This window comes from Acomys minous, assembly GCF_964271855.1.
Source record: "Acomys minous genome assembly, chromosome: 18".
NCBI classification, from domain to species: domain Eukaryota; kingdom Metazoa; phylum Chordata; class Mammalia; order Rodentia; family Muridae; genus Acomys; species Acomys minous.
In genome coordinates this window covers 50,559,542-50,700,535 of record NC_140501.1, presented here as the reverse complement: position 1 = coordinate 50,700,535, position 140,994 = coordinate 50,559,542, and the positions used below count along the sequence as shown (strand labels likewise).

Here is a 140,994-nt window from a genome sequence, read left to right as displayed (position 1 = left end):
ACACCTTGAAGACCATAACTTGAATAAAAGTCCTTTCTGCATTTTTACCACATGTTTTCTTTTACTTTAGAGATTATAATAGTATCATTTCCCCTTCCAATCCTTCACTCCAAACCCTGCCCTATACCCCTACTTGCTCTCTTTCAAATTCATGGCCTTTTATTCATCAATTGTTGTAACACGTATTGGATAATCAACTGTTGTTTTCTTCACTGGGCAAAATTATTTCTTCTGTCCTCAGTTTTTCTTAATAGCCTGTAGTTCTTTGAGTAGGGTTCAGACCTTGTGGGGTTTCCCAGCCCACCTTGGCATGTCTATGGTTGTTGTCCTAGGCCATCTCATGTGTAGGTATTTATGTTAGTGAGACTTTACTGGTGTAGGTTCTGATATCACTAAGAGACACAATCTCACAGAAAACCCCTGGATCCTCTGGCTCTTACCATCTTTCTGCCCTCTCCTTGGCTACATTTCCTAAGCCTGAGGTACAGAAATTGTTTTGTATCTTTCAGGACGGAGTTCCACAACTCTGCATTATGATTGGTTGTAGGTTTCGGCAATTGTCTCCATCTGTTATAAAGATCAGTTTCTTTGACAAGGGGTCCACAGTTTCTTTATCAGTCCATGTGTTGATGAACACCTAGACTGATTACATATCTTGGATATTATGAATACACAGTAGTAAACATAGATGTGCAAATACCACTGTAGTTTGTAGACTTAGAGTCCTTCAGGTGTGTATCCTGGAGTAGGATAGCTGAACTGTATGGAAGTTCAACTTTTAGACTTTCTGAGGAACCTACATACTAATTCCATAGTGGTTGGACTAATTCATGTTCCCACTAGAAGTGTATAACGGTTTCCTTTACCCCAATTCCCCACTAGCATGTTCTGTTACATGTTGACTTTATGATAGCCATTCAAAGTATAGTGAGCTGGAATATCAATGTGGTTTTTGTTTCATATAGATATGTTAAAGGCTCTGGTGTATGTGTGTGTGTGTGTGTGTGTGTGTGTGAGAGAGAGAGAGAGAGAGAGAGAGAGAGAGAGACAGAGAGAGAGAGAGAAGAACAAGAAGAACAAGAAGAAGAGGACTAGTGGAAGAGGACACATCTTAGGAGGCTGGAAGGAGATAGAAGAAGAAAGGGAGGTTAAAGAAGAGAAAGTTGAACATGGTCAAAGTATGTGATTTACTCACAGTAATTGTCACAGTAATCACTATTGCTTTGAGCCAATGAAAAGGATTAGCTGTCACAAATAGAAAAAATAATAAAAATAACAGAATCCTGAATGAATTTTATTTGTGATAAGAAAGTGAGAAAATTGAGATTAACTGGAAAAGTAACTAATTTTATCCAAAATTTGCATAAGTCAAAATTATGCAAATTAAAAGACTGAGATAAATATAAACCTGTTTTACTTCATATACAAAGAAAAAGAGATGTTAGAAATAAAAATAAATGCAGTTGTATGAATATACTCCATCTGTGCATCTGGGTGTGGTCATCTGTCACAGACATTATTTCCTTTTCTTTCATGTTGTTTGTTTGCTTTGTGAAAGGTTCTTGTGATGTAGCCCAGGTTGGTTTCAAACTCAACATCCTCCTGCCTCTGTTTCCCAAGTGCTGAGACAGGCACATGACATCTCCCTTAGTAAAATTAAACACTTGCAAGTGTACACACACACACACACACACACACACACACACACACACACACACACATACACACACACACACTTTTCTGTTTTCAGTGATAAGTACTAAATCTAGAGCCTGTGCACACTAGGCATGCACTCACCATGAACTCTATCTCATGCCCGTTTAATGATCTATGAATAAGTAGAAAAAGAGATACTGGTTTGGTACTGTGGAAGAAAATAAAACTCAACATACAATTTTGGTTTCGTTTCTTGCATTTGGGGAGTGGTGTTGTTTGGTTGTTTGGTTTGGTCTGGTTTGGTTTTGAGACAGTCTCACTGTGTAGCATTGGCTGTCTTGGAACTCACTTTGTAGACCAAGCTGGCCTCAAACTCACAGAGATCCTCCTGTCTTTGCTTTCCAAGTGGGGCTAAAAAGGGTGCACCACCATGCCCAACACAAATTTTTTACTTATATTTATTAATTTGTATGTGTGTGTGAGGATACACGTATATATGCATACACATGTGCATGTACACTCACTTATGGGTGCTCATAAATATAGAATCCAGAGGACAACTTTTGAGCAGAATCCATCAGTCCTTCCAACACATGGAACTTGGGGATCAAACTTAGATCTTCAGGCTTGGCAGCAAATAACTCAACCTGCTGAGCATCTCACTGGCCCAGAACCCAATTTTCAGCATCTCAAACTTAGCTACAATAATCATAGACAGACAGAGCATAGAAATGAGAGTGTCTGAAAATGCTGGTGACATGTGTCAATGGAAGTGGCCTGCAATGCGAAGCAAAGTCCTGGAAAGAATATTCCATTATTTTCAGTGTTAATTGGGGCCAGAAGATAGTAGAAATAGAAAGAAGAGCTTAGTTCCCCTTACTAAACAATGGAGAGTCTTGAGCAAAGGGGCTTCCCTAGGGAATAAGAAATCTACCCATCGGATTCCCATCTCTCTCCCAGCCCTACCGCCTCCCACCCCCACTTTCCCATACCTGGTCCTCAACCTTGTTCCCCTCACTCACTCTCCCACTCAGTTACCTCTCTTCATCTACTTCTAATGTCTATTTTATTTCCCCTGCTCAGTGAGATTCAAGCTTCCTCCTTTGGGCTGTCTTTGTTACTTAGCTTCTTTGGGTCTGTGGATTGTGGTATGATTATTCTGAGAAAGTGCCAGATTGACTTCCAAAGTGATTATACAAGTTAGCACTCCCACCAGCAATGAAGGAGTGTCTACCTGTAGAAAGATGCAAGTAGATCCATACATATCACCATGCACAAAACTCAAGTTCAAGTGGATTAAAGACCTCAACATAAAATCAGACACACTAACTCTGTTGGAAGAAAAAAAGGGGAAGAACCTGGAACTCATTGGCACAGGAGACAACTTCCTGAACAGAACACCAACAGCCCAGGCCCTAAGGACAACAATTAATAAATGGGACCTCATGAGGCCGAGAAGCTTCTGTAAGTCAAGAGACACTGTCAACAGAACAAAGCAGCAGTCCACAGACTGGGAAAAGATCTTCCCCAACCCTACATCTCACAAAAGTCTAATGTCTAAAATATATAAAAAGCTCAAGATATTAAACTTCACCAAACCAAATAACCCCATTAAGAAATGGGGCTCAGAACTAAACAGAGTATTCTCAGCAGAGGAATATCGAATGGCTGAGAAACACTTAAAGAAATGCTCAACATCATTAGTCATCAGAGAATGCAAATGAAAATGACTCTGAGATTCCATCTTACACCCATCAGAATAGCTAAGATCAAAAACTCAAGTGACAGCATATGCTGGTGAGGATGTGGAGAAAGGGAAACACTCCTTCATTGCTGGTGGGAATGCAAACTTGTACAGCCTCTTTGGAAAGCAATCTGGCGCTTTCTCAGAAAACTGGGAATAGAGATACCTCAAGACCCAGCTATTCCACTCCTTGTGGAACATCCAAAAGATGTTCCACCGTACAACAAGGACATATGCTCAACAATGTTCATAACAGCCTTATTCATAATAGCCAGATCATGGAAACTACCTAGATGTCCCTCAGTTGAAGAATGGATAAAGAAACTGTGATACATTTACACTATGAAATACTACTTAGCTATTAAAAACAAGGAAATCCTGAAATTTGCAGGCAAATGGATCAAACTAGAAGTGATCATCCTGAGTGAATTAACCCAGGTCCAGGAAGATACACATGGCATATACTCTCTTATAATTGGACACTAGCCCAACAGAGATGTCCCCTGAAAGTCTTGACTTAGCCTGAGGTTAAGATAGATACTGGGACTTCCTATTGAGACCCTAGGTGAGAGAGGTAAGGAAAAATGAGGAAATAGAGGGATCCAGAGGGTCCTAGAAACCTACAAAAAGACCATTAAGGCTGGCAGATCTGGACCCAGGTGGGGCAGCTCAAACTACTATACCAACCAAGGACAATGTGTGCAGTAAACCTAGAACCCCTATCCAGATGTAGCCAATGGTCACCACATTCTCCACAATTGTGTAGAGAGCAGGGACTGACTCAGACATGAACTCTGGTGCCTCCTATTTGACCACTTCCCCTTGGTTGGGAGACCTGGTGACACTCAGAGAAAGTGTAAACAGGCTACCAGGAAGAGACCTGATATGCTGTGTTCTTATAGTGGGGGAATGAGGTCCCCTTCTGTCACAGGCCTAGGGAAGGGGAATAGGATGAAAAGGGGAGGGAGGGGGAATGGGAAGATATAAGTGATGGGACAACAAGTGAGATGTAATCTGAGTGAATTACTTAAACATTTTTAAAAGAAAAAAAATATTCTGGATTCCTATTTGATCATGTATACTTAATTTTTTTTTTTGAAGCTGTAGTTGAGAGAGTGTCTCACCATGTAGCCCTGGCCTCTGCCTTCTTAGGGTTGGGATTAAAAACCTATGCCACCATGGCTGATCTTGGATTTATATATTTTTCATATCAAACCCTGAAGAGAATCCTGACTTGCCTATGGGAAAATTCATATTTCTTAACAATCACTCATAATTAATAACCTGTGTATGTTGTTAATAACTGATGCACATTTCAGGCATGTGTTGAACCAAATTTTAAATTAGCTTATATTTTTTAGCTTCTCAAATTATCAACTCTGCAAATTTATATTTACATATATGTGTGTTTTTAACAAATATAATGTATATTTAATACACAGTGAGGTCCTGGAGGATACTAAAGGAAAATACTAAATTTACCTAAATGAGATGGGACTGTGAGGAAACTGTATCTCAATGTCAGAAAATACTGCCATTATTCTTTTTAGTTCTTTTTGTTGTTGTTGTCCTGTTTTGTTTTCTTTCTCAAAACAGGGTTTTTCTATGTGCCTTAGGCTGTCCTGAGCTTGTTTTGTAGACCAAGCTGGCCTCAAACTCACAGAGATCTGCCTGCCTCTGCCTCCCTGAGGCTGGGATTAAAGGTGTGCTCTACCATGCCTGACAATAATTTAATTTTATAGTATACTGTAGACTTTTTAGAATGCCAAGTATGATAACCAGAAAAAAAAAATAAAGGGTTTAACACTTTTAGGAAAGTTATGGCGTAAACACCATAGGATTGAAGAGATGGCTCAGGGATTAAGAGCACCTGCTGCTCTACCAAGGGGTTAGGTTTGATTCCCAGCACCCACACTGCAGTTCACAATCATCTGCAACTTCAGTTCAGGAGATTTGATGTTCTCTTCTGGCCGCTACAAGCACCACACACGCATGAAAAATACAGATTTGTATTTGAGGATAACACATATGTGCATAAAATAAAATAACTTTTAAAAGGGTTTTAAAAGAAAAGGCTGTAAGACAAGCCGTGCATGGACTGTGGGCAGTAGCCCTTTTGAGTGCTCAACTCCTGTTGTGTATATTTCAGCCAACCTCTGAGGATCATACTACGAATACCTCACAGCTTTAAAGCCTCCAGCAGCCAATAGCGTTAGCAGGGAAACCACTTACTCAGTTCCAAGAGCACAGATGCCAACAATTAGAAGCTTTACAGGCTGGAAACCCTTGGATGGTGGCATAGGTTTTTATGGGGGAAACATATGTATATATGTTATTGTGTCAAATTTAAAAGATTAATCTCTTCCTTTGTTTTGGCTTTGGAATAATCCAAGGGAAATATAATAAGGGGTGTGGAAACTGAAACTCTAAGAGTGCACTCTACTCAGAGCCAGCAGCGGGAGCAATGAAGAGCTGGCCCCAGGCTGCAGAGCAGAGGGAAATGGATGTAAATTGCCCTGAACCTTGCAGAACTCAATGGCCAACAATGTGTCTCAAGTCTCTTGGGCTCTGTAAGTCTATCCTCGGGGGTTGGCAGGACCCATCAGCACATTGCATATAAGTCAGATATTCACCAACTCCCCTCCTTCAGGTCCCAGCCTCTCAAACATGAATGAGTAACAGAACCTCTGGACACTTGGAAAAGATGTCTTCTTGCTCTCTATATGGTCTCTACTAAAGCCCTGTATAAACCTCCCCACGAGATCTGGTGCCAGGTAGAAGGACCTAGCTTACTCCACATACGTTCGTTATTTGGACTCACGTGTTTCCCATCACCTCTCTGATAACACCTGCTGGACTTGCATCAAACACCTTTTTCCTGCTAAACTCCATCCTCAGCTCTACTCCTCAGATCTCAGACTGTTGATTGCTTTTCTTACATAGCATCCTACTAAGACTGTGCAAGGCTCTTCCTTTGTTTTTTTCCTATCTATGTACCAAGGAGGAAAATGAGTAACTGGGTGAATAACGTGAAGTAGCTTCCACAAGATTAAAGTGGAAAGCTACATAAAGAGCAAATGAGGGACTGGGAAGGTCACTCCGCCAGGAATGTGCTTGACACTCAAGCATGAGGACCTGAGGTCAAGTCTCAGCGTAACACACGAGAAGCCAGGTGTGGTGGTGCTCGCCTTGTAATCTCAAGAGTGTGTGACTTTTCCTCGTTAGATATGAACACATACCTACTCATTGAAAATAGAGCAAAGTCCACCAAAGTCGGTCCTTTCTGAGTAATCAGTTTCTCAGGTTACATTCAGGGTGTGGGTGAAGTTTTACTTACAAGAGCACAGACAGCTCAAAGGCTGTCCTAAGAAAGGGCCACGATGTTTTCTGTCTCATAGTCTACAGCTATGAATGTATTCTCTGTTGGAGATGCCTATGCCTATGTTTTGTGTGCTATTTAGCTGCACCTCTTGCCTTCAACCTCCAAATGTCAGCACTTACCATTTTTCTTCACTTGTGAGTATCAACATAGACTCTATACATTGCGCATACGGGAGCATGCTTTCACTTGGGAAGAGTTGCTGTTAGTGTTAGGGCCTTATCTTACTTTGAGCAGTGGTTTTGGCTGTTAGCTTTCATATCTTAGGTTTCAGAAATCGCCTCTTTCAGACTGGAAAACACCAAGTGATAAGAACCAATGGTGAGCCGTAAGGCTCTTAGTAGATGCTCTTTTAGTACCAAGGCTACTATGAATTTTCTCTTCCTAAGGGCTTAGGTGATGTCCTGGACATTGTGATTGGTCTGGAGAGAAAACAAGGAGTGACTCTATTCCTAGTTATTGGATGTCTACATAGGATATCTACATAGGCTGTCTATGTGTGGCTAAGGCAGAACTCTCACGGGGCCATTTCAAGTGGAGAAAGTCATTGAGGACAGCAGGCTGAAGTGGAATGCAGTGCTTTCAGGGAAGAAATGTGGGCCCCAGATCCATTAAAACTCACAGCATAGTTTCTACTGGAACAGCACTGACCAGTCCATCCTGTTCAGTTCCCTGAACAGATTGGGAATTAATAACCTACAAGGTCTTTTACTCTGTTGACCTGGTTCTTCACAATTCAAGTAACTTAAGATCCATTATTTGTGTGGTGAAAACTCTTCTATTCAGCAATCACGTGCTTAGTGAACGTGCTTAGTTCCTGGTTAGTAAGATCCAGGAAGCACATTAGATACGATTCTTTATGATAAAGGTTCTGATACTAAGGCATATTTTTTTGGATTCTGCTGAAAATGTAAAGGGGAAAGGTTGACTGTGAGTGAGCAAACATGAAAAAGAAATAACTGGCAGGAAGTAGGCCGAGTAACTCTGAAACTGAAGGCACAGTGGAGAGGAGGCCTGTTAACCGACTGACCTCAGCATCCCGCTCTCCATTTCCTCTCCTTTTGCATAAAGTATCCAGAGACTCCCCGGGGCCATTATTCTAGCTTGTGGCATGGAAGGGATCAGTAGCTCAAAGTCAGTCAGCAAACCCCACATCCTGCTTCTGGATGCTTTCAGGAACAGTTGTAATATTTAGTTTAAAATAAAGAAGGGAACAAAAACAAATCCCAAAATTTCTTATACCCCCTCCCTGGAAGGGAACTCTGTCTAAGCCCCGAATGGTGCGGTGGCTACTGGGAGCATCCGGAGACACGCAGGCCACGGATGTGATGAAATACGAGATTATAACTGTGTTAAAGCAAAGACGTTACGGCAGGAAGAACTTTATCTGGAACAGAGGAAGATGTCTACACTGAAGGTGATAGCAGAGACCATCCAGACTGGGCCTCTTCTAAAGACAAATCTTGTTTGAAATTTTGTTTAGGAGCCACCACAGCTTCATTAACATGAAAGGCAGAAGTGGCCTGGATTTTCAGTGCAACATTTTGTGAGCAAGAGTATGACAAGGGTATGGCATGAATGTCAGGTGAAGAAACATTCATCTGTGGAAACTCTACAAGTTTCTTTTAGTAAAGGATGACAGAACAATTGGAGCCATTTTACTCACAACAGAAAAAGACACTGCAATCCAACACATGGGAGGTGGAGTTGGAAAGACTGTGCGTTGAATTTATGGAGTTCACAGAAGACACTGTCTCACACACACACACACACAAATTCAAAGCATATAAGACACATCATCACCAACAGCTCATGATATAGCTATGAAAATAAATCAACAAAGGACAAGTGTGCTATGTTAGATATAAGTCTCCCATGTGGTAAAATGTGCCACTAAAACCACCTGAAATTCCCAGTGGCACGCTGACAGAACTGATGAGGTGTTAGAGCAACTCTGAGGGAAGTGATTCCTCACTGACAGGAAGTACTGGGGACAATAGCAGGAACAGGAGGGTGACAACCTGACAGGGGAGAAGCAGCACCAGTCAGATCCTCTATACATTGCTGCCACCTAGTGTGCAAAGATCTAAGCACTGGTAAATTATCTTATACTTTTATGCTTCTATGAACACACCAAGTGGTGAAGAGGTATAATATGTTGAATAACTGTTTAAATTAAATACATCTGGGTTCTTTGGAACATGCATAGATGAGACCCAAATAAAGCTTGCAATTTATTGATGCAAAAAAAGTAAAAGTATTTAAAGGCCACAACATTGTTCTTCTGGAACTCTCTGAAGACAACACAGGACTGACACACACAGGATACAGACTCAAGTAGCTGTGTTCAAATCTGTAATATTTTGAACAATACTAATGTCTAAGTTAGGGTTATTATTGCTGTGATGAAACACGGTGACCAAAGCAACTTGGACAGTATTATTTGGCTTACACTTCCACATCACTGTTTGTTATTGAAGGAATTCAAGACAGGCAGTCAAAAAGGCCAGGAACCTGGAGGCAGGAGCTGATGAAGAATCCATGGAGGGGTCTACTTACTTGGCTTGCTCCCTGTGACTTTATCAGTCTGCTTTCTTATAGGACCCAGGACCACCACCCCAGGGATAGCACCACCCACAATGGTCTGAGCCTTCCCCCATGAATCACTAATTAAGAAAATACCCTACCACTGGGTCTTATGGAGGCATTTTCTCAATTGATGTTGCCTCCTTTACCTTAACTCTAGCTTGTGTCAAGTTTATGTAAAACTGTCACAACTATAGTGACAACTGTTTTAATAATCACAGGTACTTTAATCTAAAACCACTATATCTTCAACTTTAAGTAAGCTCATACTCCTCTCTTCACAGAACTGCAAATTTTCATGCCTTCCCTTTATACTTCATCTATATCTCATCTTAAATCCAGGAAAGCACAGTGAGAATGTCGTGGTCTGAATGTTATGCTGTCTTGAAATTTCCTTCACCAAAGACCTTAGCCCATTGCTTTCTAGTTTATCCTTTCTTCCATTCTCAGAATAGAGACAAAGAACAGGCTGAAGAAGACACGAACGGGCTCTAGCCCAGTCCTTCAACCCTTCTGTGCACAGTTGGATTAACATTCTGGCTTTCAACATGGGGCCCATCAGAAAGACCCATTCACCTCTGTGACTTTGACTTTAGTTGAATTTTTAGGGTTCGTTGGTCTCTCCATTATAAGTTAACCAACAGAATAATAAGACGTAAGGGTCCAAGCTCCAAAAACTTGACAAAAATCATGAATGCAACAATCCAAAAATCTCAGTCATTTCTCAAGAGCAAACTTTGAAATATCATAAAGTTTCAACCCAAGACAAAGGCTGAACTTGAATGAAAAGTTATTTTTAAGTCACCATGTGCAAGGACTTATTCATGAAATTACCGTTCTTGTCTTTTTTTTTTTTTCATCTAAACCTAGGAGGCTAGGAGATGAGGTTAGCATATCCAAAGTATTGAAAGAAAAACTAAAAACACCAACCTCAACAACAAAGCAAATAGACTACAAATCAAGAATTCTGCACCTGAGAAACCCATCCAAAATGTACGAGAAACCAAAACATTCACAAATAAGCAAAACCAGAATGTTTGCAGGTGCTGAAGCGATCTATAAGAAACAAGAAAGAGGAACCCTGGGAAGACGGCTCAAGTGATAAGGGAAGAACATATTGCCAAGACTGAGGACCTGAGTTTAATACCTGAGACCTGTGGTGAAAGGAGAGAACTGGGTCCTGCAAGTTGTTCTCTGGCTCACACACATACTCTGGCTTATACACTCACACACACACATACACACACACACACACACACGCTTACACACACACACACACACACACACACACACACACACACACGCACACGCATGCGCGCACACACACTATAAATGAAAGACAATCCTAAAGTTGAAGAGAACCAAGTAATCGTTTACAAATAAGTAAAGGACATCAATAAAATGATATATAAAAGCAAATAGAGAAATAGAACAGATGAGTGTGGTCCACCATGTTTGTTCCCTCATGGCAGATATTCCCTGGACCAACATGGAGTTGAAAAAGATAATAATAAAAAAAAAAAACAGATTCTAATTGCCAGGACTACTTACATTATCATATCCCTTAACTGTCCTTTTTATGACATAAACTCCTTAGTGTTTTGCTTAAAATATTGTTTTCTTGAATATTCAGTGTTATAAGTCAGATCTGCGGATGGAAAGCTATGCAACCCAGGGAGCTGGTCCAGAGCAAGAGTGAAGTGAAACTGAGACATCTCTGAACCCTGAAACCAACAGGAGTAGGTTTGTCTGCCTCCTCCCCGCTCTGGGCCTGCATGTCCCAGCAAACATAGCCTTGCTGCTCCCACCTCTGCTAGCCTTGAGGTGGTCACATAGCCCAGTGGCCAGGTTACAGGTTAAACTTCCTCTCTCCTTATAAGGCCGTGTCCAGCATGCACCTGGAAGTCTTATTCATGGAAATAAGGCATTCCTAGCACTTTGGCCTCAGCCAATGATGTACACTCACCCTGAGAACCTCTACCCACTCCCCAAAGGTTAAAATGGGTTTTGTTCCCCCCAAATAGAGATTTTTTTTCATTGAAAACTGTCTCCTGTCCATTGGCTAGATCTGGGTAGGGGTTTGGCACTCAGAAGAAGGATAGCAGGCTACCAAGAAGAGATTTGATACCCTATGAGCATATACAGGAAGAGGAAGTCCCCCTCAGTCACAGTCATAGGGGAGGGGAGTAAGGGGAAAATGGGAGGGAGGGAGGAATGGGAGGATACAAGGGAGGGGATAACCATTGATATGTAATATGAATAAATTAATAAAATTAAATTTAAAAAAAAAAGAAAATTGTCTCCTGAGAAGGCTATTTCTCCTTCACTCATGTCTACTGAGATCCTGCTTGCACCCACCTGGCCAGGTTAAGCTTCATTCCCCCCAGTCCAACCCAGTGCAATGAGCCTGGATACCCCCAAGGAAAAAAGCAAACCCTGGGGTGGCAATTCAAGATTACAACTAACACATCGATTACCACTAGAAATGACCACAACCGACAAACTTTCCCACCAAGGAAGTTGGCAAAGTTTAAGATTTATTGCATGGCAATCTCATTACTACTGATTTTTTTTCTTTAAATGAATGCATTCATATAGTTAAGGCCTGGATGCTATGCATGGTTTGCTAAGGTCCCCAGTGACAGAGGACCACTGAATATTAAGGTTAGAGGGGAGCACTTGAGGATTTGAGAAATTAAAAGCTAGAAATTCTTATTGTTTTCTGTTAGTGGGCAATATAAACAGAGGGTAATGATGGAAAAGCTTCAAATTCAGCTCAAAGCACAAACAGAAAAGTGGGGAATTTTGATACTATTAAAATATTTTATCACTTGCACCTCCAAAGGCGAGGAAACAAGTTTTCCAGGTTCCATAAAGACTTGGCCCCATGAGGGAAGTTTCCTAGCAATTTGTCTTTCAAAACTATTTTTCCTAAGATAGATTCCAATTATTAAATAGCTTCCCAAAATAGATTTCACAGGATATGCTCTTCATTTGCATTATGAGCTGTTATTGCTTTCATAAAGAATATTTACCAGCCAGGTGTGGTGGAACACACCTTTAATTCCAGCACTCAGGAGGCAGAGGCAGGTGATTTCTGTGAGTGCAAAGCCAGCATGGTCTACAGAGAAACTCCAGGACAGCCAAGCCTCCACAGAGAAAGAAACCCTGTCTTGAAAAACCAAAATAAAAATTTAAAAAAAAAGAAAAGATGGAGTAGAGCCCCACAAAAAAGAATATTTATCATTTTTCATGTACAAGTATTATAATCAAATAAGTCATAAATTTTCTTTTTTTGTTGTTGCTATTGTTTGTGTTTTTAGTTAATTCTTCTGTTTCTTGCTTGTGACAACCATACTCTGTAACCCAGGCTAGCCTAGGTTTTGAATTTTGTAGCCCAGGCTGGCCTTGAGCTACTGGCAATCCTCCTGTGTCAGCTGCCACCTGAGTATTGAGATTGCAGGCATGAGCTACCGTATTAGACTCCAGCAGTTTCTTGGATTTTTTCCTGCTAGGCATTTAATCTGTATGGAATACTAACTTACTCTTCTCCTTTTAAATATTTATATATCCTTTTCTCCTAGAAAAAAAAGTTTATTTGAATATATTTTAATCTCAAGTGTACTAAAGTACTTTTCATCTGTGGACACTGAAAATTTTTTCAAATGTCTTTCTAGCTTCTTTGGGATTCCTCTATTTATATTTCCTTTGGCCTAGCTACAGTGATATATGTGAGCTAACGACCTTCTAGGGTTTGTTGCTTGTTTGTTTTCCCATTTTGGGGAGCACAGTATTTTGCCAAGGAAGTCAGGGAGCTGACTTCCCTGGGGTAGGCAAAGATCAGGAGCTGATGTGAACTGACACCTTCATGGCCTCAGTGCTTCCTAGTGCTGAGCTGGGAGGAAACAGGGTGGGCAGAGAAGTGTTTCCTGTCCACTCCCATCCAGAGGCCTGAGAGCAGGGCATGAAATGAAAAATGTAACCATGGCAACTTAAGCTGAGCAAGCCATTTAAACTAACCATGTTATCTGGGTGAGGAGCAGAATTTTTAATATTCCCTCACTACATAAAATAGATCTATGGTTCTGTCACGTCCATCTTGCCTCCTACATGCCTAGGTGAGCTTTGTCCCTGAAGGTGGCACATGAACAGGAATAAGGGGTAGACTTTAAAAAACAAACAAACAAACAAACAAACAAACAAACTGCTTTTACATCTTATACTTGAAAAGTTTGGGTTTCACTTCTTGGGTAGTTAGTACCTGGTAACAGGTGCTGTCTCTCCAGAGTGGTGCAAACCTAGAATTCACAGCGGCTTAGGCGTGTGTACTTGACAGGGAGAAAATGTTCATGAAATAAACTTGCTAACATTTGAATATATTGTACCCACTCTTCACTTACATAGCTACAGATAAAACGAAGCTATCTTCCACAAGTGTATGAGCATAGTAAAGACTGAAACTTGAGTGATGCCAAGTGGCCAAGTGTAACCTTCCATCTTTCATCCGCTAAAAACGGTGAATGGATCTGTTTTTTGTTATTGTTGTTGTTGTTGTTGTTTTTTAAAGTCATCATTTATGGGAAGAGACGAATGAGTTTGGGCACCAGATGGTCTGTGCACACTCTTTCTTTGATTCATCAGTAGAGTATATACTTCCAAAGCTGCTGTCCCTCCTCTGTCCACACAGGCCCACACCACCAGGCCCAGGCCCTCTCTAGGCTTATTAAATGGCCTTATCAGCCTCTGGCCCTTGCTGTCCACTCAATACCTTCAAGGCTCAGGTCATGCCATTTTGTCCTTCCTCTGTCTTGTGTGCAGCCTGCCATTCTCTGCCCTCTAAACAGCTGTAAGATCCCAACTGGCTGCATCTCAGGTCTCAGGTACCCTCCAGCATCATCTCGGGAGCCGTGTGTTACTGCGATGTACCGTGCGGCCATGCTTCAACCACCTGGTTTGTCGCGCCTGCGTACAGCATCAAGTTAACTATCAGCGCAAGTGTCTGTGCGGTCACGAAGGATCAGAAGGATGAATAAAGGGCGGATTTTGAGGGTTTCTTTTTCTGCTTCATTGTATGTTCCTCCACTGATGAGTGAAGTAAAACCAGTGTACTAAAGAATAATAGGGAAAAATACAATTTAAGTGCTGGCAGGTAAATTTATATGAAGCATTTTAATTGGGAATTAAGGGGGGGGATAACTAGGGTAGCGATCTTTAAGCTTTCCAGTGCACTCTAGTGTTCTCCAAAGGATCTTTGGGGGACAGCAATGTAAACAAACAGGGCAAAGTTCAACCTTCTGAGGCCCAAGCCACAATGGCTGTACTGTCCTTTATGGGGGGGGGGAGGGGGGAGAAGAGCCTCCCCTGGTGAAATCAATGGATAGATTTAAAGACCATTCATTCCGGTGCTTGCCTTTTAAGAGTTAATGATCTCTGGGTCAGGGGAGCAGATAGCTTTTCTTGTTAAGAGCTCTGCTCTCACCCAGCTGGATCATGGTGGATTAGAGAAAAGATGAAACTACAGAGCGCATCATCATCATCCCTCTGACAAGCACCCCGCATCTTCTAAAACTATGTGTAACGTGGATTCTCAGTTAAGGATAGAAACATTAGCATTGACAAAGAACTGTCTGCCTTCACTACCCAGAAGGCAGGCGTTCTGTTTAAATGATTGTGAAAATTGCACAGCGTTTTCACAGAAGAATAATTTTTAAAAACGTTAATCTAATGGATTGAAGAGATAGCTCAGAGGTTAAAAGTGCATGGAGCTTTTGCAGGGCCCGGAGTTTTGAGAACTGAAGTCAAGGGGCTCACAGCTGACTCCAGCTCTGCGAGTGGACTTCTTCTGACCTAATCGGGCACCTATACTCACGTGCGCATACCTTAAACATCGACTCAGAGAAATACATACAAGTAAAGTTAGAAACTGAACCTTAAAAAATAGAAATATCGTTCTAGGACTAAGGATTTAACTCAGTAGGTGACGCACTGGCTGTCACGTGTGATGCACTGGCTTCAATCTTCAGGGTCACATTAAGCTGGTGTGGCAGCATGCTCCTGTATGTCTCTGGTACCCTGGATATGGAAGGAGGAGAAGGCAGGAACTGGAGGCCTAGAAACGATTTAGACAGCTTTTGTGTATCACTCTTCTCTCAAAACTAGCGTGTTTTAGAATAATCTGTCAGGCTCCAGCACTCCGGTGATTACAGAAAGGAAACCACTAGGGGGCAGCAGAGGTAATGCTCTCAATCAGCACCCTCACGGAAGAGGCCGCGGTTGCCGGGTCATTTTAGAGGAAGTGGGTGGGAAGCCCAAGGTCTGGGAAAATGACCATAATAACAGTACCTCGTGTTTACATAGCACCTTTCTTCAATTAGCTCAGCGTGTTTGGAGATGATTATTCAGCTGGGAGCTTCCAGTTGTGGGAAATGAGGCACAAGGCAAACACGTGGCCTAGGTGGGACAGAGTGGAAGGCTAACTCTTACCGGTTCCAAGGGCCCAATTCATTATTCGTACTCAGAAACGCTGATGTGTGGTCCTTCCTGGCTTCCTTAGAGACAATAAGCGGAGAGGTCAAGAGAGGTCAAGAGACCCAGACTGAAATGAGTTAAAATAAGAGATTCACAAATTCTATCAATTGGAGTAGGGAATGGCACGGCTCAGAGCCAAGAGAAAACTGAAATAGAACTGTGTAAATTTTGTGTCTGGCTATACGGTGTCAAGCTGAACATACCACTTTCCAACAAACATCGTTCTTTAAAAATGTAGATAACCCTTGTATTTTTTTAAGTAAGTTTGGTTTATGTAAAGCCATTCTAAGTTTAACGTAGATTATTCATTCCTCGTTCATGTACACTGCCAAAGCTGGCTCCTCCCCCCCCCCCCAAAAATTAACAAAAACCTAACTTGTATTTTAGAAGTTAGATTGGGCCTCAACCCAATCTAGAAACTCACTTGCTGTTCTACTCCAAGTCTTCTCTCCCTGGACTCTCTAGGTGCTGCCAGGTGCTAGCATTAGCCATCACCCCTGCTAACAGAAAGTCTACAGTCCTTTTGTTGGTGTCGTCCTCCAGTTCACTATGTTTCTTCTGCCTCGCGACTGGGATGTCCGAAGACGGCTGCCTTTTTATACACTTAACCCTAGTAAATTCGCCCTCTGATGTCGCCAAATACCTCCTTTTTTTAAAGCTTCAGAAGGTAACTTTAATACAGTTTCTAAGTAGTTTGTAGGCTCCCATATAGGTCTGTCCTAGAGGAATTGTCCAAAAGTGGTAGACAGCCTAGGCGTCCTAGGCGAAACGTGCTGTTCCGTGAAGAAAACACGCTTCAGAGACTCCGTGTGTGTGGTTCTTTATGAGTTACCTTTTCTCTTCCTTCACGTTCACTGAATTTCAGAAATACCAACATTTTATTGGGTCTTATATTATTTATCTGGGTATTTGTCTTGGATATCTAGTCTCATTTCCTAGAAAAAGTAAGGACTGACTCTAACTTAAATTGACTGCAATAATTGCTCCTTCCCTTCTTCTCTCTCCCTCTCCCATCCTCCCTCCCTTGCTTCCTTCTTCCTTTTGTGTCCTTCCTTCTTTTCTGCACACAGGTGTATATGAAGGATTTGACTTGAAAGAATAGAACTGTTACGAATGTGAGACCCTGACGACTGAAGAGCAGAGTGCTGCTATATAGGCATCTCATTACCACGCAAACATGACTTAACATCACCAATTCACAAAACTTAATGCTAGAAAACCAAGCTGCAGCAGGATAAAGTTGTCCATACACAGCCAGTAACACATACAAATCTCTCATTTATTTCTCTTTTCCTTTTAAAGAATTTCAAATTATGTGTATGACTGTGTGAGTGCATTAATATATGTGCATGTGAGTGCAGTTACCCATGGTGGCCAGAAGAGGGCACTAAAGGTCCTGGAACTGGAGTTACCAGGTTGTTGGGAATCCCCTCCCACTGGACTTTTGTTTCTGGACACCAAACTAGAGTCTTCTCCAAGAGCAGTAATAGCTCTCACATGTCTACTGGGGTGCCTTCCTGGCCTGCAAGCCTCTTTAGATAACCTTCATTCTTCTTATTTATATTCTATGTATACTTCATTTAAAAACTTTTTTTTTTTTTGAGATAGGGTCTCAGTCACTATTTAGCCTTGGCTGGCCTAGAACTTGCTATGTAGACCAGAGTGGCCTCAAACTCATAACAATCCTCCCTACTCTTCCTATGTTCTGGCATCACTGGCCATGTACCACCATGCGTGGCTTCCATATAGACTTTTCTTAATTTGTAGCAGATATATAACAAAGTATATGTCAGATGTTTTAATAAGAACTATGAAATGGACTGATACACATGAACATGTGAAACATTTCAATCAGGTTCAGCACAGCTACCTTCTCAAAAAAAAATAATTATCGTCAAAATGAATTGAGTTTTTCCTTTTACTTTTCATGTATTTTTCTCTCATCCTGTGTATCCCAACCATATAAACCCTCCCCTCCCTCCACTTCTTCCTGTTCCCCTACACACACCTCCCCTTACCCGCAGACCCACTGCTCCAAACTGAGAGAACTCAGAACAAATTGTTACAGTTTTAATCAAATCAGAGAAAAAAATCAAGAAAAACTAAACCTTGACATCTGTCATTTCAGATTTTCAGATCTGAATTTTTTTCTCATCTGGGAAATATCCATGTCCTACTTAAGCCAAAATTAAAAATGTCCATCCCCTCGGTCTTTCTTCTTTATGATGGTTCCCCCCTTCCCCCACCCCCACCCCGCCCCCCAGAGATCTGAGGCACAAACATCTGTAGAACAAATTTCACCAGAAAGTGACCACACAAAAGAGATCATCCAACTTTTGGGAGCTAACATTATTTCATTTTATATTTTCAGTAGAGTATTATAAAAAAAAATAATAAGTTTGAATTGGCCAGATTAGAAAGCCTTTGCTTATTTTACACATTAGGTTTTGTGGGGGGGGGGGGGAGGGGAAGGCAGGGTCTCACTCCATAGCTCAGCTTGGCCGTGGATCCCCACTGATGTTCTCACCCCAGCTTCCTGAGCATTATAGGACTGTCTACCATCTACCACACAAGTTAGAACATGCACCTCATTTCCAAGAAATGTCTGGCCTTTGTCTTTCCAGCTAATCTGGGACTTCCCTGAAGGTAGGAATGTTCCTATCCACATGTCCTCTTAAGCAAGTTAAACAGAGGGTGCACAGTAAGCCAAGGACAGCTGGGAGGACATGTCAATACCTCAGCGAAGCCATACGGTCACTCAAGGGCAAAGAGAAAAGATGACATGAAATATGAGCCAGGATGGGAATTTAGGAACCGACTGTGCTTAAGTCATGGCGTAAAGAAAGAGCTTGGAGGAAAACACAATAAACAATCATTGAGCGAGAAGGAGAAGCCATTGGCGTTTTCTGTTGTGGAAAAGAAAGAAAATATTTAGAGGTTTGGGTTGGCGTGACTGCAAAGGTTAAGAACAATAGGAAATGTGGTAGCTATTAGAATGCTCCGCAAATGCTCACACTCACTCCTTCTGCTTTGTGGCACATTAAAGATCATGTCTCCCTGACTTGGTTAGCATGATGAAATTCAACTGAAAGTCATGTGTGTCACTGCCTGACAAGACCTTTGAGGGCCAGTGAAAATGTCCCCCTTCAAAATCCCTTTGCCCCACCGACTGAAGGTTTGGCCCGTCGGTTAGGACTACGCGTGAGACCCTGTGTGATGGTCTCTGCTGTCACTCACATGAGGGCAGGTACAGCATATAAAAAGCATGCTGCAGCTACCTCACTCCACTGACTGTGTTGTTAATGACTACAACATGAACTCACTTGCTCTGACATCAGGCCTAAGTGAAAGACTTTGTTGTTAAACTGGAATTGGGGGAAAAAAACACAAACCAGAAATTCAATTTTTAAATTGTACAATCAGTTCTTAGAAATTAAGGAAAAGACCATCGGTGCATGACATTTGAAAATATTACAATGGAAAGATTCATATCTTACCTATCGTTATCAAAATCCTTTGGGGGGAAAAAAAGATCCCAGTGAATAAAATTAAGTGGAAATCTGTGCTGACACTTAAAACAAGGGAGTCGCTCCACTCAGGCGCTACAGTGAGTGTCACTGAAGGAGACCAGAACTAAACCCACTGCTGAGTGTAAAGGATGGAAGGATCTAGTCTGGCTGCTCTTCTTTTCGTAACAGAAAAAGTGACAAAGGCAACACTGGCTACCTAGCAACTACAGTAATGTCTCCTACTGCTGAAAACCAAGCATCCGTGGGGAGAGAGCTGGGAGAGCAACTGTTGAAAGCTGACTTTCTGTCTCACTTGGGGGAACAGACAGAGACTCCCATGTTACTGAAGTGGTTCAATAAAATCGATGTGATTTTTTTTTCCAGCAGGCTGCTAATGAGGTTAGTCTGAGAAGAATAGAGCAGTTAGGTTATAATCAGGGTGCCATAATAGCTACATTTAAATAAAATAAAATAAAAGATTTTCAGCATGGGAGAAAACATGCCTCCTGAGAATTCTCCTCTCTCTCCCCACCAAAAGTTTTGGATGATGCATGACCTGGCAAAGTTATAGTGCGATAATTTAAATTTCCCCCCACTTGCTGTAGAGATGTGATAACTTAAATCGGGACCTAAATGATATCTGAAAGCCTTCACTCTGGGTCTAATGGGGGAAAACATGATCTCAGTGAAATATTACAAAAGGGAGCACTCACTAGGTTCATGTGTCTGTTGAAAACAGATCTCCTTAGACAATCTGTAAACCGCCAAACAGCTTTCACCTGGTATTCCATCTGTGAACTCAGGAAAGACATTGACAACAGAACTTAAGTCCTAGGCATAAGTACCAAATAAAAATCCTTCCGCACCTCCTGTCACCCAGAAAGGAGGGGAAGAGCAAGCACAAGATAGCACCCGACAGCACCAATATTTGCGTCATGTCTTAGACTCTTCCTTCCTCTAGACTCCCTCTTCCAGTGGTCCGGCCACCTCCGGGAGCACCACAAGCTGGGAGCCAAGCCTACTGAGCTCATGGGCCTCTGGAAGACACTCAAGCTCCAAACTGTAGCACAAACTGAGCCTTCTTGTCATGGTGCCCTGAACGCTTCTACATCTCCTTAACTGGAGGCTTCAGTTTCTTGCTAAAGCAGATATAATCAAGCCAACCACATTGTTCCCATAAGAACCTGGAGCCACTTATCTCTCTGTTGCTGCAAGGGCTGCCCCCCCCAACCCCTACTTGTTCAGCTATGCTCCGCACGCTGGCTGTGCCCCTCATGCACCCCAAAACCTAATGAAAATGTATATGAGCAATAGCTACGAAAGAAAGTGGAGGAGCCTCACAAATTGGCTTGCCTCAGTTGTAGTGTTCACTCTGGGACTGAACATCTTGCTGCATGAATAAAAAGGGTCTCTGTGAGCAGAGAACTAAAGAGAAATTGTTCAAGGCAAGTAGTCTAAAGATTGGTCAAGAGAGAGTACAAGTAAGTCTTGGAACAATGCTTGGGAATAATACCTGGAGAGCCATAAGACAGGAGTGAAATCATCACTGGCCATCGTCAGTGCAACAGTGAAAGGCAAAGCGTGTATAAAAACATAGTAGCCTGCAGGGGAAACTATCTTTGACCAACGAAACCTATAGAAATCATAATTCAACTGCATGCAGAGTGTCAAAGGGGGAAAAAAAAAAGAATGTGAACACATTCAAGGCTGTGGAGGGGCCCACCTTAGGATCCAGATACTAGCACAGATCTGTGAGAGAGCTGGTGTGCATGTAAACAACTCTGAATGAGCGAGTCATGGGTTAACCTCAGAAACTAAGCAGGGTCGAGCATGGCTAGTATTCACACAGCACAAGGTTATAATAGTGTGAGTAGCAACTGACTACAGGTGACAAAATTATGAGAATTCCACAGTATGGGTGCTGAAATGATGACAGCGTTTAAGAGAGTTTACTGCTCTTGTAGAGGGCCTGAGATAGATTCGTAGCACTCACTCTGGGAGGCTAACATCCACCTGTAACTCCATCTCCAAGAGGTCTGGCATTCTCTCAAGGCCTCTTCTGGCATCTACACTCAAATGCACATGCCCCCCCCCACACACATGTACATCTAATTTAAAATGTATCATTAAGACACATGACTGCATTCTGAGAATTAGGAAGTCAAAAACAATGTAACATGCAGGTGACAAAGAGGAAATTGATTATAGCAAACAGAGCAGGGCCTGAGTCACTGGCATGTGACACCATTTTACCTTGACATTGGGTGTGGCACAGAGTCTTTAAAGATGGAATCTAAGAGTTGAGAAGAGGTTGTGACTATGAGAAGGCTGGCTCTGTGTGCAGGAAGATTGCAGGAATAATCCTCCCTCCCTCCCGTCTTCCTATCACATCCCACTTCCTGCTCCCTCTCCCTCCTCCCTCCCCTCCCCCACCCCTTTCTGGCTTCCTTCCTCCTTTCCCTCTCCCTGTCTCTCTTCCTTATATCTTCATTTTCAGCTTAAGATTTAGAGTTCTAACTCACAATTCGATTGAGCCAGGATGTCATGTGAAGCTCACCCCAATCTCTTCCTAGGCTCTGTTCTTTGCCCTTCAAGAGCCCTATGCTTCCAGACCCTCAGTTTTCCTCCATGTCTTCTGGATTATCTAATAAAATGCTCTGTTTCGGGTCAAGATGACTGTGATTTCCAAAGGCTGCTGATACTAAACCAGCCCAGTCAATGACAGTTATAGGTTGCTGGTTTTTGTAGAGGACTCTGGAAAGCAGACACAAAACCTAAGGAGTTTGGGGGGTCATTGAAAGCAGGAGAGGCGTTTGAATGCCTGAAGCCGTTGTGTGGACTCTCCACTGTGGCTGCACTCTCAGCTGCTCAGAATAGCTGGGCAGGTGGGAAGTATCATCCATGGCACCAGCAGAAGCCACAGAAGGTTCCATCCCAAGATGGAGATGTGAGCAATGGCAGGCTGCTCATGCCATGCAGATGGCTCCATAGCCATGTATCTATGGTAAGTATTGATGGGACTCAGGGAGTTATCACCACTAATGCAATGAGGACGTGGGGTTGGGAAGGAGTTGCATTGGGTGTTCTGAGAAGAGTTGGACAGAGGAGACTGGGGGATGGATATGATCGAAATATATTGTATAAAGGTGGGGAATTTCCAAAGAAAATACTGAAAATATTATTGTTAAAATACAGCCACGCCTGGCTTCCTTGGGTGGGGATTTTCAGCCATGTCCTCATGTTTGCTAAATAAGCACTCTGACCCACTGGACCAGCTGCTTAGCAGAATGGATGCTCTGTAATTGAAGAATTTGCTTTTTTAGATCCAGTTTTAATTGCACTGAGACTATTAGAATCATGTAATTGAATATCAATTGACAGATCTTTTTATCTTCTTAGAAACGTACTCTAATCCTGTCACCATGGTGATGCTTTTGTACTGCTTTTTTTTTTTTTAATTCTGCCATTCTTTCTTTGTACAGGTTGAAGTTTTATTCTTTGTTGCAAATAAATTTGCATCTTGCTAAGTTGTCCTTTCTATGATGTCTGGACCTTTTCTGGGGGTCTGAAAAAATTAGCTATACACCTTATAGAGTGTACATACAACAGAAACAAACAAATGCTTCCACACAAGTGCAGCTTGGAGAACCAATGAGTTCAACTGGGGTTACCTACGGGGCATGGACTACACACAGGCAGTGATACCACTGAAGAAAAAAGCCTAGGTGCATATAACCCCAGGGGGTCCTCTCTGCTCCATGATAAAATGTTAATGGTCCAATCTTGCGCAGGTCTACTGCACAGTAATCAAAAAGGACAAAGGCCACATTACCCCCTGGAGGGTGACACATGGTTCTAAGGTGAGTTTTACAGTCTGAAGATATTGTTCCTAACAGTGCTATAACTTTCCTACTTTCCTTGTGAATTTTTTCAGGGTGGATCTTTGTCTTTTTTATATGTACTCTTTAACAGACATTCTCTCTTTTCTTTCTATCAAATTTGCCAAGTATTCAGCTAACATTATATTGTGTTTATGCTTGTGATGATGTTTCCAGGAGAGTTTTGTATTTATTACTTCTTCTTAGTCACTAAATTTGACATTTTATGCGTTCCATTTCTGTTGCTAACTGACCCAAATTTGTAGCACATATATCTTATCGAGGGACTAATGTCAATTATACTTTCTACTCTTCTCCACAAATCTAAGAGTCTTACATGGTTTTCCTCACAATTATCTACTTTAATTCCTTACAGTATCTGTTAAAATTACTACTCTATAGCCAGTGCTCATTTATATTTCTTATGTTTACCTATTCACGTGGCCACCATAGTGACTGGCATATTCAAATCTTCCCACAAAGAATTGTCCTCATTTCTTGTCAGAAGTATAATACCTCTCAGAAGTATACATAGTACCAAGTATATGCTGATGCTGAATATATTCTTTTGGGGAAATTTATTTTTCCTTTCTGGTTGTTTAGAAAACATTTTTCTTCCGATGTCTTGAAGTTCAGTTTAATATATGGACCTAAATATAGTTTTATCAGCCCTTTGCTGGGCTCCAAAGGCTTCCTGAATCCGATAGGTTCATATCTTCTTTTATTTCTGAGAAGAGCCCACGCTTTTAATAGAGCATCTTTCCATTCTCTTTATACTGCTCTTCCATAATTCTAGTCATTAGCCTACACACACACACACACACACACACACACACACACACAGAGGGAGGGAGGAGAGAGAGAGAGAGAGAGAGAGAGAGAGAGAGAGAGAGAGAGAGAGAGAGAGAGATTTAAGAATAATTGCCACTAAGGATTCCATAGTCAATGTCATTATGGTATAACTATAACTAAATAACAAATCTTAACATTATTTGGTTGTCAAGAAACCTTTATCATTAGGAAAAAACAATGAGGTTGAATTGTTGTCATGGGTATGTGAGTTGCCGAGCAGCCATCATCAACATTATGTGGTACTGGCTAGTACAGAGGGCCTGACCGTAGAAGACAGGTGACAGAAAACTTACGCAAGTTTTCAAGCCCATTTTCTGCATGAGCGGATTTAAAAGCCTCTTGTACTGCTCAGCACATTAACACCTCGAGACTATTTTCCCTTCTCTTGTTCTGGGCATGGTTTCTGGGTACCTAGTAATGCCTGGTTAACACCATTTACACGCACACATTTTTGTGTGTGGATGTAAATTTTTTTTGTAGTGTCATGACTGAAATAAGGGATGTTCAAATAACAGGTCAAGCTGTACTTCGGTGTGTATCTGTGAGAGTTTTTTTTCTTTTTTAAATTAAATTTATTCATTTTACATCCCGATCACAGCCCCCTCCCTTCTCCTCTCCCAGTCCCCTCCTTTCCATCCTCTTCCCCCTAAAGGGGAGTCCACCACCCCTACAAACCCACCCCAGCACATCAAGCCGCATCAGGACTAAGCACAACCTCTTCTACTGATGCCAGACAAGGCAGTCCAGCTAGGGGAAAGTGATCCAAAAGCGGGCAACTGAGACCATGTCAGATACGATCCGGCCCCACTTGCTGCTAGGGGACGGATATGAACACAAAGCAGCCCTGTTAGCGACATATGTGTCTTCAGTCTCTGTAAGCCCCTACGGGTCCAGGTTAATTAATATTGTTGACCTTCTTGAGGAGTTCATGTCCCCTCCAGGACCTTCTGTTCTTCCCCTCACTCCTCCACAAGACTCTCTGAGCTCACCTGATGTTTGGCAGTGGGTCTCAGCATATGTTTTGATCTACTGCTGCATGGAGAGTCCCAGAGAACAGCCATGTTAAGATCCTGCCTACAAGCATAGCAAAGCATCATTACTAGCGTCAGGGGATGACTTTCTCCCATGGAGTGTGTCCCAGGTTGGGCCAGTCATTGGTTGGCCATTCCCTCATTCTCTGTTCCATGTTTATCCCTGCACACCCTATAGGCAGGGTACATTTTGGGTTAAAAGTGTGGTAGGTGAGTTGGTGTCCCCCTCCCTCTGCTGGAAGTCCTGGCTAGGAGGTGGCTACTTCAGTCTCTCAATTTTATGAGAAAGTGCCAGATCGATTTCCAAAGTGGCTGTACAAGTTTGCACTCTCACCAGCAATGGGGAAGTGTTCCCCTTTCTCCACATCCTTGCCAACATGTGCTATCACTTGAGTTTTTTTATCTTAGCCATTCTGATGTGTGTAAGATGGAATCTCAGAGTCGTTTTTATTTCCATTTTTCCATTATAAAGACATTGAACATGTCTTTAGTGCTGCTCAGCCATTAGAATTTCCTCTGTTGAGAATTCTATGTTTAGCTCTGTGCTCCATTTTTAATTGGGTGATTTGTTTTTATTGATGTTTGATTTCTTGAGTTCTTTATATATTTTGGATATTAGCCCTTTGTCAGAGGTAGGGTTGGTGAAAATCTTTTCCCATTCAGTAGGCTGCTGTTTTGTCCTATTGACAATGCCCTTTGTCTTACTGAAGATTTTCAGTTTCATGAGGGCCTTTTTATTAATTGGTGCTCTTAGTGCCTGAGTTGCTGGTGTTTTGTTCAGGAAGTTGTCACCTATGCCAATGAATTCAATGCTCTTCCCCACTTTCTCTCCTAATAGATTTAGTGTGTCTGATTTTATGTTGAGGTCTTTGATCCACTTGAACTTGACTTTTGTTCAGGGTGATAAATATGTATCTATTTGCATTCTTCTGCATCCAGTTAGACCAGCATTCAACCATTTGTTGAAGATATTTTCCTTTTTTCCATTGTATGGTTTTGGTTCCTTTGTGAAAAATGAAGTCTCCATAGGTGTGTGGGTTTATTTCCGGGTCTTTGGTTTGATTCCATTGATCAACCTGTCTTTTTATGCCAATAACATGCAGTTTTTATTCCTATTTCCTGTAGTACAGCTTGAAACCCGGGGTAGTGATATTTCCAGTTCTTTTAGTGTACAGAATTGTTTTCTAGAAAACATTAGCATCACAATCAGTAGGTTGAGTAAATGAGATGCCACTCCTTTGATGCTAGTGGACACCAAGGGACAGAGGAAGGACAAACTTACCCTCCTGACCTAGGATATCCACTTTCTCATGTTCTCCGATGTTGGTGATTTGTTTTTCAAAATTACACCAGCTCCCTCTGCCCCAGCTCATGGAGGCCAAGGTTCTCAGGCCTCTAGCCTTGGACAAATTGTACTGTTGGTTTTTCTTGTTCTTTAACTAATAGACCTTTGGGGTTTTCATAACCACAGTTAAAGTACTTAGTGAACCTCCTCTCCTATCTATGCTTATGTTGAGGAGTCTATAACTTCCTGCTGGTTATTGTTCTGTTGAGAACTCTGACTAGCCATTATGTTATTCTTTTTTTTTTTAGATTTGTATTTTATTTTATTTGGATTACAACTCAGTTGTTATCACATCCCTTGTATCCTCCCATTCCTCCCTCCCTCCCGCTTTCACTCAATTCCCCTTCCCTAGGTCTATGACCGAGCGGGACCTCCTCCCCCACTATATGTTCATAGGCTATTAAGTCTCATCTTGGAATCCTGCTTATTCTTTCTTTGAGTGCCACCAGGCCTCCTCACCAAGGGGAGATGGGCAAATATGGGGCACCAGAGTTCATGTCAGAGTCAGTGCCCACTCTCCACATAACTGTGGAGAATGTCCTGTCCTTTGGGTAGATCAGAGCAGGGCTTTGATATTTACTACTTGTATTGTCCTTTGTTAGTGCAATAGTTTGAGCAGAGCCTCCTGGGCCCCGATCCATACATCATGATGTTCTTCTTGTAGGTTTCTTAAATTTATACTCATGTATGGAGATAGAGCAAACATTTATGTGATTGTACAGCTTTAGAAGTCACTCTAAGATATAGTCATTAATAGTGAAAGAAATTTATCAAACAATTGAAATGTTCAAACATTATTTATAATAACAGTTAATAATCACATATGACCATATTGACATGTCTAAATATACTGTAAACTTAATAACTTATCAATATTTATCGATTTCCAAACTTTATATTTCTAAACCTAATATTTTTAAAGATGGGAAATTGACTAAGGAACAAACTCTTATGTCTTATTTTATTAATAAACTAGTAAAATTTCTAAATAAATAAACTAAAATAATTTGTGGAACTATTATAAATTACAAAGTATGTATACATTTTATATCATATATCCAAAGTATTTCACTCATAAATAAACAATCAAGACAAAATAATACATTTTAATCATGCTTGATAATCTGCCAATGTTTAGTCCTATGAAACTTATAACTTCACATATTTTATATTGTTATAAAGGTTATCTGTGCAGAAATAAAGTCATAAATTGTTTAATAATTAGCCTGTTAGTTTGCTTAATAACTTTAAGTTATTTAGAGATTCATCATATTGACTTATATTATTTCTTGGGCAGCACAAACGTATGCTAGACAAGATAATTATTTGGTGCTTTTCCAAAGCAGCAGTTTTGAACTTCTTCAGATGACATAAGGGAAAAAGATTTTCTGAAGTGGTAATAAGTACATTCGTGACCTCCATGGCTCCAGCATCCCTCCTTGTATTAACTGCAGACTCTCCTTTTAGTCTAGAAGATCTATTTGGTTTCAAGTCTGTTTTGCATTTTTTTTTATCCTGATTTTGACTAGGTAGGAGAATTCTCCTTGCCAAAAAGTAAGATTAAAAACAAAATGGAGTAATGTCATTTTGGTGGCACCTGGTAGCATCGAGAGCAAAGCACACTAGTGCTACACAGCCTTAGTCTGCATCGTGGTGTTGATAGTCTTACCTTGCTGTGATCAAAATAACCAAGAGGAACAATCAAAGAAGGAGGGGCTAACTTGTGGTTTCAGAGGGCTTCAGTCTGTCCTGGGGAAGGGATAGCAAAGCAGCACAGCTTGGGAGGATGTGAGCAAGTGCTCACCCCATTGGAGACTGGGAATCAGCAACATAAGAACAAGGGGCTGACATAACCTTCAAAAGCCAACCCCTGCTGACCTACTTCCATCTACTAGGACTCATTCCTTCCGGAGTTACCATAACTTCTCAAAATAGTGGCACCAGCCGAGGAAGAAGTGTTCAAATCATGGAGCTGTTGGGCCATGTCATACTCAAATTGTAACAGTCACCTTTTGAAAAAGTGTCCTGATTGACTGTCTGTCTTATATGATATTGAAAACCTTATTTTATTATTGTCTTTCAACCAAGGCTATTTGTTCTCCCATATACCCAGGAGAGGTACAGTTGGAATATATTGTGATTGTACTTTCATTTTATGAGGCACTTCCATAGCGGTTTCCATACTTTGTACTTCCAATGCCAGTGTGTAAGGGGTTCTCCCTGCACCCCACATACGCGCTAGCACTTGTCATTTGTTTTCTCGACGTTAGCTTTTCAGCCTACAGTAAGATGAAACAACAATGTGGCTTACCTTTGCGTTTCCCTGATGACTAGCGACGTTCGATACTTCCATTTATTAACTATGTGTATTTAATTTTTAGAATTTTACGTATAACTTAGTTTGGATGACTTGGCTTTTTGTTGTTAAATCATTTCAGTTCTTCATTTTAGATGCACGTGCACTGTCATATGTAGACTTGGCAAAGATGTCTTTCATTCTGTAGGCTGACTTCAGTCTTCTGGCTTTGGTTGTTTGTCTGTCTGTTTCCCATTTGTCAATTCTTTCAGAAAGCCCTTCTCTGTCCATGCCCACATCTCTAAGTTCATTCCCACAGGTTTAGAGTATCATAGATTAAGCTCCTTGATACGTTTTCAATTGAGTTAGCCAGTTTTCCCAGTATCACGTGTTAAAGAGGCTGTCTTTAATTTTTTTTGGTCAACCTTGCTAATCGCTATAAATGTCTATGAATAATTGTATAGTAGTCCAACACTGCTCTTTTTTTTTTTAATTGGAATTGGTTTAGCTCTTTGGGAGGTCATTCTGTGTTTCCATATAAATTTTAGGATTATTTTTTTTTCCTATTTCTGTGAAGAATGCCATTTGAGCCTTTGTGGTAATAGCATTGAATTTGTATTGCTTTGGGTCATCTAGCCATTTTCATGTTAATTTTGTCAATTTAAAGGGCATAGGAAATCTTCCAGTCTTCTAGGATCCCCTTCTATTTCTTTCTTCCATTTTTTTAAGTTTTTATTGCTCAGATCTTTCACTTCTTGGTTCCGTTTACAGGTAGGCACTTTAGTAGCATTTAGTAGGCATATTAGGAATGAAAATTTTTCCCTGACATTTTCCACAGCAATGTAACTATTGAGTATAGGAAGGTACTAAGTTTTATGCTAATTTTTTGTCATGTGATTGCTGTCCTTGAGTTTCTGCTTTTATTGCATTTATTGGTTTGTATGTTGAACTGTCCTTGCATTTCTGATATGAAAGCAACCTAATTGTGGCATTGGAGGCATGCATTGTTACTGGTTTATCTGCCGCTTTATGCTAAGTGGTGTTTATTTGAAACTAGATCCAACATTTGGTGCATATATAGTTACAGTTCTTACCTCTACTTTCCAGACTGTTATTTTGGGTAATATATAGTGACCTTCCTTATCTCTTCTGACTAATTTTAGCTTGAAGTCTACTTTATGAGATATAAATAAAAGCTATTCACGCTTGTTTGGGGCTTTTATTTGCTCACTATATTAACTTTTGTCCTTTCACTCTTAGTGAGCATATGCTTTTAGCAGTGAAGTGTGTTATAGGTAATAGGTAGTTGGGCATTATTTTTATATAACCATCTATCACTTGTCCTTTTCTTTATTTTTATTTTATGTGTGATGGATTTAAATATATGTGCACCTGTATATGAGTGGAGGCCAGAGAAGGACATTGGCTATACTTCTACCTTTATTCTTTTAAGATAGAATCTCTAACTGGACCTGTAGCTAGACCAACAGAGAACAATCTCAAGTGATTCTCTAGTTTCCAGTCCCCACTGCACTGAGATTAACAGTGCAGGAAACCACATCTGCCTTCTTCTGGGCGTGTTGGGGATTTGAACTCAGACCTTTACACTAGTACTGCAAACATTCTTACCCACGGAGTCATCCCTACAGTCCTCATGTTTAAAATGCTGTTAGAAGTGTCACCTTCATAACCAAGCTGCTCCATACTTGTCCCTCATTTGTGTCACCCTATTTCATATATCCTGTGTATTCTTCCAAAAATATTACATATACTTATGTACTCATGCACATAATTCATTGGTACAGTGGCAAGTAAAGCATATTCTAGAATACTTTTCTTATAAAAATATCTTTTTGGAGGTAATTCTTTTTCCCTTTCCAATAAATAGCTTTTAATTTCTTTTTAATGAGATATACTATTCCATTACTTACATATGGTGTCTGCTATTCACTATATTTTTCATAAGTTTTGATCTTTTTGATCATTAATAAATCCTTAATTGGAATTGTTATAAAATCTTCTTTCACATGGAAGTACACTATAAATTAGTTTCTAGAAGTGAAATCATGGTTCAAAAAAGATATGTAATTCAAATACCTAGACTGATACGTTTACTTTACCCATGTAAAACTTTGTCACAAATACAAGTTGACTATTTTCTTTCTATCAAAGAATGACCATAATATTAGAATCTCTAGCAATAAGTCAAATTAATGATTCCCTGACATTTTTACTTTCTTTTCTTTTCTTTTTATGAACGAGATTAAATTTTAATACACAAGAGGGAGGTTAATTCTTTTTCTTTTCCTGAGAACGTTGGGTTTATATACATTGGCTATTTTCACAACAATCACTGGCCCTCTACAAAACTGGAGAAGATAAACCCAACCTGTATGCACAAGTGGAGTTCTGACATCTTTCTCAGATCCACCTTGTATATGACTTCACATCCACTGATCTAAATAGCAAATCTGTTCATGGTACTGATCTGTGTAAGTCCCTTTAGCTGTTGTCTATCAACATCAAGGACCAAAGCATCCAGATATTATGAAATGGCACATGAGCTTTCCATCCCCTATGCCTTCTTGGGCATCAGCTATTTCACATTTACCATTTCTTTAAACACCATGGGGCCACTGGATGTATCATACCCCTTCGCCTGCTGTGTCCTAACTCTAAATGACACACGTCAGCCCCATTCCCCTTCCAGTACCCACCTCCTCTTACTGTATTCACCTTCCTTCTATTTTCACAGTCTTGTCATCACTAATTGCACGTAATCTGTCATTGCAGTTAAGCCATCATTTTTTCTGGCACGCGTACTCTGACTATACCAGAATTGGAGATGCCTTGCTGTGCACTCAAGACAGAATGGAACTGTTGAAGGTCTGTAGTCATGTGGCAAACTCTCCACCAAAACTAAGAAGTTATTCTCAAGCACTCTGTTAACTCCTGAGTTGCTGGAGGATAGACCAGCAACTAACATAAAACAAACATTTTAGAGTTCTTTTTAAAAAGTTCTTTCTAATTTTCATTACTGCTTTCTAAAGTGAGCTTTATTGCATAAGCTGAGATATTATGTCAAATTATGCATTTCAGGGTCATCAAGATAGATACATGAACTTGCGTTAGATCTCCAGAATTCTTTTTAAATAAGTCTTTATGTCAAAGAAATCAAATCATTCCATGGATAGAGAATCAGAACAGCAATAAAACTATGTTTTTTTCCTCCTATGGTTACACTAAGAAACATGGAGACTGGTTCAAAAATGGAAGAAGTATACACACGTGTATGACTCATACAACATAAACACTTGTAGTTAAAATTATCATATGGGTTATTTTAGAATGTGACAAATGTCTTAGGAGCTTGGAGAATGCACAATCTCAAAGAATGATGAACGCCCTCTTCCAAGATGCAGTAATTTAATAAAAGTTGATTAGACACTCACTACCACCCTTACCACAAAGTAATTGCAATTTTGAGCAATATTTTTTAAAAAATGTTTCCAGCATTGAGATGACTCAGATGTTAAGAAACAGAAAAGTACAAATGAGTGAATATGCCCTGAGAGACCTCAGCAGCCAGCGACAGCGGCAGCCACTTCAGTCATTTGCACAACTCCACATGTCTCACGCATGCTGTGCTGTGAATAACCTGCCAGACGGACACACTGAAGGTCTTTGCGGGCCCTTTACTTGAGCTGAGAGTCCCAAAGGAGAGAAGCACCATGGGCCTGGATACTCCTATCTCAAGAAATGGTTAATATTACAGTTATAGTAACAGAGAGAGCGATGGGTCGCAGGCCTGGCCTGAGCATCTTCTTAACCACCTCTGATGTTGTTAAACTCGAGTCCTAGTGGTTAGCTTTCTTATACTGTGTACAAGGTGGGCTTCTCAGCGTTAGCCTATGCAATTACTACAAGCCAAACAAGTGTTCCCTAGTAAGAGCTTAAAAGGAAGAAATACCATGAAAATTGACTTTAGAAAAAAAATAGAGAGAGGGAGATAGGTTTGGTTTGGTTTTGAGACAGTCTAGGCTTCTGTGATGAAAGAGTTAATTAACAGTGAACATTTCAAAACAGGATTCAACACTGCTCTGGTCCTCCTCGGGCATGAGAACCCTGAGTCCAGTGTAGCCGCACACTCCCTGCCCTTCCTCTCTTATCTGTGTTGCTCTTGGCCTACTGGTCTTATTCTTGCTTGTGATAAGCCAGTGTCTTCATACAGAAGCCTCTGACAGCAAAGGGTTCACAGCTTCACAGCTTCACACTGGAGAAGGTGGGTTTATCCCTCCAACTGCTCCAAGTCCCTGTAGCTTAATCTACCTGCTCAGCACTTAATAAATCATTGTCATCACCAAGGAAGAGCTATCATGATTTCACCGAGTCCATTCCTTTGCCCCGTCACTGAACTTCGGTGAAACGGCTGAGGTCAGGGATCCAGAGGCAAGCTGGGAAACACAGGATGGGAGGCAGAGGAGTGCGCATAGCCTGCTGCCGAAAAAGGGAGGGGCTGAGGCAGAAGAAAAGGTCATCATCAACCTTAGTAACCACTGGCACAACACTGATTTCATGGGACGTTATGTTCTGAGTTCTTGATAAACGAACTTGGTGAACTTACAAATTGGGGGCCGCCTATATCTGAATAATGCACAAGGGAGAAAAAGACAGACAATAGCCATGGGTCCATCCAGCCAGAAGGTCCATCGTGTCATTCATCATCTGTTTTTCCCATGGAGAACAGGCGTGCCTTTCCTCTAGGTTTCCGGTCTTCCCAACTATGGTTGCTTCCTTAGTTGATAGGCCAAAGCTACTGCCCTTTTCGCTCAAACCCCGAAGTCAATGTGAGCATCCGCAGTGCTGGAGGGTGGGTTAGCGCAAAGCCTCCAATGGCCAGAGAGCGGAAGGAAGAGAAGATTTACTTTTTAACAGAACACAAGATGTTTGTCTTATCTTATTCACAACTCAAAGATTACCACACACAATATCAAGGCTTAAATTAATGCTGTGTCCATGTGTATATGATATGCATATCATACATATTAATCGATTAGTTTACTTATTTACTAATTTACTTATTAAGATCATTGACTCCAAGCTTATAGAGTCTTCTCTATGATGAAATTTTTGTGTGTAGTCCTCTCTATTTTTTAAAAGATTTATTTATTTATTATTTATTGCATATGAGCACTTTATCTGCAGAAGAGGGCATCAGATCACATTACAGAGGTTGTGAGCCACCATGTGGTTGCTGGGAACTGAACTCAGGACCTCTGGAAGAGCAGGCAGTACTCTAACCCACTGAGCCATCTCTCCAGCCCTTGTTATCCCTATCTTAAATAGATATCTTTTGTAGGACAGTAACTATACATAAACAATGTAGCATATTGTTTATTTATGTTTAGGTCAATGCCAAAGGCATATAACTCAATGCATCTCAAAAGTCTCATGTGCGCCTGAACACATAGCCCCGCCGTGGGGCAACTGAGGAAGTTCGTCAGCCCTGAAGAGAGACCTTTAGAACAACAGTGGGAAAAGTTGCTCCGAGATTCTTGGCAGAGACGCCTGGAAATATTTTTAAAGCCATTTTGTGCAATTATTTTACAAATGTTAAACAAGAGAAATCAAGCACCGAACAAGGACCGTTTCTTAAAATGCACACACACACACACCCCAAACCGAATATCACAACCAAAATATAGTTCCTAACAGCTGCAGAGTCCCAGCCACTTCTTAAGGGAAACGTTTGCAGAAAGGAAAGGAAAAAAAAATGTTTGTTTATAAAATTGTAAAATGTCCTTTCTTTTTGCTTTATTTTCATTTGTTCTCCCACTGTGGAAGAATGTCAGGATTTCATAACAACAGGCAATCAGCTCGCTTTCGATTGAGTCATTTTATGCAGATATTTCAATCTGCAGGAAAAGAGAGTTGGGTAAGAGAATTACTCTTTCTACCCCTGGCAGTGTTCAGATGCTCACTGGAGCATCCGAGGTGACAGCGTGGCTGACACAGACTGGCATGTTCTTTGAGTCACACGCAGCTGTATACTTTCTTGAAGCAAAACGGAAGAGCTTAGCTTGAGAACACTTTTTGCACCGGTGTTAAACAAGTCAGATTTCTTCAAGAAACAGTCAGCATTTACTGGAACCGGTCTCAGCCTTTCGCTGAGAGGAAACAGGTCACAAGCCTCACCCTGTCTTCAACCTTTCTGAATGTTGCTGTGGGATGCAGATGTTTTGTTATTTTCTTAGCTGCCCGGTGAGAACCCCAGTCAGATTTACATCTGCTTTGTTGCAAATCTAAATTTAGCCTCATTTTGACAGTTTACTTTGGCCCAGAGTCATTTCCGTTAGTCAGATACCTTTAACTGCCCATCTCATCTCATTGGCATGGGTGGGGGCTGTAGATGGAACTAAAAAGACTCACAGACCCATATGACTACCACCCGAATCCAAATGAAGATGTGACCTCTGGGCATCCCAAATGGACTGAGTCTGTAAACAGAGTAGGGGATAACATTTTATGTTTTCAAAAATTGCCTACTGTCTGTATATGTCTTCCCTTTTTAGAAGTAAGTGTCTCTTCAAATCGTCAATCAGAGAACATATTGAGATGATCAGCATCAAGTGCCCAAAGGAATTCCTGCCTTGAAATTCAGAAATTATGAAATTCAGAGAGACAGTTATTGAGTGGATTACTTTATATCAAAAAGCTCAGTAGTAGCTTCATACATTGAAACACATTGTTTTACCTTAGCTAGGTGAGACCGAAGACTGGGGAATATTAAAGTCGTTAAATCAAGGACCATCTGCTTGTAGCTTCAGTCTTGGTGTGTGGTCACAGTTCAGAATAGGTTATCTCAGTGAGCTGAGATTTCTTTGTCTACCATCTGCATGTAAATGTAATAATAGTTCAGCGACAGCCTTAACACCTAGAGATTTCAACGAATAACAATTATTTTGGGATACACCAAGTCCTGGGGAATTTTCTGACTAGTGGTCCATAAATTTGCACTCTACCAGGAAATCACCCAGGAGCCAGTCTCTTGCATTGTGACAATGGCTTCTCCACAGTCTTGTGGCTTTAGTTTCACAGGCCAAAAGAGGAAGAGCATGGAAGATCTTCCAGAATGATCTAGAAGCTGGATCTAGAAATAATCTGCGGCAACTGTTGTTCTTTTGAGACAGAATGGCTCCTGATCCCTCACATAGCCAAAGCTAGCCCTGAAATACAGTGCCTCTCCAACCACCTCCCTACTGCTGGAAGGAAATGATTCTTTCTTCTTTTATTTGAGCTCTACAAGCATGGTTCTCAACCTTCTGGATGCTGTGGCCCTTTCATACAGTTCCTCATATTGTGGTGACCCTGCAAACCATAATATTATTTTCATTGCTACTTTATAACTGTTATATTGTTATTGTTGCTACTTTATAACTGTCATTTTGCTACTTTTATGAATTATAATGTAAATACTTTTGGAGAAAGAGGTTAGCCAACAGGGTCACAACCTACATGCTAGGAGCCATTGCTCTACAGACAAGCGTGAATAACTTGAGTGGATAACTTCCTGTTTTAGCCAGACTGTTCACTACTGTGATCAAATACATTTAAAAAAAGAAAAGAAAAGAAAGCTTAACTGGACTCACAGTTTTAGTGGCCACAGTTCACTGCCTTTATTCCTGTGGACTTGAGGTAAGCCAGAACATGGGACAAAAAAAAGGTGACAAGAGAGGCCAGTGTTAATATACTCCTCTCTAGGGCATGTGGACAGCAATCACCTTCCTTCAATGATCCCCCACTTGCCACCAGTCCCCAACTTCCAACAGCCTTTATAATTTGAACATATCATGACATGAAATTATTGATTAGGTCAAAGCCCGTACACTGTTGTCCCTGGAGACACAGCGTGTCCCTCACAGACACCCTCGGGGGTGCACTTTATTAATGTGCTAAGTGGGCTCCTAATGTGACCAATTCGACAGCAAATATTAACCGTGGCATATCTCCATTTACTCTGCACGTTAGCCCAAAAGTATACTTTATAGAGGTAACACAAATCTTACACAGTTACCCACAGAACTATGGCCACTTTTAAGTATTTGTTAGTGTGCTGGCTAGCCGCTATAGAATTAAAGACTGAACAGAACCACCGGAGAAAACACTGAAGCTCAGGCTCCGATGAACATAAACTCTTCAGTCTCCTGTTTGATTTTAGGCAGCCCTGGAATGGACAAATGGTCAATATGGAACCAGTCAGTTTGCACCCCTGCACTCTCCAACCTTTCTTCACAGGCCATCGTCATTGCTTCTCAAGGACCTAGCCACAATCTCCAGCCACAGCGACGTGGTTGTGTTTAATCACAACAATGAGGAGAATGGGCCTGCAAAGCGCCTCAATTTTTTTACTTTGCAGTTCTGTGTTTTGTTTTAATGTTGGTGATCATTTTTTTCTTTGCTTTGTTTTTTAAATGAAAAACAAAACACTTGTGGATCAAAGTCTTATTTTTTATGGGGAGTTTTCCAGAATCTATAAACTGCCTATGAAGATAATTCTTCAAACACAAAATAATTCCAACAGAATAAAGCAAAGCTTTGGACTTTTGCCCATGTTGTCAGAGACAAAGGCGTATCCCTTAAAAAAAAAATCTCATTTCTATAGCCTGGCCTCGTGGCTTGGGAGTGCCTGTGGCTGCCAATCTTCCTGAACTCTAAATTTTAAAGAAGTAACAATTGTTTAAAAAAAAAACCAAAACTAACTAACTAACTAACTAACATATTAATACTCTCACACCAAGAAAGAGACACACTCAAATCTCTGGAAAATTAATAACAAACAATATTCATTAAGTATTTCTTTTTATGAAGCAATGCTATATTTATATGTAGTGCATGTAACTGATTACATCTATATGTGTATATATAACCCTCCCTTTGAAATAAAAGTTACCTTATTTTCAGATGGAGACACTAAAGAAAATCCAGGTGAAGCACTGTATCACACATATCTAGAAAAAGGAACCATTCTTCAAACTGTCCTGTTTTGGCTATCGAGCTGAATGGTAGCATAGACAACACTCCTGGCTACCTGCACACAAAAGAAAAATGGTGAGGAAAAACATTTGTAAAGAGAATAAGGCATTTATCCTAGACATTGGAGAATACAGAGCCACATCACAATCGTCCACACATTAAGAGGATTTTCCAGATCTTCTCACATGAAGTCAACATTTTATGTTTATAATAAGAAAAGACTGGCCTAAAACTTGACAGTTTTTCTTAGAACCATCAGAAAATTGAAAGCCATGGTTGGTGCAAGTGTCTCTCAGAGGTTAGGGCTCATTGCCCTGACTGTAAAATTAGGAAGTCATAGTCTTCAGGAAGTGAGGTCTAGTTGGGAGGCCAATCACTGGAGGCATGCCCTCAAGGGGGTTGTGGGATTCTGATATTTTATGCTTCTTTTGCTTTGCTTCTTGGCTCATGAGGCCAACACTTTTCTTCTATCGTGATGTGCTGCCTTGTAGATGTCAAAATCAATGACACCACTCCATTGTGGACCAGAACCTAAAATGTGAGGCAAAATAAACCTTTCCCTTTTAGAAGCCAATTACCCTGGTATTGCATTATACTGATGGGAAGCTGACTGATACAGAGAGGTCGCAGAGGAAATCATCAACTGTAAAACCAATCAAGTAAGTGGTTTCCAAGAGAGACAGCGGAGATCTGCTTATGACTGGAATTATAAACTGTAGTGATCTGTGAAAAACAGTTTTTGATAAACTGGTACCGTCTGATTTGCACAGACTGTAAGATGGTGGTTCTAACCCTGTGGGTTGTGACTCTTTTGGGAGTCCAGTGATCTTTTCACAGAGGTCACCTAAGGTTATAAGAGAGATTTTCTTTATGATTCATAATAATTGCAACATTACAATTGTACAATAACAATGAAAATAATTGTGTGGTCGGGGTTCCCCACAAGATGAGGAACTGTAGTAAAGGGTTGCAGCATTAGGAAGGTTGAGGACCACTGCTCCAGAGAAGAGGTGTTAGTGGCACTATCCTGCAACCCTTCCATGGGCTTCGTTTCCTAGCAACTCACATTGTTCCAATGGTAAAGAGCTAAGAAAGCTCTTTTTCTGGCATTTGTAAAGAAAGAGCAAGGCTAGGAGCTAGGAAGATGGCTCAGTTTGTAAGGCGCTTGACCCAGAAACATGACCATTAGAATTTTAATGCCTGTAAACTACATAAAAAGATGAGCACAGCATGCTCTTATAATTCCATCACCAGAGTACTAAGTAGAGATTTCTGTACTAAGTTGGATTTCTGAGGCTTCCTGAAAATCAGTCAGCTCCAGGTTCAGTGAAAAACTCTATTTCAGAAAAATAAAGGGGACAGTGATAGAGAGAGGGAACTGAAGACATTCAGACTCTGACCTCCACATGGATGCACACACACACATAAACACAGACAGACACACATGCACACAATGCACACTCATGCACACACCAAAAACAGAAGATCAAGACTAGAGATGATTAATTATGCTTAAATGATTCTCCACAAAATCTTCTCTGAGCCTTATCCCCTATGAGAGAAGTGCATTTCTCCTGCCCTGCCACTCTCTAGATTTCATTTCACTTAGAGAACAAATACAGGTAATAAACAACAATGAAAATCATAGCCCAGAAATACAGGCCTATCAAAGAACGAAACTGTGCTATTATAATTCTGGTGAGTATGTGGGAATGCACGTTCCTTCACAGGCATACTGAGGCCAGAGCAGGATATCTGGTATCTTTCTACACTGTTTTCCACAGTAGTAAGGAATTATTTCCCCAAACCATGTGTAGCAATGCCCAACACTATATAAGCAAAGGTTTGTAAATCCCAGTCTAGCCTGGTCTATATAGCTAGTTCTAGGCTAGCCAGTGTTAGATTTAGGTCAACAAAGGAACTAAAGAAATGGTAAGCCTGGCCTGTGGGGCTGCAACAAACCTTAATCACAACCCTCGCTCTATCCAAATTAACATAGCGTGCACACTGAAGACCCGTTGAGCTCGGCTTCTCCTTTTTAATACTTAATGTCAGACTTTCAACAACAAACTCCAAAGCATTCTAAAAGGGTAGTAAAACTCCAGTCCAAAGGGGCAAAAATAATGATCAGAACTCAACTCAAATACTGCTGAGATTTTGAAATTATCAGACAGGGCTGTAAAAATAACTATGATTAATATGCAAAGCGCCTTAATGGAAAAAAAAAGAAGTGGATAGCATGCAAGAAGAAATGAGTAATACAATCAGAGAGATGGAAACTCTAAGGAGGAAATAAAAACCAAGAGGAAATATTCAAAATCTAGAGCACTGTTGGCGGAGGAAGGAATGCTTTTGATGGACTCACCAGAGCAGAGGCATGGCTGGAAAAGGAAGCAGTGAGATTACACATAGGTCAAACAAAACAAAACAAAACAAAACAAAAAAACAAAACAAAACAAAAAACCCAGCCTTTCCAGACTGAAATGCAGGCCGAATGGGGGAAGGGAAGGAGAGGACAAAACACCCAAAGATGACATTTTGAGGAACCCAGTGACTATACCTCTATGCCCTCACTCACACATACAAATCATCTTCAGCAAACTGTTTTTAAAGAGACATATAAAAGTTATCTTGAGATTCTTTTTTATAGGCATACAGTGGATGCAGATCTACCAGGATATTGTAACAATGAAAGCGTGTTATTCAAGATAATCTACCAGGATATTGTAAGAATGAAAGCGTGTTATATTTGTGTTATAGCCTGCTCCTGTCTTCCACTCCCAAGCACAGCTTAATGGGTCCTCTACTCCAGACAGAGAGGTCAAACTGACAGGGCTCCCTCTCTTCCTTTCCCCATCAAGGCTTACCCTGTTCTAACCAGACATGGCCCACCAACAGGGAGTCTTGTCTTTTGCAATGTCTCCCCCTCCCCCAAGGTGAAGAGGATGCATTTTTTTTTTTTTGCTGAGTTTAATAAAGACTTCCACAGCTGCCTACCCACACTCCAGTTCAAAACCACAGGCACCAGAGGTGTAGACAGGACTTCAAAGGGCTCTCCACACCCCATCCGTAGAGGTGGTTTCCATTACAGGGAAAGTGACAGGCAAGCCAAAAGGCTGAAGGCTTCCTACAGCAGCACCCAGGACAGCTGCTGGCCAACAGACCAGGTAGAGAGGGGGCTTCTGAGGAAAATGTTCTGTAGTTCTCTGCAGAGATGACGGCTTTGTTTGTTCTTGTTTGAAACAATATGGGAAGTTCAAGTGTAAGGGGACAATTGAAAGGAGCAGGACTGTCAACGACATGCCAAGTCTGCACAGACAGAGAGAAACACAGCTAAGAATGTGTCACGGGGACACACAGACAGATGGGTACACACACATGTACACACATGGACTGATTGGGGGAAAATAAGAGAGAAGAAGTTACCAACAAACAAGGGAAGGTGAATATGATCAAAATACATTATATACAATGCACACATAACAATGAAACATGTTGATTTTACGAAAATGGTTTGTTTTAAACTGTGTGGGGGGGAGCTCATGTGTTCATGCATGCATGCATATGTGCACCTGAGTGTGAGTGTGAGTGTGAGTGTGAGTATCCAAGAAGACCACAGGCATTACATTCTTATGACGTTGGAGCTACAGGTGTTTTGGAGTCAGTTGATGCAGGTGCTGGGAACTGAACTTGTGTTTTCCAGAACAGTATCATGTGTGATCTTAACTGTTGAGCCCATCTCTCCAACCCACTGGTATTTTATGTTAATGTATATTCATATATTCTTGAAACACAGTGTGGCTTCATAGGATACACAACCAACTTCAATCATCATCCCAGAAATCTATCCTTGCCAAATGTATTTGGTCCAGACCGTTGAACAATTATTTCCTTGAGAAATCTTTTAAACACCTAGGAAAGCCCACCTGTTATCCCTGAAGACTAATAGATTCAAGGTGATATCCAATAAAGGAGACAGCTCGACAACGAGAATAGAAGAAGAGGCACAGTCAAATAAAGCCATTGCTGAAACTGTTATCCTCACAGAGACCTATACAAAGGCAAGACTTGGCTTTTCCAGTGAAAATATCAATGTCTTCACTTTGTGGGAGGAAACAGAGCTCACTAAGATGGCCTAGACGCAGCTCAAGACAAATAAGCAAGCAAACAAATAAACAAAAACAAAACAAAAATAAGCTCCAGAGAATAGAAAGTTAAGTCATATCCACAGGTACCATATTAACTACACTATTCAGTCTTTTAACAAAAAATATGACACAATAAAGCAGTGGTTCTCAACCTCCCTAATGCTGAGATCCTTTAATACAGTTCCCCATGTGATGACCTACAGCCCTAAAATTATCTTATTGCCACTTCAATAACTGTTATGAGTCATAAGGTAAAAATATCTGATAGACAGAATATCAATATGCAACCCCCAAAGGAGTCGAGACCCACAGGTTGAGAATCACTGAAATAAAGGACCAGCTATGTGTTAACCACACGGAGCTATGAGCAGAGGTAGGTAACAGAAAGACTGACATCTGAGAAGGTGCAGATATCAGAGTTACCAAAGACTTCCAGACAACCAATATGTTTAAGAACTCTATGGTTCATAGAACACATAATGAGATGATCTGGGTGTTTGTTTCTTACAAACTCCATGATAAAATTGAATTCCTAAAGTCCAGTGTTAGTGCTGTTTTCAGGTGGAATACTGAAGAGGCAATTAAGTGAGCCCTGTTATGTGGCCTCAGAGCATTAGGGCCCTTAGTAAAGGGAAGAATACAGCCCTAAGTTAGCAAGCTAGTTCACCCTATGCGTGACTTACAACCCAACAGAGAGGGCATCACCAGATGTCAATGCTATGCTCTTGGGCATCTACATCAATAAGCTAAATAATGCTTCTTTTTTTCTTTATAAGTTTACCTACACTGGCATTCACTTACAGCAACAGAAAATGTATTTAGGTGAATGTATCAAAGGCGGGGGGGGGGGGGAAAGAGAGAGAGAGAGAGAGAGAGAGAGAGAGAGAGAGAGAGAGAGAGAGAGGGAGGGAGGGAGGGAGAGAGAGAGTTACAAGAAAGAACAAAATGGAAACCTCAGAGTTAGAGGACATAAAATAAAAATGCATTAGTGGGGCTCAGTAATAGATTTGAAACGGCAACAGAAACAATTAGCCACATGAAATTCAAAAGGCATAGAGAAAAGTGGAGAAAAATGGAGAGCCTCAGAGAAACAGACACCACTTAGGATTTGTACCAGCAAATGTTTTTTATGAAAACAATAAAATAACAGAAATGATAAAATATACGAAATACAAAATATTTAGAAAAACTTGTACATCGATGTCTAAACATACAGAAAAAATACTGAAAGAAGAAAATATTTCAAAAAGAAAAAGTTAAAGGCCCCCCATAAAATGGGGCCCCCCTCCCCCACGTAAAGACTCCAGACTGAGCTCCCATCAGAAACAACAGAGGTCAGAAGAAGTGTAGTAATATACTAAGTAAATGTAGTTGGGTGGGGGTGGGACTTATACCTAAGCAAAATATTGAAAGCATGATGTAGTTGCTTCTGGTAGAAAAATATATAAGGAAAATGAGAATTAGATGTAAAGATTTGGAAGTTCTTAACTTGTTCTTACTGCACAAAACGAAAGGGTTTGCACAGGTCAAATGCAAGTGCACAGATGAAAGACAGCCACAGTGTCCACAGCACTTAGCAGAGATGGTGCCTGGAACCTTTGTCATATTGTCATTTTCTTCTAGACATAAATGCAAGAATGGGTTGGAAAAGAGATGAGTGAGAGGTGTTTAAGAAGTCCTTTAAAGACCAGAAAAGAATCTGGAATACAGAGTCAACAAACAGAAAAGTAATGGGTCTTACTAGCAAAAGATGACCTTCATATCACACTCACCGAGGAGGACAGCCTGACCTGAGTAGGGAGATGGCTTTCTTCTAACTTGCAGGAGAGGGAAACCAAACAGGCTCAGTGCCTTCTAGAATCATGTGGTTACGTTCATGACCTACACCTGAGTTCCAAGGTAACCCTGCAAAGCATTTTACAAAATAGGGGCCATTTTAAGTTCTGCCCCAATACTGAATGGAAAGGAAGATTTCTATTTCTTTAAAATCTATATTTGTACCTATATGTTGGAGACTGAAAGAAATTCTTCATCGAGAAAGCCAGTAGTCTTAGTTTGCAGTGTGCTATCTTCATTGGTTTGAAAGATGCTCACTGATCTTCTGGCTTTGTTTTTGAATCACTCCTCCGTCCGTTCTATATTTGTGTATTCACTCATTTTTACCATATCTTTCTTTATCTTGTTTCAAATCACAACTTTTTTAAAATGATGAGTTGATTTTATAAAATGCTTACAGCTATTTTCTAGGTAGGTATTTTTAAATTTCCACCTTATGCAAATGGCATCTTATTTTATATAGTATGCTTTTTAGTTTTATATCCACTCATTATTTCTAAGCTCTACTATTGTTATTTTCAACTCTGTTCACTCACCACATCACTGCTTCCCTAGTGATAAACATCAATTATCATTTTTAATATCTGTCCCTTTATTTCCATGTTCCATGTGCACACACACATATACACACATATGCATGTGCAAACACACTTAAATTTTAATTACACATATGACAGAAAACATGCAATATCTGTCTGTCTGAGCTTCATTTAATTTAACATGATAATTTCCACCCTTTTTTTCTTTTGCAAATGTCATCATTTCTTTTTTTCTTTATGGCTGAATAAAACTCTGCTGTGTCTGGATGTCACATTTTCTGCCTCTGTTCTTCTGTTAATAGACATCTCAGTGGGATTCTTATCTTGCCTATTGTGACTGGTACAGCAGTAAACATGGATTTGCAATTGTTTCTGTACTGTGTTGACTGTCAGACCATCAGGGACACACCTGGGAGTTGCACAGTAGAGCCTATGGTAGTTCAATTTGTGCTTTGTTGATGAATCTTCATACTGAATTTCATGTTGGATTTAACAGTCTATATTCATACTATATATTTTTTAAAAGTGTGTTAGCTTCAATTTCCCTAACCTAGTTCTCTGCTTGGCTAAGGCTCTCTAGCAGTCCTGTCCCAGAACCCATCTGGTCGTGAGCATCCTTGGCTCTGATCAGCGGATAATCCTCATATGTGTGCTTTCAAAGGATATGTGTGGCAACCTTTGCCTTCTTCCAACAAGACATCTTTTATACATCCATACCTAGTTTGGATATTTAAGATCTACAAACTCTACATACTACACTCAGGTGAGGCTTTTACTGCAAGACAAATGCATCACAGAAAGAAAAGATAAAACAAATACACCAGAACTCCAAGGTTATTGGCAGATGAAACACCGCTGGGCCCTGGCTGCACAAAAGACCAGGTTGTGTGTATGGTCAAACTACAAAGATCTATGCAAGGGATTGTGACTTTAAGTAGTGCCTTAACAAACTTAAACTGGCTCTTTCAGAGAGACCAGGCTTATCAAAGCTGTTTCTTAACCACTAATAAAGAAAGGAAAAGTGTGTGTGTGGTGGTGGTGGGGGTTGGGGGGGGTATAAAAGGACCTAGAGGTAACAAGAGCTCCACAAGCCAACATAGCCAATGAACCATGGTCCAGAGGGGCTGATGGAGACTGAAGCTCCAGCCAAGGACCATGTGTAGACTGGACCTAGGTCCTCTGCATAGATGTAGCCAATGGGAAGCACAGGCTTCATGTGGGTCCACTAGTAAGGGGAGCAGGGGTTGTCTCTGGCATGGACTCTGTTGTCTGTGTTTTTTATCACTTCCTCTTGACAAGGCTGCTTTGCCATAGGGGAAGAAAACAAACAGGGTCCTGAGGCAACTTGATGAGCTAGAGTGGGTGGGTAGTGGGGGCTCTCTTTTTTGGAGCAAAGAGGAGGGGGAGGGGGAGAGGGGAAGGAGGGGAGGGTTGGGAGGAAAGAAGGAAGGGGGACCTACAACCAGATATAAAGGGAATAAATAAATTAATTTAAAATAACAAAGAAGGGAATGTTGGGGTTTTCTGGGGATAGTTTAGAGGTTAAATTGCACTCCATAAATGTCACTGATCTTGTCTTAGTCGAGAATCAAAAGCATCCAAACCTCTACATAGCCTCAAAGGTTAAAGCAGGGTGCTTACCTTCTAGCTTTGACAAACTCCAATCCAGTGCTTGCCTTCAAACCAGGCTAAGGCTAAGCTGCTCAAGTGTGTGCCTTTTCTTACCCCTTTTACAAATTTACAAAATAAAAGAAAGCACAACTATTCAGGTTATCTGTATCACCAAAGAGACGTCTATATACTTTTGGAGGAACAGTCAGTTGATCAGCAATTCCAGAAGATTCTATTGCAAGCTCGTCCATAACTTCACCATCTTAGCCAGTATGTTATCTCCTTCTGCCAAGGCCCTTCAGGGATGGTGCCTATGGACTGACTCAGCAGAGCAATCATGTCACAGTTAACTAAATGCAGAGCCTCCTCTGCCCTATCATCTTCAGTTGAAAAGCCATCCTATAGAAGTTATAATTTAAGCCCCTATGTTTGATGATTATCTGTATTGTCATGAGTTTAGTTTTAAAAAAAACTCACTGAAGTAACTTCATCAATTAGGGATGGTGGAGCTGGGAAGAGATGAGGGAGGGGGCTACAATCAGGATGTAAAGTGAATAAACTAAAAATAAAAGCAATTCAATGACTCGTGTGTGAGTCAAATGGAGCTGAAGTCAAGAACAGAGGATAAGCTCAGGATCTAGCAAGATGACTGAGCAGCCCTGCAGGAAATCTAGCACTTGCTGGCAGAACCAGTTCCTGGCATTAAAGCAGGATTTCTCCTTTGAGGGAGAGACTTTAAAACTTGAGCCATTCCTCGAGGGTCTGGAAAGATGGCTCAATGAATAAGAGCACTGGTTACTCTGTCAGAGGACTTGGGTTCACTTCCTAAACTTGAACTATTCCTTCCAGAAAAAGAAAACCCAATGGATTCACCTAAAGTATATTTCATGGCCAAAATTTATCATCCTAATGTAGACAAGTTGGTAAGAATATGCTCAGATAGTTTGAAAGGTAAACGATCTCCAGCACTGCAGATCCACACAATTTGGTTATCAATCCGGGCTTTGTTAATCACTCCCAATCCAGATAATCCATTAGCAAATGAACAGCTGAGCTGGGGAAGACCAAGGAAGCCAAAGCCGCAGAAACAGTGAGAACATGGACTAGGCTGTACGCCATGAGCATTATTTAAGTTGGTCACTCGTACATCTCTTCTCCCATTCCACTAGGACGTCTTCCGTTTGTTTTTGCATTTCATGGACATAGTCTTAGAAACATTAAAAGCCCAGGCATCTTCATCTTTGGTGATTACATGCACATTAGCAAATCTCTGTCTTGCTCTGGTTCACCATTGTAAAGCATGAGCAGAGGCTGCAAGTATCACCCGGGTTGTTGTGAGATGTTGTAAAGCGGTGACTCTCTGCTTTGATTCATTTCCCTATCATGCACATGGTTTAAGTACAAAATGCCACGAATGAGGGTAGTTGTCAGGGTTATATGCCAGGGGTATGGATGTTTTATTTTATTTTTTAGGGGGAAAGTAGTTTTATTTTAATCTTATGGTCTCTTTCCTCTCTCCACCTCCTGCTTATACTATCTAATTGCAATGGAAAAATGCAGCTAACCAGTTTTTAAAGAATATGCTCTTTACCGTGATCTAACTTTAGGTGCTGTAGAAGAACAGGTTTGATTGTCTGAACAAAAATGGGAATATTAAATTAACATCACAGTGCTCACTAATAACACTGTGTCTTTGCTATCAAGTGCCTCCACACAGGAAGAAAGAAAGAAAAAAAGAAAGAAAGAAAGAAAGAAAGAAAGAAAGAAAGAAAAAAGAAAGAAAAGAAGAAGAGGAAGAAGAAGGCTTGTGAACATTTTCTATGCCTTGTCTTGAAATGTCTGTAAATTTTATATTTTAGTAAAATATTTTTGTTAATCTAAAAAGAGCAATTCAACTACAAGTTCTGTTAATATTACAAAAGAATCCAGGATTACAATAGTATTCCTTGATCTTTCCAGACACAGTGACCCTACATGCATACCTCAAAGGCCAAGCCTCTGTCATTTGTCCAAGACATTTGTGAAAGTAGCTATCCATTGTGTGTTACACCACAAGGCTTTATTGGCATAGTCCTTGGTGAGTCTTATTTTAATGAAATGCCCATTTTTTCCTTCCACTGTGGAAACAAATAGAGCTTAATAGGCTTCTTTATTTAAATAGCTTCCCAGTCAAACACACATCTATTTTTATTTATGCATCAGGCCTTGATGGCCAAGAAGTACATAGATAAGTTGGGGGGATCTTCCAAGGAGTGGAATAGCTGGGTCTTGAGGAAGCCCTATTCCCATTTTTCTGAGATAGCACCAGATAGATTTCCAAAGTGGTTGTACTAGTTTGCATTCCCACCAGCAATAAAGGAGTGTTCCTCTCTCCCCACATCCTCGCCAGCATGTGGTGTCGCTTGAATTTTTGATCTTAGCCATCCTGATGGGTGTAAGATGGAATCTCAGCGTTGTTTTGATTTGCATTTCCCTGATGATTAAGGAGGTTGAGCATTTCTTTAAGTGTTTCTCAGCCATTTGATATTCCTCTGTTGAGAATTCTCTGTTTAGTTCCATGCCCCATTTCTCGATTGGGTTATTTGGTTTGGTGGTATTTAATTTCTTGAGTTCTTTATATATTTTGGATATTAGACCTTTGTCCGATGTGGGGTTGGTGAAGATCTTTTCCCAGTCTGTAGGCTGTCGCTTTGTTCTCTTTACCGTGTCACCTGCCTTACAGAAGCTTCTCAGCCTACCCAGATCTAGCCAATGGACAGAACACTCCCCACAGTAGAGTGGAGAGTGGGATATGACTTTCTCACATACTCTGGTGCCTCACCTTTGACCATGTCCCCTGGAGGGGGAGACCTGGTGGCACTCAGAGGAAGGACAGCAAGTTACCAAGAAAAGACTTGATACCCTATGATCATATAGAGGGGGAGGTAATCCCCCTCAGGAACAGTCATAGGGGAGGGGAATAAGGGGAAATTGGGAGGGAGGGAAGAATGGGAGGATATAAGGGATGGGATAACCATTGAGATGTAACAAGAATAAATTAATAAAGGAGGAAAAAAAAGAAAAAAAAAGTTGGGGGGATCTGGGAGGAGTGGGTTTCCATTCATTAAAGGCGATCTTAAGTAGTCAATAAGCCATCTCTGTGCTTTTGATATTAGATCCAGGCCATGTTCTGTAGCTTTCACTGTCTCCATCTAAAGGTGCATACTGCATTTTCCTGCCTGTTTAGTAGCATGCCCTTTCCCGTCTGTGTCCCCTACGGGAGTGACCTACTGAGTATAGGGCATACTTGTCTACTTTTCCAAGGCTTATCATCTATCTGGGCTTTTAAATTATCTTTCCCTTCATTCATAAATAAAGTCCAGGTTAATGGTCCAATAATGATGTCTTTAGAATGTTTTTCTGTAGCTTAATGAGAAATTTTATTTGTTCTAAAAATGATCAAGCTAATTTTACTCAGGGATCTTACTGACTGGTTTGTCAATGTTGGTTTGTACACTAAATGTGCTGTTGAGATAAAGTCATTGTTGACTAAAATTGAGTTCCTATCTTGGGCACAAATGGTGGATTTCTGGGGACAAAAATACAGTTAGTAGGATCAATAGTAAACCCAAAATTTAGTTTAGTTTAAGTATCTTCAGGATAGATTTAAACTTCCCAGGATATGGTGTTTTTGACCCCAGTTAAAATAGATTTTTTGGTTAAATATATATAAATGTATAAACAGAAATTGTAAGCTGAAATGATTTCCTGTTCTAGGTCTCTAAGGTGTTAAACAAATTCAAATCCAAAAAGAAAATCTAAACAGTGAAAAAAACATTGGTTGTAAATCCACTTGCTACTTATAGGTGGGTCCAGATCAGATCAGCCTAGAAGGTCCTACAGTTCTGTTTCGTCTCTGACATTTCTGTGATGCATGGGATGGTTTTAAGCCATAGTTCAACCCTCCGAGGAAGACAGTTGTGTCCATCTTTTTTCTCTCTCTAATCCCATTGAGTGAAGCTTTGATGGCTGTTCTTGGTTCACTTTATGAAGCCTGAAATCCAACCACAAAGTGAAGTGAAGATGAATCCAATTCCCCCTCTCTAACCAGAAGATCTTAATGGGCATGAGCGCTTTATATTCTTCAGCCCTCTTGGGGTTCACAAAGTTTTTCATAACAGCATAGTTCATAATAGCCAAGTTCCTTTCTTTATTTTAATTTTTAATTTGTTCACTTTACGTCTGGATTGTAGCCCCTTCCTCCATCACTTCCAGATCCCACCCTCCCTCCCTTTTACTCTCCCCCCACCCCCCCCCCCCAGTCCTCAAAGGGGATTCCTCCTCCTCTAACATCTGACCTCAGCCTATCAAGTCTCATCTGGACTGCCTGTATCCCTGTATCCTCTTCTTCTGTGGCCTGGCAAGGCCACACCACCAGGGGAAAGTGATGGTATATACTCACTTATAAGTGGATATTAGCCACATAATACAGGATAACCACACTAAAATACACAGACCTAAAGAAACTAAATAACAAGGAGGACTCTAGGGAGAATGCTTAGGTCTCATTCAGAAGGACAAATTGAATAGACACTGGAAGCAATTGAAAAGAAAGAAGGAAACCTACCATAGAGGTTCTCTGAAACAGTCCACCCAGCAGGAGATCCAAGAAGATGCTGAGACACACAGCCAGACTGCAGGATGGAGCACAGGGAAGGAGTCTTATGGAACAGAAGGACCTGGAGGGATCAGGAACTCCACAAGGAGACCAATAGAGTCAACAGAGGAGGGTGCTGCAGAGACTGATGCACCAACCAAGGACCATGCGTGGTGAGGACCTAGACCCTCTGTTCAGATGTAGTTGACAGACCGCACAGTCTCCCTGTGGGTCCCATAATATTGGGAATAGGTGCTACTTCTGACATGGACTCTGGCTGCCAAGTTTCTTTCACTTTGCTGTTATCTAAAGCCTATTTTGCAAACCAGTCACCGAGTTCCCACTCCAAAATCTTAGCTGTGGCCACTGGGTGGCAGTAACAGACTTCTGTCAGAAACTCGGGTCAGCTTTAGCAGCAAGTACCAACAAAATCTCCCCAGATCACACCACCAGTCAGTTTAGTCAGGGTTCATCAGCATCCAGGATAGATCAGCTCAGCCCAGAGGCTATATAGGGCCTTATGTGATAACATATGGACCTGTAGCTTAGAGCTACAATTAAAGAGATTTTTCTAGATGCTTTCCAGTGTATCTAACATGGTTGCATATTAACCATGTGGGGCCAAAGACATCTATGAATTTTCTCTCCAGTAACTTTAGTCAAATAGGGGAGAAAGAGCCTTCTTCCTATGCCAATGGGTTTCAATGAGGGAAGTCTCGCCACTTGGGCATCACTGAGACTGTAGAGTTAAAAGAAGGAATGAAGCAATGGCTACACACAATTTGCATTCAGAAGTTTCCCCCTTTGAAGCCTCCTGTCATTTGTGACTGAAGTCATCACATCCTGATAATGTAATTACAATGCCCATTACCAGTTAGTTTGTAAGTTTAAGTAAGGGTGCTTGGCAATCTGAGAAAGCATAGATCCCACAGGCCATTCCACCTTACCAATGCAAATGGCCCCATTCTTGGCAGAGGACTGTGAAGGGAAGAATTCCAAGAGGCTCTCAAACCCATTAGAGTCGGAATCCAAACACTGAATATTTTGGCTTGACGTGCGTGCGTGCTAAAGATATGTTAGTCTCTTCTTTTGTGTAAAATATGCAGATGTTTTGTGTGTGAAGTCCAAGAGTCATTCAGTGAGACTGTTTCAGTCATTTTATAATCACAAGTTAACATGAGCTTTCAATAATATTTTAAATAGCATGTTATAATCTCCCCCCTCTCTTTTTTTCCTATCTTTTCTAATTAGTCCTAAAAATGCATTTCATCTGTTATATATGAGTTGTCTTTCTTCTTCTAAAACACCTAATCTTTTCGCTATTATCATACCCACTGCAAAGGGACTTAGTGAGGCTATGTCTCTAATAGCATAGGTGGGCTAGGCATGCAATTAGTCACTGCACAGCATTATAGTACTGTAGCATGTTCCATACAATATCTAAAAGTTGAGCAATTCCTACTTTGTGGGATATAAGCCATGTAGTCTTACTTCTTTGGACCTTATCAGAAGCAGAGTTTACCTAAAAACATACTTCTGAGAAAGCAACAAGACTGCAAAAGACCAGTGTCATGTCACATCTGATCCCCCCTCAAATCTAACTTCCATTTCAAAACCAGTCTGCAAATGGATCTGTAAGGTGGATGTTAAAACAAAACGATTTCAACTTAGAATTTAACCTCTTAGCAACCAGTCTGATGCCAGACCAAGCATATGGGCTCCGTCTTTCATGAGCAAATCCAAGTCTTTGCATCTGGCTTAAGAGCTTCACCCTGCCTCTCTATCAACTGGGGCAGCCGGGAGCAGCTGTATATGCACCTGTCCTTGGATGACTTCCCTTACATTTAAACCTTCTTTGTTACCCATCCAGTGACCCCCCTCCACCCCGCCATGGTCTACAGATACTTTTCTACCCATCAGGAGACAGAATAATTCTGTTACCAGAGAACAGGGGTGGGGAGTCAGAAGCCAACTATAAGCACTGTGCTTATCCCCTAACTTGTTTCTTCATCCTTCTCCTAAAGGATGCCTTAGTTGTAATTTGATGTGGGTCATCTCAAACATCCCAACTTAAGAACTAACCGCATGGTATTTCTTTGGATATTTGGTGTCAAGACTACTATGAGCTCTTCTCTCTCTCTCTCTCTCTCTCTCTCTCTCTCTCTCTCTCTCTCTCTCTCTCTCTCTCTCCTGATCTCTGTCTGTCTCTGTCTCTGTCTCTCTGTCTCTGTCTGTCTCTCTCTCTCCTACCTACCTATTTATCAATCATCTTGTGTGTGTGTGTGTGTGTGAGAGAGAGAGAGAGAGAGAGAGAGAGATGAGTGCAGTAGTGCCTCTAAAGGTAGAGACACATGCAGTTATAAGCTGCCTAATGTGAATATTAGGAACTAAACTCAAGCGCTCTGCAAGAGCAGCAAATGTTCTTAACCTTTGACCCCACTCTCCAGCTGTTTTTGTGAGATCTTATCTAAAGGAAAAGGATGCAGTATTAAAGGAGAATGAAAATCCCAACAAACACTTGGAAAGACAGGCCTGCTATGCAAATTCTCAAGTCCTTGCCTCTGTGTACCAGGAACTGACTGAGCCCCAGGTTTGAAACACAAGATATATGCTAAGAATCTTGGAGAAAAATTACTCCTCAAACCTCTTAGTGGCTTGTTAACTAGTCAAGGCCGGTTATCAAACTGGGAGTGTTATTAGCAAGCATTAGTGAAGAAACTGACCTGACAGATCATGTTGCAGGGTGTTGGGGTGGGGGTGGGGGGACAGGGGGCTTAATAGCACACCATACCACTGTTATTATCTTGGGAAGAAGTTAAACCAGGCATCGAGAGTGTTCCCAGAGATGGGGGAGGGGGCGCATTTCCAATCTCTTTGTAGATTAGCTGACTACATCTACAAGTCACTCATCACTAAACTATAAGCCTGTACCATTGAATTACTGCACTGTGGTTAAAAACCTAAGTTGTAAAAAGTTAAACTTACTGTTTTAAGAATGAATATGTCTTCTCTTCCCCAGTTCCCACAATGGCTGAATCCACTTGTTAACCACTAACTTAGTATTTATTGAGTGGAAGATTTAAAATATTTTAGTAATAAATGAAAAGTACTGGTACCACTGTATTAGGAACAGCCACTACAAATCCACAGTGGGGATTTGCAATCATATGAGAAATGCTTCCAGCAGTTCCTCTCTGAAGGAATTTAACATTTCAAAATTTCTTCTTAGGCTCTTATCACTAAAGCAGGGTCCTAAGAATCACAGATCACTAGGCAATTCAGTCATCTAGCTACTGTGGTCAAAAGGAGGAGGGAGAGGGGGAAAGGGGAGGAGGGAGAGGAAGAGAAGGGGGAGGAAGAGGGGGAAGAAGAAAGGAAAGAAGAAAGAACATATTATACCAACAGATGATTTTAATTGTGAACAATTTGAATTTCTACATAGAAAATCCAGGTAAATCATATGTAAAGATATCCTGAAATACAGCAATTTTCATATCACTTTTCTAAAGTTTAGTTTAGGAATTTACTATCATTATTATTGTACTAGACATTTTTGTTATCTTTTTGAATGTGTGCTATACACAAAAATTTGAAAGACAAACTTCTAACAATAAGTAAGAATTATGAGTTGGACTTCCAAGGTGGTTTGGTGACCAGTGTGTACTGTATCTGAGTGGCAGAAGACCAGAGATTGTGGTTATGATGAGTAACCTAACAGCTGACACCAAAATATTAACATCGGTGTTTCCCAGAAGGGAGGGGGCATCCCTGGATCTGGGAACCACAGTTTCACACACCCCACACACATACATACACAGCTGTCTCTCAGGACCAGGAGTCTCACAAGATTCTCCAGTGCCCAGTGTGATCTGCTTATATGGAGAACTGGTCTCCACTCTCAGGGACACTCCACTACCACAGCCAAACCTCAGATTCCTCCTGCCTCTCAGAGGGCAGCTTCTCACAGCGCCCAAGGCATTATGACTTTCAGTGCCTTGGTCCCTGCTCCAGCAATCAGAACTTGGATTGCTCCCACTTCTGAAAGGGCAGCCCCCAGATACTCAGGGTCAACACCCCAAGCCCAAAACCATGGCTCTACTGGTCCCCTCTCGAGACCACCTGGACAATACGAATATACAGGGTATGGAGCCAAGATGGCACAGCACCTGCCTGGCCTCCAAACCACTACAGCCCCACTGACTTCATAATCCAAACAGCTAACAGAGAGATGAACTGTAGGCAGGCTCCAACCCCCCCCCCCATTGTCCACCATCCCAAAGAGACCAGTGTGGGTACTGACCAATATTCATTTTAGATCCTTTCCTTGCTAAATCTGGACCTGCCTGTCTCACCTGGGACCACGCCAGCAGAGGCGAGCAGTACTCAGGCTCTGACCTACATCTGCCAACTCAAAGAGACCTGTGCAGCCCAAGCACCATTCAGCTTAGAGCCCTCTCTGTTCCCTCTGAAACTTCCTGAACATCAGAGACCGCCAGGCCTGCTATCACCAGAAACAACCAGATGGCTAGATGTCATTGTAAGCACACAAGCAACAAATCCTAAGACCATATTTCACCACCAAAAACTGGCAAGCCCTGGAGATACTAATATACCTGAAGCACAAGAAAAGGATCTTAAATCTGAGGTTATGAAAATAACAGAGGCCTTAAAAGAGAAAAATAAGTCCCTCGAAGAAATACAGAAAACTGCATTCAAACAGATGAAGGGATTTAATAAATCCTTTAAAGAAAATTATAGGATAATACAATCAATTGGGCGAAAGAAATATATAAAGCTGTTCCAAATCTAAAAATGCAATTAGAAGCAATAAAGAAATACAAGGCAATCCTGGAGATGGAAAAATGAGGAAAGAGAACAAGAACTGCAGACACAGCCTCACAAACAGAGTACAAAAGATGGAAGAGAGAATCTCAAATGTAGAAGACACAGCACACGTAATCAATACATCAGTCGAAGAAAATGTTAAAACTAAAAAGTCCCTGACACAAATGCCCAAGAAATCTGGGACACTATGAAAAGACAGAATCTAAGACTAATAGGAACAGAAAGAGAAGACTCCCAGCTCCAAGTCCCAGGAAATATTTTCAACAAAATCATAAAAGAAAACTTCCCCAGTCTAAAGAAAGAGATGCCTATAAACACACAAGAACCTTAAAAAAAAAAAAAACCTCCAAATAGATTGGACCAGAAAAGAAAATTCTCCCGCCACATAACAATCAAAACACTACATGTACAGAAAAAGAAAAACTATTAAAAGCTGCAAGGGAAATGGCCAAGTCACATATGAAGACAAACCTATCAGAACTACACCTGACTTCTCAACAAAGATTATGAAATCCAGAAGGGCCTGGACAGATGTCAGGCTAAGAGACCACAGATGTCAGCCCAAGACTACTAAACCCAGCAAAATTTTCAATCACCACAGATGGAGAAAACAAGATATTCTGTGACAAAACCATGTTTAAACAGTACCTAGTCACAAATCCATCCCAACAGAAAATACTAAAAGGAAAACTCCAACCCAATTAGGCTAACTACATCCAAGGAAAGACAGGAAGTAAATAACCCCAGATTGGCAAAACCAAAAGAAAGGATGCACATACACATACTCTACCAGTATCAACATCAAAATAACAGGAATTAACAACCACTGATCATTAATATTTCTCAATATCCATGGCTTCAGCTCCCCAATAAAAAGATACAGGCTAACAGAATGGATGCAAAAACAGGACCCATCATTTTGCTGCACACAAAGGCACATCTCAGCAATAAAGATAGGCATTACCTTAGAGTAAAGGGCTAGAAATGGGCCTAAAAAGCAAGCTGGAGTAGCCATTCTAGTATCTTATAGAATAGACTTTGAATGAAAACTAATCAAAAGAAATGGGGAAGAACACTTCATACTCATCAAAGGAAAATATACACCAAGATGATGTCTCAATTTTGAATATCTATATCCCAAACGCAGGACACCCACATTCATAAAAGAAACATTGCTAAAGCTTAAATCACACATTGAACCCCGCACATTAATAGTGGGAGACTTCAACATCCAACTCTCACCAATAGATAGGTCATTGAGACTGAAACTAAATTAAGAAGAAGTAAAACTAACAGAGATCATGAATCAAATGTATTAAACAGATATCTACAAAAAAGTTCACTCAAACACAAAAGAATATATCTAGTTCTCAGTGCTTCATGGAATCTTCTCCAAAACTGACCATATACTCTGTCACAAGCAAATGTCAACATACGAAAAAATTAAAATAACCCCTTGCATCTTCTAAAAACTACCATGAATTAGAGCTGAAACTCAACAGCAACAGAAACAGAAAGCCTAAAAACACATGGTAAGTGAGCAACTCCCTACTTGATGACCACAGGATCAGGGACAAATTAAAGAAACTGAAGACTTTTTAGAATTCAATGAAAATGAAGCCACAACGTATCCAAATTATGGGATACAATGAAAGCAGTGCTAAGAGGAAAGTTCATAACACTAAGTACCTTCATAAAGAAATTGGAAAGATCACATACTAGCAATTTAACAGCACATGTGAATGCTCTTAAAACAAAAAGAAGCAAACACAGTAAAGAGGAGGAGAGGACAGGATATAAGCAAATTCAAGGCTGAAATCAAATATATTAGAAATAATGAGAACAATACAAAGAATCAATGAAACCAGGAGTTGGTTCTTTGAGAAAATCAACAAGATAGACAAACCCTTAGCCAAACTAACTAAAAGGCAGAGGGAGAGTATCCAAATTAACAAAATCAGAAATGAAAGCAGGATATATCAACAGACACTGAGGAATCCAAAAGATCACTAGGTCTTATTTCAAAAGCCTGTATTCCACAAAATTGAAAAACCTAAAAGAAATGGATGAGTTTTTTTTATAGATTTTACTTGGCAAAGTTAAATCAAGATCTGGTAGACAGTTTAAACAGACCTTTTAATCCCTAAGGAAATAGAATCAGTTATCAAAAGTCTTCCAACCAAAAAAAAACAAAAGTCCAGATAGAATTCTACCAGACATTTAAATAAGAGCTAATACCAATACCCCTCAAACTATTACACAAAATAGAAACAGAAGGAACATTATGAAGCTTATTCTATGAAGCTAGTCACCCTGATACCCAAACCACACAAACACTCATCAAAGGGAATTTCAAACCAATTCTAAGTCATGAACTTTGATGCAAAATACTAAATAAAATACTTGAAAACTGAATCCAATAACACGTAAAATGTATCATCCACCATGATCAAATAGGCTTCATCCCAGAGATATAGGGATGGGCAACATATGAAAATTCATCAATGTAATTCACCATATAAACAAGCTGAAAGAAAAAAATCACATGATCATCTCATTTAGATGCAAAACAAGCCTTTGACAAAATACAACACCTCTTCATGATAAAAGTCTTGGAGAAACCAGGAATACAAGCCCCATACCTAAACATAATAAAGTCTATATACAGCAAGCCAATAGCTAAACTCAAATTAAGTGAAGAGAAACTCAAAGATATTCCACTAAAATCAGGGACAAGACAAGCCTGCTCACTCTCTCCATATCTCTTCAATATAGCATTTGAAGTTCTAGCTAGAGCAATAAGACAACTAAAAGAGATCAAGTATTTACAAATTAAAATTGAGTCAAAGTATTACTATTCACAGATGATATGACACTATACATAAGTGACCCTCAGAATTCCACCAGAGAACTCCTACAGCTGATAAACACCTTCAGCAAAGTGGCTGAATTTAAGATTAATTTTAAAAAATCAGTAGCCATAATATATACAAATAACAAATGAGCTGAGAAAGAAATTAGGGAAACTATACCTTCACCATAGCTACAAATAATATAAAGTACCTTATTGTAACTCTAACCAAGCAAGCAAAAGACCAATATGACAAGAACTTCAAGTCTGTGAAGAAAAATTAAAGAAGATATCAGAAGATGGAAAGATGTCCCATGCACATGTCCCATGCACATAGTAAAAATGGCCATTTTACTAAAAGCAAAGCAAGCAAGCAAACAAACAAACAGAAGAGCTAAAACAATCCTATACAGTAAAAGAATTTCTGGAGATATCTCCATCCCTGACTTCAAGCTATACTACAGAGCAATAGTAATAAAACTGCATGGTACTGCCATAGAAGTATATTGGTTGATCATTAGAATGCTATTGAAAATCTAGAAATAAGCTTACACATCTATATCTGATTGTTGACAAAGGAGATAACCATACAATGGAAAAAAAGGCAGCATCTTCAATAAATGGTGCTGGCCTAACTGGATGTCTACATGTAGAAAAGTGCAAAGAGATCCATATTTATCACTCTGCAGAAAACTGAAGTCCAAGAGGGTCAAAGACATAATACCGCATACACTAAATCTATTAGAAGAGAAAGTGGGAGAAGCCTTAAACTCATTGGCATAGGAGACAACTCACTGAACAGAACACCAACGGTACTAGCTTTAAGATCAACAATAGTAAACAGAACTTCATGAAACTGAAAATCTTCTGTAAGGTAAAGGACATAATCAATAGAATGAAACAGTGGCCTACAGGTTGGGAAAAGATCTTCAATAACCCTATATCCTACAAAAGGCTAATATTCAAAATATGTAAAGAACTCAAGAAATCAAACACCAACAAACAAAATATCCCAATTAAAAACTGCGGCAGAGAGCTAAACAGAGAATTCTCAACAGAGGAATCTGAAAAGACTAAGAGGCACTTAAAGAAATGATCAATATCCTTAATCATGAGGGAAATGCAAATCAAAATTACTCTGAGATTTCACCTTACCCCTTTCAGAATGGCTAAGATCAAAAACTCAAGTGGCAGCACATGCTGGTGAGGATGTACAGAAAAGGGAACATTCCTCCATTGCTCGTGAGAGTACAAACTTGTACAACCAGTTTGGAAATCAATCTGATACTTTCTCAGAAATTTGGGAATAGCTCTACCTCAAGACTCAACTATACTACTCCTGGGTATATACCTAAAAGATGCTTCATCATACATCAAAGACATTTGCCCAACTATGTTCATAGCAGCTTAATTCATAATAGCCAGAATCTGGAAACAACCTCAACTGAAGAATGGGTAAAGAGACTGTCATACATTTATACAGTGGACTTCTCAGCTATTAAAAACAAGGAAATCATGAAATTTGCAAGCAAATGGATGGAACTAGATACAAATGGTATATAAGTGGATTTTTCTCATACAGTACAGGATAGACATACTGCAATTCACAGACCCAAAGAAGATAAGAAACAAGGAGGAGCCAGGGGAGGATGCTTAATTCTCAGTCAGAAGGGGAAATGTAATAAACAGATGTAGTGGTTGAAGAAAGGGAACAAAGTAGAAGAGAAATCACAGGTATGAGGGTAGAGTGGGGAGAATGGAAAAGGGGAGGACAGAAGGCCTGTGGAGAAAAGAGAAACTCTGGGCAGGGGCATCTCTGTGACAAGCTGGAGACCTAAGTCAGGGTAGGCTCCAAGGAGATATGAGAGGGACTCTAGCAGGGGCCATCAAGACTGAAGAAGGCATCCTCTATCTAGACAAGTCTCCCAGTAGAGGAAGGGGAACACCAACCTACCCACAAAACCTCCAGCTCAAAATTCACTCTGCCTACAGTATGTCCAGGGATAAACATAAGCAGGTATAACAGAGAGTGAGTCTGACCAATGCCTGGCCCAACTCAAGACTCAACCCATGGGAGGGAACCAACCCCTGACACTATTAAGGATATTCTGCTATGCTTGCAGACAGGAGTCAAACAGTTGTCCTCTGAGATGTTCCACCCAGCAGCTGTTCAAAACAGATACTAAGACTCAATAGCCAAACATTGGGCTAAGTGTAGGGAGCCTTGTGGAAAAGTGGAGAGAAGGAGAAAAGGACCTGGAGGTGACAGAAACTTCACAAGAAGACCAACAGAGCCAAACTAACCAGGGCACAGAAGAGCCTGCTGAGACTGAAGCACCAACCAACGACCTTGCCTGGACTGGACCTAGGCCTCCTCCAAAGATGTAGCTGATGGGCAGCTCAGGCTTTATGTGAGTCCCCTAGTAAGGGCAGTGGAGGCTCGCGCTGATATAGACTGTCTTTCCAGATTTGAAATTACTTCCCCCTGGCAGGACTGCCTTGCCAGGCCACAGGAGAAGAGGACATACTCAGCCCTGATATGACTTGATGGTGGATGGGAAGGGGGGTGTGTCCCCTTTTCTGATGAATAGGGGAGGGGAGGAGGGAGAGGGAAGGAGGGTGGGGCTGGAAAGTGAGGAGGGATGAAGCTATGATCAGGATGTAAAGTGAATACATTAAAAAGGACTATAATCAATTTGAAACACTACTGTTTCTATATAAAGCTATGATAACTCAGAAAATATCATTAAAGGAGATGAAGCAAATCTTTAGCTATAAGAAACTAACATCGGCTTTGGGAGGAGAATGGTGGAGAGGAAGCAATTAGATAATTCCCTACTTGGCAAGATCTGAAAAAAAACTGGAGACTGATTTCCCTCTGAACTCCACAGATACGCACCTGTTTTGTGGGAGATACCTAGCATGTTGGAACTATGAAGATATGAATTATTTCCGTATATTAAAATTGCTCAATACTCAGCTTACAATTCCTCTCTAAAATATTGATGATAGTACACTAAGAAAATCACCCCCTCACATTCTCTAATGTCACTGACTAAATGGGCCACATTAATCAAAAATGGCAATTTTTCCTATGCACTGATATGATCATGAAACAGATTTGTTTAAAATAATTATTTCTCTCTTGCTCTCAAACATTCTCCTAAAGAAGTACATACCAGTGTACCATCTTCCCTTCATTTCCATTTTTATTCTTTTCTAGGAGTTCAACTAAACATGCTTGTTCAAATTCAGTAATTGTTCTAGTAAAAGATAGAAATCATATAAAAAATGTTCTTCATGCAAAATAAGTTTAGTTCTTGTGGATGCTGTGAGTATGTGAGTGTGTGTGTGTGTGTGTGTGTGTGTGTGTGTGTGTGTGTGTGTGTGTGTGTGAATCAGGTGTGTACATGGGTACACATACATGGAGGCCAGTGGTCAACCTCAGGTATCTTTTTCAATCACTCTTCATCTTGTGTTTTTGAGATAGGGACTCTCCTTTTTACCAGGATTCTGCCTATTCAGTTAGGCTCAACTGGCCAGTTAGTATGGATAGCAAGGCTCTACCTCCCTGGCACAACAATTGCAGATGCGCACCATCACATGGTTTGTAGGATGGAACCCTGTTTTCACAGCAAGCACTTTAGGAATGGAACCATTTCCACAGCTTTGTAATTTGCATTCTGTTGTAAATTGTAAGAGCTTTGTGCAGGTGGTACAACCAATTCTTCATGCATCTCTTGGTTTTTGAGGGCAGATTCCACTGAGTTTATCTTCATAAATCTTGTCATACTAATCACATATCTTGACCACTCTAAGCATCCAATAACTGTGTACTAACTTTACTTTTTAGTGTTAGCCTGCAGTTGTTCATTTATCTATGACAAACAGCCACAACATGAAATAACTGTAATGAGAAAATTGGAGGGTTGGAGGGTTCTTTTCCTCCCCACAGTTTCCAAATGGTTAAGTAATAAATGAATCAGTGCTATCGTTTGGGAGAATAGGGGCAAACCTTAACTTATTGTTAACTTTATCCCTGAGTCATCATCATGAAGTCAAGTAAAGTTGTGGCAGATGAGAGAAAGAAGAACAGTTCAAGCCAGAGTTAGCAGCAATGGTCAAACGATCATCAGTTATAGCCATAGCACAATCATAATTTGTATAGCATGTGACCTTTTCAGAGTTATTTCCACATATTGTCTCATAGCCACCCTTCAAGACACAGGCATAACAATGCCCTAAGGAGGTCTTGTTCAGAATCTTCTACAGGCAACAACAATAACAACGACGACAACTAAACAAGCAAAAAACAAACAAAACAAAACAAAAAAACCTAGACTCCTGGTCACAATGTACAAAAGAGGGACAGGAGAGTCACTGTAAGTCAGTGTAACAACGTTGAGGTTTATTAAATGTAGAAGAATGTTCATAGAAAGAATTGGCACCACTGAGATCACAACTGTGGGCTTTTCAAACGGTCATTATGAGGTGTCTCAGGAACAGACAGTGCACCTTCTTAGTAGCTCTCACATTACATCTCAAAGGCTTGCTAAAAACAAATTGTGCTTCTTCTCCCCCTGCCTCTTGGATAACAGAGTGGATAACAGAGATTACAGAATGGCTCTTGGGCTGCCTGGAGTGAGATCACAATCCATTAAGATTTTTTTTAAAAAGCCACTAGATTTGTGCATGGGAGCTAGAACCCATCCTTTTACTGTTCATGTGAGTTCTGGTGATTCCTAGATAAGTGAATATTCCATATCTGAAGAGAAAGGGGGCTGTAAGTAAATGTTACTGTGTTGAAATTGATTCTCAGCTGGCAAGAGGCTTCAGTGAGTCTCCGACTTGAAGGCCTCCTCTGCCTTCTCATGTCCCATAATTTTATTTGTCTTTCAGTTCTTCCTCCATTTTAGAAGACGTTGTCCTCTTTCCACAGATAAGGAGGCAACTTGGGGGAAGTCAGCTACTGGAGGCAACCAACCTGGGGTCGTACCATGCTCAAGGTGTGCTTTGCCCTAAGTGACTCTAGCATTGACTTTGCCAGCATACAAAAGAAACATCATGCTATAGTCACTCATAGCAGCGGAGGCAAGCAGTGAGATCTGGCCAGAGAGCCTGATTTATGGCTTTTCAAGTCTTTTAAGAAGAAAGGTTCATTGTGGCTTACTGTTTCAGAGGTTTTACTCCAAGGTCAGTTACTTTGTTGTTTGGGGCCTGAAGTAAGATAGTAGGTTATCTAGGGAGCACGTGGAGGATGTGGGGTCATTCCTGGCAACCAAGAGGTGGGAAGAAGGCACAAAGCCTGGAACAAACTGTACCATCCAATGACAGAGTCTACAAGTGACCTACTTCTGGCAACTTCCTTCACCTAATATTTCTACCACCTACCAATTATGTCACCTACTGGGAGCCAAATGTTCAACAGAGGCACCTTCCAAGGACATTCTAAATCCCAACTATAAGAATAAGAGCATATTTCAATTGAAATCCTCGAGTATGGGCTGAAGGACAGCCTGCAACTGGCCACTGTGGGTTTGTATCTCTGCTAGTGCAAAGCCAAATAAGAAAGCATAGCCAAGAAGGAGAGAACGGAAGACTTATTACCTGCAGCCAGAGAGTATGGATGCCAATTCCAAGATCATGCTCGTCCAGGTCCAGGATAGCGCAAGCACAGGGACTCTATTCATCTGCCCACCTATATTCATAGAGAGGTTGGCCCAGTCCTCACCATGCCCAGCTAAGGAAGGCATTACTGAGCATGCTCACCTCAAGATGACAATTTCTAAAGAGAAGCTGGTAGGCACATTTTGAGGTGTGCTTAGCTCAGTTCTTGAGCACTTGTGGAAAATTAAAATGATGGGTGGAAATGCAAATGGGCTTGCTCAGTTTATTAGTAGAAAAGAACAGAAAGGGTGCTCTGACAGTCTGTTGACATAGATGCTTTCCCCCAAAGGCACCATGTGGCTCAGTTGCTAACAAACCCACATCAGTTTTGGTTGAAACTGAACTGGTTAAGGCGATCCTGTCAGAGATGGACCATTTGTCACAGTGTCAAGCACACACTTGGCCCAGGAAGGAGTCAGTGAAGCAGAGAGAAGGATCCCACAGCAATTTGGAACTACCTCAGACCACTGCCTCCCACCAGTGGAGCTAGTCAACAGATCTGGAACAGCATGCTTCATCGTCAAGATGGCCCCTGCCTCGGTTCCTCCTTCCTAATCTCCTGAGGGCATCTATCTGCTGGTCCATGCTAACTAGAAACACACAGGGAAAAACATTCTGAGAAAGGCAGTGCAGCCCAGCCCAGTTGACACATCACAGAGTTACCACCGTCTATTGTTTTACACATGTAGAAAGTAAGTCTTAGACAGGTTGGGTGGAAACATCTAAGATCTCAGAGTTGAGAAAGAAAGAAAGAAAGAAAGAAAGAAAGAAAGAAAGAAAGAAAGAAAGAAAGAAAGAAAGAAAGAAATATTACTAACCTCCCACACTGTTTTCTTTTCCTAATAAGATACCTGAAGCAGACCTCTCAATTTATTTGCCAAATGAGTGTAGATTTGGAAGAGAATGCTTTTGACATGCTGAGGTGTCAAGGAATCTGAACTGAGAGTTCTTTTATTGATTAGTGATGTCTGCTATGATATGAAAAAGAAATGTTGTGAGATCTGTGACACAGGTGTAGAAACCTAACCTTCCAAAATGATGGTTTTAAAGGTCTGTGATAAACTATCAAGAGCCATTCATATTTACTAAAGGGACTTAGAGTTGAGGGCAAAAAACCTATTCTTATTGAGAAGATTATCAAGAATCACACAATCATGTGGTCCTACTGTAAATAGAATACAAAGCTAGATGACTCTCTCTCTCTCTCTCTCTCTCTCTCTCTCTCTCTCTCTCTCTCTCTCTCTCTCTCTCTCTCTGTGTGTGTGTGTGTGTGTGTGTGTGTGTGTGTGTGTGTGTATGAGGTCACTGTTAGGTGTCTTCTTTGATCATTCTTCACCTTGTACACCTTGTACTTTGAGACTAGGTCTCTCACCCATTGGTTTGTCTGTGACTGGCCTAGATGTCCTGTGAGATTCAAGGTTCTTCATGACTGTCCTCCCCTCCTAGTACAAGGCTCACAGAGGTTCACTGATGCACCTGACTTTTATATAGCTGCTAGGGATCTGAATTCTGGTCCTTGTGCTTACATGTCAGGCACCTCACTGGCCAATCCATCTCCTCAGTCCCTAAACAACCCTTTGTAATATTCAACAGGGAACAGAGTCATACCATTTAGTACCTTCCTTATTAAGAATCTGCTTATTGGTAAATAGTAATTTGCCTTTATAACCATTCTTCCTGATATAGAAAGCATAAACACAAAACAACTGCTACCTCATAATCAGATATTCGTATAGGCCAACTAACCATGCTTGAATTGGCTTTTCTTAACAATTTCACAGAGCAGAGTAGAACTGAAGTGTTCTTCCACTCAGATAGCTTATGTGGCGTGTTCTCACTTTTAGCCAACAAACACTTATCATCTTTTTCACACAGGTACATTGTCTCACTTTTTTCTCTAACACTGTGCAGTGTTCCTATTTTCACTAATAAAAAAAAAATCCAGTTTGCAGCTGTGGCATTGTCCATAGCCACATAGCTTTTAAGTAACAATGAGACAATTCTAGCTCAGGCTTATTGTCTATGAAGTATGCTGATTCCTTCCCAATGACACTTCAGATATTCATGCGTTCCAGCCAGGGGCACATACTGAGGAAGCACACACAGGAACTCTGCTTACTATTTTCCTTTTCAAGCTTCCATTCACTGCTGTTCTATCATCTTGACTTTCTTAACATACTCAAAGCTGGGACAGAAGAGGTCACGCAGCAGTTAAGGCTGCCTGCTGCTTGCCCAGAAGATCTGAATGTGGCCCTCAGAATCCACAAGAGACAAATCACAACTGCCTACAACACTAGCTCCAGGAGATCTGACACCCTCTTCTGACTTCTGAAGGCACACACACACAGACACAGACACACACACACACACACACACACACACACACACACACACACGGAGGGGGGGAATCCACTCACACAGACTTATGCATATATACAAAAATAATGAGGATAAATAATAAAAATAAACATGTAAAGCTGCTGCCATGCTTAACAGGGGGAAGTTTTGTCTCTTTCTATCCCTCTTTGTGTGGTAGGGGGAGAAGGAAAGAAAGAGGAGTACCGTAGGATTGTGTTGGAATGTTTTTAAATTTCTAGCAAAATCCTAGCTCATGAGTGTATGTGTCTGTTTCCATATTTGCCTTAGATTCAGAAGAATAGATACCTATAAAATCAAAATGTGAATTTAGAAAATAGAGTCTGCTCTAAACTCATGGGGATTTAGGACAAGAAAGAACCAGCTTTGGACTCTGAACTCAAGACTAGAGAGAATGGCAAGGATACACAAAGAGAACTAATATTTTCTTTTCAGTGAGAATCTAGAACTCTGGATTCTTTTCAAGATTTATTTGCGTTTTAGTTATATAATGTATGTGTGTGCTAGTGTATGTTACATGTGTGCAGTGACCACAGAAGCCAGAGGAGGGCGCCATATCCCCTGAAACTATAGTTACAGGCAGTTGTGAGCTACCTGGTAAGAGAGCTGAGAACCAAACCCTGGTCCCTGTAAGAGCAAGGGAGTGATCCTTAACTGCTAGGCCATCTCTGCAGATCACAAAACTCTGAGTCTTAGTAGGTCTTCCCAAACCTGCTCTAAGATTTATCTCACCTTTTTGGTTTTATAAATAAAGAAACGAGCTTTGGAAAAGTGTTAGGGGATGCTTCAAAGCTACTAATAACTGCTATTCTCACAAAATATTTCCTTACGGCTATAGTTACATGGGCTTTTTCTTAATTTCCTTTTTTATTCAAGTGAACTATTTGTCATTGTTCCATAAATATCAATATCATGTAGTTTTATGATGTGTGAGGTTAAGTAGCACCAATTGCCAACTTTGTCTTTTATTTTCAATACTGAGTTGGCTTTTCTGAGTCTTTTGCCTCTTCATATAAAAGCACAATAAGCCAGGCGTGGTGGCACATGCCTTTAATCCCAGAACTTAGGAGGCAGAGGCAGGTGGATCACTGTGAGTTCAAGGCCAGCCTGGTCTACAAAGCATGTCCAGGTCAGCCAAGACTAACACAGAGAGGCCCTGTCTCAAAAAAACCAAACCAAAACAACCAAACAAAGAACGGTACAATGAAATGTACTTTCCACTCCTTAGAATATACCTAGAAAATGCTCCACCACACAACAGGGACATATGCTCAACCATGTTCATAGCAGCCTTATTCACAATAGCCAGAACCTGGAAACAGCCTAAATGTCCCTCAGTTGAAAAATAGATAAAGAAATGTGGTACATTTACACTATCGAATACTACTCAGCTATAAAAAAAAAAAAAACAAGGAAATCCAGAAATTTATGGACAAATGGATGGAATTAGAAACAACCATACTGAGTGAGTTTACCCAGAAGCAGAAAAACTCACATGGTATATACTCACTTATAATTGGTCACTAGCCCAAAAAGCATGTCCCATGAAAGTCTTCACTTACGAGGAGATTGGAATAGATGTGAGAACATCCTACTGGGACTCTAGGTAAGAGAAATATAGGAGATGGGGGGATGGAGGATCTTAGAAACCTACAAGAAGAACAACATAACGGGTGGATCAGGGCCCAAAGGTGTCTGCTCAAACTATTGCACTAACCAAGGACGATACAAGTAGTAAACAAATACTCTGAGCTACCCAATGGACAGGACATTCTCTGCAGATATGAGGATAGCAGGGACTAATTCTGAAATTAACTTTGGTGCCTCATATTTGATGACCTCCCTTTGGTGGGGAGCCCTGGTGGCACTCACAAAAAGAGTAGGCAGGCTACCAATATGAGACTTGATAGCCTGTGACCATAAAATGGGGAAGGAGAACCACCTCAATCATGGACCTAAGGGAGGGCAATAGGGTAGGTGTGGGAGGGATGGAGGAATGGGAGGATACAAGTGATGGGAGAACAATTTAGTTGTAATCTGAATAAATTAATTAATAAAAATAATATGTCTTCTTTCTTTCATTTATTTGCTGTCCCAAGAGAAACTTAGTGATGTTTTTCACAGAGATAGCTTTAGTTCAGTGATTTTTTTTTCTATAGAATTTTTGCTTTCAGTTTCAAGGATTTCTGCTCTAATGTTTACTAATTTTCTTCTGCTTATCTTAGAGCTCATTTGCTCCTCTCTTCCCAATTTCCTGCAATGGAAGATAATATTGTTGATTTTTAAGTCTCTCTCATTTGCTAATATATGTATTATATCATATACATTTCCCTCTAAGCACAAACTGCATCCTGTAGAAGGCATCTCTTGTGTCTGTATGGAAACATCACCTGTCAATAAAGAGCTAATGGCATACAGCTGAGGCAGGAAATAGGAGGGAGGAGATCCAGTAGGCAGAAAGGATTTCAGAAGAGTACCATGTATACAGGAGATTCACCCCAGGAATTGTGAGCAGGACAGATACATGGTACCTGAGCAGAAGTAACCAGCCACATGGCATATGTAGATTAGAATAAATGGGTTATTTTAAGTTAAGAGCTAGCCATAGTAGAGCCTAACTATATGGCCAGGGTGTTGGTATATACATTTTGAGTCTCATGAGTCTTCATTCTGGGAACTTGGGGCCAGAGGAAAACCAACCCCATCAACATCCTATTAATTTTAATGAATGCTATTTTCATTTTCAATTCAAAGATTTTATTAATATTTTTATTAATCTTTGTACATTTTAAGATATTTTTAAGGTTCTCCTGAAATTTGCTCAGTGACTAGAGCCATATAAAATGGGTTTAATCCTTTAGCATTTTGTGATTTCCCTAATGATATATTTTTTTCATTTCAATTTAAATTCCGTCGTAGTGAGGAATTATAAGTCTTAGCATCTTTCAAACTAATCAAGATTCATAGCTCAGAATGTGTTCTATCTCGTGAATGATCCATGCAATCTTGAGAAGAGTATGTATTATACTATCAGAGGGAGGCTATTATATATATATATATATATATATATATATATATATATATATATATATATATATATCAATTGCATAAAGTTGATTTGTAATGTTGTTCATTTCAACCACTTCTTTACTGATTTTCTATCTACTAGGTATGTCGGTGTCTCACAGAAAATTTTTGACATCTCTCACTCTAATAATCGGCCCATCTATTCTTTCCCTCATAGTTTTTTTAATTGTCTGATGCATTTGTTGTTAGCTGCATACACACTAAGGACTAGTGTGTCTCCTGTGGAATTGGTAGCTTTGTCATTTTATAAGGTTCTTCGTTATCCTTGAAAGTAATTTCTCCTGGCTCCTAAGTCTGGTATGCTTAAAATGTATGTGCGTATTTCTTTTGAGTAACATAAGGCAATGATTTGTGTCATTTTGTTTCTAATGGATATGTATATTATTTAAAGTGGACATTTATTGTTTATTTTGAGGTAGTAGGTGTTAAACTTAGGGACTCACGCATTCTAGACAAAGCTCTACTACTGAGCTTTATTTTCCTTCTTTTAACTTTTTGCAATATAATTTTTTGCTAATATGACCAAGCTGACCCTTCATTTCCTCTATAATACAATATGTCTTTGACCTTGGGCTCCTCTGGCCTCCACCTGCCTTGCAGCTGGGATTACAAACCTGTGCCACCAAGCTTGGCCTTAAAGTAGAGTTCTCATAAATGAAATATCACTGGGTCTTCTTGTCCCTCTGACAACCTCTTTCAATTTATTGCATTAGACCTTTGATAGTCAAAACAATCAAAGAACCTTTCAAAAGAAAGGTTCCTGTTTCACAGCAGTTACTATAATAAAATACACTAACAAAAAGCAACTTAGAGGAGAAAGGGTATCCTTGCCTTAAATTCCAGATTACAGTCCACCATTGAGCGGAAGCGAAGGCAGGAATTCAAGGCATTTAGTCACATGACATCTAAGAGCAAAGAAAGGATAATTGCAGAGCTTGCTTTCTCTGGTTATATACAGCACAGAGCTCCAAGCCGGGAAATCACGCTACCAACTTTCACTAGGTCTCTCCACATCACAAACGACAAACACAAAGGAAAAGAGCAGAGGCAACTATATATGTTCTTTTAGATACTTTAGAAAACGTGGGGTTGATTGTTTGGCCACATTAATGAAAACCTCCATAAAGGCTAATAGTTTATATATCAAGGAAATGAGTGCTGTTTATGAAGACAAAAGTTCACTGCTGAACTGTGGCAGTCTACAGTCTACATGGTGTGCTGTTGACATTATTAAAAATACACAAACAAAAGAAATAAACAACAGGAAAAAATGCAAATTAGGGACAAGAATTTGTCAAGAGAATTAATGTGAGCTTTGATCATTCTAAGTGCTCCACAAGCAAAGATAGCTGGCTGAGAACAGTGCAGAAAGGCGATCAGAAAAAGAAGGACTCCAAAGAAAGAGCATCTAGGGTAAGTGGATGTACCAGCTTGCTCTACTCAAGGAAGCAAAGTTTATGGAAGGGGACAGCACTGGGAAGGAGATTGAGCAAGTAAAACTCATTCTCTGTGTGTTCACAACAGACATAAAAAAAGTCTTCTACATTTTAAAAGTATTTTTGGCCTTAAGATTTGTTTTATTTTTACTGATGTGTGTGTGTGTGTGTGTGTCTGTGTGTGTGTGTGTGTGTCTGTGTGTGTGTGTGTGTCTGTGTGTGTGTGTGTCTGTGTGTCTATGTGTGGGTGCCCAGCTTGTCAGGATGAGAAGAGGCCTGAAGCTTGAGTTCCAAGCAGCTTTGAGATGCCTTGTGTAGGTGCTGGGATCACGCTCAGGTCCTCTACAAGAGCAGCAGGTTATTTTTAACTATTGAGCCAGTGCCTTAGACCTCAAAAGGTTACTTGATTGCGTTGAATAGCATATGACGTCATTCCTCTTCCTCTAGAGCAATGGTTCTCAGCCTTCCTAATGCTCCAACCCTTTAATACAGTTCCTTATGCTGTGGTGACCCACTCAGCCCTAAAATTATTTTTGCTGCTACTTCACAACTGTAATTTTGTTGCTGTTATGAACTGCAAATTAATATCTCATATGAGACCCCCTATGAAAGGGTTATTTGACTTATAGGTTGAGAACCACTGCTCTAAAAACATTTAAGTCCAATTTTAATTATGTCCTAATGCATTCTGTGTGTGCTTTTTTATTCGAATTTAGTATATTTCTTGTTGGAAAGTTTGAGATGGTTTAGTAAGTGATAAATAAACTTTACTAGTTAGAAATGGCCAAATATTCTTGAAATACCCTGATTTGAAGATAGACTCTCTGAATCACCATGGGAAATCAGATGTAGAAAAATAAGTGTAATGCTAAGTATGGTGACATATATAATCCCAGTACCCAGGAGTTTGAGGTAGAAGAATTGTGAGTTTGAGGCCAGCCTGGGGAACATAGTAAGACTCTGACTTTAAGTCGAAGGTGATCAGCTAATTACTCATGTCTTGATTCTAAATAGCTAGATTTTTAAGGATCAGAAAACTACTTTTGAATCAAAGAACCTCAAAAATAAATCATTTCATTTAAAATTAAAATTTCCAATTAAAATGGGATTAATATTGATCATGTTCATTTCTCTTTTTTTCTCTTTTTCCCAACATAATATATTTATTGATTGTTGGGAGTTTTTCAGTGGTTGTCTGAGAGTTGCAGTGGTAACTAATTAATCCAAAACTGCTTTCAGATAACAGAATAATTCTTCCTTAGTACTTCAAGTACCAAATAGTAACACAGAATACCCGAGTCCTGCTCAGCCATCTTTCTGTTATTAATTTTACATTATGTATATATACATATACATATAAACACACACATACATATACATATGCACACACACACATATATATGTATAATATGTATATAATTCTCTCAGAGTCTCTCACTGAAACTGGAGCTCACCATTTTGGCCAGCACCCCTGAGATGCTCCTGTCTGTACCACCTAGTGTTGAGATTATAGGCACATGAAAACTACTTTTGAATCAAAGAACCTCAAAAATAAATCATGGCAAGTTTTAAAATGGATGCTTGGGATTCAGCTCAGGTCTTCTTGCTTGTACAATGAGTCTTTACCTACTGAGTCACCTCCTCAGCCATTTCATCTAAAAGCACACACAAACGCCCAATTGTTTGCACAGTTAAATGAGTTACTACTGTTACTATCGTGAACTGTTGTTAGATTAATATTTATCTTCATGTGTTTATTCACTGTTGTCCTTCCTTACTTCATGGAGATCCAAGATTCTGCCCTTATTATTTTCCTTCTTTCTGAAACTTAAGATTGTGCCCTAGACAGTTGTTATTCTCTGTGCTTCTCTTCAATCTAAAGGGCAGAACTTTGTCCTGTATCCTCAGACACTGACTAGTCCAGATTTCGCCAAGTTTTTAGGTAATACTAGTATTAAATAATATAAAGCTCTACTAGTAGCTTCTAAGGCCCTCATATGGCTATCTGAAAGCTAGAACTCTCTCCTGTCAGTGTAACCTTTTCTTCTCAAATGATACTGATGAAAACAAGGACAAGTCAGAAAAGGAGAAATTAAAATATAATATAGCTGTGCTATGAACATAGTTGAGCAAATGTCCTTGTAGTATGGTGGAGCATCTTTCAGGTTTATGCCCAGGAGTGGAATACCTGCGTCTTGAGGTAGCACTATTACCAATTTTCTGAGATAGCACCAGGTTAATTTCCAAAATGGTCATACAAATTTTTACTCCCACCAGCAATGGAGTAGTGTTCCCCTTTCTCCACTTCCTTGCCAGCTGCAGAAACTGATGCACCAACCAAGGACCATGCATGGTGAGAACTGAGACCCTATATTCAGATGTAGTAGATAGGCAGCACAGTCTCCTTGTGCATCCCATAATATGGGGAGTAGGAGCTACTTTTGACATGGACTCTGGTACCCACTCATGGATCACTTCCCACAGAGAAAGAGGATACAGACAGTCCAGATAAGAGTTGATAGGCTGAGGTCAGATATTAGGGGAGGAGAGCTCCTCCTTTCTGAGGACTTGAGGAGGGGAGAAGGGGGAGAAGGGATGAAGGGTGGGCCTGAAGTTGATGAGGGAGGGGCTATAAAATTGGGATATAAAGTGAGCAAATTATTAATAAGAAAAAAGTCAAGCCTTATTTTGTGGACAAGGATCCCCTTCCCTGACCAAACTATCTGACAGAGAAGCTGCAGTTACTGTTCCTTAAATTTCACTAATGGTTGTCATAGAAACTGACTGGTGTGCTATGGAAAGTTTTACGTGTGTGTTGTCTGTCTTTCCCTTCCTTTCTCACTGCAGAGCTGCTAGCTACAGCCCTCGGAATGTGCCAGATGCATGGAAGGTGACACTGAATCTTGGCAGAGTGAACCAATGTTTTCTGAACATCTTTGCTTTCACAATGTCAAGATAAAGTTGTGTCAGCTTTCTATTCTGTGGGTTCTAGGTAGAACACCAGGCCTCTTTGTTCACTCTTGGAGCAATCCTTTCTTATTAAGGTGTTCCAGATTCCAACTTTGGACATGGAATCTCACCTAAATCCCATCATGTGATACAGGACTTTCTTTTTGGAAGGGTGGAAGTCTATTCCTGAGTTACTGCCTCTAAAATTGTGTTTTGTTTTGATACAATGTCTCATGTAGTTAAAATCATGGTGTAGCTAAGGGTGAACTTGAACTCCTGATTCTCCTACCTCCACCTCTCAAGTGATTGGACTCACTGCCATATGCCACACACCTTGTTAATTGCCTCTGAAACTGATAACATAGGATCACCATAATAATCATAACAGGGGAAATTGAGGTCTAAGAATTTTTAGTCTCATTAATAAAAATATTTAAGAATGGACTCAAACGGCAGCCAGAAGACAATTATATTTGAATTTAAAGGAAAACCCCAGGGCACATCCATAAATCGCTGCTCTTACTCTGAGGAGAAGAATAGAGGAGAAAAGAGAAAGGCATGTAGTTTGGGTTTCCGGCATGGAGGCCTGCTACATGACAGCAGGCATGGTGGGGAAGGGAGCTGTAGGGAAAGAGTAGAGAAGCCCAAAGTATCAGGAACAGCATACTTAGGTTCTACCAAACATGCAAAAGAAAGAGATAGAGAAAATAAAAGGAGAAAGTTGTAACTTTCTGAGTAAGGACTCAACAAGGCCGGCAGATGTAATTGGACTTCATGGTTCTTGGGCTTGTAGGAACTGGGCTGGTGGTAAGAATCCTAGGGAGGAAAACATTGCATCTCATTAATGGAAAAATATTCTGCCCATCTCTTTAGCATTGCTTAATATAGCCCAGCTTTCCTATGGTAGTCCCTTGGCCAGGTGATTGACAAGCCTAACTGGAATGCATGCCAGGCAAATACTCTACCACTGAGCTGCATTCTCATCCCTGGGTTTTATAGTTTAATATTCATCTGGCTAGTTGAAACCATAAATCTGTGTAATCATGGTAGAAAAAGAAAGCTTCTGTAATCAATGATTTTCAAAGACATTAACTTTATATATAAAATCAACCAAAACTTTTCAAGTAGCTAACTGGATAATAATATATTTACAGCTAATTTTAGAATATTAGATTATGTAGAAAGTATCATTGGAGAAGACAGTATGCTCCTAATAGCAGACAAAGTATTTAGTTAAGAATCTAAGTGAAAATAACTGGTAGGAAAAAGTAATGATAAATGGTTATCATAGCTGTGATAATTTATGTGTTAACAGTCCTAATATCTAAACATTATTAGATCATTAATTACTTAATTTCATCTAGGCTCCAAAGATTATTTTAAAATATGCTGTTTTTAAATTTTAATATTGTGAGGATGGATCATATAGAGAATATCCACAGTAAGTGGGTAAGCTTATCTCTAACCAGCAAAAAGTATAGTCTGGAGTTCAATTCAAAGAGAATAAAGGTGTTACAATCATTTGGTCATTAATCAAATTTTAAAACTGAGGATATTTTAGAAGTATTGTGTTAAGATTTATCTGATATGTTTTTATTCTAAGAAAGGGGAACTAAAAAGCCATCAAATGAACTAATACTATAGCTGCCCAACAACCAACCATTAGAAGTTTGACAGCTCAATGGAGAATCATTAGTTTTCACCCTCCCCATATTTGGCTTGCTGCCTAGTGAGGTCTAGATCTGACATAACCAATAACACAAAAATCTCAATGGAAAAAATATTTACGGAATATAGAGTAAGTTTTAAACCATTGTCACATAACTCTCATTGACAATGACACAAATGATGTTTGTCTGTATTATTTGCCTTTCTGTTACTATGAGGTGAAAATACCATGATCAAGAAAACACATGAAAGAGTCTACTTCAAGTCATGGCTTCAGAAGGATAAGGGTCTTTTATGGTAGGGATTCACGGCAATGGGTGGCAGGCATGGCAGCAAGAGCAGACAGCTGAGAATTCAAAATTTGAACCACAAGTGGGAAGCAGAATGAGCAAACTAGAAGTGGTCTAGGAGTTTTACTCTCAAAGTCCACCCCCAGTGACATGCTTCCTCCAGCAAAGCTGCACCATCCTCCATACCTCCACCAATGATGCTACCAACTGGGGACCAAATGTCCAAGTACCCAAGACTATGTTGGAGGTTGGTATTTCTCACTCAAATTCCACAGTGTTCTAGTTAACTTTAACTACCAACTTGGCACAGCCTAGGTCTTGACTGTTAATTGATACCGGAGGTCCAGTAGCATCCCTAAGCAGGTTATGCTCAACTGAATAAGGAAGCGAGATAAAAATAAGCTTGTGAGCAAGCCAGCTGGGATCCATCCTTCATGGTTCCTTCTGTACCTCCTCAGCTGTGAGTTCCATGGTAAGAGGTGGTGCTGCATGGATTTGTGAACAGTACTCCCTTGGGCTTCCCGCTTTGAGTTCCTGCCCTGACTTCCCTCATTGATAGACTGAGACCCAGAAGTATGAGTTGAAACAAACTCTGTCACCCCCTAAGTGGCTTTGGCTCAATGTTTTAGCATAGTATAGAACAAGGCATAAACATTGCATCATTTGCTAGTCACCAACTTACACGCCTTTGCTAACACACATTCGCTAACACAAATTCAGAAGCAGTTATAGAGCAGGCGAATGTAGAGAATGCCCATTGCCTTAGCAGAAACACACTGAACATGCTTACACATTTTTCAGCCATTTAAGTACAGGCCATTTAAGAGATTAAAAGGACTGCTTTAACATGTGTTAACCCGAGAACTCCAAACAAAATGAACCAAGGACCATGGGGTAAGGAGACATTACAAGTAAAATAAAAGTTTAATGACCTGTTACATAAAACCATAACTGCCCTATGGGAACTATTACGCTGGTCATTTCTTACACAAACGGCCACAGGTTGAACAGATACTGTTGCAGGTGTAACCACACTGAGATATCTAGATACTTCCTGAATTTCTTACATTTTTATCAGCCACAAGAATTCTCTTGCTATCCCACTCCATCAAAATGCTAAATCGGTATAAAATTAATAAAAGCTAAGCTGCAGATTATTAATCAAAGATGAATTTGCTGTCTCAAAAACTAATTACATTACTTTCATTTCTGCTTTTTGGAGGAGGGCTATAGAGTCTAAGAGCGTCTTTCTCCTAGTGATTATGTAAAACTACAAATGGATGCAGGGTTATTTAAAATAGTTGTTATTGTGAGGACAGCAATCTTAAGCCTAAACTCTGAGAATATTAAAAAAAACACATTTTTTTCAAGTTTCATATAAATTTTATTTTATGAGAGTGCTTTAAAGAGATTATACTACCTAAGCCAGGGCACCTGGCGCCAGAGACACTCTTCTAGACATGACAGAGGAGCTGTACCCATGAAATATCAACAATGTGGTTTCCATACAAGACCTATATAATGACATCATCAGCTGATACCCAGTGTGGATGAGGGAAATCTCACAGGCCCTACAACTAGGTAAAGTGCTACAGGCAGTCAGTGGTTACTAAGAAAGGGAACATCAGTCTTCTCCAGGAACAAGTACACTGGTAGATTATCTTATCCCAAGTGGTCAACCCTAAACACATCTCCTGATAAACAATATTAGATGAACTCAGCAACTGGTATGTAAGGTGCAAGGAGAGTGGTGTGTGGGAATGTGTGTGTATGTGTGTGTGTGTGTGTGTGTGTGTGTGTGTGTGTGTGTGTGTGTGTGGTGTGTGTGTGTGGTGTGTTTCTGTGTCTGTGTCATGTGTGTATGTGCTTATGTGTGAGGTGTGTGCACTTTGCCCTCTTTTGTGGTATCTCACTCCTTCTTGGTTTTGGTCACATTCTTGGCTAAGCCCTTCACACTGCTGATCTTAAGATCTTCTGTAGCAACCTTCAATTTCCATAGAGTCATAATTGAACAAGAGGTCATGAAACTGAGAGAAGTTGGGGGATACAAGAGAAGTTGGATGTGGGGGGGGCTGTAAGTGATGTAAATATAGTATTTACATACGAAATTATCAAAAAAAAAGATGAAAAATTCAAAATGTCACTTGCTAATACAAATCAAGTTCAGAGGTGAAGTCAGGAGATGAAGGATGAAAACTTAAAGATCTGATGGCTGCATGAACACATTCAGAAACTCTTTCCATTGGGGGAACCAAAAAGGGTGCTGGTCATCCAGCAGTTCCAACTGAAGCTGCATATCTGTGTGCCTTATTAAATGGTAGTATCTTGGTGACGCGTCTTGCAAATTGAAGGTGAAGGTGCTGGGAAAATGCTGTGCTTGTACTCAACTTCAAACTTTAAATTGGATTGTTTGATCTTTCTCTGCTCTCTCTCTCTCTCTCTCTCTCTCTCTCTCTCTCTCTCTCTCTCTCTCTCTCTCTCTCTCTCTCTCTCTGTGTGTGTGTTTGTGTGTGTGTGTGCATGCATGCATGCACAGATGTGTACATGCATGGAAGCAACTGATCGTAAGCCTAACCTCTGAGAATATTAAAAAAACACATTTGTCTTCAAGTTTCATATAAATTTTATATAAATTTCATATAAATACTGGCTGCCTTAACTAATGTTTTTGGGACAGGTGTCTCTCATTGGCCTAGAACTCACCATGTATGGCTTGCCAGCAAGTCCAAGAGGTCTACCTGTCTCTACCTCCCCCTGCTTTGAAATTGCAAGTACATGGCACACTTCTGGGTTCTGGAACTCATCATCAGCTCTTCCTGTTTCCATGTCAAGTACTTTACCACCTGAGCTTAGTTTAATAATAAGCTAGTATTAAGTGGAAAACCAATTGATTGTTCACCTGTCATGATTATTTTTGAAAGTGAGATTTGTCTTTGGTAAAATACTGTTGCTACTGACCCAATTATACCCAGCAACACATCGGAGCTCCTTCTGTACAGAGGCTTGCAGACCTTTCTAAGTTTACATTTGATGTGAGAGATTGAGGGCAAATGCTGAGGAATTTGGGGGGGCAGTTATTATAGACAGGGTGCTGGGAAAGACCACAGAAACAACTAGGAAAGTGTTCCTGGCAGAGAGACCAGTACTCCAAAGGACTTAGGGAAGGGCCTAACTGAAGGGCATGAGACAAGTAAGAAGAGTGTGATGCCGAGAGAGGGCAAAGGAGAAAGTGATAGTGGATAAAGTGAGGAAAATAGTGAACGTACAGTGACGAATTTTGGGAGGGATTTAACAGCAAAGTGAAATTACTTGACTTCTATTCTTAAGAAACTATCATGCTGGCTGTCATGGAAAGAGTGAATATAAAGGGTACAGGCTATCTAAGACAAAACAGGCTTGTCCCATGTAAAGAACACAGTGTCCCCTTCTAAGAGAGACAGTAGTAGAAGAAGTGGTGAAGAGAGTTCAAAATCTGTATTTTTGCTTATAAACTAGCCATTAAACTTTGGCAAGACCAGTGCTCTATATGTAATAGAAAGTTACCTCTTTCTGCCTCCTGCCACCTGTCTAAAATGGAAGAAAACTTGGCATGCCCAAGATTTTCTTCTATCCTCCCTTTCAATTTGCCTTGGTGAGTTCTACTACTCCCCGGTCTCAGACACGAGGACAAAGACAGGTAACTGCTGGGCTGCAGACAGACAAATAGAAAATTCTGTCCACTCCTCTAGCCCTATTTTGTTGCCCTAATTTTGTGGGTTGGGAGGGGCTGATCACAACTTGTCACATATTTCTTTAGCTCAGGCTTTAGTGCAGGACTGGCTGTATTTGGGTGTCAGACAGCTTTTCCTGAAGCAGACAATTACCTCAGAGACTGAGACATTCCAGTCAAATGAAGGGTTGGCAGAGGAGTTCCTGTGAGGGGCAAGAAGGCAAGAAGATCTGGTGAGTGTGGCCCACAGTTGGATATATTAACAAACACAGACACCCTCTCTTTCTTCAGCCAACTTAGGCATGTGTTTCGGCTACGAGGCAGAGTCCTTCGATTGCTGAGTGTTTGTAAATTATAACTGGGGCATGACTGTCTGGGTTTCTTTAAGATGCAAAGCATTTTGACCATGTCCCCTGGAGGGGGAGACCTGGTGGCACTCAGAGGAAGGATAGCAGGTTACCAAGAAGAGACTTGATACTCTATGAGCATATACAGGGGGAGGTAATCCCCCCCCCCGGAACAGTCATAGGGGAGGGAAATAAGGGAAAAATGGGAGGGAGGGAAGAATGGAAGGATACAAGGGATGGGGTAACCATTGAGATGTAACAAGAATAAATTAATAAAAAAAAAGAAAAGCAAAAACAAAACAAAACAAAACAAAAACCAACCTATGTATTTTTAGAATGACAACTAATGAAAAATATATGTATGTAATAACAATAATGAAAAAAAAGATGCGAAGCATTTGTGGCCTCTTTCAGAGTTACCCATCATCCCCAGGAAAAAGAATTCATATTTCTCCATCCCCTCTGCCTCCTTCCACATTCCCAAGAAACTACTAGATGGACACAAGACTCATTTCAGCCTCCTCGGCACTTGCCAGAGCCATCACACCTCATGTCATCTGCTGCCTGATAAGGCTATTCCAGTGTCTCCAACTAGTAGAGAAGATCTTTGGGCTCAGCTAACATTTTCCATGGACATTCTGCCCAGCTCGTGCTGAGGATTAATGTAGAAAGAACATCTTTCCAAGCCATAAAGTTCCACATCAGCAAGGTATTTTTGGTCCAGGATCCAAAGCTTCCTCCATACTAACCTCACCACGTTTATATCTAGTACTATTGCTAGCAGTTTAAATGTTGCTCCCATTGGATAACATTGTCCATAAAGAAAGATGAGCATCTCAGAGAGATGTTCCTCACTGGGCTAGCTACAGAGAACTCCTGCCACTTTATCCTGGCATGTAGTCATGAGTGGTCCACCTTTGACTATGAGGTATGCTCTTCTTCTCTTTGCCTATCCAACACCAGAGATATTCCAATTCCAACACCTGAAGGCGGGGGACCTATGCAAGTGCTCCTGTCTCATTGGGAAGCTCAGTACTGCTCACTTACAAGTAATTATAGTGGTAAGGTTTCATTCAAATACTAGAGACTACTGCTTGGGAAGGATAATGAGATTCAAAAGCAGACAATGAAAACTACCAATTACAATAGAGAATAGCAATGACAGACTAAACTATACTGTATGTATTCCATTTTTTTACACATGTTCATATGTATCTGTTCATGTATATGTATAACTATGTGCTCATGTGAAGACCAAAGATCAACCTTGAGTGTCATTCCTCAGAAGCAATCTACCTTATTTTTAGGGATGAGGTCTCTCATTGACCTGACACCCACAAAATAGTCTAGCATTCTATACAGTAAGCCCCAAGGATATTTCTGTCTCTGCCTCCCTAACACTAGGATTGCAATTGTATGCCATCATGACTGGATTTTTTTTAATGTAGGTTCTGAGGATCAAAGACATGTCCATGTGCTTGGAAAGCAAGTACTTTACCAACTGAACTACACCACCAGCCCTATGTTCTAACTTTTGAGCCCCAACCACCTAAGACTATCTAAGATCATTGACAAATGATTGTATACTGACTGAGCAGAATCAAATAACCAAGATTTACCTTGTCTTCATGGGCACACGTAATGAGTTCAGAGATACCAGAGTTCATCAAGAGAAAATATATGATCCCAAGATTAATATTAATCATCACCTTTAACTGAATGTCACTCTAACATATTTTCATGTGTATGTGTATGAGAATGGGGCAGGAAATGCCCCTTTTAGCATCAGATTTTTTTCCAAACCATTACCCAAATGGAAAAGATAAAACCAAGTCAGAGAAATTACTAGGATGTCTGGCAATTCTATGAAACATCATAAAATAGTCTCTGGAAAAAGATTTCCAAAAACCACTAATGGGGCTTTTATAACCCTAGAGTTTATCTTATTTATTGCTAGTAGATGTTGGGTATAATGTTTTAGAGTATCTTAAAAAAACAGGTAGGTTGTAAATTCATAAAAATGAGTTTAATCTGACATAAATTTTTGGTTGACTGAATAAGCAATAATTAAATAAGTATTTGTCCTAATAATATGTTAGATGTCCGTAATATATCTGAAGAGATAATCAATATACAGCCAAAATATGAAGACACTTTTGAATTAGTAAAACCTCCATTGGAAGCAAACTCATGGGTAGCTAGAGGAAGACAGCAAAAACTTTTATCATAGAAGCAGGCAAAGAATGGCAAACGCTATGAAACGGATAGAAGAAAAACCTGCCTCCCTCTGGGAAAAATACAAAACCTTCCCAAACACAGGACACATTGGTATCCTTAGAGAAAGAAGCATGAATAAAGATATAGGAAGCATATTCTACTTCTGAAGGAAGAGCAGTCCACACTCCCTGCCTTAGGGTCCTAGCCCCACACTCAGCAGAGGTGTGCCACCACTAAGAGGACTTTCTCCCAAAGCTGATAGAAAACTCATAGAAACTTTTTGCCATGGAGAGGACCTGTAGAAGCATCAAAAAATCCTCAAACCTGAGAATTTCACACAGGAAGAAGGTAGCTAAGGCTGACCAAGCATGGACTAGGGCATTAAAAAGCCATTCTATCTGCCATACACTGGGTGTCAAGCAAGAGGCGAGCACTTCTGAGAAGAGTCATCTGGGAGTTCCAACATGCAGGATCATTTATGACCTAAGGAAGGAGGAGGAGAAATACCTACAAAAGCACTCTGCTGTCCTACTGTCTGTACCCAGATACACGTGGTGTACTAGATGCGGTGATGATGGCAGAAAACCAGAAAGACAGCTTAGGCCCTCACTGAAAAAAGTCCCTTCCTCTGCACCAACAGTCTGACATATAAAAAGACATGACTGTATCTGGATGCTGACACAGTTTACCTCTGTATGACATCATGCTCCAAATTCAAATCAAAAAGTGTGAGACACAAAATAAATCAAGAAAAGGTTGCATATTGTCAAGAGCTAAAGTAGTTACTACAGCAGGACTCAGAGGAGGAGTCAAATACTGGGATGGTCCACAAAAGGATATGAGCATGATTAATATGCCTCACAGAGTAACAGAAAAGATGGGCCATGGACAAATACATGGGAAACCTCTGTAGAGAGATGAAAATTTAAAATAAAGCCACTACAAATAATAACACATATAGAATCAGTGACAAAGACGTCTTAGCAAGGGAGTTTACATCAGATGCATACACTGAACTTAGCATTATATGAGAAGAGTGCCATGGTCCCTGTGCAAGATGTTATGAAAAAAATTTAAAGCATTCTGCATTTCCTTAACACCATGTTCAAAAAGATTTTTGATGAGCTAACTTACTAGAGGCAATAAGAGAGTTGACTAATTAGGAAATAATTCTGTGTGAGTTATTTTGTTAATATTTAAACTAAAAAAGATCCACGCCAAATAAAATCCACCTCCCCAGGGATCTTGAATAATATATGGTTTGACTTGGATAAAACCTGAAAGAAAAAAAGCAAATGGAAAAGAAGAAATATTTGAAGGACAACAGTTTCCAACTTCCTAAAAATAATTAAATATTTCAAAAGAAAGATTCTAGATACTCAGAGAAACACAAGCAGAATAAATGTCAAAATAATATAGCTACTAAAAATAAAGTATTATAAAATTCAAAATAAAGGATGAAATTAAGCATATAACATAAGCAGGAACAAAGCATACTAGAAGAAAACCATGTATCTCAGAAAATAGTGGTATAACATGATATAGTAATAAAGAAAAAAGAAACAGAATTTATTCAATCTAGTATGTCCCCCAAAAGTACAGATGAAACATAAAAGTTTTTTAGTCAAGCAGTGAAGATTCTCCCCTCTCCCAGAATATCTGTGCCACACAAAATGTTAAAAGAAAATTCCTCAGAAAGAGGAAACCAAGGCCTGACCACAGTGTCTTAGAAATGCTTGTCATTTTGTCTTAAGCAGTGAGAAAATTAGCTGAACACAAAAGTGTATATGCAAATTAAAGGAAAATAACTGATACTTGATAGTGTTTGTGATACATATACAGTGTTGAGTTAATATCAATAGATTTAAATTTTTTACCTAACAGCAACTAATATACTCATAATTAATAAGATAACAAGCATATGCCAGTGTTCTATTTCATTTCTGCTACTGTAATAACCATGATCAAAAGCAACCTGAGGAAAAAAACGTATTTCATCTCACAGTTCACAGTCCATCACTGAAGAAAAGTGAGGCAGGAATTCAAGGCAGAAACGTGGGGGCAGGAACTGAAGTAGACACAAGGTGGAGAAATGTTGCTTAGTCACTTGCTTCTCACTTGCTCATTATTATGTCTATTATTATTATGTATATAGTGCTCTGCCTGCATGTACACCTGCAGGCCAGAAGAGGGCATCAGATCACATTTTAGATAGTTGTGAGCCACCATGTGGTTGCTGTGAATTGAACTCAGGACTTCTGGAGGAGCAGTCAGTGCCCTTAACCTCTGAGCCATTTCTCCAGCCTGCATTTTGAATTTGAAATGCAGTTGAAAATAAAATGACAACTCTATAAAAATAGGAACTTTTATAACCCTTAAAATTATGAACAACAGTTTTTAAGAATATAATTTCTTTTGGGTATATTCCAAGGAGTGGAATAGCCGGGTCTTGAGGTAGTCCTATTTCCATATTTCTAATAAAGCTCAAACTACTGCACCAACCAAGGACAGTACATGCAGTAAGCATTGAACCCCTATTCAGATCTAGCCAATGGACAGGACATTCTCCACAGTTGTGTGGAGAGCAGGGACAGACTCTGACATGAACTCTGGTGCTTCATATTTGACTACTTCCCCTTGGTGGGGATCCTGGTGGCACTCAAAGAAAGGATAAGTAGGCTACTAGGATGAGCCTTGATAGGCTGTGACCATATGGCAGGGGAGGAGGTCCGCTTCTGTCATAGACCTAGAGGGGAATAGGATGAAAGAGGGAGGGAGGGAGGAATGGGATGATACAAGTGAGGGGATAACAATTGAGATGTAATCTGAATAAATCAATTAAATAGAGTGTAATTTCTCAGTAGAGACTAAAAAGTAACTTTCACTACGTGTCAAACTCTCTCTGAAGCTACTGTGCATATAAGCTCATAGTCCATTTTATTCCCCTTGACAGTTTTGATACAAGGGACTGCTACAAAAGACAGATACACAGGAAAAATGACACATGGAAATGTATCACATTCCCAAGCAGGGTTACTGCTAAGAGATGGAACTAGGATTCTCAGTAATGTATCCAGGCTCTACAGCCCAGGTTCAGAAAGATTACCCTGCTATAATGAAAAAGGATGCTATCATAGGCCTGATGCAAACTCATATTAAAAGTCTATGGCATTAAAAGTTATCATGGTATTAGTAGTATTAATATCATATTAATGATATTAAAAGTTGTCATGGATGTGCATAAAGATTTCACCTCTTAAGTATCTTAGCAGCTTGCACATCAGACTAGGAAACAGAAAATGTTCAACTGAAAGAAAGTATTTATATTTAATACAATTCACTTAGCAATACATTAGGAAGTAATAAGATGTTATAGAAAAATACAAATTTATATAGACATGCACAATGTATACTACTTAGTGAAAGTGAGTTTAAAAGACCATACAATGTAACATTGTTAAAAAATAGAATCATAAATGCCAAAGTAATGACAATTTGATTGGAGATAATTCAGTTTACTTTTTTATCTGTATTTCTATTTCTTTGGTATCACCTTAAAAGGAAAAAATTTGATACAGAAGAAAATATGTATTTAATCTCTTTACATGATTATTATTTTTTAGAAAAAAAATTAAAAAATAAAAATTCTATTTTCATTTGTCTAAGTGACAATTTAAAATATCTGAATGCTTTAGCTACATTACTAAAGTTAAATGTAAATTATAATGGAACAATTAAATTATTTTCATCATTTATTATTCAAACTAATATCATAATAATTCTCACTATGTTGCTCAAAATGTTTAAATCCTTATCATCAATATTGCTGGGATACCTTAATAATGAAATCAGTATGGATGCCTACATTAGAATATTCATATTATAATAAATTAATCAGGAAAGGAAACAACAGAAAGATTTCAGCCAGGTGATATTAAGGGAATTGGGATAAGATACCCAGGAGATAAAGAATTAAAAATGGTCAAAGGCACACTTATAAGCATACTCAGATTCAGTAGGAATCATAATTATTCTTACTAGTTCGATGAGCTCTGTGTTATGAGAATTAAAATGCTCTATTTGGCAAACCTTCGTAGTATATGGTGTGATCGTGCAGGTCTATGCTGTAGCACAAACAGAGAGAGAGATAAGCCCTTTCTGCACACTCCACTCTGAACACCATTCCCCATTTCCAGTGTTAGCGCTCTGCTTCAAAGAACCAGTTTCCCTGAACTGGATAAATTTAATAGTTTTCTGCTAGAATTCTACTCCTATTTATTTAGCCTCTAAATTTTCTTCTCTATCCAAAAGCCAGGACGTGTTACCCATATTCTCAGAACTACCCAGGAATCTCAAGCGGCATCTTCAAATAAAATGTAAGTTCTAAGGGATGGAGAGATGGCTTACAAAGTGCTCTGCACAGGCCTGGGGATCTGAGTTCTGCTTGCCGGGACCTATACAGAAGGTCAGACGTGGTGGTGTTAGTCTCTAAGCCCAGCAGTAGACCTATGGAGGCAGGAGGAGCCCTGGGCTTTGTTGGCCTGCCAGTCTCGGCCAGTGATGAGCTCAGTCAAACACCCTGTCTTAACAATAATTGGTGGGCAATAAAGACATCCCACATCAACCTTTGGCCTTTATGTGTGCACAAATATAAGCTATCATATTACTAGTCTTGTTTCCTTGATTGGATGTATGCAAACCTGAAACAGTTGAGGGGAAAGGAAATTATTTGTTGGAGTTGCCAAGAAACCTATTATTTCCGTGTCTAGCATAAACTTGATAGAATCATTGGCTTTAGCTGGGGTTTTCACAGCTATCTGCTGAGCACAATTTGCCTGAAACAGTGGGACTCGGTAAGTATTCACAGACTGTGTATTACTTTAGTGAGTTGAGTGTATGAGAAAACGCATTAGTAAGCCTCAAGAAGAAAAAATGGGAGCATGTTCCATTTTACTTCATAAACATTTTATACCCACTCTACTTAAACATCTTTCTAAGGCTGCAACTCTCAAGAAAAAGTTAGGTTTTGATTTTCCTCCAGCCATCAGGGGTCTAAATTTGTCTGACTTAATTCTACCTACAGCTTGTCATTTTCATGGGCTAAGTACTATAGGGCAAGGTTAATATCAGGCTGCTACAAGCTGTGTGAGATATATACAACTGAAGAGCACAGAGCAATCAAAGGAAAGGCTCATCTATGCATTTAACTTGAAATTTATTAAGAAAAAAAATAAGTATACTTAGACTGACTTATCAGATGCTGTTTCTTCTCTGATACACGGAAGATAAAGCTATCCTGGGGGACCTGTGTGCCAATGATTCACAGAAGTGTAATTGATCATGGGTGGAAACAGAAAGCAAGCAAAAGTACCCACTGTCAACAGAGGCAGAGGCATACACGTTTAAGGTCACTCTGGGTCGCAGAAGGAGTTTAGGGCCAACTTGGAGAACTTAGTGAGCTCCTATCTTATAATAGAAAGTGTAAGTAAAGCTGTGGGTGTAGCTCAGTGGTAGAGCATTTACCTAGCCTGCAGAAAGCCCTAAATTCACACACCTGCACTACATACCAATCAAAGGTAAACAAATGTATTGTATGTGTATGATAGCACATAATTAATCCTTAAAAAGAATGTCATCTGACAAATGATAGAACAAAAATGACCTCTGAGGATACTGTGCTAAGGGAAAGGAGCCATTCACAAAAGCACCAACTGTGTGGTTTATGTCTGTGAACCAGCTAGTGGAGGCAATTCCACAGGGGGGAAAAAAAAGACAAATGTTGTCTGCTCTTTTGAGAGAAGGGAAAAAGAGGAAAATGTTTAATAGGTGCAGAGATCAGTTTTACACATGGCCTTTCCCTCGGAACTGTCAGCAGCTAGAATTAACTACAGGACATCTGCAGAAGACTAGGACCACCCCCTTTAACTTCTGGTCATGGAGGTGGAGAGAGGCTTGTGAGGCCAAGTCCATCTCTAAGGATCTATAGATAGTTCATAGTTTTTGGGGAGAGAGATTTTCTTCCATGATGTAGCTGCTTAGAAGTTGCCCACGTTAAAAAAATAAAAATAAAATAAAAACCTATCCATGTTCCTGCAGGTAACTCTAATTAAACTCATTGGCTCACCAAGCTAGACTTGAGTGGAACACTTTCTCTGATTTGTCGTTGGCCTGATCTGGGGAGAAGAGATACTAGTTTTATTCATCTCTCTGAGAAGTTCACACAACTGCCCACGCTCTTAAAACTCAGCAGTTGGAGCTGGATAGATGGTTCATGGTGATCAGGACTTATTGCTCTTAGAGAACCTATGTTCAGTTCCCAGCACCCACATGCTGGCTCACAACCACCTTAACACCAGTCCCAAGGGGTCTCACATGCCTTTGTGGCCTCTGTGGACCCTACGCACGCACATAAACTCGGGGACAAATCACAAATACAAATGTGTGAAAATAAAGAAAGCTTTAAAAGGCAATAGATAACTAATTTCAAAAGCTTAGGAGTCAGGAACTTCTCAGAGGCATTCAGTAATCTGACTTGTGCTACAAGCTAACACACCTTAGTTCTCCCATGAAAAGTTATTATATTTGAGAGTTTTTCTTTGAATCAATAGGAAACTTATGTAAGTATTTGAAAATGATCCCTGATCAGTGGGCGCAAACCACACCCAAATACCTGTTATCACAGGGAGATCTTTTATTAAGAGGGGAAGAAAAGTTAAAGTGGCTGCTTTCTGACTCAGGCAGAAAAATAGCAGCAAATGGCCTTGCAGGTGTAAATCTGCAAGATGAGAAAATGGGAAGTCTATGTTAGAATGGGCTAGGAGCTGGGCATGGTGGTGCACGCCTTTAATCCCAGCACTTGGGAGGCAGAGGCAGGCGGATCGCTGTGAGTTCGAGGCCATCCTGGACTACAAAGTGAGTCCAGGACAGTCAAGGCTACATAGAGAAACCTTGTCTTGAAAAAAAAAAAAGAATGGGCTAGGAACTGATGGTATATTTTGATTAGGCGTGCTAATTAGGTGAGCCAAAAGGGGGCTTTTGATTGTTGGAGTTCAATTCTTTGATAGCTGGACTTTGGTAGTCAGCTTCAGGAGGAGGAAGCGGTGAGATCAGGGAAGGAACAGACTCTTGGGGGCTAGCTTTAGGAATGTCATATAACAGCTTTTTAGCAAGGCACAGGGAATGGGAGAGAAGCGTGAGGCCTGCCAGAGCCATGTTTTCCAGGACTGGACTGGCTGGAGTCCCTTCAATATTGAACTTCCACAACATGGTAAGTGGCTTCTTTTTTAATATAATTTAATTAATTTATTCAGATTACAACTCAACTGTTATCCCATCACTTGTATCCTCTCGTTCCTCCCTCCCTCCCGCTTTCACCCTAATCCCCCCCCCACTTAGGTCTATGACCAAGGGGGACCCCTTCTTTAGGTTGTTTTTTATATGCATCACTTCCTCTATTCTGACTAGCTTTTGCTATTATTTTTGGTTGAGATTTTTTTGGTTTGTGACAATCTTCTTCAAATTCAAGCATAGCAGCAAAAACATAGGTGCTTTGTATATTACATTTAATTAAACAGACCGCAGGTAGAATTGGTTTAAAAAAATTTAAATAGGATATTTGGAAGTAATCATACACCCAGAAATTAGAGGGGCTGAGACTCAAATGTTTTTCCAGGCCATAGGTAGGCTTAGGGTAACTATTAAGGCAAATGGATACAAATACATAATGGCATATGAACCATGTTCTCTCTCTCTCTCTCTCTCTCTCTCTCTCTCTCTCTCTCTCTCTCTCTCTCTCTCAAAATAGTCTTATTTTTTATCTAGAAAATGCAAATGAGGATATGAGTGTTGCTTATTAGAAATGTGTTTTCCTAGTGTGTACAGAACTCTGGTTCTATCCTCAGTATAAGGAAAAGAAGAGAGAAGGGAAGGGAGAGGATGAAGAGAAAGAGAAAGAGAGGAAGGAGGAACAGAAGGGAAGGACACATGAATTGTGGGCTCACTTGGTGTGCTATTGGAGTCTGGAATGTTTTACAGTTATGATATTAGTGAAGGGAAAATACCTCACATCACAGATGTAATTCACAGCTCAGGTTGCTTTAGGGTTCCCTGAGGAAAGTGAATGGTCAATGAGTTATTTGAAGAAAAGCAGCCAGCTCTCAGTAGCCTTGACTGCCAAAGTCTAGAGATGCTTGAATACTCTCCTAAGCCTCTGTCATGTCTCCACAGGTTGTACGCCCATGCTCTTGTGTGGGATATCATCTCCAAGCTACCCACAATCCCTAGCAATTTCAATCCTGTAGCTGTTGCACCATACTGTTTAAGAATGGTAAGACAAGGGGGCACACTTCCTGATTTTGTTTTATCTGTTGTTTAGTAAACCCACAGAGTTAGAACCCACAGACATGGTAGGGTAACTCTACCACTTTAATAATAGTAATAATAAAGGAACCTGAACTCTAGCTTCACAGAGATGTCTGCTTTCCTTCTAGCAAGATCCCAAGAGTGCACTAAAAATAATCCAGTCCACCAGTTTTAGATTAAGACCATCAAAAGCAACACTGCAGAGAATTACTGTAAATGTGTGTGTAATGATTGTTCTAGAACTTTCCAGTGTACCAGTAAATTACCATGGACAGAATTTGAAATGCTACAGCTAAATGAAAAACTAAATCATTTTTAAATGTAGACGCAAAAAAAAAAAAAAAAGGAAACAAAAGGACACAGCAAATTAAGGAAATTGTTTGGGTGACTTACAAGTAAATTTTCAAACAATCAAAGCCCCAGTCGTCATGTGACTCTATTTTCCTTCCCTGGTTCCCAACGCCATTAATGGAACCAGCCTAAAAGTCCATGTATTTCCTGAGTCTTGGCCTTTCAGGAGTGAGAATGCACAATAGAAATGTTTCCGGCCCCGGTGGCAAATAACGTTTAACGGGGCTTAATCATAGCCATGAGAGTCTTTCTTCAAACAAAACCTACCACTTACCAGTGACGTCTATGGCTGCTGGGTGTTTGTTTCAGTTAGTGACTTCGTACATGAAATATGACTAATATGCAATGCTGAAAATAAGTTTATATCTCTTCCATCCCCAGTTCCCACCAGCTCCTTCCCACACACACTTTTTTTTTTTTAATGAATGGAAAGCAACCGAAACAATCCAGATGGCCAAGTGCCATTGTGTGGCTAGCAGTCATTTTAAGGCTAAAATGAATTTCCTGGCTCCTCCCCTTAGCCCTGTCACACATGTCCCTACCCTTTTCACTATACAGTGTTCTCTTCCTGGAGATTATTGTATAGAGATCATTGAAAGACAACAAACACTGCACCAAAGGCTACCTGCATGCATGTGTGGATTTGAGCTGAAAGAGTAAATTATTATGGCACCCAACAGAAGGACTTCACAGATTACCTCCTACTCTAAGAGGTAAACATAGTCCAAGGCCCAGCTCAGCCTTCAATTCCTGACATCTGAATGGAGCCATCTCAGCTACACAGTCATGTGTATTCTGTCACATAGTAAGCTGGAGAAAGAATTGGGGAGATGAGACGAGGAGTGCCCAAGTTGGGTCTGAATGCATTACCAATCAGAAATAAAGTTAGTAAACTGTGGGAGGGGGAGGGGGACCACAAAAGTATACTTCCTCTAAATATTTCCAGGAAGTAATAATTTGAAACGGAGTGATTAGAAAGGACAAAAGCAGGGTTGGAGAGACTGGAGCGATGGCTCGACTATTAGGAGTATATGCCTAGCAGAAGACGCAGTTTGGTTCACAGCACCCATATGGGTCTCCTCACAATGGCCTGTAACTCTAGGTCCAGGAGGTAAGACGTCCTCTTCTGGTTTCCATAGGCACCCACACTCAAACACACACATACACACACACACACACACACACACACACACACACACACACACTTAAAAATAACCTCTAGAAAAATCTTTCTTACTTTATTTATTTACTGGTTTTTGTTTTGTTTTGTTAGACAGGGTTACTCTGTGTAGCCATGGCTGTTCTGAAACTTGCTCTGTAGATTAGGCTGGCCAAACTCAGAGATCCACTTGCCTCTGCCTCCAGAGTGCTGGGCTTAAAGGTGTGCACCACCCCTGCCCTGCAAAAAAACAAAAACAAAAACTAAACTTTTTTTTTTTAATTTAAAGAGTAAAACAGTAAACTAGAGAATCAGAAATGCAAATAACTCAGAAATCAAGCAAAAATGTGGATAGTGTTTTTTAAAATGTCATCTGAGGTTGATTGACCTCCTCTCTCCACATGAGAACACATGACTGCACCTGCTCGCACACAAAAATCATACAGAGAGAGAGAGAGAGAGAGAGAGAGACAGACAGACAGACAGACAGACAGACAGACAGACAGAGACAGAGACACAGAGAGTACATCTTAGCCAGACTTTAGTATTCCACTGAGTAACGTTAAGCATATTCAAACTTTAGTGAAACCAATTTCTGAAATATCTTTACTATCATAAAATAAAATCCTATCCCTTTCTTCCCTCATTTTTGGTAGTAGTGTGTTCCTTGTCTCTATGATTTTGATTACTCTACAGTCCTTATCCAACATAGAATTTTCTTTTCTAAATGGCTCATTTCACTTAGCCACTATTCCAAGGTTTATCCGTGTTGTAACACAGATTAATATCTCTTTATTTTTTTTCATTTTGAGGCTGAATAATATTCCATTATGTGCACTTAAACCACATTTTGTTTACTTGCCCATCTGCCAATATACATTTTTCTGGCTTCTACCTTTTGGCTATTGTGGGTAATGCACTTATGAACTAAACATATAAACAGCTTTTCAAGCCACTGCTTCCAATTACTGTGTGTATAGAAGAAATGGAGTTGCTGGAACCTACGATGTTATTTTTCCATAGTGGTTGCACCATTTTACATTCCCACTAACAGTGCCCAAATATCTGTATTTCTTCTCTATAACCTCTCTAATACCTTTCTACTTTCTGGTTTTGGTTTTGTCTTCTGTTTTGACGATTGCATGTCAAGGACTATCTCGTTAGGACTCAACTGGTTTTCTGAAGGTAAAATTTCCAGAATGCTCTTTGTTCTTTTGGAAGACGTTTTAAGAGAACAGAGGAGTGTTCAACAAAAGAGTGGTAGACGTACAAGGGCTTTATGAGAAACTCCTTCTCGTTAGATGCTCACCTTGAGCTCTGTGCCATCATGAAAACAAGACCTGTCCTTTCCCAAGCCCCTGATGCTCACTTAGGCCAGGGTCTCACGCCATTAGGGTAACTTTACAATGTGATGGTACTAGCTGTAAAACCTGGCTGGAGTTACTCATCACCGTTGAACTTCATGTGACACAAGAAGTGACAGCCAATAAGACTGTTAAGTGGCTTCATCTACTTAAAGCAAAGGCTGACGTTCCAATTTCCCCCTTTCCCTCTTTCCCCTCTAAGCATTCTGCATTTGATAAAAACCAAAAACACATTTAGCCCTGAGCAACAGCTTCTCCCTGCCCCCCACCCCCCCGCGCCTCATCTTTTAAACATGTGTGTCCCCAGAGAGTGATTCCATATGTTTCTGATTCACTTACAATTAATTCATCAAAATGTTATTTTGATGTCCAAGAAGCTTTACTAAGGCTCTCTCATGAGTCTTTTTTCTTAGAAACAGGAAGTCGTGTCTTGCCAAAAGCCAAACTCAAAACACACGGGAGGAGTTTGAGCTGAGTCTGAAAGCACTGAGACCTTGGCATCTGAAGAAATGCCAGACTTGGTCATGAACAGAGCTTCGTCTTTACATGCAAGCCGAGCCCAGATGGAAGAGATGCTTTGTCCCCGGCTCTGGGGATGCCCGGCATGGCATGAGCCCCTCTTGTATGGATATCGTAAGACCTTGGATGAGCTTCGAAGCAAGATGAAGGCAAATAGCTTTTCAAGTTCACTCTGCCAAGACAGTGAGTTTATAGAAACACCCGTAGACGGTATACCCACAAGCCGTGTTCTGACTAGTCTCGCTTGTCTTTTTCTTAGTTACTTCAAACAAAAAAGGCTCTGTACTGAGTGATTCCGGACACCTAAGTTCTGCTTAGACCAGCTCTTGCCTCCACACATCAGCTACTCTTTCATTGGGGTCAACGACATTCGGCCTTCTGTGCAACATTCTACTTAACCGGCAGAAGCACTCTGCTCCTCTTCCCCTTGAACTTTCACATTTCTATCACATGTCATTCTCCTCCATCTGCTCCAATCTAACCAACAGGGATGGCGTTCCCTGTGGCCTCCTGTCCCCACCTACACGGCCAAGTCTTCAAGTCTTACTTTATATCGTTCCCATCTTACTGTCTTTCTGAATTTAAGTGGCCGTCCATCTCCTAGAGTCTGGGCTCCTCCATTAATTCTTATGAACGTCTCCATCTTTTCAAAAGTCTAGAGTACTTATTTCAGTGTGTGTGGCTGCTAGTCATGCGCCACTACTAAGATCTTTTACTGTCACGTTGTATTCATTGAAAGTGAACTAATCTGAATTAGGTTATCCTTAAAATATTTTAATCCCGGGCGTGGTGGAGCACGCCTTTAATCCCAGCACTCGGGAGGCAGAGGCAGAGGCAGGATCACTGTGAGTTCAAGGCCAACCTGTCTACAAAGTGAGTCCAGGACAGCCAAGGCCACACAGAGAAACCCTGTCTTGAAAAACCAAAAAAAAAAAAAAAAAAAAAAATTTTTTTTTTAATGCTGTGGATGAGAATACAGCTCAGCTGGTAGAGTGTTTGCCTTGTGTGCCTGAGGCCCTGGCTTCAATCCTCAGCACCATAAACAAATAATGAACACACCTCCATTATTACTTGCATTTTGTATTCCAAGAAAGACAATACTAGGAAAAAAGACTGCTTAATTCGTTTTAGGATCTCATTTAAGATAAGAGGTCCATAAAGATTTTTGTGTAACTATACACATGTCTTCTAATTCCAGAAGAAACCTAGTAAGATGAAAGTTAACAATAGGGGCCTGGAGAGAAGGCTCAGAGGTTAAGAGTCTGAGTTCAATTCCAAGCAACCACATGGGGCTTATAACCACCTATAATGAGATCTGGTGCCCTCTTCTGGCATGCAGGCAACAAGTGCAGGCAGAATACTGAATAATAAATAAATAAATCTTATGTTTAAAAGTTAATAGTATACTTAACATATTCAGATGGATCAAATTATAAGTCATTTGAGTTTTTGATCTTAGCCATTCTAATGGGTGTAAGATGAAATCTGAGAGTTGTTTTGATTTGCATTTCTCTGATGACTAAGGATCTTGAGTGTGTCTTTAAGTGTTTCGCAACCATTCGCTATTCCTCTGTTGAGAATTCTCTGTTTAGTTCTGAGCTCCATTTCTTAATTGGGTTATTTGATTTGGTGAAGTTTAATTTCTTGAGCTTTTTATATAGTTTAGACATTAGACCTTTGTCAGATGTAGGGTTGGTGAAGATCTTTTCCCAGTCTGTAGACTGTTGCTTTGTTTGGTTGACAGTGTCTCCTGCCTTACAGAAGCTTCTCAGCCTCATGAGGTCCTATTTATTAATTGTTGACCTTAGAGCCTAGACTGTTGGAGTTCTGTTCAGGAAGTTGTCTCCTGTGCCTATGAGTTCCAGGCTCTTCCCTTTTTTTTTCTTCTAACAGAGTTAGTGTATCTGATTTTATGTTGAGGTCTTTAATCCACTTGAACTTGAGTTTTGTGCATGGTGATAAATATGGATCTACTTGCATCTTTCTACATGTAGACACTCCTTCATTGTTGGTGGGAGCACAAACTTGTACAACCACTTTGGAAGTCAATCTGGCACTTTCTCAGAAAACTGGGAATAGGGCTTACCTCAAGATCCAGCTATTACACTCCTTGGAATATACCCAGAAGATGCTTCACCAAGCAACAAGGACATATGCTTGACCATGTTCATAGCAGCCTTATTCATAATAGGCAGAACCTGCAAATAACCTAAATGTCCCTCAGGAGAAGAATGGATAAAGAAACTGGTACATTTACACTATGGAATGTTACTCAGCTATTAAAAACAAGGAAATCCTGAAATGTATGGGCAAATGGATAGAACTAGAAATTATCATCCTGAGTGAGTTAACCCAGACCCAGAAAGACTCACATGGTATATACTCACTTATAATTGGACACTAGCCCAAAAGGGATGTCCCATGAAAGTCTTCACTAACCAGGAGATTGGGATAAATGTGGGGACTTCCTATTGGGACTCTTGATGAGAGAGCCTAGTCTTCTGCCTCAGCTGAGGCTTGATCAAAGCCATCACCATTGCTGTGGAAAGAGCCCAGTGCCTCAGAAGCCCATTGCCTCGGCCATGGAGAGGGCCATCACGGCTGCACTGAGCCTGATCCCTGCCAATGGGAAAGCCTTGGCCTGCCTCAAGCTGAGGCCTGAGGCAGTGATAGTAGTCCCTCCCATGTCAGTCTGTCCCCAAGCCACAGCAGCCCACCTCCAAGCTGTAGTGGCCTACAGTGTCCGCCAAGCTGCTGTCCATTTCTCTGAGCCCTGTGACACCCTACTTTCCCCAAGCTTTGGGGAGTCAACTGTGCCCTCCAGTCCTTTAGCCCACTGTATCACCACTCCCAAGAGCTATGTCTAGCCCTTGAGCAGCTGGCCATTAAATTTTCAAGAGGCTCACTGCTCTTCCTCCTTCCTGCCTCAGGGCAGTCAGCCCCTCCTTCCCACCTGGGGCTTTGGAGACCAAAGACAAAATGGCAGCTCCTATCAGTGCCTCAGAAGGAGCCGTCCATGGTGGCTATCCCTGCCTTAGGCTACTGCTATGAAAACATGGACACTTTTCCTGCCTCAGAATGTCTACTGCCCCTGCCATGGGAGCTGTCATGATGACTACAACCTCTCTTTCTTCAGCTGACTGCCTTCACAGTGGAGTCCCTGTAAATTTTTAAGACACTGTAAACTTTATTACCCCTCAAGGCAGAAAAGTGACTAGACCTCTACCTGAGAAAGCTTCAACAGCCCAGCCACCCCCTGCCAGACTTTTGTAACTACCATCTTGAGCCCCTTAGTAGGACTCATCCTACCAATCCCTGAGCGTCCCCCAACTCAGGATTGAAATCTCACCAATCCACACTCTGGAAATCCCTGCCCGAGAAAGCTCCACCCCCTAAGAAACCCTATATAAAGGCTGTGTCTGCCCAGTTCCATGCTGTCTTCTCTCTGGCGGGGGGTGGGGGTGGGGGGAAGATAGCTATTCCTAGATTGATTCTCCTCCCCTGTATTTGTCCCTCCAATAAATCTCTTTATTGCCTGCTGTGACTCTCTGGTCAGAAGGAGAAAAAGAAAAAAGAAACGAAGAAGGAGCTGAGCTCAGGCTCCAAGGCTCCTCAGCGTCTCCGGGTTTGAGGCAGCCCTCCCCTCCTCTCAGAGCTCTGAAGTTCTTGGGTTCCTTGCCTCAGGATACCCTTAGGATACTCTCTTATCTCAGGTCTGGGGTACCTTCCCAGCCCTTAGTGTTGTGGACACTCTTTCACTTGAGTACCAGAATGCAGGCCACACCACCAACCCAACCTACCCACAATAGAAACAAAATTTAAAATACTATTTTTTTTTTTGGTCTTAACCGTTCTCAGCAAGAAATAATGGTATAAGAATAAACAGAATTTTGAAAGAAAGTGGTCATATGAACCAGTAACTTAGGATAATGGAAAGAAAAGTCAAAAGAGGAATAAAACAGAGGGAATGATAAGTTGTGGTAATTTTTTTTTGTAACTGTGAAAACCTACCTGTTAAAATCAGTCTAAAAGAGGAAGGACTTACTTTGGCTCACAGATTCAAGGGTGTCACACCAGACTCTGCTGCTAAGGAGTTGGGCTGTGGTAGCACATTGTGGTAGAATATGTGTAGGAGAACTAAGCTGTTCACCTCACAGTAGCCACAAAACAGGTATGGTCCTGCCACTAGATTTCCTCTTCAGAGATGTCCCTACTAACCCAGTTCCTCCAACTAGGCTACAGATGCTAACGGCTTGTTCAGCTGTGATGGGCTAATGGACAGTCTACACGCGAGTCAGTGCCTTTATGACATAATCTCCTAGCAACCAACTGGCAATCTCTAACATATGGGCCTTCAGGGAACCGTTTAAACAGAAAGATAAATCCTCTGTTAGCAGGGAATGGTGTAGGTGGGGTTTATTGTAAACTAAGAGTATCATAAGGACATGGGAGGAAGAGAGAAAAGAGACTGAAGATGGTTTTATTCTTCCTATCTCAGTTTGGAAATGGATGAAGGTCTACCTGACAGTGAGAAGCAGTAAATGAGTGATGCTACTCTGAGAATTCACCATGCCAGAGGGATACAGGAAGATGGGTGATGGCACTGAAAATGTCAAAAACATCTGAAAGATTTCACAGCTGTCAGGTGAAGGAGAGACATCTTCTGCATATCTTTTGCCAACTGTATGGTGTCAGTGGCAAGAGCCACACCTACCTGTACCTGGGATCCTTCTTTCCTGGGTGACCAGAGCAAGGAGGAGCCTAAAGATTTGGAATCAGAAGAGACAGTCCAGCCTGAAGCTTCCTGAAAGAAAACTTCGCTCAGCAGGAGGCAGCACATTCCATTACATACAAAGCTGGACTGAATTCAGTTCACAAAGTGAAAGAGTTCAAGACACCATGAGGACAAAAACTTTGAATATATAGTCAGTGCTCATTTTCTATTTGTCATGATTATGAAGTTTTCGGTTTCAGACAATAGGTATTTGATATTAAAACACAATCTTGAAATTTTTGATTGGTCCATTTTATGGTTCCAATTTTACAATGTATAATAGGATAAAGGACACAAAATTTGAAATTTTACCAAGTTCAAATTTTAAAGGTTTTTGAGATATGTTCAGAGAAGTTTAATTTACAAGATTAAAGAATCTCAAGCTTCTGAGAACATTTGCCAGAGAACTAAAATACATGACAAATATAGTTTAAAATATTTTTGAAAATGTTGAGTTTATAAATGGTATCCAAAATTATTTAGCTACTTCCTCAAAAGTAGTTTCTAAAGTTGACTAAATAGAAATAGTGAAATATCATCCAAATTATGACAAAAAAAAAAACCTGTGAGTCTAGTCCTTCCTTCTACAGAGGCATTGACTGGACAAGTAAGAGTCATTTTCCTTTGAGGAAAATAATCCAGCTACATCAATTCCCAACACGCACACCCACAGATCACTGCACTGACACTGGTAGGGATATTCATGGGGCTGACTCTGATAATGTCCACCCTGCCACCAAACAGCGGGGTTGGCAGCTCCCTGCTCTTAAAAGAGTGGACCTTAGATGCATTGTGAGCCTCTGGACCACTTCTTTAAAGCTTATATTCTGTCTGTCCTGCTCCTAAGAGCTGGCAAGAAAGAGCTTCAGGTTGTGGTAAGTATTAACAAAGGCAATTATCTGGATTAGTTCACACTTGATGCTCATTTCCTATGGTCCCTTCCACCATCCTAGTGTGGAATAGGCAGAAACCCTTTGCTAACTCTTCTGCTTCTTGCTAAAAAGGAAAGAGTAGAAGCATGGATTCAATGTTCCATTCTTTTAGTAAGACTAGACAATGAATATATATTAATTTTTATTTTATGTGCATGGGATACACACACACACATATGTATATATACGTATACCTGTGAATCATATGTGCAGTGCCCACAGAGGCTAGATAAAGGAAATTAGATCCCCTGGAACAGAAGTTACAGATGTCTGTGGTCTGCCATGCAGGTCCTGGAAACTGAATACAGCTCTTTTGCAACAGCGGCCAGTGCTCTTAACCACCAAGTTATTTCTAGAACCCCAAGGAACCTGTTTCTATCTTGCCTGTCTTAGAGGACTAGTGGAACCTGTTACTCCACATATCAGAGGACCACTATAAACAAAAGAGATCTATGTGGGTTCCCACTGTTCCCAAGGAGATGTAATACAGTAAACAAGGGCCATACAGTGAATATAGCCTTATTTTCCTATACTTGTACCTTCCTATACCTTCAACCTTTAATGGGGCTGCTCAAAGGAATTGTTTTTGATTCATATAACTTAGAGAGCTGGTGATAACTAGTGTACTCTATAAGCCTGTGGGTTTATAAAAATCAGTGTGGCACAGTCTGCTTTTAGACAAACCACTCTGCCATGGTCAGAAAACAGGAAATATGGAATTGTGAATGCTTGTAAAAAGGAATGAGACTATCTCATAAATTTAATGCTTATACTCACAAGGCTAGATAAAAATGTATTCACTAAAAAAGGTTTGAGAAAACAACCCCTAATCTCAAGTCAGGCTGACAGGTGAAGGTCTTTCATTAAATAACTCCAGTGTATAAACATAAGGAGACATAGTGTATTTAAAATTTTGTTCATCTCAGCACACGCCTCCAAGGAAAACAAAGATAAAGGAAATAGTCAATTCAAAATAACAAAAGTAAATCAGGAAAATCAACCTTAGAGAAACAGAAATATATCAGTTATCTGATGAAGAATGCAACATGATCAGCAAAATAATGAAATGAGAATATAAGCAATAATTTGAAAATACAAAAAAGAAGCATAGTTTGTAATCAAACAATATAACAACTGAAGGAAAATTCTTGAAATGAGTTTAATGGGAAACTTGGTCAAGCAAAAAAAAAAAAGAATCAAGAGCTTGAAAATACATTTGTTCATTGTTTACCAGAGTAGTAAAAGAAAAAACATGCAAAAGAGCTTGGAAGAATACCATCAAGTGGAACAATATGTGCATATGATGATCTCAGAAGAAGATAGAAAAAAAAGGATAGAAGGTTTATTTGAAGGTATAATGTCCCTAAATTACTAAAATCTAAAAGAGAAAATTTTACAGGCAAGAAATCTAAATACCTTCGACAAGATTTAAACAGGAGTCTACAATAACACACATTACAATAAAATTGCCAAAGGAAAGGAGGGGAGGGAGGAAGGGAGGAAAGAAAGAAGGATTTGAAAACACCAAAAGGGCTTGGGGTATATGGAAGATCTGTGTAAAAACATCAGTCTATTTTCTCAGCAGAAACATTGAAGAAAGTTATGAGATGACAAATTAAAAGTTCTAGATGCTCATATCTATAATCCTAGCACTTGGGGTGCAGATATAGGAAGATACTGTGCATTCAAATCCAGCCTAGGTTACAGAATAAGTTTTAAGACAGCTTGAGGTATAGAGTTAGATACTCTTTCAAAATTATAAAAACTACTGAAAGGGAGAAATGCTGACACAGACTAATATACCAAGCAACATTGTCTATCGATAGTAAGAAATAATAAAATTCCCAGACAAATACAAACTAACAAATTCATTACTAATGAACCCATCTTTCAAGTAAAAGGAAGTCTTGCAGTCTGAAACAAAAGGATATTAATTAGTAGGGGGAAGCAAATGAAAGTATAAAGTTAACCAATAAAGGTAAATACAGAGATAAGGACAGTATGCTATATAGGTAATATGCTAACAACGATGTATAAATCAGCTTTAATTCTAGTGTGTGGGTTAAATGTATAAAATATACTTATAAAAACTTTAAATTGATAAACAACACAGGTATGTAATTTGTGATGTGGGTAATATAAAATTGGGAAAATGAAAAAAGGAAAACCAGAAAAATGTGTTAAAATTAAGTTGTTATGAGCTTAAAATATACCATTATATTTTATGTTAGCTTCAACAAAAACATATAGAAAATAGACCAAAGGAAACTGGGAAAGTATCAAAGGATATTATCACACACAAAACAAATGACTGAAACAAGAAAGATAGCAAGAAATGAACAGAGAAGCCAGCTAGAAGACAGACACAAAACATTTTAACTTTTTTTTTTTTTTTTTTTTTTTGGTTTTTCGAGACAGGGTTTCTCTGTGTAGCCTTGGCTGTCCTGGACTCACTTTGTAGACCAGGCTGGCCTCGAACTCACAGCGATCCGCCTGCCTCTGCCTCCCGAGTGCTGGGATTAAAGGCGTGCGCCACCACGCCCGGCTCACTTTAACTTTATGACTAATTATTTTAATATAAACAAATTTCTCAGTTAAAATTTAGTGATGTAATGGCTTAAAAATAAGATGTTGGCATAAAAGCCTGGCCTTAGATGTAAGGGCACATGTTGTACTCTGATGGTTTGTTATCACTGTCAACTTGGTAGAGTCAGCTGGGAGACGTGTCTCTGGGTTTGTCCTTGAGGACATTTGTGGAGATGATAAACTGAGATGGAAAGAACCACTATCAATGTGAGCAGCAGCATCCCACAGGCTGTAGTCCCTCCCTGCGCAGCAGCATCCCACAAGCTGTGGTCCCTCCCTGGGCAGCAGCATCCCACAGGCTGTGGTCCCTCTCTGGTCCAGATTAAAAGGAGACGGAGAACTGAGTATTCATCTCTCTGCTCTCCGGCTGTGGACACAGTGTGACTAGCTAGCTACCTTAAGCTCTGGCCAACTTGTCTTCTCCACAATGAGTGATTGTTCCTGCAAAGCAACAACCCTTAAAATCACCTCAGGTTGCTTTTTTTTCAGGTTTTTTGCCACAGCATCAAGAAATATAATAAATTCATAGACTGGTGGAAAAAGATGCAAGAGTATATGAAATAAAGCCCACTGTTGCTGTCAACTTGACTCGATTTAGAGTTACCATGGAAACATACCTTTTAGTATGCCTGTGAGGCTGTTTCTCTAAAAGGTTAACTGAGGAGAGAACACTAACCCCAAATATAGGTAGCACCATTCGATTAACTGGGCTCCCAACTAGAATAAAAAAACAGGAGTCAAACAGAGCACCAACATTCATTTCTTTCTGCTTCCTGACTGTGAACACCATGTGACCAATTGTCTCACCCTTATGCTGCCATGGCTTCCCCACAATGATAGAGCCCTTGTCACAGCAGCAAGAGAAGTGATTGATATGCCCAAAGGAAAAGGAGGTAGCCATATGGGTATCAGACAGAACATATCATGAAGCAATGGCAGTTACAAAAGACAAGTGCATAGATAACGTTGTAATGTTTGTTTCAATTTACCAAGAAGACAGAATTGAGTATGCACCTAGCATGGGAAGAACTGAAGCACATAAAATAAGCATGAATAGAACTATGTGAGAAGTGATAAGAGCAGATTTCAAGATTCCACTTTCAACAGCATCCAGATAGATGATTAGCAAAACAGGATTTTAATGGCACTAATGGACATTCTCCACTGTTGAGTGGAGAAGGAGATCTAACTTTCACACAAACTCTGGTGCCCCATATTTGAACATGTGCCTTGGATGGAGATGCCTGGTGGCACTCAGAGGAAAGATAATAGGTCACCAAGGAGAGACTTGATACCGTATGAGCATATACAGGGGGAGAAGGTCCCCCTCAGACACAGACTTAGGGGAGGGGAGGGGAGTAGGGGGGAAGTGGGAGGAAGGGAGGAATGGGAGGATACATGGGATGGGCTAACAACTGAGATGTAATATGAATAAATTAATAAAAAAATGTTAAAAAAAAAAGAACGAACGGACTTAATAGACATACACAAAGCATTCCTGCAAGCAGCAGCAAAACGTAAACTCTTAAGTATACCCAGAACATTCTTCATGGTAGGTCACTAGGTAGTTCACAAAACAAGTCTTAACAAATTCAAGAGTGAAATCAGATTGAGTATCTTCTTCATCCTCAGTAGAATGGGACTAGAAATCAATAGCAGAGGGAACAATGAAAAAGTCTCACATTGGAAACTAAACAACACACTCTTAAACAACCAGTATGTTAGAGAAGAAATCAGAGGGAAGCTAGAAGATACATTGAAACAACTGTAAAATGATCACAGTGAAGCAAGCTTATCGTGTGCAGCAAAGGAGAGTAATAAGAAATATTAGGGTGGTAAATGCCTACGTAAGTAAAATTCCAATAAGGATCCTAAATGTCACCTCAAGGAAACAGAAAAAGAATATAAGGAAATGACAAAGACTAGAATGGAAGTAAATGATGGAGAATGAAAAATAGGGAAAAAAATCATCAAACTAAGAACTATTGTTTAAAAAGACAAAACTGGAAAACCTATTGTAAGTGTACCTAGGGCTCAAATAAAACTAAACAAAAAAATCAAATAAAAAACAAGAAATGAAGAGGGTTGTTGTAAGCAGTGCAAGAGAAATGTAAAGGATTATGAGAAATATTGGGAAAAACTGGCTTTGCCAAGACTACCAATCTGAGTTCCATCTACAAAGCCCATGTGGTGGAAGGAAAGAACCAATGCTCACACTTGTCCTCTGACAACTACAGAACCATTACACACACACACACACACACACACACACACACACACACACACACACACACACATTACATAAATAAAGTAATTAAAAAGTTTTAAAGATTGTACCACAACAAATTGTAGAATCTAGCTGGGATGGCATAGATATTTCCTTAGACAGATTAAAAATACCATGGCATAGTTGTAATGAAACAACTGACTTATAACTCATGGCACAGTTGTAATGAAACAAATGACTATAACTAAGAAAGAGAATGGATTGGTATTTTAAAATCTCCCCAAAATGCAGTCTTTGGCCATACAGCTCACCTTGGAAGTTTTAAGCTCTTCCAAAACATTGAAGGGGACAGAGCATTTTCAAACTATGAGAACAGGGACCACAGCAGAACTGAGAAGCCAGACAGAGGTACTATAAGAAATCTAAGCTGATGCTCATCATCCCCAGTGCATACAGATGCAAAGCTACCGAACAATGCCATCAAACCACATTCAACAGGATATAAAAAAACACCATCAATCCTGGTCAAGTGGAATTCGTCTCTGAAGTTCAAGGGTACTTTTATGTGTTAACATGATGAGGTTCAAAATGTACCAGGTCACCCTTTCAGTAGACATTTTACAAAATATAGTGCCTTTTCATGATAGATTAAGAACCCAAGCAAACAGGGCATTGAAGCATGTTCTTTCAGAATGGCCAAATTGACAGCTATCAAACACAATGGAAAGAAAACTGAAAACTCCTTCAAAGATCAGGAGCAGAGGAGGACGCCAATGCTGCTGCCCATGTCTGTTCACCTTAGACAGGAATCATAGCTAGGATAATAGAAGAGGAAATGAAAAGGCATCAAGAAGTAAAAGTGCTTCTAATTTAAAACTACAGTAAAATATCACTTCACATCTGCTAGAATGTCTGTTGTAAATACAGCAAGACTGCAGAAAAGTTGAAACACGACTCAACGGTGGGGGTGTAGGGTAGTGCAGCTACTACAGAAAACACAATGGAGTCTCCTTTAAATTTAAAGACTAAACTACCCACCACCCAATACTACAGGCTCTTAGGATTGATTTGAAAGAGTTTAAGAACAATGTGTAAATGAAATAGTTGTACTCTGCCTGGACAGTACAGCATTTTCCACAGTCCAAAGAAGGCAAGGGATGGTCAACTTTGAGAAATGAGTCCTGGCAAATTCTGAACAATGAGCCTTCAGGACAGTGCACTAAGAGAAGGTCGCCAGTTAACATGGGGGAAATACCATGTTTCCTTATTTCCTTGAAAGATCTACAGTAACGAGATTCATCAAAACTGAACATCGAATGGTACTTGGCTGGGACTATGATTTAAAAAAAAATAAGAAACTGCTGTCCATCGGGTGTATGGTTTTGATCATGCAGAAAAAAAATGTTCTAGGACTATGCTGTGCAAGTTGGTATGTATGACTGAGGTTTTACTGTGCTTTTAATAATTCATTGAAGGCAAATTTCACATTCTCTGCTTTCTCCACAACTTACAGAGAGAATAATAAGATAAAAATAAATATCGATAGTAAAACAACATTTAAAAGCTTAGGGAGTGCCAGTGAGATGACTTGGACACGCGGTATCTAACATGGAGACAACTCCAAAAGGAAACTCAAAAGTAGCTATTCACCACGGCTAACACCTCCCTGCTGGCTGTGTATTTCTTACTTTCCCTCTTTTCTTCGTCCCCTGGCTTCCTTTATCACTGATGAAACACTCACATTGGCTTCAAATGCATGAAGTTGTGCTGAGTATTACTCTTCAATGTGTGTCCTTTCTCCTCTTTCAATAAACCTTTCAAACAAAAATGCATAAAGAATTCAATCTTTGGCCAAGTTATTAGATTCTAAAAATAGGTCAGTGATCATGCAAGATCAACATAAGTCAACCAACAGCATCAAGTTATTTTTACATACATGGTAAAATACTAAGTATACACACCAATATGTTCTAACTTATGTGTACATGAAACACCCTAATTGGTACAGTTGGTATTACATATTAATTTATTAAGAAGAAATCACTAGTATATTAGTTCTAATATATCATATATCTGTGCCAACGATTCGAAGTTGAACATGCCCTTATGGAAATCCTGAACTGGATTAACGCTTAAATCTAACCACCCGAGTCTTCAGAGTTAAGTTTTATGCCCCAATTGTTGATGGACACCCATTTTTCAGAAAATAAATTAAGCCTCCATCTATCTCCTCTGCTCTCTAGTCTCCACAGCATCCCCAGCTCCGTGCCCCTGCTCTCCCTTTGTTCTTTTTTTACTTTTATCCACCCATTCCCTAATCCAGTAAGAATTCTCTTCCAATTTTGATTGTGCTTGTGGTACTTTCTCTGCTTAGGAATGTTCTTCTTGCCCTTTTCAGAAAGGCCAGTATGTTAAAGCGTTCAAGCACACAGGCGCTCAGCCAGGCCATGGAAACTCCTAACAAACTTTACTGATCACTAGCTGGGACCTTGGAAAAGCTTCAAAGCTCTACTCCTTCTGTTGCCTCATCTCTGAAATGAGGATAAGAGAAGTTCTTTAGTCAGCCAGTCTGCGTAAGATACTTAGAACGGTGCCTGGGATATGGTTCCAAGATTATTAAAACGTTAGAATAGTATGTAATGTTCATACAACATTAGTCTACATACTACCTGATGTTCTTTTTAAGACCAAATATGACACTGTCTTCTGTGGTGTCTTTCCTGGCAGGTCCAGTGGGTTAGTCCTCTTTCTCTCCAACTTTCCATGGGGTTTATTTTTACTTACGGATTCTATCGGAGTGTAATCCATTTGCTATTCTGTCATTTGTCTCTATCCTTGGTCTGTAAACTTCTGGTAGGCAGAAACCATTGCATCCTTATCAGTTGTTTCTGGTTTCATCACAGCAAATAGAAAAGAAGATGTAACAAACCGCTTGTCACCACCAGCTGAATCTGCAACATGGGGAGAATGGGACAAGGGTGTCACAACCGTACTCCAAAGTCCTGCCTATGGTTGTAGACATTGCCTGGGATGTGACTGTGACCTAGTCATGCACATCAGAATTCTCAGAAATCTAATAACCCTGGGTCATTTGGACCTATAAGAAGGGGTTAATGCTTTATACATCTTACAGCCTCCGTTATTTCAATGTAGTTGAAAAATGTGTGGTGATATAAAAGGAGTGGGGCTATTTGACTGTACAGCCCCAGAGCAGTCACCCCGCTGTGTGATCCCAGCAACACTACTAACTCTAGGAACTTCTGAGAAATGCCATTCTCATGTCACATTCCAGACCTACCGTATGAGGTCGTTCCTAGACAAGCCTGGTAACCTGTGTTTTCACAAGTCCTCAAAGTGATGCTGGGAGTTCTTACAATCCAAAACAAAAAAACAAAAAAAAACTGTGGCACAGATCAGCAGAAGGGACTTCAGAACCATCACCCTGACTGGTTGCACGTTGTTGCTGTTTATCTACTATAGCTTTATATCTCCACCATGACAACTGATTTCCAGGAAGTAAAACCCTTCAGAAATGTATGGATTCTTCACTGTAAATAAAGTTTTTGAGGTGGCCAGGTACATACATAACAAGCATGGGCTGCTATCTCTTTTCTAGGGTCTGGTAGGTTTAAATAGCTATCATGTGCTGTCTGGAAGGAAAACGAAAGGGAGAGGGGGTAAAAATGGTAGAGGAGGACAAGATAATGGTAGTGAGGGGAGAGGTGAACAAGGAAGGGGGAAGAAAATGAGGTGACTGTGAAGGGAGGAGAGTGAACTGGAGGAATTGATGCATATGAGGGAAAAAACTGCAATTCTGAGGACAAGCTTGAGAAACAGGGTTCAAAACCAAGACTCAATTAATAAGTTGTTTTCTTTTTGTCATATCCCTTTGTCAAATGCAAGCCAAAGATGTCTGCTGGAGTTTCAAAGCCAATAAATTCAAAGTTCAATAAATTGTTGCATAAAAAAAGTAAAATTAAAGGTGTGTTTCATCTTTCAGTCTATTTATATAGGCACCCCAAATCCTCAAGGCTATGTTGTAAGTTAGGTATCATTATTTTAAGTTATTAAATAAAGAGCCAATTGAAAGCTCAGTTCTGGTCTAAAGATATACATGGAAAGTAAATGGTTGAAGTAGGGGTTCTTTTGAGTCTGACCTCACTCCTGTGTATGCATGCTGCCCCTAATCATTCAGTTAGCTTGTACTTCTATTACTTGATGGCAATTATTTCAAGTTGCTACAAAATACTATAGACTAGGTAGCTTACATAGTGTCCTTCAAATTTTCCACTAAGGCCAAGGTGTGAGAAAATTCAGTCTTGGTGAGGACTTTCCTCCTTATTTCTTCCAACCACCCAGCGTCTTGGCCCTTCCTCATTTTGTGAATATGGAGAGGCACAGAAATAGATCTTTTCCTCTAAGGATACCAATCAGAACCATACAGATTAAGTAAACTGTTAGGATGCTATGTCAATCTGATCAGCACTCCCAGAGGACCCGTCCTCCTATAACTATGTGTTAGAACTGTAGTATGTGACTTTGGGGAAACCCAAGCCCTTAGTCCACAACATTCTCTATCTTCATATCAGTTTTCAGCTCTTAGTCAACCACAGTAAGCATTTCTAGTCTCTCAAAACAGCCCTGTCCAGGGGAGAGGAGTGGAGTGATGGTTGTCAATGCTGAGTTCTCTCTCCATAGGCGTTTCTTGCTGACCATCATCTTCTGCTTCTCTGACTGCGCCACGTGTGTAGTGATTACTGCCTATACATCTGTCTGGATTTGCAAATGTTCCTTTGTCTTATGAATACAAATTTTCCAACAGTTTCTATTTGATAGAGAAATGAATTTATATCCAGCAGAGAAATCAATGCCTTTATTTTCACAAATGAGAAAACTGACTCTCAGAGCAATAAAAGAATTTACCCAACAGTCTGGTTTATTTACTCCACAGCAGGTACTACCAAAGAAAATTATTTCAATTCTGCATGTCATCCATGCTTATGAAATCCAAATAGTAAAAGCTACTGAAATCAAAATATTCCCTTAATGGAAAGATAACCTCCATGGGGGCAGCTACTTTCATGACTGATGCTCTTCTTTGTTTTTGCCTTTAAAAATGTTCTCAATTAAATTTATTAGGCTTGGAAAGATAACAAATGTGAGCAGCAAAAATAAACATGCATAATATCAACTTTTTATTTCTTTTCTTAATTTATTAAAATATATGTAGATTACATCCTGATTGCTATCCCCTCACTCCTATCTTCCTGTTCCTACCCTCCCTCCCTCTTCTGCCCTATTCCCTAATCTTGACTTCTTAATGACACCCAAGTAATAATTTCATAGCATATACAGAATTTCAGAAGTTCCCCTACTTATTTTACATTTCTCTAAATTCGGTTTTCTTTATTTTAAATCTCATAAATTTGCATCTTTGCACATCCCTTGTCTCTACGTGATTGAACAGTCCCCCATGACTCCTCTGTGTGAGTCACTTGATGGAAAGATATTGTCATGTTGGATTATGTTTTAAATCAGTATTTTTGGAAAAACTAAAGTATAAAGCATTTGTCTATAATTCCTAATTTAGCGTCTACCCCACCAGGTTAAGTGGAGAAGCATCTATAAACATTATACATCACTGATGGGGCTTGTTAAACTCTTCTGTGTTCCATGGTTCTTATTTCAAAGACCGTGGTCAAGACTTTATTAAATATTTCCTAACCATTAAGAAGTAAACCTAAGGGGTAAGTCCTTTGTTAAGATCCTAATAAATTTCAGTGCTAGTCGATGACACGATTGGAAAAAATAATATACTCCTTTCACTCATTACTCCTTTCTTTCTAAATAGTCATACTGAAATAATGACCTAGCCAAGCATGGTGCGCATGTCTGTAATCCCAGCACTCAAGAAGGCAGAGGCAGGTGGATCTCTGTGAATCCAAGTGAGGCCAGCCTGATCTACGAAGTGAGTCCAGGACAGCAAAGGCAAAGAAACCCTGTCTCAAAAAAAAAAAAAAAAAAAAAAAAGAAGAAGAAAGAGGGAAAGATGAAAGACCTTATCTCAGATTCTAGTAGCCTCAAGAGAATAATTCAGAGCCAATAAATATTGAAGGTGGGAGAGGAAAAGGTGAAACATGCCAGGATCAAGGTGAGTTTGTAGCAAGAAAACTTGTATATAAAAGTTGCATGTTCTCATCAAAATTTATCATTGCCCATAGATTGACTGATTGCTTTTATGGTTTGGCGTGTTTACACCATGTCTAAATCCGAAGACTAACTAAAATGCCACACATTTCAGTAGGGTCTAAATAAAGACTATAAGAGCAGCAGGAGGCAGATTGAGAAATGAAAAGGGCACCAAACCAGGAAAATGTGATGTTGGGCTCATGGGCACGCTAGTACCCATCCTGTCTCTCAAAAAGTTTGGCTTAGATCAAGTTGTTTTGAGAATGCATTCCTTAGACATATTTGTCTTTCGTTATTAATTGCCCCACATGGGCACTGTCAGGCCACCGGTTACTTGCAAAGCCTTGATTTCAGATGAGTAGGCACGGAGAAAGCCATTCAGTGTCACTCGGTTTCAAAGAGGAAGGTGGTTTCCCTTGTCTGGAACACCGGAGCAAGTAAGTCTGTTTGCGGTGAATAACGTGAGACAGGGATACCCACAGACACAAGGTGATGGGAAACAGATTGAGCAGAGAGAGTCCTGCTTCCTTTGAGAGAGAATATGATTGAAATGCAGAAATTCACTTTCAGGGTAGCACAGGATTGAAAACCTAGTGGTAGGCTCCCTGTCTCTGTATCCTCTCAGGGAAAAAAAAGATAATTGCAATAAGCAGATGATGTGTCCAAGGATGAAAGTAAGCAATGTCTAACATGGGAAAATAAAAATATGTTCAGCGTTGGAAGTTAAGCGGAGGGAAGCCATTAGGGAGGTACTCAGAAGGTCATAGCCAGTGTGTGACAGAAATAAGCAAATGTACCAGCGCGCTGTCATTTTGACATCAATTGGCTAATTTACTCCAGGTTTTCCTGAGGTTTCTTTCAGTGTATTTTTAACCACACAAGCATTTATTTTGGTCTGAAGATAAAAGCTTTTTTGCGCAATGGTGCATATTTCTAAGGTAGCAGTGTTTCCATTGTCAAAACTGCCATGAAAGGAGGGTGGGGATGGGAATGCTACCTTCTCTGCATGTCTGTCTGATTGGGCATTGGGGTCACTGACGTTCTGCTTTGGAACGTCACTTTACATCTCTTGAAAGGTTACCAGCTGACAGAGGGAAAAACGCTTCTCAAGTGAGTGATTTCATCCTTTTTTGATATCATGAAGGAGGGAGATAGTTCAGACACCAATGTCCCAGGACATTTTATTCTCCGACCTGGTACCCAGAACTCGTGCATACTGGATTAGACACAAGGGAGGAGGCAGCAGCCCAAAGGATAAGTGAAGTCAGATGTTTTATCTGCTTTTTGTTCATACTGCACTCCAGCAGTTGCATCTTTACCACTGGAAAACATTCTGAAACAGCAGTAGAAGCAGTTAGCTGATATTTGAGAACACTAATGAGACCAAATAGTATTTTATACAAAGTTGAAGAGGATATTCCCAAAGTAGGGTCATACAGGTCAACATATAGACATGGGGTTTTTTTGTTGTTGTTGTTTTTTTGTTTTTTTGTTTTGTTTTACGAGGAAACAATCCCTGTACTTTGTCCAGTTGGAAAACAAGATAACAGTCTCATGACTCCACTGGGCATTGGGCAATCCCCAATTGTCCTCAATCAAGACTGTCCCCAAGAAAATACCGAAAGAGAGATAGAGTGAAAACATGTATCTTTTTAAAGCCTCTCTCTCACACAAATAAAGCAGGACCACAAGAATGAACTGAGCTCAACAATATCAAAACACATAAAAGTGCTTGCCGGCCTCCACTTCACTGGGAGCGACACACAGCTCAGTGAGGACAAGCACGATGTTCATTCTCAGTCTAAAATACGTTTTCCGAGAACAGCTGGAGGGCATGGCTTAGCGGCCTGCACATCTGGTTTGAAGATACCTAGACTCCCCGGAACCACAGGCTGGAGTAATGGTATGATCTGCTTAACCCTTACATCCACTAGAACCAAATGTAATGCCGAACTCTTGTAGTATGTGGCTCTTGGAAAGCTTTGGGAAATATATACCTACCCTGTCTCTACTTGGAGATGAAAGAATTGCAAGGACTGACCTGGATACGATAGCCCCAAGGTACTTTCTTTCATTGCTTACTGTCAATGACCAGTACATATTGGTCATTTATGTAAGGACCCTTATTTAAAGATTTCAAAGCACTCGCTGACATGGTCAGATGGCATGAAAGTGCAATGTTCATATTTTAAGAATGAGGAGACTGAGATGCTAGAATCCCACAACAAGACCAGTCCAATTCAGTCAGAGCATCACAGCACACAATGCTTTCCCAGGATGGCTTTCTGCAGAATAACGTGCACTTGGGGTAGCAAAGAATTAAACAAAGTAATTGAATAAATTACTTTTCTTGTTGCCATGATCAAATACCAGACAGAAGCCAATTAAGAGAGAATGGTTTATTTTGGCTCACAATTAAAGAGGACACTGTATATCATGGTGAGGTACACAAAGTAGCTGGTCATATTGCATTCTCAGCTAGGAAGCAGAGAAAAAGGAATCCAATACTCAGTTTATTTTCACTTTCAGTTTGGGACCCAAGACCATGGGGTAGTGCCACTCATATTCAGGATGGGTCTTTTCCTCTCAGTTAAATCTTTCTAGAAATGCCCTTGTAGATATATGCAGAGGTGCATTGCCATGGTGATTCTAAATTCAGTGGACAATGAAGACTCACTGTAACAGTAATAATCCCTGTATGGATATTACTTAATCTGGAACAAAAGTAAGCCAATAGCATCTTTAAGCCTTAGTTGTTAGTTCTTGACATCAATGAGATTCAATAATCACATACATTCAAAGATAGCAAAAAAAATGGCATCTAGGAATATCCCTAACAAGATAGGTAACTCAGAAAAGGTACTTACCTTCTTACTGACCTGCATCCTCACAACAAGAACTGTGGGACAGAGTATTTTTAAGGCTTGGTTGGCTCAACAGTTAAGAGCACTTGTTGTTCTTGCAGAGGACCAGGGTTCAACTCCCAGCATCAACCTGGCACCTCAAATCTGTAACTCCAGTTACAGGGGACATGATGCTTGCTTCTGGCCTCCTTTGGCACATGGTACACATACATTCATTCAGGCACGTGCTTATAACCATAAAGTAGTAAAGTAAATCTGATAATAATAATAATAAAGATGATGATGATGATGATGATGATGATAGTCATGGTATCTAAACCAAATAATCTGGAAATGAGAAACCAGAAGAACTTCTTTCACTCCTGTTTGCCTCCTCAGCATGGCAACTTTCCCCTATCCTCCTGCCCACTTCTTATTCATTTATGTGCACATGGTATATAATTGTTCTAGTGTGCTTTCTGTTGCTGTGATAAAACACAGTATTTTACCTTTTTAGGGTGTTTTGTTGTTGTTTTATTTTGTTTTGTTTTTTGTTTTTGTTTTTTTTTTTTTTTTGGTTTTTTGTTTTGTTTTGTTTGTTATCTTTTTTTGCTGTTGAGTTCATTTTGTTTTTTAAAATTTATTCAGATTACATCTCAGTTGTTATCCCCTTGCTTGTCTCCTCCTGTTCCTCCCTCCCTCCCTCTTTCACCCTACTCCCCTCCCCTAGTTCTGTGACAGAAGGGGACCTCCTCCCCCACCATATGGTCACAGCCTATCAAGTCTCATCTTGGTAGCCGTCCTATTCTTTCTCTGAGTGCTACCAGGCCTCCCCACCAATGGGAAGTGGTCAAATACGGGGCACCAGAGTTCATGTCAGAGTCAGTCCCCGCTCTCCCTTTTCAGGTTTTAACTCGTCAGTAAGGAAGCCAGAACTGGCACTCAAGGTAGGAGTGTGAGCGGAAACTGGAGGAACACTGCTGGATCACTATTTGATGCGTGCTCCACTAGTTTTCTCATACAGCCCAAGGGATGGCGCCACTCACAGTGGGCTGAGCTCCCCTATGTCAAGTAGCAATAAAGACAATGCCACCTAGACATGCCCACAGGCCAATCTGATGAAGGCAATCCCACATTTGAGGCTCCCTCCTCCCAGGAGAGAGGTAGACCATGCCAGTAAAATCAAATCAGGACAGTAGTGAACGGCAGAGATCCAAAACCAACAAACTAGACCCTCACAAGTGCTAGAAGCAGACTTACGTGCAAATCACAGCACAGAAAGAATGGGCGGCATAACTCACTCTCTAAGACAGCCCCACTGTGTGGCATGTTTCCTTTTATTCTCTGGGATATTTGGCATAAGTCAACTTCAGCTGTGGAAGACCATCCTCTGAAGTCAGGCAGTAATATTCATAACAATTAGCATATGCCACCCTTTATATCACACACAATTGTTGAGTGTCATCCATTACAAAAGCCTTCTAGAAGAACTAAATTATCTGTCAAGCACTCAGCACAGTTGCTGATGCGTATAACTCACTCGACAAATGTCATTCTCATTATTATTGTAATCATCAGCGTGGCATCCTATCAGATATCTCTATTATGTTGTTATTAAATATATATGATGGTTTGGATCTTAAATACCCTCCAGAAACCATATGCTGAAAGGCTCCATTACCAGCCTACAGCACTATTAGGAGGTGAAAATGGCTTTAAGAGGTGGAACCTAATGAGGGAGAAATTAGGTCACTGGGATCCTACCCTTCACATAAATACTGCAGACCCCTAGTTTCTCCAAACATGTGCTTCCCCCTATGATACACCGAAACTTCTGAAATTTTGACCAAAAAGAAATTTAGCTTTTTTTATTTATTTTCTTTCTCCTTGTACTTTGTCAATGGTGCTAGAAAGCAGTCTGACACAGTGTACAAACACAGTCTATTCTGGCAACCTTAAAAGTGGGGCAAGGTCACAGGAATGAACATAAAAGTCCATATATACAATCAAGAAGAGTCTTTAGGTAGCTCATAAGTGCTTGGCCTATTCAACCCCCATTCAAGATTCAGAGTGAATGAGTTTCTAAGCTTTCGAGCTTCAAAAAGACAAATGTCAGCCACGTTTACATATTTCTATGGATTCCCCCAAAGAAGGAGCCCCCAGACACCTTTTGAAGACTTTTGAAATCCCTTTCTTAGGAAGCTCATCTTGATAATGATAAATACACTTGAGGAAACAGTTCACTTGTCTTCGCAGTGGCCCTAAACCAAACCGGGGTTTTTCCTCCCCTTCTTCAAGGAGGTGTTTTTCATGGTTTGGGCATGGCAAGTGGGAGTAGAGAGGAATAGAGGGATTGCTGTCATCAAGTTGGCAAACAAAGGGCCGTTGCTAAATATCCTACTATGAACAAGATAAACCCACAGGAGGATGAGTGTCTTACTGTGCACAGAATAATTCCTGGTCTAAAAATATAAATAGTGCCAGAACTTAGGAAACTTTACCCTACAGAAGCACAAATGTTTCTAAACTGACTTAAGGAGACACACGCGTAGATTAGCCTTCCTTGCCAAATTCCACACTGTGATGGATAAGCCTGAGCCAGACTTTCCTTGGGTGGGAATAAACAGGAAGACATGGTTAGAGAGGCCATCATGAGCAGGGACACTGACTCTATGAGGAAGCAGAAGAAAAGCTAAGAGAAGGGGAAATGTCCCTATGTAGTATTCACACAGGACATCCTTAGTGACCTGTGTGCCAAACATGTTTAATGGCATAGAAGGTAATGCAAGTAATGTACTCCATAAGCCCTCACAGCAATATGAAGTTAGTTCAGTTGTAAGCTGGCATTGTCTCTTGCCATGTCTCTGACAATGAAAAAAAAATTGGGCTATTGAAGGTTTCAAACATGAGAAAATGTACTTAACATAATTTTTGAGCATCTATCATATACCAGCTGTAAGTATATTTACTTGAGATATACTAACAAATGAACCAAAGATACATGTTGTTTTGTGGTTCTCACTCAATAAAGTTTACATATATGATATATTTATGTATATGTGCATGTCTGAGTTCATATGTATATATATACACACATGTGTATGTATTATATTTATCACCAGAAATATATGTACTTAAAAGTTCAAGAATACTTTGTGTGTGTGCATGTGTGTATCTAGGTACATGTAGACTTATGGGTACACAAGTGCATTGCATACTCTCTACATCTGTGTGTAGAATTAAGTATAACTTCAGATTTCAATTTGCAGGCACCTTCTACCTTTTTTTTGAAACCAAGTTTCTCATTGGTGTGTGAAATTATGCCACTTAGGTGAGGTTATCCGCTCTGTCTCTGGTCAAGTTTTTATGTGGGTTCTGGGGCCTGAACTGAGGCCCTCATGCTTGCAAGGTAAGCACATCACTGACTGAGTCATCTCCCTAGCTCAAAACATAAAGATTCTTGAATACTTCAGTATGTACGATCATATGTTGGACATATTTATGTCTGTCATTTAAAGAACTAAGTTAAGTGGATTGGGAGATGGTGGTGGGTAAGAGGGTTTTCTATAAAAGCCTGGAGGCCTGAGCTTAAACTTTCAGCACCCACATAAGGGCTGGGTGTGACCATACACACATTCCAGTGACCCTATCCTAGGTGGTGGGGACTGGAGAGAAGAGGGTCACTGGTGGTGGCTGACCAGTCAGCCTACCTAAAAATATCCATGGCATTGACAAGACTAAGGCAGGTGGATCCCTGTGAGTTCAATGGCAGCCTAGTCTACAGAGCATGTTTTAGGCTAGCCAGGGATATACATTGAGACCCTTTCTTAAGAAAATAAAGAAAATATAAAGGAAATGGAAGGAAAGAGAAAGGGAAAAGAAAAGATTTGTAAAGAAAAGAAGGAGAAAGCTAAGCCTTGCATACTCTAGTCCAGGTAAAACACAGAGCTGAACAGAAAGTCTGTGACTGGCCATGACTTAGAAGGAAGACTTGACAGGTCTGGAGCAGCCTGCTATGACTCCCTGAGTCATGAGAGTCCTTATCTGAACATTTAATCCAGGTCTTCATTACAGTTGAAAACACATGGATATTTGCTCTGATTTCTCTCAGATTAGACCTGAAGATGACAGTCATCCCTTCAATAGCTCTGGTCTAAGATACCTGACAACAGCTGTTCCTGCCTTGGGAAGCCTTAAAAAGAGAAAGGCAAATAAACATCCCCCACTTCACAGTCTCCTGAATGTCTATCCCACAGGTGCAGCAATGTCTACTAAAGGATTTTCTGGCTTCCCATTTCCTTCTATTTCCCTGATGGGGTTTTAAACTCAAACAAATACCTCCAGAAATCAGTTTTTTGTGATCTTTAGTATTCTCTGACTTGCAGGAAGGATGTTTAAATCTCCTTCTCATGGCAGCAGCTACACATGATGTAGCATCCACACCATGAGGGATGCATCACGAGTGACTGGCTGCCTTAGTACTCAAATTAGAGGAGTCCTGAGAAAATAGAGTGGCTGGGAGATTACAGAACATTTATTCGAGGCAGAGACGGAGGGATGGTGCCTCTTAGGTCACCCTTCCTTTTCTAGCTTTTCTTTCAAACTTATTTCACTTGCTGCTGAATTCCTTTCACCAGCTCATCTCTCTCACCTTGTCTTTTTAAGATACTTCTGACAGCACATATTACATGTTGAGCACACTGTCTCCCAACTCTCTTCTCCCTCAGCTGCATCTCGTTTCCTCCCTGTGCCTCTCTTCTTTCCTGCCTGTCTTCCCATTCATCCCCTTTGTTTCTCAAAGGTCTCCAAGCCCACTTACCATGGAGTCACTTGCACGGCATTGTTCATTTCAGCAGTCCTCACAATACCCAAGTTATGGACCAATGTAGATTTCCAACAACAGAGGAATAAGGAATAAGAAATATGTGATTGATATATGATATATCATAAATCACTATATATGATATGTTAAAATATATATATAGTGATTTCTATTTCTCAGTCACAAAGAATTATGAAGTTATATTATTTGTGGAAGATGATTATATTAAGCAAATCAAGCCAGTTTTAGAAAAATGAGTCTGTGCTTTCTATAGTTCCTGGAATTTACATAGTCCCTCCTTTTTTATCCTGTTGTTCAATGGAATGATTAAGAGTCTTTTCCCCTGTCCTCCTAAAAGCTAAAAGATCAATACATTTGTGAGCACATTTGATGAACACATAAGGTGGATGGAATTCTAGCAGAAGCAGAAGAGACAGTTTTTCAGTACACTGAGAAGCCTCAGTTCCCCTGACTTTGTTTCTGGTTTCCTACAGAGTCTCTCTAAGCCATCAGCTTCAGAGGCCCTAGAAGCCACCAGCAATGAGTTTGTATTCCCAGGGGCTGCGGACAGTGGGCCGAGACCAGAGTTGAGTTGAGGAAACAATATACTTACATTCATATTTATGTAGGATCATTGCTGCTTTGCATTTTACATCCATAGTTAATTATACCTGCATGGTGGACTAAATAAAAAAAGATGGTGAGGCCCAGGTCAAAGAGAGCTTCTAAATACTAACAAAGAAGAAAGACTTCTTGAGCCTTTTACTCCATAATAAATCTTCTGAATTATAAAGTTTCCACTTAAAAAGCTGGATGCACCCATGAAATAGCTCCTGGAGAGCACCGCTCAAGCCACACAAGTTACTCACTCACTTTACCTCCTTTTCCAAGACCTCTCACAGTACAGAATATTCATCAGGCATCTTCAAGTTCAAATCTTGATGTCATCAATAATAACAGTACTATTGTGGTTTAGGATGTTGACATGAGGAATCCATAAGGCTAAACCAAATCTATGAAGCACTTATTTTTTTATTGTGATTTAATGTATTGCTCAGAAGGTCAAGTCCAAATCTCAACCTTTCTTAAGGGAGGTCTAGTATTTACCTTCTACCGAATACATGCAGGAGGCCAAGGATCTCCAACGAGCAGAGCAGAGCGAAGAAAACAGTGGACCGATTTATTTGTGTCTTGAAATAAAGAGTAGTATATATGGGATCAGAGATAGTTTAGAGAAATAATTCTAGAAATTAGGCCAGGATGGGGTCTGGATGCTTTTCTTTTCCATCTCTGTAGCTTACAAAGAGATCTGGGGATAACAGCTCACTATGAAACTGATCAAGAAACAAACTTAGCGGAGTTTAGTCCAGCATTTTATGAAATGGACTGGCTTGAAAACATCACACATGAGTCACAATAGTAAAGTTGTTCCTACCTAACATTATGAAGTCCACAGATCTAGATCACGTGTATCCATTAGATTTTCTCGATTCCTCTTTAATAATTTGTGGAAGAAGTACACACCATCGCCATTCCCTGCTCTGAAGTTTCCAACATGTCTTTGCTCTGAAGGAACCAGCAAGCTCATCATTCAGGGCCTCTGTTGTGTAGGGCAGGGCAGTTCTGTGGATAGAAGAGCACTGCCTTCTGCCTTCAGTGAATTTCCTGAGCCTGGAACGTTTTTTGTTTAATCTACAAATGGAGAATTCTGTAACTTACTTCATAGGGTGTCAGGACACTCACTAATGGTAAATAAAAGCACATAACACTGTTCCTGGTAGAAAGCGTAGATGTAAATAAATATTTTCTTCCCTTCCAGTTTTTATTCAGGGAAAATGATATCTTCTTCTCCTATGCTCATTTCCCCCACTAAAGAGACAAGGTCACCTTTCACTTGCTACACAGAATAAGGACACTGTGACATTGCTTCTCTCTCACCAAATTAATGAATGGTTATACCCTTACCCCTCGCTGTGGTCAGCACAGCTTCTTGCCTCTGGAAAAATCTGAAAATATCTAAGAGCACTAACTGAGAATCGGCTCAGTTACAAAAGCAATTTTCTCCAGTTGTTATGAGTGAGGGCAGCTATAAATCACTCTATCCATTTGCATTTATACTGCTTTTAAAAGATGCTAGTATGAGAGAGACAAGGAAACCTATCCAATAAGAAATGGTACCCAGGGACAGAAGAGAAGCTGTTCTCTAGATCACTACTGTTTGGTTGGAGGCAACATTCTCATACCAGAAGATCAGGGCTGGAAGGGTTTGTCTTGCCTCATGGAGAGCACCTTGAAATCAAGATGGGAGCACTCACCCCTTAAAATTAATATCTAATGATTAACTTCTCTTGAATTATCTTAGAAAATGGAGAGGAAACTTTATTATTTTGTAATGAAAAACAAAACCAAACAGAATGCTCAGTGTTGCTGATGGGCCTCTTGGCTTCAGCATCTCAATGACATTTGCTATATCTCTGAGCAATTTCAGATAAACTAAGCTGCCACGCCAGCAGCTGGGGTCCCCAGCTGCTGCAGCCTGTCCTTGCCTTATCTGACAGAAAGTCCATGGGTCTGGATCCAAGCACACAAATAGAGAGAAAAGATTTTTCACTCCCAAGGACACATAATATGAGCTACGTTAAACCCCGTTCGTGGAACTCTTACATGAACACTGCTTCTCAGAAGTAAACCGAAGTCGATCGAGAAATATCATAGGGAGTTTATCGAGGTGAACTTTTCTGTTTTCAGGAGTTGTTTCACTCCAGAGTGAAATGCAAGGGATCAGGAGAAGTAAACTGTCAAAGCAGCCTTGGCGTGAGTCAGATGCGAGTGTTATCTCAGGGTCACAGTGGGTGCCCCAGGCAGGGATATGTCCCACAAAGCAGGATGTTGCTTAGTAAGCAAAGTTTCTTCCCTCTTAGCCTAACAATCTGACTTAGTACCCTATAACTAAAATGTTCAATGAGCGAGCAGACTCCCAAAGTTGTCCTCTGACCTCCACTCATGTGTTGTAGCACACACAAACGCACGCGCACACACCCAAAATAAGCAAATGCCATAAAAAACATGGCACATGATTCTATTTCTCAAAATGCCCAGTTTCTCCTGTTTAGCTACATTCATTCTTTCTTTTCTTTCTTTCTACATACAGGGTGCAAGGCAACACACATGTGTGAGTGCTGCATCTGTTCATTGACTCCAGAATAGGGTATCTGATGCCCTGGAGTTAACGTAAAAAGGTTGTTCTGAGCCTCCATATGGATGCTGGAAACCAAACTCAGGTCTTAATTCAAAAGCCTGTAGCACTCATAACTGCTAAGCCATCTCTCCAGGCCCATCATTATTTTTAATATATGACTTCTCACCATTCACAAAAAAAATAAACTTAATAATCAGTGCTCTTAAAGTGCTTTGAATGCTGGCCCTTCTATCTAGAATGTCTCCTATCCCTAGTCATATAGAGAACAGAATTCAAAGTCGATCAAGGTGCCCTTAGAAACTTTGCTTATAAAAGATCAAGCTTCTATCACACAAATAAGGAAGATAGTCTTAAACGTTTAGAGACTCAAAAAAAAAAAAGTCAAGCATAGTGATTCATGCCTGTAATCTCAGCACTCAGGAGGAACGGGAAGGAGGATGAAGAATACAAGCCCCGCCCCCCTCAGCTAGATAACAAATTAGAGGCCAGCCTCAGCTGTATGAGAGCCTGTCTGGAAAGTCAAAACAGAGCTGGGTGGCACATGCCCATAAGTAATCCCAGTGCTTGGGGAGGCCGATGCAGGCAAATTCCTGTGAGTTCGAGGCCAGCCTGGTCTACAAAAAAAAAAAAAAAAAAGAGTCCAAGATAGCCAAGGCTACCCAGAGAAACCCTGTCTTGAAAAAAGAATCAAAACAGAACAGAGCCGAACGCAGAAGAATGGCATCTAAATACATTTTAGGAACTTTCCTTTAGAAGTCTGTTAAATAGGCCCAATCAAACATGAGAAAGACCCCCAAGGAAGAAGGATGTGTGATACAGCAGAGTCAGTGGGACACTAAGTAAATCTAGGTGAAGATCGATGATAATGTCTGTGTACTTAGCTGACGCTACTAAGAAAAAAAAAATCAAATTTGTACCAAGGGAACCAAGTGACAGAATTACAATAAGACTAGCATTCAAAAGCAAAATTTTCAGTGGTACCTAAAAAACAGGTGTTCAACATTGAGGAAAGGATGTGACTGGCAAGCCTCGGAGGCCACAGGTCAAAGACCTCACCTTGCTCAAAAAGAAAGATCCTTAATACTATTACTAATTCCTCCTCTGGTGAGTAACCTAAACATTCCCATTAAATATTTGCACAGCTACCACCAGTGTCCACACTTCATGTAGAATCTCAAGTCACCGCAGGAACAAAAATGAAACACAGATCTGTGTGTGAGCAAGGAAAAAGAGACCACAAAGGATATAAATCCTCAAAACAAAAGATATGCATAGAGTCATGAAGTCCCCAAAGGTACAGACAGATCAGAAATTATAATAAACATGAACAAATATACTGTATTTATTAAAAAACCAGGGTGTAGTGAATCTTGTGATGTAACTATGATTTTCAAGAAGCATATAAAGTTGAATGGCATGCAATATTAAAAATAAGACCCAGGACACAGTGTCCTTTGGCTATAAACCCAGGAGTGGTATAGCTGGATCTTAAAGTAGATCAAATGCCATTTTTCTGAGAAACTGCCATGTTGATTTCCCAAATGGCTGTACAAGTTTTCACTCCCACCAGCAGTTGAGGAGTCTTCTCCTTGTTCCACATCCTTGCTGGCATGAGCTGTCACTTGTTTCGTTGATCTTAGCCATTCTGACAGATGTAAGACAGAAATGTCAAAGTCATTTTGATTTCCATTTCCATGATGGCTAAGGATGTTGAACATTTCTTTAAGTGTTTTCTTGGCCATTTGAGAGTCCTCCATTGGGAACACTCTGTTTATATCTGTATCCCATTTTTAATTGGTTTATTTGGTCTGTTGATGTCTTTTTTTTTTGCTTGAGTTTTCTATATATTTTGGATATTAGCCTGCTATCAGAAGCAGAAGTGGTGATAATCACATGCTCAACTGTGTTCACAGCACCTTTATTCATAATAGCCAGAAACTGGAAACAACCTAGATGTTCCTCAGATGGTGAATGGATAAAGAAAATGTGTACATTTATACTACTTAGCTGTTAAAAACATTATGAAATTTGCAGGCAAATGGATGGAACTAGAAAAACATTATCTTTAGTGAAGTAACCCATGCCCAGAAACAGTAGTAAGTACTCACTTATAAGTGCATATTGGTTGTAAAGTAAAGGATAATCATGGTACAGCCCACAGACCCGGAGAGGCTAAGTAATAAGGACAACTTAAGGGAGGGCACAAGGATCTCCCTGAGAAGGGGAAATAGAATAAATTTTGCTGATGGGCTTGGGGCAGATGGAGTTGGAAACAGGAGGGATCAAATGTCGGGGAGAGGTGGATACTGGGAGAAATGACTAGGATTGGGTGTGGTGTTTGGGGGACAAGGTAGAAAACCCAGTACAATGGAAACTCCATGGAATCAATGAGAGTAACCCTAAAAAAAACAAACTCCTAGTAATAGGGGACATGAAGCCTGAACATGCCATCTTCTGCAAGCAGGCAAGGCCTCAGAGGAGGGATTGGGACACCAACCCAACCACAAAACCTTTGACCTACAGTTTGTCCTGCCAGCAATGTGTTCTGGGACCAGAGCCTAGCAAAACTGCCATCAGAGACCAGAGAGACTTCATCCAGCAACTGATAGGAGCAGATGCAGAATCCCACAGCCAAACTTTAGGCGGAGCTCAGGCAGTGCTGTGGAGGAGGGGAAGGAAGGATCAGGGGAACCAGAGGGGATCAAGAACCCCAAGAACATAGCTTGCAAAATAAACTGACCTGGGCTCATGGGGGTTCACAGAAGTCAGGGAACCTGTAGGAGTCTGACCTAGGTCCTTTGCATATCTTATGGCTGAGCAGCCTGGTATTCTGGGGGACACCTGTGGGAATGGGAACGGTCTCTGATTCTTTTGCCTGTTTGTCGGACCCTTTTCCTCCTACTGAGTTGCCCTGTCCAGCCTTGATATTATGGTTTGTGCCTGGTCTTATTGTAGTTTGTTATGCTGTGTTTGGTTGATGTCCCTGGGAGGCCTATTCTTTTTTTTTTCTTTTTTTCCTTGAGAAGTAGAGGAGAGAGTGGGTCTTAGGGAAAAAAGAGGTGTTAGGGGGAGATAGTGAGAGAGGGAAGAGAGGAAAAATTGCACAGGATATATGAGAGAAGAACAAAAATTTAAAAATAAAGATTAAAAAAAAAAAAGACCTAAAAAAAGGTAATGCCAGGAAAATGAAACAAAAATAAGTTAGAAATGGTAACACATACATACATTAGATCTGTAAATGTAATGTGTTAAAAAAAAAAGAAAAGCAAAAATCTTTGCTGATATCAAGACATAGAAGCATCCAGCAAATATGTAAAGAGCCTTAGCCTCCTGTGTTCTAAGAAATTCAAAACACAGTAATGAAGAGATGATGTAGTTTTTTTTTAACCTATCAGTCTGGCAAAGATAGAGTGGTATAAGAATATTTACTGATTGCCAAGAGGGAACTAGGCCCACTCTAAAACCTCAGTTTGGCAACTACAAACTGAAAATAAAATTTAGGAGAGCAATTTGGCAATAGCACAATTCTTTTGAAACATACACCCTGGGCATTCACCCTACAGAAGGTTCAGGGGTGCATTCATGTAGATACTCTCTGCTGCTCTTTGCAGTAAAGTTAGGAAAACAAAATGCACATTTAGCAACACAAGACATTGAGAAAATATTTGCATTTTCCTAAACTAAACTTTAAAAGAATAAATTATGTCTACCTACAATGATATAGAAAGATAAGGATGACCCATGGCATGGAAACAGTTAAGCTTATAAACATGCACCTGAGTTGTCTTTTTAATTTATAATTTTAATGGTAAACTGTGGCATCTACAAATTCCACTTCTATATCATTATCAGTTAAGGAAACAGATCTGCTGCATTTTTGTAATCACTAACTCTCACATGAGCAAGATTACGAACAGATCTGGTATCTTCTCAAGGCCTCTGGCCTTCCTAGTTGTATAAGATAACAGAATATAGGACAGTGGTAGTGGGGTGTCCTCAAGTCTATTGCCAATCACTAGGCAGAACAAGGCACTAGAATAGCCCGTCTGTTAACACCAGCAGCACTTCTGATCGAGCCGTGGCGTGTGTCGCTTAACCATCCATTCCTATAAGGTCTGAGGGTCACCCATTCATTGCTATATTTATGCCTTCCTGGATTCTGATGCCCCCAAGTCTACCCTGTTGGCTGGCTCTTCATCCAAGGCTGCAGACCTTTAGTGTTTACACACACATTCACTTCTCATCCCCCAAACCATAACATTTTTTTTCAGAGTGGCTGACACTTATAGAATGTTCCAGACCTAGCCATAGTGTGCCCATGACTATCACTCCATTCTGTAATCCAAGATGCTCTGTGGAGATCTGGCCACCAAGCAGGCCACCAATCCAGAGGACACTCACAAGCCACCTCTTCTCAGAGTCTCTTGCTATCTCCGTTCTAGTAGATCTGCGAATCTTAAGTCATCAGAGAATATGTAATAGGTCATGAAGATGAAATGGTCCACATTCCAGGCTTTTTCTCAGCAGCACCTTTATGTACCTTTCTTCCAGGTACACTTGGTTTTACATATCTAATGTAGTCCATCTAAACGATGTTTCCTTAGTAATAATTTCTTGGAAGTCTTCAAAATGTGTTGACCTTGAGACATAGACGATGCTAACGAGCAGATATGTGTACATATACACATAAATCCTTACCATAAATGTAAGTTCATTGCTTAAGTCTTTATTTGGTCCTAATAAACTGACTGAGTTATTACTGTTCATTTATTATGGGGATGATGCCATATTGCTTTAATTATCATGGGATTTTTTTTGATATGCTGAGATAAGGAAGAGTAATATTCATAAAATTATTTTTGTACTTTCAATGTTCTTGCCTAGCTTGTCCATTTAATGTTTGTAGAACTTTTATAACTGCTTAATAAGCTTAATAAAATACTGTGTTGGACTTTAACTTGATACTTCACTTGAATTTTTTAAATAACTCAGAAATAGTTGGCTCCTCTACAATATTGAATCGTTAAATCAATGTTGAACCATACAGGGGCAAAGTATGTCTCTGTATTTAACTTGTCAACTGACCCAGTTTTTCAGTTGTCTTTCTATGGATCATGAATATGTCTTGTTAAGTATTACTTAGCTTTGTCACCCACTCATCTGTTTCCTAATTATGAAAATGATGAATCATTGCATGTCGGTGCTTTTGCCAGTTACTGTAAAATATCCCCTTTAGTTCTTTTAGATTTTGCAATGGCTCTGTTCAATTTCTAAGGCAGACATTTTATTCATGATGTGAATCTGCCTGTTGTCTCCAGCTTTAAATCAGTTAGTCTCTTCATGCCATGTTAACTTTAACTTCTAACACTTTGTGGAATGCTATTAATTATAGAGGGCATTCTTGCTTATTTCTGGCTTTCCAGTTGTATTCAGCTATGAATAGCTCAGCTAAAGCTTCCTGACACTGCCTTCTTTCCAGACACAAGAGGCCACATGCTGCTGGTTATGCTATAACAGAGAACTCCAAAAGTGCATCCAGTTTTTGTTGTTGTTGTTATTGTTGTTGTTGTTGCACTATCTTTCACATGAAGTTACCTGGGGCTCCTTATTTCTTAGTTGAAATAAGGGCATAAAGATGAAGCATAAGTAAGGAAGGTGTATTGCCTCCAATTAAAAAAAACCAAAACGAAGAATCTTTCTCAGGATATACAGGTGGCTGTCGTAGGCAGCACGATGAACAGACACGATCTGCGACCACCTCAGCTTCTAGAGGACCCTGAGGCTGTGTTAGGACGGAAGATGATGGGAAGAAGACTTTCCATGGGATACATCTAGAATTTCTGTAATTGTAAGGCTGGGTGCTGTAATTTTCTGATACAGGGTGTTATCAACCCAGGCAAGCTGTTTTCTATTCTTAGTTTGATGAGTTTTTTTTTTTTAAATCAGGAATGAATGCTAAAATGCCATCAAAACCCTTGTGGCACCTACTGAGAAGATATTATAATGTGTTTGTTTTTTAATTAATATGTTAATCTAGAGTAATAGATTCCAGCTGTTGAATCATTCCTGCAATCCCCAGGATAAACCATGCTTGGAATGTGCTTATTCTGTTCATCCATCCCTGTGGTTAATTTGAAAATATCCTGCTCATTTATTTCCTGCACTAGACCCTGTAGCCACACAGGAGTTAAAAGACATCTCACGTTTTCTGACTTGAATACCTTAAGCATCGCTTCCTAGATTGGGTAGGGTCTCTTCCCTTGAGGCCCGGTTGTCACATTAAAGTGATAGGTCAGTGATTGCAGTTCGTTTCCACTTGATTCTTGTTATCTTCAGGTTTTCTCTCTCATTGAAGTGATGGTAATTGGTCTATGCTATTGAGAAATCTGTTTTTCTTCTATTCCTTTCACTAACACATAAGCTTTGTCAAACATGGCACTCTACGGACTACCTTGTCAGTTTTGAAAGTTAAATTATGTTCATGTTCTTCCCCCCACCCCCACCCCACCCCACCCCCACAACACAGTGGCATCTCACGTCATTGATTTCTTCCTTCCATTGTCTTCTTTAAAATGGACTTTTGAGGGCTTAAGGAATGGTTCTGTGGTTAAGAGCACGTGCCACTCTTCCCAGTACCCATGTATAGCAGCTAATAACCACCTGGAACTCTAGCCCCACGGTATCTGCTGCCCTCTTCTGTCCTTTGTGGACAGTCAGACAGACAGACAGATACATACACACACACACGCGCGCACATGTGCACACGCACGCGTGCACACACACACGTGCACACACACATGTAAATAATAACACCACCAAGATATGAGTGCCACTACTGTAAACTTAGGGTTATTGTGTCATGTTGTCTGTCATTGTTGTTGTTCATCGGTGATCATAGACATTGCAGATGGTAACCAACTGGCCTCTAATTGGAATTAAGGTCCACTCAATAGGAAAGAAATTGTGCCTGGTATTGGAAATCTAGCCTGCCACTCAGGTATAGTGAGGTCATGGATCTTAGAGGAGAACCTACTTTTGCCACACTATTTAACCAACATAATTCCTAAATGCAATTCTAAATATATACCCTTACGTCTACAGATAAGTCTAGTTCTCGCCCTTCATCCAAATAAATTTCCCTTTGCAGCAGGAGACCATTACAGCAACAGGTCAAATAAAGAGAACAAATAGTCCTGGGTGCCCAGCCCCAGTAGATACATCTACAATATGGCTTCAGTACCTAAATCCCAGAGAACATGGAGGAAAGTGGAGCAGAAAGACTCGAAGAGCCGTAGCATCAGGAAAGCTGCTATGAGATTGTGTCTCCTAAAAGTGACCAGGAAGCTTCACAATACCATCACAGTATGGCTGCCTAAACAAGACCTCTAAAGCACCACACCAATAGACGAGCAAATACGAAAGGAAGAAATCTCAATCCCATGGGGCCTCATCCATAGGCAAAGAGTTATGGGAACTAGCAATGCTGAAAGTGGCAGGAAATAGTCCCTCCCAGGAATGAGTCCCTCATTGGTTATTCAATACCAAGTGGTCAGCTCTGAACTCATATACATACAAGTAATACTAGATGGACTTAGCTGGACACACATATATATGCATGTGTGTGTGTGTGTGTGTGTGTGTGTGTGTGTGTGTGTGTGTGTGTATTATGCATATGAACCATGGTGGGGCAGTAGTGTGTGAAGCAGCAAAGTCCAGGGGCAGCAGATGTCGAGAACACTGATACACACAGTGACACCTTAATAGACCCTTAGCCATCTTTTTCCTGCTGCCAGGCTCAAGCTTCCTTGCTTTTTGCCTTCTTCAAAATATACTCAGTTCCACAGGCTCTGCCTTACTTCCAATAAATTTCTTTGCTGTTTAAAAGAATCATATTATCTTTTGTTGCTTGCAATCATGGAGTGCTTTTATTGGCAATTTACAATGCCATGCTATAGAGCTAGGAAATATAGTCTATAAAATTTCTGCTTTATGAAATAATCTGGAGATATTTTCCCTTTGGTTTAAAACACTCCATTTATATTAACAGTATTTTTTTTTCTTATTTTCAGTTTATTAGACACCAGAGTTTAGACACCGAACTTATTTCTTATATAACTTCAGCTTTCTGTTTGGTGTTGTCTTCTTTGGCTTGTTCGTTTCAGACAAACGCAGATCTATAGCTATAGTGTTCTTATAAATCTGATCGAGTCCTGACCATTCATTAGTGCACTCCAAGATGTTAGCATCTGCAGACATTTCTTTAAAGTCAGTTCCTCCAGAGAATTATTCAGTTTCTTGCCAAGGAAGATAGAAGGCTGGCTGCCAATATGCTGGCTTCAGAATATCAAAACGGAGCCAAGAATTTTCCCATTAGACATATATTTTCTTCTTTGTCCCCCTACTTCATATAAATTGTTAACCTCTGGCATAGGATAGACCATTTGGACCTCTCTTGATGTACTAATCTCTACCTTCAGAAGTGATATGCAAGACAGACATGCAGTTGACTTGGGTGTGAGCGAGGGTGTTGAGTTCACTATCCATTATTCAGACTTTGAGCCCCCTTGATTTTTGTCATGTCCTTTGTCCCCTCCTATCTAGAGAGCCTGTAATTCTTTCAAGGATCTATGAGTCAGTGGCCTTCCATCTCGTTCACATTTTCTCTATAGTCCCGTGGGTGTCTGCTCCTCCAACAGGTAAAACAAGAAACTTTCACTTTCACACAATTTTATCCTTTGCCCCAAATGATGGGGTTTCAGACAGCAGCTGAGGTGCCTTTTTTTACTAAAGCAGCCCTGGCTTCCAGGTTCTCTCAGCATCCCTCAGTTCCTACCTATACAGGGCATGGACGGCATACTCTGCCCTCTACCCTGAACACTCGATCCCAGAGGCAGGGGCTTCCCCTCCCCCCTTTAATATATATTCCAGACATTATTGTTCCTCCTCTCTCTTCTCTCTTTTCTTTCTACATTTATTTTCTCTTCCCACCTCTCTCTCTCTCTCTCTCTCTCTCTCTCTCTCTCTCTCTCTCTCTCTCTCTCTCCACGAGCACTTTTCTCTCTTCCCCTTGCATGGCAACCTCCCTGGCCTTGTTCCTTAAGACCAGTGAACCCACGAGAGCTGCCTGATCTGATTGATTTTGGATTTAATCTTTTCCCAGTTGCTTGCAATAGGTACCATGTGCCTGTCCCTGGTTCCTGACCCTGGGATCCCCTGCTAAGCTGCAGCCACACCAGGACAAGCCAGTCTGGAACAAAGACCAGGTTGTTCCTACTGTGGAGCCTTTGGAACTTGGAGACATACTGTCCAAGGTAACCCCCCCCACACACACACACACCAACATATGACCCCAGGATAATGTAACACACACACACACACACACACACACACACACACACACACACACACACACACACACACACCATACAAGCTCAGGATAACATACAGGATACTGTACATTTAAGCCTTTGGTCTCAACAGAGGCTGCGAAAATCGGTGCCACTGGGTCTCCACCTCATTTTCCAGACACCCCGGGAGTGTCTGCTGCAAAAGTTATCCAAACTGCATTTGTCCAAGTTTTTAGGGGAACCTTGCTCTTTCGCTTCCCCCTTAGTCACTGCAAGACAGGCTCAGCAGCTTGGGCACATGTGGCTCCAGGTGCTGCCTAGGCCCCACCCCGCCTTCCTCTTATCCATGCAGTAGCAGCAGTGGCAAGGATGATGGGTGAGAATGACAGAGCAGGCTGCTTCTTTGAAATTGGCCACCAAGCTGCTTACAATAGGTGGCGGGTGGCCATGTTGACTGTGGGATGAAGAGGATGGAACCATAGCTTCACTGCCATCTTGACTAATGGCAATCACATAGCACTGGCAGCCATTATTTTTTTTTTTTTTTTTTGGTGAGAGAGTCACTTTAACTAAATCAACTTAATCACCATCTTAACTAAGGACTACCAAATGCTGGCAGCCAAACAAAGCTTAAAAGACTTCTCTTTTAACCTTTAGCTGTTTGGATAAACTTAACCGTATCAAATCCTTTCATGTGTTCAGAAATATATTTGAAGACATGCTAACTTTTCCTGCTACGTGCTTAGAGTTTAGAGCAGATAACTGAAAATAGACACGGATTGTGCACCTCAGACAAGCTTGGTAGGCGCTAGCTCTCAATCCTGTCAGAGACCTGTTGAATATGGCATTTAGAATGTTTTCATTTATTATGACAGACAGAGACTTCCAAATTCTAACAGGAACTCCCCAAGGTCTCCAGGAAGATATGGGCACAATTATAAGGACTCCACCTGGATTAAAGTATGCTAACCACCAGGCAGAATGCCCTACTGCCTCACCTGCTGCTAGGAGCTGGCCTGAACGCACTGGACAGAGAGGACACCTGGAGAGTTAATTATCTCGCTTTGCGGATGACAAGGTGAGGTTAGTCTTTCTCATGTTATTCCTCCGGAGAAAAAGCTTCTCACCTTTTGGCCCTATGGTCAGATTGCATCTGCCTATTGTGCCACAAGGGCCACGGGGGCCTGGAACAACTGTGTAGGTAGTAGACTAAGGACTAGTCTCTGTCATTTTAATTAATATAAAGGCCATTTAGATGACAATTTATCCTTCTCAGTTCTCTGATGGATTTGAAGACTGGACTAGTGAAAGAAGAAGGGGGCACCAGAATGTCTGGATTAGACATCGAAGAAGGGGATGAAACCCCTGCCTCTGAGCTGGAAAGTTCAGAGTAGCGGGCAGAGTGTGCCTTTCATGCCCTCTATGGGCAGGGACTGAGGGATTCTGGGAGAACCTGGAAGCCAGGTCTGCTTTGGTAAAAAAGGCACTTTCAGTCACTTGTCCCAGGTTTGAAACACAACATCACAGCCTTTTGTTAATAATCAATGAACAAGGGGCAGCTTATTCATCTATGACTGCTTCCTGCTGACATTGGGGGGGGGGGTCATGATTTTGGGGCAGGGGAATCCAAAAGCTGAGATGTGGGCCAACTCCAGGAAGCGAGCTGTTTTACTTGTTGTCCAGGATCTGTAGGACCAAATGCAGCTAAACGCAGACTCAGTTGAATCAGTTTGTGAGGCAGGGCCAAAGCACCTGAGTTCTGGATGTAGCTTTGGAAGAAACACAAATGAAGTCGTTATAGGCAAATATATCTCACCTTATTCACTTACTGTCAACAAAAGGCTGGGATATCGAGCTTCAGACCCAGGACAAGCAGCTATGTTTATATCTCTGATGAAGACTCCTCCTTCTCAGTGTTCTCTTCCTCTTCCCCCTCTCCCTTCTCCTCCCCTCTCCCCTCTCCCCTCCCCCTCCTGTGTGTGTGTGTATGTGTTGTTGTTGTTGTTATTGTTGTTGTTACCAAGTGATAAAGGCCATTCTTTGATTTTCTTTCCTGTCCTTTTTGACTTTCTTTTGTAATGATAGTAATCTTATTTTTCTCATTTATACAATGGTTTCCATGAATAACAGGCAGGGCTGTGTATAGGAATAAGTGTCCATAATACAGTGCAAAATGTAAAGAGCACAATACTCATGTGGCAATGCCAGCCTTGGGTGACCCTGTGATGACCTTCTCAATTTTGCACATGGAGCATACATCTTTCTTACTCCAATGTCTCCTGACTCTGTTCTAGGTATCTATTGATTTTCAGTGCGTTTAAATGATAGAGATCAAGCAGAAAAATCAGAGGGTTTTTGGCATCTGAAAGTGCTGGAGGAGTTGGGGGCTGCCACAGCTGCTAGAAGGTAATAGGGAAAGCCTGAAGAAAGTCACAAAGATGGAGCTCCGAATTATACCCACAAAGCATCCCACACATTCTGTGCTTAACCTGAGGGCAACTGCGTGGATGAGACTGCAAAGAGTCCAGAGTACAGCTCAGCACCACCCAGAGAACCACAGGCTCCAAAGCCCCCGTGATGCAGCAAAATGTACAGTGCTTGAATAAATATTTTTAGATTTGTGGAAATGTGACCTATAATAAAGACAGAATGTTTTTTCTCCTTAATAAGAACAAAACTACAAGTATCCCAGATGCCCTGGATTGACTTAACAAGGACTTCAAAATGCTAATGTTCAATATGTTCAAGAATCCGTAGGAAAACATAGACTTAATGGGCCAAAAGATGAATTATTTTAAGAATAATATAAAATTCACATAATGAAGCTATATTCCATTTATTGACACTATAAATAATAACCAAAGAGAAACATTAAAACTGAAGTAATAGAACAGCTAAAATGAACTGTTGCTGCATAGTATTTAATCTAACTATACACATAGGCAAGAAGGCCAGTAGACTTAAAATTAGGTCAACACAAAATACACAGTTAAGCCCAGTACAAACGATCAATAGGAAGAATGAAGGACAGTGGATCACAATCAGAGCATTGCTGAGTTGAAACTGTAGTTCCACGGGGGAGGGGGGGAGTGAAATGGATGGGATGTATGGAGTGCTTTTTAAAAAATATTGCCTGAATTTTTTTCAGATGTGTTCAGAAACAATTACCCTACAGAACCAGAAAGATAAAGTGGGTTAAACTTGAAGAAAATGATTAATTTACTTGCAACAGTCAAAAAAAAAAAAAAAAAAAAAAAGGAAGGGAGAAAGAAAGGGAGGGAAGGAGGGAGGGAGGGACAGAGGGAGGGACAGAAGGAGGGATGGAGGGAAGGACAGACGGAGGGAAGGAGGGAGGGAAGGAGGGAGGGAAGGAGGGAGGGAGGGAGGGACAGATGGAGGGAGGGAGAGAAGAAGAGGGAAGGAAGGGGAGAAGAGGAGAGCAGATTGGAGGAAGGGAAAGTAAAGGCAAGTTCTGGAGAGAAGCTGAGCAGAGAAGTGGAGTCCTGCATCAGAAATAATGGCAGCTGCCAAAACCAACCCCTCAGAAACCATGGGGGCCATGAGCTGATAGAACACTATCTTTTTTGGTACTAAAAGAGGTGTCAACCTAGAATTCTACATCTAGGCATGAAAACAACGTAATTCACTTTTAGGTAAAACCTTAAGGCATTTGACCTCTGCAACCTCACTATAAAACAAAGACTAATAGATGTCTTCTGACCAAAGTTAAGTGATACTGGATTTTAATTAGATTTGAATGTAATTAGTTAAAAAATATAATAGACAGGTGAAACTAAAATGCTTACTACGAGCACACAAGGCTAGCCTGGGGAAAGCTACAGGTAGACTGAGAAAAAGAGCAGGAATTAAATCTAAATCAAGGAAATCACAGAGGTCGGGTTTCCCAAGGTCCTGGTGGCCTAACCCCAATGCCAGCATGCCAAGCCAGCAAGGCATGAAACCCAAGAAGATAAATTCAAAACCTTGAGTTTAGCCTGGATTTTTTCTTCTTCTTGGGTTTTGGAACTAATAGAATCTATACATTTATTGGTGGTATCCACAGGAACAGAATCATCCAATGCTGGAAGCAAAGCTCAATATCCATTTTGGTAGAAACTGAGAAGATAAGAATGCGGGGGAAATAAATTAATTTAAAAAAAAGAATGGTGGGGGGAAAATGGACAATTGATGTCCAGCACATGAAAGGAACAATCATAGGAATTATTTGCATAATATTCTATCTGAAAAGCAGCTGTGAAAGCTAAAGAGGTCAGTGCCACTAACGGGAAGCTTTATTTTTCACATAAGGAGTGAGAGTTCCTATCCTAGTTTTGATATTCCAGAATCATACGTCACTTGCTTTTCAGATTCGTGACTGGAGCGGATTTGTCTCAGGCTTTGAAGCTTGCCAATACTGATTCAGACGAGACTCTGGACTTTTGAGATATGCTAGAACTGGAGACTTTGGCACTATTGGGATGGAATTAATATTTTGCATATGAGGAAGACATGGATTTTTGAGGTCCAAGAGAAGAATCTGAAGGTTTGAAATGTCTTTCAAATTTCATGCTTGGGAAACTTAATCCCCAAGATTATATATTAGTGATATTTTAGAGATAGGACATTTCTGAGAAACTGTGGCTTGGATGAGTGCCCTCCTAGGGTTCACGTTTTAAAGGTTTGGTACCCAGTAACTCTTCTAGAAGCTACTAGAATCTTCGGAAGTGGAGAACAGTGGCAAGTCTTTAGGTCATTGGGAGGACATTCTTGAGGTTGGTTGTGGGACCTGGCCTCTTCCCTTCCTTTCTGCTTCCTGGAGATGATGTGAACAACTTCACTATCCCACATTCTCCCACAGTGATGTGCTGCTTCACCATGGACCCAAAGCTAAGTGGACAATTAATCTGCTTCTGAGTCAGTTATCTCCAGAGTTTCATTATGGTAGTAGAAAAGTCACTAATACAAAAGGTAATTGCAATTAATTGCAGTTATGTGAATGAGGTCCTCGTGATATGAGTAGTAGCTTTATAAGAAAAGGAAGAGATGCAGAAAGATGCTCACGCTATACGCTGCATCCAGCCAAGAGGAAAGTCTTAATCACAATCCAAGTGGGAACTGGCATCATATTCTCAGAGTCCCTAAATCGTGACTCCAAATAAACTTCTTTTTGTTATGATCTACCTAGCTGTGCTCTGCAGTCATAGCATTAGATAATGAACCAATACACCTTCACGGCTGTATGACTTTTGCCAGGTCAGAAAAGAACCAATTAAAAATTGATAATTCATATCGGACAGAATGTAACACAACTAGAATTTCACCTAGGAGGGTATCAAAATGAGTGTTCAATAGAAGCCCAAGATGACAATCAAAGCTTTCTCCAAGTAGATCAACAATTATTCAATTGTTAGTTGAATAATCCAATTCAGGACCCTCAGTTCTGTGCCTAGCGTTTCTCCCTACATGACCCCGTCACTTAATCAGCACTCTTGTGTTCCAAGGTCAATATTCTTGTCTTGAGCAAAATTTCATTTTGAAGGATTTCAAATGCAACAAAAGTTGATCCGTTGCAAAGATGAAAGAGCTGCTTAACAGCTGCAATGAGGAAAATTAAAACAATTGGACACTCTTTCTACAGGGAATGAAACTATTTTCACTAAGACCAGCACAAACCAAGAGCTGGCAACAGACTGAAATGAAGAATGACAAAGCAAATCCTCTCTTACATTTGGAACTTATAAAAAAAAAGAGCAAAATACTTTCAAAAAGAAGCTAATTTTCATTTTTAAATGTCATTTATCTCTTGGGTAAAAAAAAAAATCTACTGCTCAAAAAAGTGCCTATCAAATTATCCATGGATATTTTTGGCACAGAAACACAAATGACATTTTAAAGTCAATGATCTCAGTTCTTATGGTTTAATGATTTTTTTCATAAAAATGCAATAAAATAAAAAGGGAAAGGAGGAAAGAATAAAAATACAAACCATAGAATAAACCTAGTTAGCGCTTTTCATTGGAGCATAATGTGTATCTGGCAGAGTCCTAACTCACTGGGAGAACTTAGCCAAGGGGTTATTTATAAAGTTTATTACATGAAGTCCTTTGTAGAAATAAGACCAATATGATGTATGTATACCTATCTACGTAGACAGATGATATTTATAAGGAATTGACTCATGTGACCATGGGGGCTGAGAAGTCCTAATGTCTTCAGTCAGAAAGATGGAGTGCAGAAGCACTGGTGAGGAGCAATAGGCTGAGGTCAAAGGTCTAGGAGCCAGGGGAGTTATACTAGTGTGCATTTACATCAGCAAGCCCAGCAAGCCGGCAAACTCAAGGCCCAGGAAGAACCAATGTGTCACTGTGAGCCTGAGGGGAAGAAATGACTGATGTCCAAGCTCAGCAGTCAGACTAGAAGAATTCGCTCTTGTTTAGCCTCTTTTGATGTAGTTTAACTAAATGCATGAGGTGGGCCCACATCTAAGAGGTCAACTTACCAGTATAAAGTAGAATCTCATCCCAAAGCGGCCAGAATAATGTTTGGCTGGTTGCCTTGTGGTGCAGTTCAGGTGATAAATGAAACTACCCCTCAAGGCGTCTCCTTGGAGCCAGAAGGGGCATTTGTTTCCTGGGATAGAAATGTCCAATAACCATGAGAGCCCTGCACCTACACTGGGAGCCATTACGCATTCTCCAGAATTTCAGCATTCTCCTTTAGAAAGAAGAACAAGAAAAACTAGCCCCTAGGATCAGCTTTATCCGGCAGAGAACAAGATAAGAATGTCAATCTAGAGTTTGATCTAGAGTAAAACAAGACCATCCTGTAGTGTCACCTTAAATATCAGAAGATACACCATGAAAGTTATAAAGAGGTGGCCTGAAGCTGTAGCCATGTAGATCCATGTACGGTTCATACAGCACATTAATCCTATCAATAAATCTACTATGAAACAGATGCAGGTACTGAGATCCCTTATACACACACCAAGTAAGAACTCTGAACCCTAATGTCCATCATGAATATGTCTTTATGTTTTTTGTGTTTCCACGGGTGAGTCCCTTCATTTAAGGATGTTATCTCGAAGTCAGCTTTCACTTGGCTCTTTGGAAATTGTTCCAGTTTATTTCTGTTGCTGTCATTAAAAAAAAAAAAACAGAAAATTGAAGACAAGAATCAAGTGTTCTTTACTGGCACACTCACAGGATCATGCTTCACTGGTTTTTCATATAGCGTACGACCACTGGCTCAGGTAACGGTGCCTCCCACAGTGGGCTGGGCCCACCTACATCAATTAACAATCAAAACAATCCCCCACAGATGTATTCACAGGCCAGTATGATCTAGGCAGTCCTTTGAGACTCTTATCTCAAATGACTCTAGGCTATGACAAGTTGACCATTAAAAGAAACTAGATTAGGAATAATATTTCTATTTTTACAATAAACTATATTTTTCAGAACTGGATATGGGACTCATTGGTAGACCTCTTGAATATTATGAGCAAGGCCTAGGCACTATCACAGTACTCAAATAAAATGGTTTTTAGGTAAAAGGTGTACATGACTCTAAAAGTTTGTCTGACTTTTATTGTCATTGGGATGCCATTGACTATGAACGTGTTATCCTGTTTGCACATTCAGTAAAACATTACAGTAGAAATAAATTATCATATATGTTCTCTACTGCAATGCTCAGAACAGGAAGGACTTCCTTCCCTCAATTAGGGAAATCAAGGTGAGAAATTGATAATTATCTTCAGGGGAAAAAAAACCTTCCCAGCCCTATCGTTTTAGCTCAAAGTCCTTTATCATGAAGTGATGGGTTCTGATGGTTCTTTGTTATAGTGTCTTTTCTTTACTGACTCCTTTTGAGTATTAAATATTCATTTTAGATTCTCTAAGAAGTCTGAATGATCTTGCTAACATAAGCTGCATACATGACAGTGAGAGATACAATGTAAAGACGCACAGGAAAACCCACTTAGTTTATAACCCAGCAGTACCCCACATCACAATGGCCACTGTGATACTTTAAAGGTGACAAATTTGCAGCATGAGCAATATAAAAAACTAACCTTTTACTGACTTCCACACGAACTCTGGTGCCCCTTATTTGGCCATGTCCCCTTGATGGGGAGGCCCGATGGCACTTGAGGGAAGGATAGCAGACTACCAAGAAGAAACTTGATACCCTAGCATCATATTCAAGAGGAGGAGGTCCCCATCAGTCACAGTCATAGGGAAGGGGAATGGGGTGAAAGTGGGAGGGAGGGAGGAATGGGAGGATGCACGAGATGAGATAGCAATTGAGATGTAATATGAATGATTTTATTTTTCATTAAAAAATATTTTTTAAAACCTGGTGGCACTCAGAGGAAGGACAGCAGGTTACCAAGAAGAGACTTGATACCCTATGAGCATATACAGGGGGAGGTAATCCCCCTCAGGAACAGTCATAGGGGAGGGGAGTAAAGGGAAAATGGGAGGGAGGGAAGAATGGGAGGATACAAGGGATGGGATAACCATTGAGATGTAACAAGAATAAATTAATAAAAAAACAAAAATAAATAAATAAATAAATGTGCTTGGAGCCAGAAGGTCTTTTAGGGCTTTTTGTGAATCAGTTCATGGCACATTGACAGTAATTTTACCACAGAGACCTAATTATTATAAGTAGCAGAGGCAGGATTCAAATATAAGCCATTATCTCCTAAAGTTCAGTGCTTTAAAAAGTGTGTGTGTGTGTTTTGGCCTGGGTCACATGCTATGTGAAAGCAGGCATGTGCTATGGTATACATGTGGAGGTCAAAGGACAACTTCAGGTGCAAGTCCCTGTCTTATACCTTCCTTTAATGTGCACTTTCTTGTTTACCATGGATATGCAGGGCACTTGGTCTCCTTAGAATTCTCCTGTCTCTGTCTCTCATCTTTTGGAAGTAGCACTGTATGGTGCACTACCCAGTCCAACCTCACATGGACACTGGGGATCTCAACTCAGATCCTCATGCATGCCCAACAGACGCACTTTACCTGTTGAGCCATTGCCCCAGGAGAAAGCGCAGCTTATAAACGTCCATCTTCCAAGATGTCTAACAGCCCACATTATTTAGATTTTTTAATGATCAAATAAGAAAATATACTTTCAATATTTATGATTAAACAATAAGGGTGAGTTGTTTTTTAAAAAAGAACCTCATGTTTGCCTTCCATGCCCCCTATTCCCAACCAGCCAAAAATCAGAGAGGAGTTATATGGGTGGATACACACACACACACACACACACACACACACACACACACACACACGCATGCACACATGCACACACACACATACACATGCACACATAAATAAATTTTAAAAAAGCATTCTTCATCCAAGCATGATGTCAATGTCTGGTATTCTTTATAAAGATAAATAAATGAAAAAAATTGATAGGTATCTAAAATATAATTCCATATGAAATGTATATAGCTGATTTTTGTTCCTTGTGGCTGTTCTAGTCTACACAATGTCTGCAAATACTAAGTAGTGGACACTGAAAAGAATGCTCTGAAGAAGCACATTACTGGCATGCTCAGTTTCTTTGTCAGGCACAGTGCAGTCCTCCTGTGCTTAGATACAGCAGGCAACACTTCAAAATAATGACTGAGGTGATTGTTGTAAACAGAATAAAAACACTAACACAAAGAATAAAGATAGAGACAAGTAACATGACAGTAGATAGACCAAGAAAGAAACAAGTATTTCAAACAGGAGAACTGAGATTAGGAGGCAGAGTCACATGTCCACCACATGAGACAAGGCATGTATTAAGAGGATGCAAATGTTGCTGTGGTTCAAATATGTGTGTCCACAAATGAGCGAGAAATGCAGACTAAGAATAATTAGGATTTGCTGCATGAGATATGGAAGCTAAGTGGCAGTAAATGGTGTCAGGTACATATGTGTTTTCACATGTATTCATGTGTGTTTGCGTGTGTAGATGTGTGTATAGATGTGTGTGTCCATGGGTATGTTTGCATGTGCCTTAAGTAAGCCTTACCCAACAGCAGTGCTACATCCGGGGGACTGTGGTTGGGCATTTGTCCCTAATAGGTGAAATATAGCTAAATCTCTTATAGAAGAGTAAAGAAGGAAGGCGCTGACATCCAGGGAAATAGGCCGGACCGTGGGTATTAAACCGAAACCAGAACAAACATATGTCCTCCCTAAGATAGCTCTGCCTGGACAAATTATGAAATATTTGAAAAAAAATGTTGCAAAAATATTG

At 40.3% G+C, this 140,994-nt stretch overlaps 2 long non-coding RNA genes across 4 annotated transcripts; both read right to left on the bottom strand.

The window, feature by feature from the left end:
- Positions 1–35,373: 35,373 nt before the first annotated feature.
- On the bottom strand, positions 35,374–107,276 carry LOC311589410. 2 transcript variants are annotated; one of them, XR_014776538.1, is made up of 6 exons: positions 107,107–107,276; positions 106,064–106,136; positions 91,999–92,160; positions 79,561–79,688; positions 37,755–37,888; positions 35,374–36,172 (listed from the first exon to the last, which is right to left on the bottom strand). It is a non-coding gene; the product is annotated as an uncharacterized lncRNA (long non-coding RNA). The 2 variants fall into 2 exon arrangements; XR_014776539.1 differs by lacking the exons at positions 106,064–106,136; positions 107,107–107,276 and adding an exon at positions 97,815–98,061.
- A 5,663-nt stretch (positions 107,277–112,939) lies between these two features.
- Positions 112,940–131,540, bottom strand: LOC311589411. Of its 2 annotated transcripts, XR_014776540.1 has the most exons (4): positions 131,510–131,540; positions 119,612–119,868; positions 118,790–118,859; positions 112,940–113,225 (listed from the first exon to the last, which is right to left on the bottom strand). It is a non-coding gene; the product is annotated as an uncharacterized lncRNA (long non-coding RNA). The 2 variants fall into 2 exon arrangements; XR_014776541.1 differs by lacking the exon at positions 131,510–131,540 and having other exon boundaries at positions 119,612–119,870.
- Positions 131,541–140,994: the final 9,454 nt, after the last annotated feature.